The sequence below is a fragment of the Oncorhynchus tshawytscha genome, linkage group LG22, assembly GCF_018296145.1.
Source record: "Oncorhynchus tshawytscha isolate Ot180627B linkage group LG22, Otsh_v2.0, whole genome shotgun sequence".
Lineage (NCBI taxonomy): Eukaryota > Metazoa > Chordata > Actinopteri > Salmoniformes > Salmonidae > Oncorhynchus > Oncorhynchus tshawytscha.
This window is the reverse complement of record NC_056450.1, coordinates 22,973,676-23,086,193: the sequence shown is the minus strand read 5'-3', so window position 1 is coordinate 23,086,193 and position 112,518 is coordinate 22,973,676. Positions and strand designations below refer to the sequence as shown.

At 42.7% G+C, this 112,518-nt stretch overlaps 3 protein-coding genes and 1 long non-coding RNA gene across 10 annotated transcripts; all 4 read right to left on the bottom strand.

Moving 5' to 3' along the window:
* Positions 1–20,946: 20,946 nt before the first annotated feature.
* Positions 20,947–37,285, bottom strand: LOC112222105 (DALR anticodon-binding domain-containing protein 3). 3 transcript variants are annotated; one of them, XM_024384720.2, is made up of 6 exons: positions 36,736–37,285; positions 34,243–34,547; positions 31,070–31,374; positions 22,187–22,251; positions 21,975–22,033; positions 20,947–21,857 (listed from the first exon to the last, which is right to left on the bottom strand). In XM_024384720.2, the coding sequence occupies exons 1-5, from the start codon at positions 36,949–36,951 to the stop codon at positions 21,995–21,997; spliced, it is 930 nt and encodes a 309-aa protein (XP_024240488.1). In that variant the 5' UTR covers positions 36,952–37,285; the 3' UTR covers positions 20,947–21,857; positions 21,975–21,994. The 3 variants fall into 3 exon arrangements, 2 of the variants coding, with proteins under 2 accessions (XP_024240488.1, XP_024240489.1); XR_002949106.2 differs by lacking the exon at positions 20,947–21,857 and adding an exon at positions 29,133–29,234 and having other exon boundaries at positions 21,976–22,033; XM_024384721.2 differs by lacking the exons at positions 20,947–21,857; positions 21,975–22,033; positions 22,187–22,251 and adding an exon at positions 26,201–29,234.
* A 7,179-nt stretch (positions 37,286–44,464) lies between these two features.
* On the bottom strand, positions 44,465–46,375 carry LOC112221445. Of its 2 annotated transcripts, XR_006079680.1 has the most exons (3): positions 45,682–46,375; positions 45,449–45,498; positions 44,465–45,173 (listed from the first exon to the last, which is right to left on the bottom strand). It is a non-coding gene; the product is annotated as an uncharacterized LOC112221445 (long non-coding RNA). The 2 variants fall into 2 exon arrangements; XR_002949029.2 differs by having other exon boundaries at positions 45,449–46,375.
* Positions 46,376–49,226: 2,851 nt separating this feature from the next.
* LOC112222102 (inosine-5'-monophosphate dehydrogenase 2) lies at positions 49,227–78,959 on the bottom strand. Of its 2 annotated transcripts, XM_024384715.2 has the most exons (15): positions 78,535–78,959; positions 76,114–76,162; positions 75,667–75,768; positions 66,926–67,000; positions 66,297–66,503; positions 66,047–66,134; positions 65,740–65,939; positions 65,552–65,642; positions 65,339–65,434; positions 64,614–64,685; positions 62,727–62,870; positions 62,148–62,292; positions 52,252–52,395; positions 52,056–52,139; positions 49,227–51,788 (listed from the first exon to the last, which is right to left on the bottom strand). In XM_024384715.2, exons 1-15 carry the CDS (start codon positions 78,678–78,680, stop codon positions 51,767–51,769), a joined length of 1,665 nt encoding a protein of 554 aa, XP_024240483.1. In that variant the 5' UTR covers positions 78,681–78,959; the 3' UTR covers positions 49,227–51,766. The 2 variants fall into 2 exon arrangements, with proteins under 2 accessions (XP_024240483.1, XP_024240484.1); XM_024384716.2 differs by lacking the exon at positions 64,614–64,685 and having other exon boundaries at positions 78,535–78,957.
* Positions 78,960–80,372: 1,413 nt separating this feature from the next.
* LOC112222103 (E3 ubiquitin-protein ligase ARIH2) lies at positions 80,373–90,948 on the bottom strand. 3 transcript variants are annotated; one of them, XM_024384718.2, is made up of 17 exons: positions 90,821–90,921; positions 90,304–90,346; positions 86,907–87,396; positions 86,457–86,524; positions 86,265–86,337; positions 85,896–86,037; positions 85,472–85,593; positions 85,008–85,117; positions 84,179–84,296; positions 84,036–84,086; positions 83,587–83,608; positions 83,282–83,433; positions 82,525–82,668; positions 82,228–82,296; positions 81,912–81,956; positions 81,038–81,154; positions 80,373–80,839 (listed from the first exon to the last, which is right to left on the bottom strand). In XM_024384718.2, exons 3-17 carry the CDS (start codon positions 87,168–87,170, stop codon positions 80,768–80,770), a joined length of 1,569 nt encoding a protein of 522 aa, XP_024240486.1. In that variant the 5' UTR covers positions 87,171–87,396; positions 90,304–90,346; positions 90,821–90,921; the 3' UTR covers positions 80,373–80,767. The 3 variants fall into 3 exon arrangements, with proteins under 3 accessions (XP_024240486.1, XP_024240485.1, XP_024240487.1); XM_024384717.2 differs by lacking the exon at positions 90,304–90,346 and having other exon boundaries at positions 90,821–90,948; XM_024384719.2 differs by lacking the exons at positions 81,912–81,956; positions 90,304–90,346 and having other exon boundaries at positions 90,821–90,948.
* Between the last annotated feature and the right edge of the window lie 21,570 nt (positions 90,949–112,518).

Sequence of the window (112,518 nt, the reverse complement as noted above, 5' to 3'; positions counted from 1 at the left end):
CAGTCAGGCCTATGTTATGTACCAAATGAGCTGGCTGAATTGAGCCTCTCCATTACGTCATGCTCTGCCTAAACGTCAATGAGTAATCTACAGTAGCCTAGCTACCCCTATTCATTGCTTTTCTTTCGATATAATCATCACCCTTCACTTATTATTTTAGTTAAACATTAATTTATATGGATATGACCAAATATATGTAATTGTATTTGCAAAGTGGATAAAAAGTAGTTTTTATGAAAATATCACTTTTATTCCCAATTTAATCACACAATTCATTCTGCTGGTGAATTATACAACCTATACAATGACATCCCCACATTTCGGAAATGGCTGAGGGAGGGAAGGTGTGTCTGGCAGCCTTGGCTTGTATCGTCGGATGTGCTGTGGCACAAAATTGATATGTTAGGAAAACCAATCTGTGTTTCTCTCAGTCTGGCTGCCTGTCGCCGCTGCCACAGTTGGAGCGGATCCACACATTTTGAAATATTCATGCTCCAACCACAATAATATTGTGGACAAAAAAACGCCAACCCCCGCGCTCTATGCATTTGCTCTCTCCTGATATCCGAGCTGAGAACAGTCAGTAGCCGCGAGGAGGCGAGGGTCTGGCTGTTTAGGCAGGCAGCCCTGTTGGGTGTCATTGCTCGATCGCCTTGCTCGCACACCAACAATATTTGCTGTGAAAAGTAGGTTATGCTGGCGAGCCGCCCTCTCCATGATTAGGACGGATAGGCCTACATGTCGTCACGCGCAAAGCAGGCTAGCCAAAGTGGCACTTGTGATATCATAGTGAACTAGTGTGAGGAAGAAAATGCAGTTTACCAGGTTACATTAAAACTGGATCTCATTCCATGATATTCCTAGATTTAATATAAATAATGTATCTGGATAAACACACTTTTGTATTAATGGAAAGTTCTTGAAATGTGAAGCGCCGCCAAAGCGGGGTGCTGTTTAACTCTGTCCGTCCATAGTCTCAATGGTGACTCCCTGTTTAAATAAAGGTGACATATAAAAATACAACATAAAAAGTAAATAAATGATGAACCACAGTGAACGAGAGGCTTGTAGAATCATGACTCTTTCGAGTTTTCACTTAATCGTTGGCCGGTAGTTGGTCCTGCGTGATCTGGGAATTACTGACTCAAATGAACGAAACTAGTAGAAATATTCGTTATTTTGATTGAACGAGTCGAAAGGATCCGAACTTCCCATCACTACTATACATTCTAAAATGCACGCGCGCCCGTAGACCTATACGTGCATTAAAAAGATACATATAAATAAATGTTGCATGGCCAGAGCAATGTTGCATTAACGTAGTTGGTTGGCCTCTGGATAAAAGCATGTGTTATTTTTCTTGTAATTTCATACATTTATTCACGCGCAACCCATATTCTGAGTAGGGGGTAAGTATTTTGAGTAGGAGCTATGCTTTAACTTAACAGGTCTTGTGTGGACTCAAATGGTCGGATGCAGCAGGCCTATTTGGAGTGCCGCTGTCCGCTGTAATGAGGTCGATCACAGCGCGACTAAATATGACCCAACATTTCTAGTAATTTCTCGTCGGAAAGATATCCATGTTGTGGACTGCTTACAGTTCGCTGTTTAGTGTTCAACGGGGCTTCGTTTTTTGAGAGTTCTGCCCCTGAACAAGGCAGTTAACCCACGGTTCCCCGATAGGCCGCCATTGTAAATAAGAATGTGTTATTAACTGACATGCCTAGTTAAATAAAGGTTAAATAAAAAAAGATTTGACAAACGTATGTTATGTTATGTAGGCTACTCTCAGCATAGTCGACATGGGCGCAGTCCACGGTGTTGTAGTGCTGAAATGTCCATAGCCTGTTCGTGCGCCCATCTCTCCCATCACATTTTTGTCTTATTTATTACTTTTGTGGGTCTGATGGACCCAGAACATTTGTTTAAAAAATATATATTTGTCAATGCAAATGCTCAGATAATTGTAGGAGGGAACATGATCAATGGGAGAACCATCCAAATAATACATATGTAGTTCGTTGCATTCATTTTTGCACCAGGCGATCAATTAATCTATCAGTTCTAAACATGTATATTGCTTCTCTATGCTGCCTGTAGCATGATCTTTTTTATGCGCGCATATAGGCCTATGAAGGACAGCTGTTGTTCGGAGAACGTGTCCAGAGTCGCGGAGCAGCATATTAACCCTGCAGTGGAATTCATTGCGGCCAGCCTGCAGGTCAAACGAGCGAGTCACTCAGAAAATATTCAAAAAGAACGAATCGTTTGCAAACTGTACATCACTCATTTATAGACACCCTTTTCAAAAAACTGTTGTGTCCAAATTTAACTGGGTGGCTCCCCTCCATGCAACCGCGGATCCATATACGCATCCTCACTGGGAGTCCCCTATGTATCTACCGCGAGCCGCAACGCAAGACCCTGCTTTTCAACGGTGTGAGTTACCATGGGAACAGCGAAAGTGAGAGTACTTTTAGCCTGTGGGGATTATACCCCGCCGAGGGGTCGAGTGTGCAGGGAGGGAGGGGCACTGTGGAGGCTTTCTTTACTTATTTTGCCTGCCAGTCACATACTCCTTAGCCTAATTGCATGCCCCCAGCCCCGCTCTCTTTGTCTGACCAGTCCGGGTGCCACAGAGTCCCCAGACCCTTTCCCTGAAATCCTGAGCGGCAGGTGGTAGTGGCGGCACGGTTTTCATCTGGCCTCGACTGGAAATTATGCGGCAGTATATATTCACAAGAGGTGTGAGGGAACGCACATAGATTGACGGATAGGCTAGTCGTGTCATTTGCCAATGCCAACCAATCGCCTGTTGTCTTCGACATCGATCATTTATGGGAAAGGAAGAAGGACAGGGCCCTGGCCGTCCTGCCACTTAGGTCGACACAGAGGGTCGCTATCCGGGAAGACCCACTCCATCCCTCCGCTCTCTGATGGCATATGGCAGCAGCTGCGTGGCGCGTGTGGGGTGATTGTGTGACTCTTGCAACAGCTTATATAGGGCCTATGGGTTGCGCGGGAATAATACGGCAATAAGCCTCTGCACGCTAAGTTGACGTGAATACCAAACAGCCAAGAAAGGTAAAGGGCCCTTAGCTCTCCTTGATCTCACAGTTGATTAGAGACCATTCATTTATTCATTGTTAGGGCCTTGATTCCTATTGCAACCTGTTTTCCTCTCATGTTTGAAGTGTGTTATCCTTCTTGCCTTCAACAGTCAACCAAAAGGATGATGATGTCATTCATTATTTGGGGAGATTAGCCCTATGCATAAGGCCACATGGTCCATATGTTCATTATCTGGCTGCTAGTTTATTAGATTCAGACAGGGGCCTAGAGCTTGGCCAATTTGATCATGAAATTACTGGCTCTACCATCCTATACACAAACACATCAACCCACCATTCTGTGTTCCATTATAAATCAACACATTTTGAAACAACCATGTGGCAAGGTAAAACATTTGAACAAATTGGAAAGGGTTCTCTGTCGTATAAACATCTAAAGCAAATATAATGAACATCTCTTGATATGAAGGAGAGGTTTACTAACACCCCCCCACCCACAGTTTTATTCAGGGCACAGAGTTTTGTTTATAAAACAAGTGATGAGAGAGACCTTGTGGATGGATGAAGGGAAAGTGTCACAGAGAAAGAGACAGAAGTACATTTTCAGTGTGGGCAAACAACAACAAACACATGTTTTAAAGGATGCTCTGGGTGAGTGTGTGCCTTAAGTATATTGTATGCGTGTCAGAAAAATTGTGCATGTGTATTTGTGTGTGTTCATAGTTTTTTAGGCCAGCTGTGTGTTGTCTCTTATCAGCCAGTGACCCAAATCACTGAATAAAGAGAGAGAGAGAGAGGGGTGGGGGTGAAGAGCGGGAGAGAGAGTAAGTTGGCATTTAAAAAGGAGAACGATGAAAAATGATGCAGCACAGATATAAATATCAGACCTTGGTATTCCATAGCATTCCCTGAACAATGCTTTTCCCATTGCTCACACAATCTCCCCAAGTCTATTCCCATAGAATGTATCAAACTGCCATGGCTCTGATTATGGAAATGTTCTGTTCTGAAGAATGTGAACATTCAGATAGAACACAGATGTAAAAATGGCAAGAATGAAATCTTTGACCGTGAGGAAATATTCAGAACATAAATCCCTATTGCCATATTACCAATGACAGACAAAAGTAATCTCTCGAAATACAGTGTCTAAACACAGAATCACATAGTCACTGCAATAAATATAGATTGAGATCTAGATCAGTAGGCTACATGATGAGGTCATGAGATTCTAGAGCAATATTTGCCAGGTCTAAGAGCTAGCAGAGCCACAGCACTATCAGGCTGGATCTATCCAAGCTGGATTCATATCAGATGAGATTAGGCTGGATGGAGGATCCCTATCACACTACTGTGGTCTGGGTTGCATCAGACTGGCTCCTGGTGGCCGCAGGCCCAGGTCGAACTGGAATCTGGATCCATTTCAGATGGGAACCCTACCAATACAAATTGCATCAGCAGCAGCTGAATGTCTGGATCTCTATCACTGGGTATTGTAGGTATCACTATCAGCAGAGATCAGTAGGACTTTATGAGACTCATCAGCATTAGCTAAAAGAAGTGTATTATCTGTATAAGCAGAGCTACTAAACTAGGGTCCTGGAGGGCTTGAACCCAGCAGGGGGCCTCCCAGCCCCAGCCTCATGCTGACACCAGATCATTATTGCTGGATGTGCAGTTACTTTGATATAGGATCTTCTCAACCATTTGGCTGGTTAAGAGGATATTGGATAAAATGGAAGTGCTGGGAGAGGTTCAATATCCATGCTGGTACCTCTTCCCCTTTGACATCAGTTGAACAGTGATGTGATCTGATCAGCTAGTAAACATGTGAATGTAGACTTAAGATTGCACACACATAGCATGCCTACATAAACATCTGAGAAAACAGAATCAGGAAATGAATGATTAAAAGCAGTTAAAGCAGCAGTCAGCATGAGAAATAATAGCAAGGCCCTCTCCCCGCCCCTGTTTCCTTAAAAAGCTGAGTGATGGGGCTGAAGAAATGTAACCACTCTCAAATTCATAGACAGAGCTGTGGATGCAAGGACTGACCATCCATCACAGGCAGCTTGTGGTACCAAAATTGGGGAGGATGGCTCATTGTAAGAGCTAGAATGGAATAAATTGAATGGTATCAAACATCTGGTTTCCATGAGTTTGATACCATTCCATTTACTCCATCCCTGCCATTATGAGCCATCCTCCTCTCACCAGCCTCATCTCCTGAGCCTTCCATATCAATTATAGTTTTAACCATGTTTTAAGGCTATATAGTTTTAATTTACATCTACTTTGTTTACAAATATTGGAATAAAATAACCTTATATTTTGGCTTCTAATGGGGTTCAACAGTTAAACTCAGCTCATGAGGCAATTACGTTATATTCTACAAGAATCTATGGTTACATACCATTCATTTATACATCTAAAAATGGATGCAGCAACTGCTGATTGTCCCTTTAAATAATCATAATGCACTAATTCAGAGAATCATTAAAACAATGGATGGTTGGTTTCATTTGCTCACAATTAGGTATCCAGTATACAGAAATTCTAATTCAACCAGTTCCCTAATTTGTATTCAACCAGGGTAGAGTGAGGAGGAGAGAAAGGAAAGGGAGCCACAGAACGAGAGAGGGAGAGAGAGGCAGCGAGGGCTGGATGACAGCTGTTGCATGAGTTTATCTGATTAAATCTGTCCATCTCCGGGCCCCTGCCCCTGCCATCAACCAACAACTACAACCCAACCCCCACAAATTCAAGTTCTCCTCTCACCACACTCTTCTCATTCAAAGACACTATGGGACACGTTCAACAGGAGCCACATTCACTTGGAAATAAGCAAGCCTGATGTGCAAAATTGCCCATGTGTTATAAAGACACAATTTATCTTTTGGATAGAATCCCTATCGGTCTCTTCGTCACAGTCACCACTGCCTCTGTGTTCAAAGTGTTCATTAAGTAGAAAATATCCTGGATGTTCTAACTGATATCAGTCAATGTGTTTCTGTGTTACACATAATTTATGTTATCTCTCTGCTCCTCAGTCTCGCTGTTAGCCTCCCTCCACCCCCAATCTCTCATCCTGTCGTTTCCTGGTATACCGAGCCAGTCAGCCAAAGCACTTAAATACACATCAATATCAGTAGCCTAGCCTAGCCTACTCCCTCCCTCCCCATTTTTCTCCTCCACACCACCCATTTCTCCCTCCCTCCCTTCTGTGCTCTCTCCTGCACTCTCTCTCTCTGGCAACCACAAAGAACTCTATTCTCATGGGCATCCCTGACCTCATTCATCTCCCTGTTTTCCCCCTCCTTTAAGACAGTAGATTTGCTCATAGCATTTACTCTGCATGCTCTCCTCCTTTCCCTTTGCATTCATCCCTCCATTTTTTAACTCCTTTCATGTTTGCATCCCCTTTTCTCTCTCTCCTCCCTCCATTGTCTCTGGCCAACCAAGGCCTGAGGGGAGTGATTGACAGGCAGCCGAAGGGGAGACGTGATAGCAGGAGATGAAAAGCAAGGCTGCCTGCTGGTGGACTGTCTGTCAGGTGGTTGAAATATGTCAGTAGACCTCCACCCTGTGGCTATGTTCATGTACTGCATGACCCCTGCCTATTCTTGTCAGACTTCTAAAGCCAGACTTGCTTAACTCATTGGCTGTGGGGAATAGGAACACGGGAACACACACACACACACACACACGTTTCCAAACTGCAATAACCAGGCCCGTATTCCCAGGATTTAAAAAAGCTAAAGTCATAGCATTGCATCATGTTGCACCAGAAATCTAGCCAGTATATGGCAATCTGAGTATGAATTTACTCACAAATATGAAAGAGAATGGTTAATAAACTATGGGAAATCAACTAGGCTTCAGTGCTGTAAACATACTGCTTTCTATTCCCCTGCTAAATGGATAAATAAAACTGCTGGAGTCAGAAACAGCTGATTCCACACAGTTCAGTGTAACACTGAACTTAGTGTCACCCCATACATCTGCTCTGTAAAACCCTGTCTCTCTCAAGAGGTTTGGTCTGGCGTCAGCAAACCGTCTCCACCTTGCGTCGGGAAGACTGTGGGGGTAAAAGAGCAGAGGTGTGTGTATGGAGATATGGGGTGTATTTATTAGGCACTAAACAGAAGGAAGCAGAATTAAACAGGGAGTGACTAGCAAAATATGTCCAATCAGAAAGGCTCAATTTCGTTTTACATTGCAAAGCATTTTACTACAGTGTGTCATAATGAATAGTTCAGTGGAGGCTGGTAGGAGGACCTATAGGAGGGCAGGCTCATTGTAATGTCTGGAATGGTATAAAACCATGTTTGACTCCATTCCATTCCAGCAATTACAATGAGCCTGTCCTCCTATAGCTCCTCCCAGCAGCCTCCTCTGGAATATGTTTACCCATGGTGGTGGTGATTGGGAGGCCAGACAGCTGAAGCCTGTGGAGAGCTCCAATGCCAGCTGTTCCATCTCATTATGGAGGGGGGTCAAAAGGACACCAGGGGAGGGGGAAATAACCACTCCATCTTTCATACAGAGCATAGAGCTTGGTGTGGCAGGACCAGCTAATGATGAAGAGAGAGCTCTTACTTTCCCCAATTATTCTCAATAGTCGCCAACGTGGGGAAGATTCTAATTGCGTGGCCCCGTCACCCATTTTAATTGCCTAGGGTGAACTTGAGCATCCATGTACCTTTCTTTTATTAGTGCTATGATTGGGTAAATTATCTGATATTACCTACAAATGAATTATTCTCATAACCAATTATTTCCATAATCCCCAGGCATTATCCAACCATCTAGATTTTTCCCTGTAATTTGTCACACTTAAAAGCTGGAATACTTAGCTGCTAAATACATTTTTGGACTTATTAATGAATTATATATACACCAATTGATTCTTGAAGAATATAACTTATGCCTCATGAGTTTAGTTCAACTGTCGTACCTCATCAAAACCCCAAATAAAAGCTTGTTTTACTCCAATGTTTGTAAACAATATATACTGAACAAAAATAAATCAAATCAAATTTTATTTGTCACATACACATGGTTAGCAGATGTTAATGCGAGTGTAGCGAAATGCTTGTGCTTCTAGTTCCGACAATGCAGTAATAAAAAGCAAGTAATCTAACTAACAATTCCAAAAAAAAAAACTACTGTCTTATACACAGTGTAAGGGGATAAAGAATATGTACATAAGGATATATGAATGAGTGATGGTACAGAGCAGCATAGGCAAGATACAGTAGATGATATCGAGTACAGTATATACATATGAGATAAGTATGTAAACCAAGTGGCATAGTTAAAGTGGCTAGTGATACATGTATTACATAAGGATGCAGTCGATGATATAGAGTACAGTATCAACGTATGCATATGAGATGAACAATGTAGGGTAAGTAACATTATATAAGGTAGCATTGTTTAAAGTGGCTAGTGATATATTTACATCATTTCCCATCAATTCCCATGATTAAAGTGGCTGGAGTAGAGTCAGTGTCATTGACAGTGTGTTGGCAGTAGCCACTCAATGTTAGTGGTGGCTGTTTAACAGTCTGATGGCCTTGAGATAGAAGCTGTTTTTCAGTCTCTCGGTCCCAGCTTTGATGCACCTGTACTGACCTCGCCTTCTGGATGACAGCGGGGTGAACAGGCAGTGGCTCGGGTGGTTGATGTCCTTGATGATCTTTATGGCCTTCCTGTAGCATCGGGTGGTGTAGGTGTCCTGGAGGGCAGGTAGTTTGCCCCCGGTGATGCGTTGTGCAGACCTCACTACCCTCTGGAGAGCCTTACGGTTGAGGGCGGTGCAGTTGCCATACCAGGCGGTGATACAGCCCGCCAGGATGCTCTCGATTGTGCATCTGTAGAAGTTTGTGAGTGCTTTTGGTGACAAGCCGAATTTCTTCAGCCTCCTGAGGTTGAAGAGGCGCTGCTGCGCCTTCCTCACGATGCTGTCTGTGTGAGTGGACCAATTCAGTTTGTCTGTGATGTGTATGCCGAGGAACTTAAAACTTGCTACCCTCTCCACTACTGTTCCATCGATGTGGATAGGGGGTGTTCCCTCTGCTGTTTCCTGAAGTCCACAATCATCTCCTTAGTTTTGTTGACGTTGAGTGTGAGGTTGTTTTCCTGACACCACACTCCGAGGGCCCTCACCTCCTCCCTGTAGGCCGTCTCGTCGTTGTTGGTAATCAAGCCTACCACTGTTGTATCGTCCGCAAACTTGATGATTGAGTTGGAGGCGTGCATGGCCACGCAGTCGTGGGTGAACAGGGAGTACAGGAGAGGGCTCAGAATGCACCCTTGTGGGGCCCCAGTGTTGAGGATCAGCGGGGAGGAGATGTTGTTGCCTACCCTCACCACCTGGGGCGGCCCGTCAGGAAGTCCAGTACCCAGTTGCACAGGGCGGGGTCGAGACCCAGGGTCTCGAGCTTGATGACGAGCTTGGAGGGTACTATGGTGTTGAATGCCGAGCTGTAGTCGATGAACAGCATTCTCACATAGGTATTCCTCTTGTCCAGATGGGTTAGGGCAGTGTGCAGTGTGGTTGAGATTGCATCGTCTGTGGACCTATTTGGGCGGTAAGCAAATTGGAGTGGGTCAAGGGTGTCAGGTAGGGTGGAGGTGATATGGTCCTTGACTAGTCTCTCAAAGCACTTCATGATGACGGATGTGAGTGCTACGGGCGGTAGTCGTTTAGCTCAGTTACCTTAGCTTTCTTGGGAACAGGAACAATGGTGGCCCTCTTGAAGCATGTGGGAACAGCAGACTGGTATAGGGATTGATTGAATATGTCCGTAAACACACCGGCCAGCTGGTCTGCGCATGCTCTGAGGGCGCGGCTGGGGATGCCGTCTGGGCCTGCAGCCTTGCGAGGGTTAACACGTTTAAATGTCTTACTCACTTCGGCTGCAGTGAAGGAGAGACCGCATGTTTCCGTTGCAGGCCGTGTCAGTGGCACTGTATTGTCCTCAAAGCGGGCAAAAAGTTATTTAGTCTGCCTGGGAGCAAGACATCCTGGTCCGTGACTGGGCTGGGTTTCTTCCTGTAGTCCGTGATTGACTGTAGACCCTGCCACATACCTCTTGTGTCTGAGCCGTTGAATTGAGATTCTACTTTGTCTCTGTACTGGCGCTTAGCTTGTTTGATAGCCTTGCGGAGGGAATAGCTGCACTGTTTGTATTCAGTCATGTTACCAGACACCTTGCCCTGATTAAAAGCAGTGGTTCGTGCCTTCAGTTTCACACGAATGCTGCCATCAATCCAAGGTTTCTGGTTAGGGAATGTTTTAATCGTTGCTATGGGAACGACATCTTCAACGCACGTTCTAATGAACTCGCACACCGTATCAGCGTATTCGTCAATGTTGTTGTCTGACACAATACGAAACATCTCCCAGTCCACGTGATGGAAGCAGTCTTGGAGTGTGGAGTCAGCTTGGTCAGACCAGCGTTGGACAGACCTCAGCGTGGGAGCTTCTTGTTTTAGTTTCTGTCTGTAGGCAGGGATCAACAAAATGGAGTCATGGTCAGCTTTTCCGAAAGGGGGGGGGGCAGGGCCTTATATGCGTCGCGGAAGTTAGAGTAACAATGATCCAGGGTCTTTCCACCCCTGGTTGCGCAATCGATATGCTGATAAAATTTAGGGAGTCTTGTTTTCAGATTAGCCTTGTTAAAATCCCCAGCTACAATGAATGCAGCCTCCGGATAAATCGTTTCCAGTTTGCAGAGAGTTAAATAAAGTTCGTTCAGAGCCATCGATGTGTCTGCTTGGGGGGGGATATATACGGCTGTGATTATAATCGAAGAGAATTCTCTTGGTAGATAATGCGGTCTACATTTGATTGTGAGGAATTCTAAATCAGGTGAACAGAAGGATTTGAGTTCCTGTATGTTTCTTTCATCACACCATGTCACGTTGGCCATAAGGCATACGCCCAAATACAAATGCAATATTTAAGATTTTACTTAGTTACAGTTCATATAAGGAAATTAGCCAATTGAAATAAGTATGAATTTCGCCCAAATCTATGGCTTTTACATGACTGGGCAGGGTTGCAGCCATAGGTGGGCATTGGAGGGCACAGGCCCACCCAATCATAATGAGTTTTCCTCCACTAAAGGGCTTTATTAAAAGACAGAAATACTCAACACCTCTCCCCCTCAGATGATTCCGCAGCTGAAGAAGCCGGATGTGGTGGTCCTGAGCTGGCGTGGTTACACGTGATCTGCAGTTGTGAGGCCGGTTCTCTGGCAACAGCTCTGGTGGACATTCCTGCAGTCAGCATGCCAATTGCACACTCCCTCAACTTGAGACATCTGTGGCATTGTGTTGTGTGACAAAACGTCTAATTTTAAAAGTGGCCTTTTATTGTCCCCAGCACAAGGTGCACTTGTGTAATCAAATCAAATCAAATTATATAGCCCTTCGTACATCAGCTGATATCTCAAAGTGCTGTACAGAAACCCAGCCTAAAACCCCAAACAGCAAGCAATGCAGGTGTAGAAGCACGGTGGCTAGGAAAAACTCCCTAGAAAGGCCAAAACCTAGGAAGAAACCAAGAGAGGAACCAGGCTATGTGGTGTGGCCAGTCCTCTTCTGGCTGTGCCGGGTGGAGATTATAACAGAACATGGCCAAGATGTTCAAATGTTCCTAAATGACCAGCATGGTCGTATAATAATTTGGCAGAACAGTTGAAACTGGAGCAGCAGCACGGTCAGGTGGACTGGGGACAGCAAGGAGTCATCATGTCAGGTAGTCCTGGGGCATGGTCCTAAGGCTCAGGTCCTCCGAGAGAGAGAGAAAGAAAGAGAGAATTAGAGTGTAATGATCATAATGTTTAATCAGCTTCTTGAGATGCCACACCTGGCAGGTGGATGGATTATCTTGGCAAAGGAGAAATGCTCACTAACAGGGATATAAACAAATGTGTGCAAGTTTGAGAGAAATAAGCATTTTGTGCGTCTGGAACATTTCTGGATTTTTAAAATTTCAGTTCATGAAACATGAACGCCTCTTCACTGTTGACGTTGAGACTGGTGTTTTGCGGGTACTATTTAATGAAGCTGCCAGTTGAGGACTGTGAGGCGTCTGTTTCTCAAACTAGACACTAATGTACTTGTCCTCTTGCTCAGTTGTGCACTGGGGCCTCCCACTCCTCTTTCTATTCTGGTTAGAGCCAGTTTGCGCCGTTCTGCAAAGGGAGTAGTACACAGCGTTGTACGAGATCTTCAGTTTCTTGGCAATTTCTCGCATGGAATAGCCTTCATTTCTCAGAACAAGAATAGACTGACGAGTTTCAGAAGAAAGTACTTTGTTTCTGGCCATTTTGAGCCTGTAATCGAACCCACAAATGCTGATGCTCCTGATATGGCTGATAATGGGCCTCTATCTACATAGGTGTACATTCCATAAATTTAAAAAAAGCAATTTCCAGCTACAATAGTCATTTACAACACTGTATTTATGATAAATTTGATGTTATAAAAATCATGAAAAGTTAAATTGATCTTTTTTGGGTCATATGTGACCTCGTCCTCTGCTGTTCGGATAGCCATGATTGTACGCTCTGACTGCTCTTTTTTAAATTGGTAAGCAAACAATCTACTGGGCCTATTGCTATACTCATTTCTGTTTGGTAAAAAAATAAATGAATCTCCCGAGCATAGTACAAGTTCATCAAAAAGAAAGGAGGACCAAGGCACTCTTCTTATAATTGACTAAAATGCCTTTATTAGTATGGCATGCTCAATAGAAACAAAGTATTTTCTTAAACCGACGCGGTTCGGCTGCATGGCCTTCGTCAGGGAGAACAAAAAAAGGAATACAATGTCCTCTTTTTAACAGCTTTTCAATGAGCTCTAATTGGAAGAAGTGGTTACACAATTGATTGGACACACCTACAGTGCCTTGCGAAAGTATTCGGCCCCCTTGAACTTTGCGACCTTTTGCCACATTACATCTCTCGATGTGCAAAACTGATAGAGACATACCCCAAGCGACTTACAGCTGTAATCGCAGCAAAAGGTGGTGCTACAAAGTATTAACTTAAGGGGGCTGAATAATTTTGCACGCCCAATTTTTCAGTTTTTGATTTGTTAAAAAAGTTTGAAATATCCAATAAATGTCGTTCCACTTCATGATTGTGTCCCACTTGTTGTTGATTCTTCACAAAAAAATACAGTTTTATATCTTTATGTTTGAAGCCTGAAATGTGGCAAAAGGTCGCAAAGTTCAAGGGGGCCGAATACTTTCGCAAGGCACTGTAGTAAGCAATACTATACACATTGAAAGGTGAAATACTGTAGCTATGTTATCATAAAAATACAACTCCAAGCGAGAAGTATCAGAACACTAAAAAGGTAGTTCTAACCTTAAATATGACTGGGATAAGTGGCAAGAATAAGAAAGCTACATATTCCATAGTACACTAGAACACAGCAAAACATGAACAGTCGAACCATAGCTGAGGGCAATTGAGCAAAATGTCCACTAGATGACAGCAAATAGACCCATCACGACCCTACAGGAAGGGTGAGAAATCCATATCTTCATTTAAACCAGGTGGCCTGTAGTTTGTAAATCCAAAAACTTTCCCTTTGGTTTAACTGTTTAAGACGGTCCCCTTTTCTAATAGAGGCCGGAATATGATCAATACCCATAGCTTGTAGGGAGGCAAGGTTGCCATGGTGTATGGACTTGTAGTGCCTTGCCATGGGGTAGTCTTCATTGCCTACCCGTATGGCGTACTTGTGTTCCGCTAAGCGGTCTTGAAGGCGTCTCTTTGTCCATCCAATGTAGAACACCTTGCACTGTGGACATTCCAATCTATAGATGACATGAGTGGTTTTACAGTTAATGAAATGCTTGACGTAATACTCCATTTAGGAAGCTGTGTCAACAAAATACTTCTTCTGTACAATATTATTGCAATGGTTACATTTAAAAGAGCCCTTGGGTTTGTGGTCAAAACATAATAATTATCTCCTGAGTATAGTCCAAGTTCAGTTTGGCTTTGGCTGCTTTAAGTTGACTCCAGGAGGTGCTGTCTGTGGATTGTTTATGTACTTTTTCAGTGTTCCAGCTCCCTCAAGATCTAGCCTGTGTGCTTCCATTGCTTTCTTCTTAGAGGAAGCATATGCAATTAGATGACCTCTTGGTGTGGCTTTGGCAGCGTCCCACATTGTGGCCGGAGAAAAGTCTTTGTTGTCTTGTGTGAAGTTGTCTATCCATGTAGTTACCAATGTACAGAAAGCTTCGTTTGATAACATGGAGGTGTTGAATTTCCAGCTCTTTGACCTCGGAATGTTTTTGCAGAGGTCAAAGCGGAGGTGGACAAAGGCGTGATCTGAAAGTGCTATGGGTCCGATTGTACACGTGGCTGAATGAAACTCTTGTAATCTATACGGGAGTAGGTGTTATGGACATTAGAGTAGTATGTATAGTCCATAGATGAGCTATTAGTCTCTGTCCAGATATCTATCAGTCCCATCTCTTTAGTAAGAGAGTTAAACATCTTTGCAGATCTAGGATTTGTGGTGGTGACTTGAGATGATTTGTCCAGGGTTGGGTTGAGGGTACAATTAAAATCTCCAGCCACCACTCCAAAGGAAACACAATGCTCATTGAACAGGGTTATCATTTTAGACATGAAAGCAGGAGTATCTGTGTTAGGGGAATATATATATAAATAAATAAAAAAGATCGTAATTGGTTGCCCATACATTGATCCAGTTATCAAAATAAATCTCCCCTCCGGATCAGATATGTTTTTGTAAATTATAAATGGAAACATTCTTATGGATAAGTATGGCTGTACCTCTACCTCTACTGGCTGTACCTCTACTGTTTGATTTGAAAGATGAGAAATACACCAGTCCAAAGTTTGGCATCACAAAGGTGTGTCTCTTGTAATAGTGCAATGTCTGGTTTTTAGTTTTTTAGAGCACATAGTATCTTTTTCCGTTTTATTGCATGACCTAGACCATGGCAGTTCCATGTCAATAGATTTAAGGTACTAGTCAACATCATCGAACAGTAATCGAACTCTAGTGCAAGTCATCTCTGGGTAAAGATGGATAATAGTTACAGCTGCAATCACATAAAATAAAAAAATGGTGTACATAAAAGAACCATCTCTGAACACCCCAGCCGAGTTCCCAAAACAATTCGACATATCCCGTTCGATCTATTACCCCCCCGCTCAGTCTCAATTCTGTGTTCCGAAAAAAAGAAATTTAGCAACGCAAAACGTCTCCTCCTCCCCACCAAAGAAATGCCTCATCCTCTCCTCATTGAGTAAATGACGTCTCCCCCTCCGCACCAAAGAAATGCCTCATCCTCTCCACCCCACATTGAGTAAATGACAACGTAGCCCTAGTCTAGATCACATTTTAAAAAAGGGAGAAAATAAAAATCAATAGCAGTCTACATATACCTCCCACAAGGGACATAGGGCTAATCGTTTGGTCCAAATAGGATAAAGTTTTTTGTTTTTATCCTGTTGATCCTAATGCCTATGGTATTTGAATGGAGTATTTCTTCATCTTGTCAAACTCTCGGCGTATTCCATCTCACAGGTCCTGGTGTAAAGTGAGTTTGGCGTTTACCACTGTGATGGTGTTGATTTTCACCACCTGTAGGACTCGTTCCTTGTCGGTAAATCTCAGGAAACGTATGGTGATTGGGCACAGTGGTTGTCTGGCTGCTGGTGGTGGCCTCAGTGCTCGGTGAGCTCTTTCGAGTTCAATGGGCCTGTTGGTGGACAGGTGGAGCCACTCAGGAAGTTTGTCTTGCATGTAGCGGATCAGTGGCATGTTTCCTTTTTCACCCAGATTTAATAGAACACAATTATTCATTTGCCCCGTTTTCCAGGTCCTCTGTTCTCTTTCCCAGATGCTCTATTTTCTTTTTAGCATATGCTATTGTTTCCATGGCGTCTGTCAGTGAGTTTTCCATGGATAGGATTTGCCTGCCTCATCCAGGCGCCCCGAGTTGATGGTTCTTGTTGTTGAGGTCAGGCAAAGCATTTTCCAGGGTTGTCACCTTGCCCCCTATCGCACTGAGCTGAGAGTTAATGCCATCTAATTTGATGTTGAGTTCTGTACGTTGGGATCTCAGCTCAGAAAGGATGTCTTCGACAGAGTGCGAGGTTGGCCTCGGGGGGGGGTCCTCTTGCTCCTGGCTAATGGCGCTAGATTTTTCTGAAACTAGCTGCTTCTTGGAGGCCTTTTCTGCCGCTAATGCTCGAGTCCGGGTAAAAATGTCAGCTGTAATATGGCCTTTTGTAGCTGCCATAACTTTTTGACTGAAGCTAAAAGGAGTTTTAACTTGAAGTGGAGGAAACTACTTGTGCAGAGCTCTTAGTTCATGCGGCCAACTCATTCAAGGGTCACGTGATCCCCCCCACTTCTTGTTTTTATAAAAACATTCAATGTGTAGGAAATCCTAAATGGTTTGCATAGTCAACTTACACACACCACTGACACACACACTTACCCCACCAGACATGCCACCAGGGGTCTTTTCACAGTCCCCAGGTCGGGAACAAATTAAAGGAAACATACAGTATTATACAGAGCCATGATTGAATGGAACTCCCTTCCATCTTATATAGCGCAAGTGAACAGCAAACCTGGTATCAAACAACAAAGAAAGCAACGCCTCACGGCACAATTACATTGAGTTAATAAAGCCGCATACAAACCTGGTCTCTTTTTTGCTTTCTTGAGTAAGGCAGCTCCAAAATTCAGGTGTTCCAGCCTAGCTCAGGGCTTTCGGTGGTGGGGCTAGCCAGCAGAAAATGGAGCATTGTGCCTGATTGGCTCAGTTTTCTATCACTCCTGGCACAGTACATCATCCCCAATTTTAAGGTCAGAGACCGAACATTTTAGCTCCTTGGGTTCTGCCATATGTTTACATTAGAAGTACCCATCCAAGAAGGCTCAAGGTCACTGGCCACAGATAGAATGACATCAAATCACGTTATATCTACTGTAGCTTTGATTGGACTGATCATGTCAACATCATACTTTCAAAATATTAGCTAGCAAACTAGCAGTCGTCACCATGAATCAAGTCGACAAACAAATCCTTTTCGATCCTTGTCATATGAAGAGAAATTAGAGACGAAACGTATCGGTGCTCATCGGCCATAAACATTACACAACAAGTTGGAAATAGCAAATTCATGGTTTGGGAAGTAATCGGTGGCTAACTGAGTTCAAGACAACTTAGAACTCGTGAAAAACGAACTACGACTGGGAAAATATGTTTTGAAAGGTCATCTTTCTCTTTGATGACAATTTGCCCACGAAGGACCACCACGCCCCTTTCCTGTTCAAGCACATCACAACGTGAGTCCCAAAATGTCTTATGCAGCTTCATAAATTATATAGGATACCAGAGGGATATGTATACTGTAGCTAAAGTAATGCTAAGTGAGTGTTGTGTAGTAACCCGTTAGTAGCTCATGTGCCTCACACTAATAATTTGGCCAATTTTCACCAACGTGGTAGTGTAAACCTATCGTTCGTGGCCGGTGTGGGCTTGTTTGCCTATAACCTGTTTTAGAGAAAAGTAATCATCGAATATTGTAAGAGCTTTCATTTCTGATTATATGTATGAACGGCCCATGATCTAAATTCTGTCGCTGTACATTTCAAAAGTGATGAACAAATAGTTATATTGACTACGTCCGTCCGAGCTCGCTCATTAAGGTCTTCATTGCAATTACGGATGGCCTCTTATTCACTTGTCGTGCCCTTGTGACATAGTTTGTACATCTCAATTGTCAGTAGAAACCACATTTGTTAAAGCAAGTCAGCTATGTTTCTTTAAAAGGCAGTATATGAGGCTGAATGAACTGTAGCAGTGGTAAGGTGTTAGGACTGCTGTTGGGACAGCTTTATGTAGGCCCTAACAGTTTGTGGGCACCGTTTGTCACCGTTATAGTGCTATTAATGTATTGGTTAGTGTTGTGTAGTGGCTTTGCTGGCATGCATCCCACACCAAGATTTACATGCTAAAATCACCACTGGGTGTGTGTATGTACTGACATGTATTTTTTTTAATTTAACCTTTATTTAACCAGGAAGGGCTCATTGAGATTTAAAATCTCTTTTTCAAGAGCGTCCTGGCCAAGATAGGCAGCACCAAGTCATTACAAAAATTACAGACAAACAACATGAAAAAATACAAGTAATCTAGTAAAAACCATAGAATTCACAACAGTATAACAAAATCAAAAACAGCAAATTAAAAACATTGACAGGTCAGGGAATCAGTCTCAAGATCATGCATCAGTGATTTAAAAATACCAAATCGGGACAAGTTCTTCCAGTTTAAAAGTATTTTGTAAGGCGTTCCAAGACGATGGTGCAGAGTACATAAAAGCCCTTTTACCAATTTCAGTTCGGACATTTGGAACAGTTAGCAGGACAAAGTCCAGCGAACGAAGAGAGTACCCACCACATTTCTGTACAATAAAAATGGCCAAATAAAAATAGGTAGTAAACCCAAAATGGCTTTGTAAATAAAAGTATACCAGAGTGAGCCTATGATTGACTAGAGAAGCCCAGCCAACCCTGGTATACAAAGTGCAGTGGTGTCTCAAAGTGCCATGGTAAAGGCTGTCAATTGATCTCAAACACTGAGCAGAAGCATTCATATATAACATATGGCCATAGTTCAGTATAGGCATAAATGTAGCTGATACTAGCCTCCTTCTGGCTTCAAAAGAAAAACAGGCCTTATTCCTAAAATAAAATCCCAATTTCAGCTTCAATTTTTTGTAAATTGTTGAATATGCCATTTAAAACAGAGGCCGTCTTCAATTAAAATTCCAAGATATACCTCCTTGCCCTGACAGGTAGTAGTAGGGTGAAAGGTTCAGAGGTCTATTTCTTGCTTTAGAAAACATCCATAGTTTAGTCATTGTTGAGGATAAGCTTCAATTGACACAAGGTATGTTGAACAGTATAAAAAGCAGTTTGCAAGTTCTGGAAAGCTTTTGTAAGAGACGAGGCACAACACTAAATAACAGTATCATCAACATAAAAATGAAGTTGCGCATTTGACATTTTTGTCTAAATCATTTATATAAATAGTGAATAAGAGAGGACCAAGTACAGAGCCTTGGGGCACACCATTAAAGACAGACAATTTAACAGACATAAGCCCATCAAATTGAGTGCACTGAGTTCTATCAGACAGATAGTTAGCAAACCATGCAACTGCATGCTCTGAAAGACCTACACTCGACAATCTCTGACTTAGTATAGCATGATCAACTGCCTTAGAGAGATCAATAAAAAGTGAGACACAGTGCTGTTTTTTGTCAAGGGCTTTAGTGATATCATTTAAAACCTTCATGGCTGCTGTAATTGTGCTATGCTTCTTCCTGAAGCCCGATTGGTACATTGATAAAATAGAGTTGGTAAATAAAAACTCTTTTAGCTGTTCACTCACAAGGGTTTAATTATTTAAAAGGGTTGGATCTCCCCCCTTTTCATTACATTCCAGGGTTAGATTGAACAGATATGTAAGTGGTTCAGCTATGAAATCAGCTGCCAGATTTAAAAAGCAGGGATCCAAAAGATCAGGACCTGCAGGCTGATTTCAGGGCTTTATGTACCACCTGCACTGAGAATGGCTAAAAGTTTGACCAGCTCTCACTGGTTCATCCACACAGGGTTGTACAGAGACAGCCTACCAGATGATACAAAGTGCTCATTGAAACAATTCAGCATTTCAGTTGTGTCATATAAGCAACAGAGTCCTTCAATACACATGACGGTAATTCATTAACATTACCAGACATAGACGTAATAGCCTTCTAAAACTTTAGGGTCATTCAGGTTATCAGTGGTAACAGACAAAATATTCAGATTTGGCCTTCCTGAGAAGAAAATACACTTGTTTCGTAACTGCCTAAAAATAAGCCAATCAGCATCTGAACATGATTTCCTTGCTTTAGCCCAGGCTAGATTACGGTCGTGAATAATACAAGACAGCTTAGAAGAAAACAATGGATTAACCCGCCCTTTAACCCTGAACCTGCGGAATGGGGCATGTTTGTTTACAATTTGGAAAAAACCATCATGAAAGAATTGCCAGGCAGTTTCCACATCAGGAATAAGCTCAATCTTACTCCAGTCAAAATAAAACAAATCATGAAAGAAAGCCTGCTTATTAAAACACTTCAAATTTCTCTTAAAACGTGGGTTTGTCTTAGGAACCTTAGTATTTCTAACAGCAACAACAGCACAATGGTCACTTAAATCATTACAAAAAACACCAATCGCAGAATATTTATGTGGAACATTTGTCAATATCAAATCAATCAGGGTAGATTGATCTGGGCATTTAAGATTTGGGCAAGTGGGAGTTAATCAACTGGGTAAGATTCATAGAATTACAAAACATTTTTAAATCAGACACCGGCTTTAACCAACACCAGTTGAGATCACCAATCAAGATCATTTCACTGTAAAAGAAGTTTAGACATAATGTGCGTCAGAAAAGAAAATGCATCACCGAGAGCAGAGGGGGGTCTATAACAGCCAATCACAGTTATAGAGAGCAGAGGGGGTCTATAACAGCCAATCACAGTTATAGAGAGCAGAAGGGGGTCTATAACAGCCAATCACAGTTATAGAGAGTAGAGGGGGTCTATAACAGCCAATCACAGTTATAGAGAGCAGAGGGGGTCTATAAAAGCCAATCACAGTTATAGAGAGCAGAGGTGGGTCTATAACAGCCAATCACAGTTATAGAGAGCAGAGGGAGTCTATAACAGCCAATCACAGTTATAGAGAGCAGAGGAGTGTCTATAACAGCCAATCACAGTTATAGAGAGCAGAGGGGGGTCTATAACAGCCAATCACAGTTATAGAGAGCAGAGGGGAGTCTATAACAGCCAATCACAGTTATAGAGAGACCCTTTGAAACCTCAATATTCAAAGCAAGAAATTCCAACTGTTTACAAATAGTTTCAGACTTTGCCACATTTACAGGGAATTTAGTTGTTACATATATAGCTACACCCCCACCTTAACTCGATCAGTGCGATAAACATTGTAACCACTTATACAAATATCCTTATCAAAAACAGACTTGCTGAGCCAGGTTTCAGAAAACACAATTACATCAGCATCAGTTGATTTAGCCCAAATCCTAACCCCATCCATTTTTGACAACCGGCTGCGTACATTTAAATGGAAAATACCAAAACCAGATCTTGATTTAAAATCAGAGGGGGTTTGGAGACATTGCATATCAGGGCCAGGGTTAGGCTGCACGTTACCTGATATCAACAAAAGAAGAATAACTATGCACCTCTGGTTAATAACCTTGCACAGCTTCTCTTTTTAAGAGACCTACTGCAAGCGAATTCTACAAGTGAGTTTCCAGACAATACAAAACAGTCATTTAAAACCATTAGACTTGTATGTGTAACTGATAGATACATTTAAAAACTTGAACATGTAGTGAGTATGTAAATTGTAAAATCCTTTGTCTGTAATGTATTTATGATATATCGGACCCCAGTAAGACTTGCTGTCTCCATTGGCAACGGCTAATGGGAATCCTAATAAATCAAAATACACACACGATTATCGGTGTGTGCATGCGCGCATGCTGACTAGCTCCAAGAAGTGAGTCTCTCAAACAGCTCCTAAGACTCACCGGGCTCGTATGGACTGTTGAGAGCAGCTCAAACCTCACTGTGGCTGAGGTCATGACCTTGATGATGTCATCCCAAGTTTGGTCTGAAACAGTATTTGGAGTTGTAATAGAAGTGTTAAGTCCAAGGAGGGAGATCACATACCACAACAGTCCCTGATCATACACATGCTACAGAGTTCAGACAAATTTAGAAGACTCACCTTCGACTTGTTCTCCATACTTAGTCTCTGAGGCCTCCTTCATCTGCACTCTTCTCAGTCTGTAGGACAGGGTGAACAAGGAGCCAATGAGACAGACACACACACAGTGGCTCGATGAGATCTCAATAGGCTACATTAGAGCAAACAGCAGAGCAAAGTGATAATTACGGGGACTAAAGCTGAATCAAAATGATAAAAGTAGATGTTCTTACTGAAGGTACTGGGCAGCACTGAGGTGAGTTCCAGGTGTCTTCATTGGTCCACAAACAAGATGCTTCTAAGAAACAGATCAAGTAAAAGAGGGGGCGAAAAAAAAGGTTACTTTGAGCAATCAATTTATAAGAAAACATGAGAAGTCGAGTTACAGCATGAACTTGGTAGAGACGAGGCCTTTTAATATAAACAACAAAAAAAGAAACGTCCCCTTTTCAGGACCCTGTCTTTCAAAGAGAATTCGTAAAAATCCAAATAACTTCACAGATCTTCATTGTATAGTGTTTAAACACTGTTTCCCATGCTTGTTCAATGAACCATAAACAATTAATGAACATGCACCTGTGGAACGGTCGTTAAGACACTAACAGCTTACAGATGGTAGGCAATTAAGGTCACAGTTATGAAAACTTAGGACACTAAAGAAGCCTTTCTACTGACTCTGAAAAACACCAAAAGAAAGATGCCCAGGGTCACTGCTCATCTGCGTGAACGTGCCTTAGGCATGCTGCAAGGAGGCATGCAGATGTGGCCAAATTGTAATGTCCGTACTATGAAATGCCTAAGACCGCGGTACAGGGAGACAGGATGGACAGTTGATCGTCCTCGCAGTGGCAGACCACGTGTAACACCTGCACAGGATCGGTACAGCCGAACGTCACACCTGCGGGACAAGTACAGAATGGCAACAACAACTGCCCGAATTACACCAGGAACGCACAATCCCTCCATCAGTGCTCAGACTGTCCGCAATAGTCTGAGAGACGCTGGACTGAGGGCTTGTAGGCCTGCTGTAAGGCAGGTCCTCACCAGACATCACCGGCAACAAAGTCACATATGGTCACAAACCCACCGTCATTGGACCAGACAGGACTGGAAAAAAAGTACTCTTCACTGACGAGTTGCGGTTTTGTCTCACCAGGGGTGATGGTCAGACTCGGGTTTATCGTCAAAGGAATGAACGTTCCACCGAGGCCTACTCTGGAGCGGGACGATTTGGAGGTGGAGGGTCCGTCATGGTCTGGGGCAGTGTTTCACATCATCGGACTGAGCTTGTTGTCATTGCAGGCAATCTCAACGCTGTGTGTTACAGGGAAGACATCCTCCTCCCTCATGTGGTACCCTTCCTGCAGACTAATCCTGACATGACCCTCCAGCATGACAATGCCACCAGCCATACTGCTCGTTTTGTGCATGATTTCCTGCAAGACAGGAATGCCGGTGTTCTGCTATGGCCAGCGAAGAGCCTGGATCTCAATCCCATTGAGCACGTCTGGGACCTGTTGGATCGGAGGGTGTCTTGGTGGAAAAGTGTGGTAACATATCACAGATATGTTAGCGTGCACTGCGCCCGGCCCGCCACAGGTGTCGCTGGTGCGCAATGAGACAAGGATATCCCTACCGGCCAAACCCTCCCTAACCCGGACGACGCTAGGCCAATTGTGCGTCGCCCCACGGACCTCCCGGTCACGGCCGGCTGCGACAGAGCCTGGGCCACGAACAGTCTCTGATGGCACAGCTAGCGCTGCGATGCAGTGCCCTAGACCACTGTGCCACCCGGGAGGCCCCACGTTGTGCATTCTAAGCAAGTCAAGTCCAGTCCAGTCATAACAAGTTGTCTGAAATTATTTGGGGCTACCAGACAGACCTTTTCATTAGATTTTGATGAGGTAATAATACATTTTAACAATCAAGCAATTTTGACATACCAAAAGACCAGACCTATGCTAGTAATTGTTCCTTGATGCACCATTGCTGGTGAGCTTGCAAAGTAAATGGTTCATATTCTTGATCACCAAACCATTTTTGGAGCTGCATACTCATTTATGGCAATCCGCTCTCCCTACAATTTGGCGTTTGCGCTGCACCCGGTTCTATAGCTGTACAGCAAATCAGCAATCTGTTTGCTTGCTCAGTGGTTTTCAAACTTTGACCCGTGACCTGCAAAAAGGAGTGGTTCAAAGCTTGCGACCCTGCGCACGCACATGCAGTCCCTATGCAAATGAAGCCTGTCATTACAGCCATAAACGGGGATGAATCTTCAAAATGCAAGTTACAGAAATCAACTGCAAGTCATTCATGTTAGCAGTCAATATCAACCAGGGATATCATATCACTTCTCTGGAATCCAGAAGCCTACCACAGGGATGGACAACTCCAGTCCTTGGTAGCTAGAGTGTTGTCACACTTTTCCCGATCCCTAGCAAACCCAGCTGAATAAACCAATTACATTCTAAACTGAAGAGCATGAATAGTTGATTACCGGAGTCAGGTGTGTTAGCTGGAGCAAAAGTGTGACACCAATATGGCCTGAGGACTGGAGTTGCCCATGCCTAGCCCTACCTGTATGCAGCCTAGGTTACAGGATTGGATGGAAAGCATGATCTGTCTCTGTAGTCTTTCTTACTCACAAATGTCCTAATTAATTTGTCGGAATATGTTACATCTTCATCCCATAAGTATTGAAGGTAGTGCGATGTTCCAGAGACCTTCAGACATATAGCCAGTACCATCACTGAGGTATTAAACCCACCCAAATGATAAATGAAATCACCAGGTAGCTACTGTTGTGGCAAAGATGCATCCGTAGCAGATTGTTAAACACTAAGGTGAATTCAGAATAAGCAGGACACTTTTTGAATTAGTCCAACATGATACATTTCTGAAAGATGTTTCCTAATCACACACAAAAAAATATGTTCAATATCATATTCACAGGAGGCATGACACACCCATCTGTACACTGAGTCAAAACCATATTTTCAGTTTGCATTTGGTAGACAGACAGCAGGTTAGATAAACTGGGACACCATTATTATAGTCCTAATTGTACCACAATGAAAATTTAAATTACATTGTGTGTGATTAGGAAACATCTGAGGATATCAGAAATGCATAATTTGTTGGGCTAATATGTTGAACAGATGCCTGAAGAGGTTACAGAATACTTAAATGCAAAAAGTGTTCCACTTTTTCTGAATTCCCTCAAATAACAGTGTTCATAACAGCACTACATTAACAAATTAAGAGGATAGTCAGTGTTTTCCCCAAGCGCTGTTTACAGTCATTTTCAGCTGGGTATTTTAGTTTCGTTTTTTGATGGTACAATGATTCCCTACACTATTCAGTGCTTGTTTTCTCAAAAACTGAAATTGAGCGAACAGTGTTGGATTTTAGCCACCAGGAAATGACAGAGCAATTTCCGCTAGATAACACAGCCAAAGTCTGAACAGGAGAATATCACAGCCAATCACAAAACTAAGGGTAAGTAATACTGTGAAACACTATCCTTCCACTATTAATGTCAGATATTAGGCATTGTTTAAATTGCAACGCAAAAATTAAATAAAAATCCTGTGTAGCACCAGAGAAGTCTGCAGAGCCCTTCCCGCTGAACAAATGCATCTTCTAGCCATCTATTGACAGGACTGGCAGCTCTCAGTCACAAAGTGAGCAATGTCCCGCCTCTCGGTACCTTGGTGTGTGTGTGTGCGTTGTGTGAGCTGTAGTTGAAGTCTTATTTCTACACGGAGAGCATTCATTTACACGTCCCATATAATGTGTTGAAATCGACAGAAATCGACAATGAGTTGAAATCCACAGCCTATTGTTTTCAGGCACATTAATACATTTTCTTTCGCGAGCAGGGTCCAACGTTAATGATGGCCAGCACGGGCCAGTAAAAGCGTGGATCGGGACCATGGTGCTGCTTGAATGAACTGCCAATCATATTGCTCAAATACAAAATGGCATGACATTTACATGTGTAGTCTTCAAAATGGTAGACTGCGGCAGAGCAGGCACATTTTGAACTGGACATTTCGCTGTGTATTTCATATGGAAAAATGCATTAAAATGTACCTGACACCAAAACAGAGCTTGTTTGTCAACAAAAATCCCACGGCCTGGGGGATCCTGGCTGGCTACTCCCATGTTCTTGTGGTAATCTCTCTTTCCTCCACTTTAGCTATGGCTGGTAAAGCAGGACAACTAAAAAATACTGAATTACAAAATTGAAACATATTGGCAACTTTTTGTATTTTGATGCACCAGTATGTACATTTACATCACAATTTGGCACAGTGCATTATAACCCTAACATCAAAACAGAAGAAAGCTGTCACTGATCCTTACTGTGTGCTACGCAGGGAAACCAAGATTCAACTTGCTGTTTGAAGCTTGCTCTGCCCCCTCTGTCACACTAATGAAGTGATGCGATTTTTATGTGGCTTCTCTGCAAGGGCTTAGTAACCACCGTTTAGATTTTCTCTTGTCAGATCAAGAAATAAACGTCTCAGGATTAAGCTGTCTCAGTTTGTATAATGTCCCACTCTTTCTGAATTCACCCTAATTTATATGGACAATATTAAGTCAAATCAAGACATGCAACTTTTCTGTTCTGAAGCACAAATTAGATTTTTTGAAACAATAATTTTGGTGCAATAACGTAGGCCTAGGTTAGTGACCAGATTGAATAAGCAAAAGGTATAATACAAATGGTTGGCTATATGTAGCCTATTAAAATATGTAGAAAAATTGATTTTTTTTCCCCATTCAGTTTCACACTGCCAACCCCCCAAAACCTCACTGCGCTAGCTCACCCGACCTGTGGTGATTGACAATTTGCTGGTCCAATCAGAGGTCTGAGAGTATTTCACTAGCCAATCAGTATTTTTGCAAGTGCAATACTGGCTGCATTCCAAACATGTAAAATACACACCCTCTCCCATCAGCCCTCAAATTAAGTGAATATCATGACTTATGATGAATTGACACCTGCAGGGCCCGAGAATAACGAATGCATTTTAAAATGGACCGCCCTTGCCCGGAAATGTGTCACTCGTCTGTCCCACGGTTGTGCTTTCAGTAATCATGGAACCACCGGTAGCTGTGTGCGCTTTATATGTGTTAGAGTCAATTATGATTGCATTTCATATATTGGCTAGAAGACGACGCATTCGCAGACATCGAATGCTAACCATCTTGACGATATCAGGTAAATCGAAAATGACAATGTAGAATAGAAAAGTGATGTCAGGGAAAGTTGTATTCACTAGCTAATGTTTCCAAAAGCTAACCAAACAAAAACATAATTACTTTCACGATACGCGTTTGTGCTGTCATGTGCATTATTGGCACAGTTTCTAATTTACTTATACTTGTATGTCGACTTCTCCATATTGATGTTGGTTTTACATTTTGGCTGACTTTTCATAGCGAATGTACAATCATCGCAAATTGAATTATGGGGCGTTACAGGCCCCGGAGTGAACAGGATTGTAAACTCACAAACGAGGGCTGAGGGGCTTAGGTTGCCAACTTCCTTTACTTGGCTAATCGTTTGGACCGTTGGCAAAGATGGCCCTGGGGATTCCCCCAAGGGCATAAGGTGAGGGTAAGAGGAGGAGGGTGTGTTTTATGTGTTTGAAACGCAGCCATCGTCTCTGGCTGCATGGAGAATAATCCATGTAGATTCTGTGCCACAAAATGAGTGACTAAACGTTAAAAAACCTGGCCAAATAATTTCAAGTCATCCGTCTCAAGTCAAAGTCCCGAGTTTTAGGCTCCAAATCAAGTCTCAAGTTTAAAAAAAAGTAAACTCGAGTCAGACTCCAGTCCAAGTCATGTGACTTGAGTCCACACCTCTGGTCCAAGCTCTCTCGGAAAGGTTTGGGAAAAAAATCTGTCACAAGTCTTGGTGTTTTAAAAGGACACAAGCTGTTGTCACAGTGAGGCCTGATCACACTTTATTTTCATTTTTCTTAGAATGATTCAATCTCCAAATTAAGAGGTGGCCTTGTTCTGTCTGACAATATTTGTATAAATTGTGAATGAAGAGACTGATGAACAGCCCAGCATGGAATTGACAGAGGCAGGGAAAACACTCTTATTTTGTATTTTTACCAAAAAGCGACTTTGAGAATCCTTCCACAGTCACATGCAAGTAAGACATTTTGATTTCTATATATGATTACAAAGACCAGATACTGAGCTTTTCAAAACCCTTACATTTGCTAAACAACAAAAAACTAAATGCTCTTTCAAAATATCACTTATTCTTGGGATAATCGCAAGTCCATCCATTTCTCAAGTGAGCATTCGCAAGACAAAAGTATGTTTGTCGATTGTATTCCGTTATATTCTTACTATATACACCAAATACTGAGTGTACAAAACATTAAGAACACCTTCCTAATATTCAGTTGCACCCCCGCTTTTATCCTCAGAAGAGGATCAATTTTCCGGGGCATGGACTCAACAAGGTGTCGAAAGCACCACCTTAGGGTGGTGGACCAGTCTTAATATCACGGGAAATCGTTGAGCGTGAAACCCAGCAGCGTTGAAATTCTTGGTACAAACGGGTGCACCTGGCACCTACTACCCCGTTCACTAAAGTCTTTTGACTTGCCCATTCACCCTCTGAATGGCACACATAGACAATCCATGTCTCAATTATCTCAAGGCTTAAAAATCATTCTTTACCCAGCTCCTCCCTTAATCTACACTGATTGGTATTCATCACAGCTATTCTAGTGTTAAATAATTCAAATGCTTTGATGTCGGTCCTATCATTAGTATTGTATCCTCTGCATTATTAAATCGGTGACCAACATACCTTGTTGGCAAGTGGGATTTGATGGTTTTTGTAATATAAGGAGTAACATAACACATTACCTTGCACAGAAAGTAGTATTGTAATATAACACATTATTTTGATTGAAAGTTACGAGCAATACGTCATATTTTACAAGTAACAAATCCCAACACTGATCATATGTGGTTGCAGCAAGGATAGGTTTATAAACTGATTTTGGATAAAGTAAAGTTGGAGCAACAAACCAATCTCTTTTTCATTTACAAAAATTGGTGCACCTCTACTGGTTAGTCTGGGGAGGTACAGTTTGTCATCATGTGGTAGTTAATGCGTTGTTGCGTCAAACAAACCTGTGTCACTGTTGCACCACTTGCTCTCCACAGCATTGCTATCTGCTGCTGACGGAACTCATCCTGACAGGAAGTGACATGTACTGCGGTTGCCGTGGACACCTTGGTCAATAAGAGATGTGAAAAACATGAGACCCTATACTCTAGTATTGTATGAACATACACAACATAGCAGCTATAGTAGTATACGGCTGTAGCTTGATGTTTAAAGTTTGGGGGGGGTTACTGTAGGTTTTACTTATGAAACTTACTTTAATGTAGTTTAGATATCTAATGGTGACCTATAGGCCTTGCTCCCTGTGAAAGAAATCAATTTCATTGAGCAATTTGACCCTACCATTTGCCAATGCATTCGGGGAAGTATTCAAACCCCTTCCCTTTTTCCACATTTTGTTAAGTTACAGCCCTATTCTAAAATTGATAGAATTTTTTTTGCCCCTCATCAATCTACACACAATACCCCATAATCCAAAGTGAACAGGTTTGTAGAAATCTTTGCAAATGTATTAAATTAAAAACATACCTTATTTACATGCAGACCCTTTGCTATGCGACTCAACATTGAGCTCAGGTGCATCCTGTTTCCATTGATAATCCTTGAGATGTTTTTACAACTTGATTGGAGTCCACTATGGTGAATTCAATTGATTGGACATGATTTGGAAAGACAACACCTGTCTATATAAGGTCCCACAGTTAACAGTGGAAGTCCATAGAGCTCCGAGACAGGATTGTGTTGTAGCACAGATCTGGGGAAGGGTACAAAAAATGTCTGCGGCATTGAAGATCCCCAAGATCACAGTGGCCTTCATCATTCTTAAATGGAAGAAGTTTGGAACCACCAAGACTCTTCCTAGAGCTGGCTGTCCAGCCAAACTGAGCAATCAGGGGAGAAGGGCCTTAGTCAGGGAAGTGACCAAGAACCTGATGGTCACTGTGACAGAGCTCTATAGTTCCTCTGTGGAGATGGGAGAACCATCCAGAAGGACAACCATCTCTGCAGCCCTCCACCAATCAGGCCTTTATGGTAGAGTGGCCAGACAGATGCCACTCCTCAGAAAAAGGCATACAACAGCCTGCTTGGAGTGCCAAAGGGCACCAAAAGGACTCTCAGACCATGAGAAACAAGATTCTCTGGTCTGATGAAACCAAGATTGAACTCTTTGGCCTATTAAGCATCACATCTAGAGGAAACCTAGCACCATCCCTATGGTGAAGCATGGTGGTGGCAGCATCATTTTGTGGGGATGTTTTTCAGCGGCAGGGACTGGGAGACAAGTCAGGATCAAAGGAAAGATGTACAGAACTTGATGAAAACCTGCTCCAGAGCACTCAGGACCTCAGTCTGGGGTGAAGGTTCACCTTTCAACAGGACAACGACTCTAAGCACACAGCCAGCACACAGCCAACACAATGCGGAAGTGGCTTCGGGACAAGTCTGGGAATGTCCTTGAGTGGGCCAGCCAGAGCCCAGACTTGAACCCGATCAAACATCTCTGGAGACCTGAAAATAGCTCTGCAGCGACTCTCCCCATCCAACTTGACAAAGCTTGAGAGGATCTGCAGAGAAGAATGAGAGAAACTCCCCAAATACAGGTGTGCCAAGCATGAAGACTTGAGGCTATAATAGCTGCTTCAACAAAGTACTGAGTAAAGGGTCTGAATACTTATGTAAATGTGATATTTCCGTTTTTTATTTTTTAACACATTTGCAAAAATAATAAATGAAACTGTTTTTGCTTTATAGTGATAAGGTATTGTGTCTAGATTGATGAGGGGAAAAACTATTTAATCATCCTTAGAATAAGTCAAATGTAACAAAATGTAGAAAAAGTTAAGGGGTCTGAATACTTTCCCAATACACTGTATGGGTTATTCATTTGTTAAGACATTTACAACCAATCCCCAGGTCAAAAGGTCAATGTTGTTTGTTTCACCTGTACAGCTGCCCAGGCTGGGGTCATACCCTGGCAGCTGCTCCTCCTGAAACACCCTCTTCAAGTTCACCCTGAGCATCTCCTCTTTATCTCCATCTGTATTCTTTCCTTTACTCTCTCTTCTTCCTCCATCTGTCTCCTCTCTTTCTCTGTACGGGGAATTCTGTAAAGCCTCCAAAATGTTCTCCTCCCTCTCGTCATTGGTCCAGCTGATGGGCACTGTGGGCCAATCGATGCCAAGCAATCGGAGGAAGACAATGATGTCACTTTCCTCTGGCAGCACAGGGCAGCAGGACACAATAAACCTGAGAAAAACAGTGATGCCACTGACATATGATATAGTGGTAAAGCAACACCCTATATCTACGCAGTCTATCACATATTTACGTGCACTTAACATACAACTCAGCAGATACATACAGTACCAGTCAAATGTTTGGACTCATTCAACGGTTTTTCTTTAATTTTACTATTTTCTACATTGTACAATAATAGTGAAGACAATCAAAACTATGAAATAACACATATGGAATCATGTAGTAACCAAAAAAAAGTGTTAAATCAAAATATATTTTATATTTGAGATTCTTCAAAAGTAGCCACCCTTTGCCTTGATGACAGCTTAGCACACTTGGCATTCTCTCAACCAGCTTCACCTGGAATGCTTTTCCAAGTCTTGAAGGAGTTCCCACATACGCTGAGCGCTTGCTGGCTGCTTTTCCTTCACTCTGCGGTCTGACTCATCCCAAACCATCTCAATTTGGTTGAGGTCGGCAGAATATGGAGGCCAAGTCATCTGATGCAGCACTCCATCACTCTCCTTCTTGGTCAAATAGCCCTTACACAGCCTGGAGGTGTGTTGGGTCATTGTCCTGTTGAAAAACTAATGATAGTCCCACTAAGGGCAAATCTGATGGGAAGGAGTATCGCTGCAGAATGCGGTGGTAGCCATGCTGGTTAATTGTGCCTTGAAATCGAAATAAAAATAACTGACAGTGTCACTACTGCACACACACACACACCTCCTCCTCCATGCTTTAAGGTGAGAAATACAGATGTTGAGATTAGAGGTAGACCGATTATGATTTTTCAACACCGATACCGATTATTGGAGGACCATAAAAGCCAATACCGATTAATCCGTCGATTTATTTATTTATTCTAATGACAATTACAACAATACTGAATAAACACTTATTTTAACTTAATATAATACATCAATCAAATCAATTTAGCCTCAAGTAAATAATGAAACATGTTCAATTTGGTTTAAATAATGCAAAAACAAAAGTGTTGGAGAAGAAAGTAAAAGTGCAATATGTTCCATGTAAAATATATGCCATGTAAGAAAGCTAACGTTTCAGTTCCTTGCTCAGAACATGAGAAAGCTGGTGGTTCCTTTTAACACGAGTCTTCAATATTCCCAGGTAAGATGTTTTAGGTTTTAGTTATTATAGGAATTATACGACTATTTCCCTCTATACCATTTGTATTTCATTAACCTTTGACTATTGGATGTTCTTATAGGCACTTTAGTATTGCCAGTGTAACAGTATAGCTTCCGTCCTTCTCCTCGCTCCTCCCTGGGCTCGAACCAGCAACACAACGACAATTAGCGCGCGCTAACTAGCTAGCCATTTCACTTCGGTTACACGAACCTCATCTCGGGAGTTGATAGGCTTGAAGTCATAAACAACGCAATGCTTGACGCACAACGAAGAGCTGCTGGCAAAACGCACGAAAGTGCTGTTTGAATTAATGTTTACGCGCCTGCTTCTGCCTACCACCGCTCAGTCAGATACTTGTATGCTCAGTCAGATTATATGCAACACAGGACACGCTAGATATTATCTAGCAATATCATCAACCATGTGTAGTTAACTAGTGATTATGATTGATTGTTTTTTATAAGATAAGTTCAATGCTAGCTAGCAACTTACCTTGGTTTACTGCTCTCGCGTAACTCCTTGTGGAGTGCAACGAGAGAGAGGCAGGTCGTTATTGTGTTGGACAGATTTTCACCTTGTCAGCTCGGGTGATCCAATCTTGCAAACTTAACCAGTCCTTCTGCCCCTGAACAAGGCAGTTAACCCACTGTTCCTAGGCCATCATTGAAAATAAGAATGTGTTCTTAATGGACTTGCCTAGTTCAATAAAGATTAAATAAAAGGTGTAAAAAATGTTTTTTAAAAAGATTGTTGTGAAAAGTTGAAATCGGCCCGAATTAATCAGCCATTCCGATTAAATCGGTCGACCTCTAGTTGAGATCATCCGTTCACCCACACCGTGTCTCACAAAGACACAGCGGTGCTAACCAAAAATCTCCAAATTGGACTCCAGACCAGAGGACAAATTTCCACTGGTCTAAAGTCCATTGCTCGTTTTTCTTGGCCCAAGCAAGTCTCTTCTTCTAATTGGTGTCCTTTAGTAGTGGTTTCTTTGCAGCAATTCGACCACGAAGGCCTGATTCACACGGTCTCCTCTGAGCTGTTGATGTTGAGATGTGTCTGTTACTTCAGCTCTGTGCATTTACTTGGGCGAGGCTGGTAACTCTAATGAACTTATCCTCTGCAGCAGAGGCAACTCTGGGTATTCCTTTCCTGTGGTGGTCCTCATGAGAGACAGTTTATCACAGAGCTTGATGTTTTTTGCGACAGCACTTGAAATTTTCTGGATTGACTGAGCTTAAAGTAATGGACTATTGTTTTCTTTACTTATTTGAGCTGTTATTGCCATAGTATGGACTTAGTCTTTTACCAAATAGGGCCATCTTCTGAATACCACCTCTACCTTGTCACAACATTACTGATTGGCTGAAAGGCATTAAGGAAAGAAATTCCACAAATTCACTTTAACAAGGCAGACCTGTTAATTGAAATGCATTCCAGGTGACTACCTCATGAAGCTGGTTGAGAGAATGCCAAGAGTGTGCAAAGCTGTCAGACTATTTGAAGAATATCAAATATATTTAGATTTGTTTAACACTTTTCTGGTTACTACATGATTCCATATGTGTATTTTCATAGTTTTGATGTCTTCACTATTATTCTACAATGTAGAAATTTGTAAAAATAAAGAAAAACCCTTGAATTAGTAGGTTTTCTTCAACTTTTGACCGGTTGTGTAGGCGTGTCCAAATTTGGCTATGGTAGAATAGTAATCTCCTTACTCACCCCTGTCTCCTCAGTAGTGCCCCTAAGTGGTCAGTCAGCAGCACAGTGCGTAGTTGCCCCAGCGTGAGGGTGTCAGGGGAGGGTAAATTTGGTTTGGGGTGCAGGGTGGGGCAGTTGAGCACCACACACCCCTGTCTCTGGCAAGGAGGCTTCAGGTACACCGACACGTCACTCAGGACCTTCTGAAACGCAGCAGTCCGGTCGACCCACACCCTCAGCCCCTCTCCTATGAGTTCCCCTCCAGCCACAGGGAGAACCCCTGTCCGTCTCAGGGACTGCACTCTAACCATCACCGCTGGGGGAACCTACACACAAACACATCACACTTACAGTTGAAGTCTGAAATGTACATACACCTTAGCCAAATACATTTAAACTAAATTCCTGACATTTAATCCTAGTAAAAATTCCCTGTTTTAGGTCAGTTAGGATCACCACTTTATTTTAAGAAGGTGAAATGTCAGAATAATAGTAGAGCATTATTAATTTGAGCTTTTATTTCTTTCATCACATTCCCAGTGGGTCAGAAGTTTACATACACTCGATTAGTATTTGGTAGCATTGCCTTTAAATTGTGTAACTTGAGTCAAATGTTTTGTGTATCCTTCCACAAGCATCCCACAATAAGTTGGGTGAATTTTGGCCCATTCCTCATGACAGAGCTGGTGTAACGGAGTTAGGTTTGTAGGCCTCCTTGCGCACACACAACTTTTCAGTTCTGTCCACAAATTTTCTACAGGATTAAGGTCAGGGCTTTGTGATGGCCACTCCAATACCTCGACTTTGTTGTCCTTAAATCATTTTGCCACAATTTTGGAAGTATGCTTGGGGGTCATTGTCCATTTGGAAGACCCATTTGCGACCAAGCTTTAACTTCCTGACTGATGTCTTGAAATGTTGCTTCAATATTCACATAATTTTCCTCCTCATGATGACATCTATTTTGTGAAGTGCGCCAGTCCCTCCTGCAGCAAAGCATCCCCACAACATGATACTGCCACCCCCGTGCTTCACGGTTGGGATGGTGTTCTTCAGCTTGAAAGCCTCCCCCTTTTTCCTCCAAACATAACGATGGTCATTATGGCCAAACAGTTCTATTTTTGTTTCATCAGACCAGAGGACATTTCTCCAAAAAGTACCATCTTTGTCCCCATGTGCAGTTGTAAACCGTAGTCTGGCTTTTTTATGGCGGTTTTGGAGCAGTGGCTTCTTCCTTGCTGAGCGGCCTTTCAGTTTATGTCAATATAGGACTCGTTTTACTGTGGATATAGATACTTTTGTACCTATTTCCTCCAGCATCTTCACAAGGTCCTTTGCTGTTGTTATGGGATTGATTTGCACTTTTCACACCAAAGTACGTTCATATCTAGGAGACAGAAAGCGTCCCCTTCCTGAGCGGTATGACGGCTGCGTGGTCCCGTGGTGTTTACTTGCATACTATTGTTTGTACAGATGAATGTGGCACCTTCAGGCATTTGGAAATTGCTCCCAAGGATGAACCAGACATGTGGAGGTCTACGGTTTGTTTTCTGAGGTCTTGGCTGATTTCTTTTGATTTTCCCATGATGTCAAGCAGAGGCACGTAATTTGAAGGTAGGCCTTGAAATACATCCACTGGTACATCTCCAATTGACTCAAATGATGTTAATTAGCCTATCAGAAGCTTCTAAAGCCATAACATAATTTTCTGGAATTTTCCAAGCTGTTTAAAGGCACAGTCAACTTAGTGTATGTAAACTTCTGACCCACTGGAATTGTGACAGATTAATTCACTGTGTCTAACCATTGTTGAAAAGATGACTTGTGTCATGCAAAGTAGATGTCCTAACTGACTTGCCAAAACTATAGTTTGTTAACAAGAAATCAGTGGAGTGGTTGAGAAACGAGTTTTAATGACTCCAACCCAAGTGTTTGTAAACTTCCGATTCCAACTGTACATGCTGTCCATGGATAGCAGACAGTGCATATGTCTTTGCATGCTAGAAAACTATCACACACACACAGTCAAAAACTATTGCAGTAATAGCCTTCTGCCTGTAGTGGTATATGCTTCATTTGCCTCCTGCAGGACTGTGTGGTGTAGTATTGACCGATGCCATGTGGAAACACGGTGGCACATTTTGCAGGTTGACCCACATTGTATTTGCCAGTCAGGGGTTAATAATACTTGCCGCAATGTTTAAATGTTATGTCGATGATGGCAATGCCAACAGTCTCAAATATGAAAATGTATGAATTCAATTTCGTTCACAAAATCATCAAGTGGAAGTTGACAGTTTGGGGTTCAATTTGCCTCCACATATCTCTCGAGTTCAACCTGTCAAAGAGAAAAGCGCGTGTTGTCAACTGCATATCTGTCAACACATACATTACAACCAGTGCACCAACTGCAAAACAATTCTAAGGGAAATTACAATGGGGTTATACGAGATTTAAATAACTATTAAGCTAACGTTAGTTAGCTAACTGTTAATCTAACGTTAACAGACCGACCTGTCCGTCTGCATAAAGCGTATTCAGCACCGTGGTGGGTGACAAGAAGTCCCTGTTTCGGAGATTTTTAGCGCTGCTTTCTTTGAACCAAAGCTTCTCCGGCTCACTCGAGAATCTGTCCCCGCTACCCAGACCATTAGCATCAGGAACATTTTCAGGATCTCCCCGTAGTGCGGAGTGGGTGATCCGAAATGGCGTCTCCTCAATGTTCTCCATCACTAACTCACAACCTGGTCATCACTTCAGCTGAGCTATACGGTATCGTAGTACTTTCTTCTTTATGACAGCTAGTTTTTCAAATAGAAAAACATGCGTTCAGTTGATCCAGTTAGTCAGTCGATATCATATTGGCTGTAAAATGACTGCATAATAATCACAACGCGGAACTGTAGAGTGCAAATGTTGTTTCCCCGAATCCCGTTTACTTGTGAAGTACGGCAAAAGCGCGAGTTTAGGTCCATTTTATGTGTGGCAGGGTTGCCTGTTCAGCACAATGTATGAAACTTAAATGAACTTTCTGCAAACATGAAGTGGTAGACATGTCGTAGATGTTAGAATTACACTTTATTATATGGCCCCTCCTACTTGTTTAATAATGTCATGGTCTCTGGGTTAATTCAGATCAGTGGCAAGTGGTGCAGAGTTTACCTGTTTAGCTATAAAATATATTTTTTTGTTTTTTTGTTGCATGTTTTGCATGTTATTTTGGCATTAATACGTCAAATATCAGTTTGCAAACAATGTAAAAAATAATAATGATTAAGTTAATAAAGCTGCATACAAATATGATCTATTTTTTGCTTTCTTGAGTAAGGCAGGTTTTTCAGCCTAGCCCAGTAGAAAATACAAAGCTACGGGTTGGTAATGTTCTCTAGTTGCGCCGTGATTGGCTCAGTGTTCTGTCACTCATGGGGACACTATGTCGGAGCAAAATCTTCAGGGAGAGCTAGGAAGTTCAAGCCCCCTTGGGTGCTGCCATATACACTGCTCAAAAAAATAAAGGGAACACTAAAATAACACATACTAGATCTGAATGAATGAAATATTCTTATTAAATACTTTTTTCTTTACATAGTTGAATGTGCTGGCAACAAAATCACACAAATTATCAATGGAAATCAAATTTATCAACCCATGGAGGTCTGGATTTGGAGTCACACTCATAATTAAAAAGTGGAAAACCACACTACAGGCTGATCCAACTTTGATGTAATGTCCTTAAAATAAGTCAAAATGAGGCTCAGTAGTGTTTGTGGCCTCCACGTGCCTGTATGACCTCCCTACAACGCCTGGGCATGCTCCTGATGAGGTGGTGTATTTCTCCTGAGGGATCTCCTCCCAGACCTGGACTAAAGCATCCGCCAACTCCTGGGCAGTCTGTGGTGCAACGTGGAGTTGGTGGATGGAGCGAGACATGATGTCCCAGATGTGCTCAATTGGATTCAGGTCTGGGGAATGGGCGGGCCAGTCCATAGCATCAATGCCTTCCTCTTGCAGGAACTGCTGACACACTCCAGCCACATGAGGTCTAGCATTGTCTTGCATTAGGAGGAACCCAGGGCCAACCGCACCAGCATATGTTCTCACAAGGGGTCTGAGGATCTCATCTCGGTACCTAATGGCAGTCAGGCTACCTGTGGCGAGCACATGGAGGGCTGTGCGGCCCCCCAAAGAAATGCCACCCCACACCATGACTGTCCCACCGCCAAACCGGTCATGCTGGAGGATGTTGCAGGCAGCAGAATGTTCTCCACGGTGTCTCCAGACTCTGTCACGTCTGTCACATGTGCTCAGTGTGAACCTGCTTTCATCTGTGAAGAGCACAGGGCGCCAGTGGCGAATTTGCCAATCTTGGTGTTCTCTGGCAAATGCCAAACGTCCTGCACGATGTTGGGCTGTAAGCACAACCCCCACCTGTGGACGTCGGGCCCTCATACCACCCTCATGGAGTCTGTTTCTGACCGTTTGAGCAGACACATGCACATTTGTGGCCTGCTGGATGTCATTTTGCAGGGCTCTGGCAGTGCTCCTCCTGCTCCTCCATGCACAAAGGCGGAGGTAGCGGTCCTGCTGCTGGGTTGTTGCCCTCCTACGGCCTCCTCCATGTCTCCTGATGTACTGGCCTGTCTCCTGGTAGCGCCTCCATGCTCTGGACACTACGCTGACAGACACAGCAAACCTTCTTGCCACAGCTCGCATTGATGTGCCATCCTGGATGAGCTGCACTACCTGAGCCACTTGTGTGGGTTGTAGACTCCATCTCATGCTACCACTAGAGTGAAAGCACCGCCAGCATTCAAAAGGGACCAAAACATCAGCCAGGAAGCATAGGAACTGAGAAGTGGTCTGTGGTCACCACCTGCAGAAGCACTCCTTTATTCAAATCAAATCAAATCAAATTTTATTTGTCACATACACATGGTTGTGACTGATAGTCAAATAGTTATATTGACTATCAGTGTTGCTTTATTGGGGGTGTCTTGCTAATTGCCTATAATTTCCACCTGTTGTCTATTCCATTTGCACAACAGCATGTGAAATTTATTGTCAATCAGTGTTGCTTCCTAAGTGGACAGTGATTTCACAGAAGTGTGATTGACTTGGAGTTACATTGTGTTGTTTAAGTGTTCCCTTTATTTTTTTGAGCAGTGTATTTACATTTGAAGTGCCCATCCAAGAAAGCTTAAGGTCATTGGCCACAGATAAAATGTCAAATCACGTTATTGCTACCATAGTTTTGATTGGACTGATCATGTCAACATCATATTTTCCAAATCTTAGCTAGCAACATAGACAAACAGTCATCATCATGAATCACGTCAAAAAATATACTGGCAAATCCTTTTCAATCCTTGTCATATTAAGATAAATTATAGATAGAACGTATCTGTGCTCACTCATGAGTGGTTTGGAAGGAATCAGTGGCTAACTGCAAGCATTGCAAGCAATCACTATTTTGCCTCCCCTGCTATTCGGTGGAGAGGGTGAGGTCCAAGTAAGGGTTTAAGGGTCTCTTTTCAAAGCTTAAAATGACAAACATTCACACGCAACACCATGGGCCAGAAAATGTTGAATATATTGGCCATGCTGTCAATCCAGCAGGATTTCTGCCACGCTCAAAACAACTGGAAACTCAGAACTGAGAAATCTCAGACTTCAGTGAGTTCAAGAGATCTGGCAACTCAGGAATTTATTTTGCTCAGACTGGGAAAATACATTTTCAATGGTCATCCAGCTTGGAATTCGACCTGAAGATCACTGACGTCATGATTCAACCTAGTTTTTTTCCCCCAAGTTCCCAGTTGTCTTGAAAGCACCATAAATCCAGAGAATGCCAGACTTTGATGACAAAAAATTTGTCAAGTGAGCACAGCACAACAGTGAGTCCAAAAATGTATTGTATGCCTCTGCATAAATTATGTAATATGCAAGGGAGATATGTATAGTGTAGCTAAGAAAGTAATACTATGTGTATGTTGTAAGCTTTTAGAAGCCCATGTGCCTCACCCTAATAATTTGATCTATTTACCCTCTTAATTTCGCCTACTTTTCTGACTTGGTGGTGCACATGTAGCTTATAGCCTGTTTTATAGAAATGTCATCATCAAATATTGTAAGAGCTTTCATTGTCTGCTTATAGAGAATACTGAACGAATGACTCGTGAATTCTGTCACTGTACATTTCAAAAGTGCTGAACAAATAGTTATATTGACTACGTCCGTTTTAGCTCGCTCATTAATGTCGTAATCAAAATGACAGATTGCCTCTTTTGAGCTCATCGTTCCCTTATGCCATAGTTTGAATTGTCAGTAGAAACCACATTTGTTTAGGCAAGTCAGCCATGTCAGATACGTTTTTTAAAGACAGTAAATGAGGCTAAATTAACTGTTTTACTGCCAGACAAGGTTCCACTGATAGCCAGGTGTAGCAGTGGTAAGGATTCACTCTGTGGTGCTGAAAAGAAAGCTCTGCTGTTGGGACAGATTTATGTCGGCCCACAGTTTGTGGGCACCGTTTGTCATCGTTATAGTGCAATTCATGTATTGTTCAGTGTTGTGTAGTGACTTTGCTGGCATGCTCCAAAATATTTTGGGGGGGGGGTAAGATTTACATGCTAAATTCGCCACTGATTCAAATATCTGGAGGTAAACCCAGGCCCTGCATGTCCCCAGGCACCCTCATTTGTTGACTTCTGTGGCCGAAAAAGGCTTGGTTTCATGCATGTCAACATCAGAAGCCTCCTCCCTAAGTTTGTTTTACTCACTGCTTTAGCACACTCTGCCAACCCTGATGTCCTTGCCGTGTCTGAATCCTGACTTGGGAAGGCCACCAAAAATTCAGAGATTTCCATACCCAACTATAACACTTTCCGTCAAGATAGAACTGCCAAAGGGGGAGGAGTTGCAATCTACTGCAGAGATAGCCTGCAAAGTTCTGTCATACTTTCCAGGTCTATGCCCAAACTGTTCGAACTTCTAATTTTAAAAATTAATCTCTCCAGAAATAAGTCTCACTGTTGCCGCCTGCTACCGACCCCCGTCAGCTCCCAGCTGTGCCCTGGACACCATCTGTGAATTGATCACCCCCCATCTAGCTTCAGAGTTTGTTCTGTTAAGGTGACCTAAACTGGGATATGCTTAACACCCCGGCAGTCCTACAATCTAAGCTAGATGCCCTCAATCTCACCCAAATCATCAAGGAACCCACCAGGTACAACCCTAAATCCGTAAACATGGGCACCCTAATTGACATTATCCTGACCAACTTTCCCTCCAAATACACCTCTGCTGTCTTCAATCAGGATCTCAGCGATCATTGCCTCATTGCTTGTATCCGCTACGGGTCAGCGGTCAAACGACCACCCCTCATCACTGTCAAACGCTCCCTAATACACTTTTGCGAGCAGGCCTTTCTTATCGACCTGGCCCGGGTATCCTGGAAGGATGTTGACCTCATCCCGTCAGTTGAGGATGCCTGGTCATTCTTTAAAAGTAACTTCCTCAGCATCTTAGACAAAAATGCCCCGTTCAAAAAATGCAGAACTAAGAACAGATATAGCCCTTGGTTCACTTCCGACCTGACTGCCCTCGACCAGCACAAAAACATCCTGTGGTGGACTGCAATAGCATCGAATAGTCCCCACGATATGCAACTGTTCAGGAAACTCAGGAACCAATACACGCAGTCAGTCAGGAAAGCAAAGGCCAGCTTTTTCAAGCAGAAATTTGCATCCTGTAGCTCTAACTCCAAAAAGTTCTGGGACACTGTAAAATCCATGGAGAACAAGAGCACCTCCTCCCAGCTGCCCACTGCACTGAGGCTAGGTAACACGGTCACCACCGATAAATCCGTGATAATCGAAAACTTCAACAAGCATTTCTCAATGGCTGGCCATGCCTTCCTCCTGGCTACTCCAACCTTGGCCAACAGCTCCGCCCCCCCCCCCCTCCTTTACCCAAATCCAGATAGCAGATGTTCTGAAAGAGCTGCAAAACCTGGACCCATACAAATCAGCTGGGCTTGACAATCTGGACCCTCTATTTCTGAAACTGTCCGCCGCCATTGTTGCAACCCCTATTACCAGCCTGCTCAACCTCTCCTTCATATCATCTGAGATCCCCAAGGATTCTCAGATGCCGCGGTCATCCCCCGCGGTCATCCCCCTCTTCAAAGGGGGTGACACCCTGGACCCAAACTGTTACAGACCTATATCCATCCTGCCCTGCCTATCTAAGGTCTTCGAAAGCCAAGTCAACAAACCATCTCGAATCCCACTCGACCATCTCGAATCCCACCGTACCTTCTCCGCTGTGCAATCCGGTTTCCGAGCCAGTCACGGGTGCACCTCAGCCACGCTCAAGGTACTAAACGATATCATAACCGCCATCGATAAAAGACAGTACTGTGCAGCCGTCTTCATCGACCTGGCCAAGGCTTTTGACTCTGTCAATCACCATATTCTTATCGGCAGACTCAGTAGCCTCGGTTTTTCTAATGACTGCTTTGACTGGTTCACCAACTGCTTTGCAGACAGAGTTCAGTGTGTCAAATCGGAGGGCATGTTGTCCGGTCCTCTGGCAGTCTCTATGGGGGTGCCACAGGGTTCAATTCTCGGGCCAACTCTTTTCTCTGTATATATCAATGATGTTGCTCTTGCTGCGGGCGATTCCCTGATCCACCTCTACGCAGACGACACCATTCTGTATACTTCCGGCCCTTCCTTGGACACTGTGCTATCTAACCTCCAAACGAGCTTCAATGAACGAGCTTCACAACACTCCTTCCGTTGCCTCCAACTGCTCTTAAACGCTAGTAAAACCAAATGCATGCTTTTCAACCGTTCGCTGCCTGCACCCGCACGCCCGACTATCATCACCACCCTGGATGTTTCCGACCTAGAATATGTGGACATCTATAAGTACCTAGGTGTCTGGCTAGACTGCAAACTCTCCTTCCAGACTCATATCAAACATCTCCAATCCAAAATCAAATCTAGAGTCGGCTTTCTATTTCGCAACAAAGCCTCCTTCACTCACGCCACAAAACTTACCCTAGTAAAACTGACTATCCTACCGATCCTCGACTTCGGCAATTTCATTTACAAAATAGCCTCCAACACTCTACTCAGCAAATTGGATGCAGTCTATCACAGTGCCATCCGTTTTGTTACTAAAGCACCTTATACCACCCACCACTGTGACCTGTATGCTCTCGTCAGCTGGCCCTTGCTACATGTTCGTCGCCAGACCCACTGGCTCCAGGTCATCTACAAGTCTATGCTAGGTAAAGCTCCGCCTTATCTCAGTTCACTGGTCACGATGGCAACACCCACCCATAGCACGTGCTCCAGCAGGTGTATCTCACTGATCATCCCTAAAGCCAAAACCTCATTTGGCCGCCTTTCCTTCCAGTTCTCTGCTGCCTGCGACTGGAACGAATTGCAAAAATCTCTGAAGTTGGAGACTTTTATCTCCCTCACCAACTTTAAACATCTGCTATCTGAGCAGCTAACCGATCGCTGCAGCTGTACATAGTCCATCGGTATATAGCCCACCCAATTTACCTACCTCATCCCCATACTGTTTTTATTTTATTTACTTTTCTGCTCTTTTGCACACTAGTATCTCTACCTGCACATGTTCATCTGATCATTTATCACTCCGGGGTTAATCTACTAAATTGTAACTATTCGCTCCTATGGCCTATTTATTGCCTACCTCCTCATGCCTTTTGCACACAATGTATATAGATTATTTTTTTCTACTATGTTATTGACTTATTTATGTTATTGACTTATTTATTGTTTACTCCATGTGTAACTCTGTGTTGTTGTCTGTTCACACTGCTATGCTTTATCTTGGCCAGGTCGCAGTTGCAAATGAGAACTTGTTCTCAACTAGCCTACCTGGTTAAATAAAGTTAAAATAAAAAAATCTATCTGAATTTGTTTTAATTCTTCATACAAAAAAAATGTTTGGTAAAGAAACTCATGTGGTCAATTTGTTCCAATGACAAGTCATGATAAATCATTATGTTCTTATGGTGGTTGCCAGGAACATAGGGCTGGTTCAGGCTCAATGGACCGCAGGCCTACAGTCAGGCTCATTTGGACGGTAGCCTACAGATGTTCATGAAGTCTCAGTATAGTCTTACTAAGTGGAATAAGGAGTTAAACATTTTAAACTATGCCTGGTATGTATGTAAGAACTAACTGTAATGTAAACTGGCTCTAATGTAAACTGGCTCTTTAATGTAAACTGAATTAGACAATTGGACAGCACACACATATCCATGGACATATGACATGGTATAGTAAATTATCTTAAGTGTTCCCAGACAATATAACAAATAGATACTGTGAATAAAATCCAGTTATATTTTAATTCAAAATAACAGGGCAACAATTCAGAAACAATAGCCTGACGATAAATCAATTTACACACTACATTAATCAGCTAAAATAAATAGCTTAAGCTGCTCATGTCCTATATAGAAGCTGGTGTCATTCTTTGCTGACAGGAAACTCCCGGGGCTTACAGTTTGTGTCAATCCGGGAGAAAACGTGTCATTGAAGAACATCACCTATTAGTTATTGAAGAGTCAACTGTAGCCACATCACACTAAAAGACACTCACTGACTCAAGTACACCAGGAAGTATGTTTCTCTCTACAAACGGTCAGACTGTTGGATGTTGCGAAACGGGATGGAAACGGAGCTCACATCCAGCTGCTTTTGAAAGACACAGCTGCTTTATGGGTTCCGTTACCACCCTACCCGCTAACACTACTACTGAGTGTCCCATTCACAATTTAAACTAACGTAATTTAAACTCAGGTTCACTTTCTATTCTGAATTTAGCCTCCTTCTTGGGGTGGAAAAAAGACAGTCTATCCTGTTCCATTCATATCTTGAAGTCTTGAAAAACCTGTTTCATGTCTGTAGAGAGAGGGAGAAAGAGAAAGCAGGTCAGTGCATTGAAGGTAGAGCAGATAAAGAGAATGATAAAAGCAAAAGGTTCTGGGAGAGATTAAAGGAAATGATAGGATGGCTGTGTAACTTAGTTAAGTCATTTTACTTTAAATCTCACATAGCAGAATCTATCCACAAAACTACTGAAAGAAACACAGAGAATAGTTCAAAGGGACAGCCAGAGATAGAGAGAGAACAAAAAGCCTAACAATTCATTCTCCGAGACAGACGGACACACTCACTTATTGATTGAAGTCATCTCCTCTTAAGGTGCGAAGGGGAGCAGGTGTCTCTGGTCAATAGAAGAAGTGAACAGGAAAAGGAATACTTTGTGTAAATCAAAATGAGAGAACCAGAGAGGAGTATTTGTTTAAGGAAGATAAATAAATATCAAGAAAGGGTTGACTGAGGACAGCCATCCAAAGTGAAAGTACAGACAAAAAAAGACAAGTCCCATTTCTGAAAAGACAGTTACCGTATGGGCTCCGCTCAGGTCACCATAATCTTGATCCCACTTTCCTGTCACCCTCCTGAATCGGCACATATGTGTATGTGTTGCTCTATTTATGAGTCTTCACTTCCTCCTAAATACACAAAAAAATGTATTTCACTTTCACTTCTGCAGAACAATTGACCACAACTCCTCCTTTGCGCCATCCCTTTCCTTGTCACAACAACACTTTACTACTGTACCACTACCACCTGCCATTTTAAGTGATTTATACAGTTGATATGCACTACATATAGATTTTCCGAAAGATACAATACAAATAGCTTTGTTACAGTAGTCAAGGCTTCAGCCTTATGGAGTTGCTAATTGTAGACACCTGTCTGTCGGATTAGTGGGACAGGTGTGTGTGTTTCCACTGGTGCGTCACGCTGTGAGGTGTCTGGAAAGTCCGGAGGATTTGGAGGTGTAGCTGCCCCCCCTCCAGAGACCTCCGTCCTCTTCTTCACGGTCCAGTACGATCGAGATGTGTACTAGACAGGATGGTTATAAAATGCTAAATCACAGAATTTAAATACAACACTATGTATTGTATTGAATCTGTCTGCCCTAAAAACAGTCAAGGCAATATTTATTTCATTCAACTTAGAGGTTTTCCATCCCCAACTCTTACCTTAACACAAGGCATTACAACACGGATGGCATTTCCTATCAGACCTGTGTTCAAATACTATTTAGGGTATTTCAATTACTTTCAAGTACATTTGAGTAATTATTTGAATCTTTTTTTATTTGGAAATACAAGTAGTTGATATTGGAATGTATATGGAAATACATTTATTCTTGTTATATGTACAGTACCGTTCAAAAGTTTGGGGTCACTTAGAAATGGCCTTGTTTTTGAAAGAAAAGCAAATTGTTGATCGATTAAAATAACATCAAACTGATCAGAAATACAGAGTAGACATTGTTAATGTTGTAAATGACTATTGTAGCTGGAAACTTCAGATTTTTAATGGAATATCTACACAGCTGTACAGAGGCCCATTATCAGCAACCATCACTCCTGTGTTCCAATGGCACGTTGTGATAGCTAATCCAAGCAAAACACCAGTCTCAACGTCAACAGTGAAGAGGCGACTCCAGGATTGAAACCGCTCTCATCGACACGCAACACCTAGGTTTACCTCCACTGTACTCCCATCCTACAATACCCTTGTCTGTACATTATGCCCTGAATCTACTCTACCACGCCCAGAAATCTGCTCCTTTTATTCTGTCCCCAACATTTGTTGATTTCTGTAACCGTAAAAGCCTTGGTTTCATGCATGCTAACATCAGAAGCCTCCTCCCTAAGTTTGTTTTATTCACTGCTTTAGCACACTCTGCCAACCCTGATGTCCTAGCCGTGTCTGAATCCTGGCTTAGGAAGGCCACCAAAAATTCTGAAATTTCCATCCCCAACTATAACATTTTCCACCAAGAGAACTGCCAAAGGGGGTGGAGTTGCAATCTACTGCAGAGATCGGCATCATTCTTTGCTTTTTTCAGAGTTAGTAGAAAGGCCTCTTTAGTCCTAAGTTTTCATAACTGACCTTAATTGCCTACCGTCTGTAAGCTGTTAGTGTCTTAACAACCGTTCCACAGGTGCATGTTCATTAATTGTTTATGGTTCATTGAACAAGCATGGGAAACAGTGTTTAAACCCTTTACAATGAAGATCTGTTTAGTTATTTGGATTTTTACTTAATATCTTTGAAAGACAGGGTCCTGAAAAATTGGCGTTTCATTTTTTGCTGAGTTCATATACACATTCACACACTGTATATACAGTACCAGTCAAAGTTTGGACACACCTACTCAATGGGTTTTTCTTTATTTTTTACATTGTAGAATAATAGTGAAAACATCAACCTATGAAATAACACATGGAATCATGTAGAAACCAAGTGTTAAACAAATCAAAATATGTAATTTGAGATTCTTCAAAGTAGCCACCCTTTGCCTCGAAGAAAGCTTTGCACACCCTCAGCTTCATGAGGTAGTCACCTGGAATGCATTTCAATTAACAGGTGTGCCTTGTTAAAACTAATTTGTGGAGTTTCTTTCCTTCTTAATACATTTAAGCCAATCAGTTGTGTTCTGACAAGGTAGGGGTGGTATACAGAAGATAGCCCTATTTGGTAAAATACCAAGTCCATATTATGTCACGAACAGCTCAAATAAGCAAAGACAAACGACAGTCCATCATTACTTTAAGACATTAAGGTCAGTCAATCCGGAAAATGACAAGAACTTTGAATGTTTCTTCAAGTGCAGTCGCAATTTGATGTCAATTGTAAAATCCACTTCAAATCAGTGTAGACGAAGGGGAGAAGACATGTTAAAGGATTTTTAAGCCTTGAGACATGGATTGTGTATGTGTGCCATTCAGAGGGTGAATGGGCCAGACAAAAGATTTAAGTGCCTTTGAACAGGGTACTGGTTTGAGTGTGTCAGGAACTGCAATGCCGCTAGGTTTTTCCACGTTCAACAGTTTCCCGTGTGTATCAAGAATGGTCCACCACCCAAAGGCCATCAAGCCAACTTTACACAACTCTAGGAAGCATTGGAGTCCACTTGGACCAGCATCCCAGCGGAACGCTTGACAACTTGTAGAGTCCATGTCCTAACGAAGTGAGGCTCTTCTGAAGGCAAAAAGGGGTGCAACTCAATTTTTAAAGTGTTCCTTATGTTTTGTCCAGGGACAGGTCGAAAAGCTTTAAACATTTATGGCAATGTAACTAGCTAACTTGCTGTTGCTAGCTAATTTGTTCTGGGATATAAACATTGGGTTGTTATTTTACCTGAAATGCACAAGGTCCTCTACTCCAACTAATCCACAAATAAAACGGTCAACAGAGTTCGTTTCTAGTAATCTCTCCTCCTTCAGGCTTCTTCTTCGGACTTTATATGGCGGTTGGCAACCAACTTTAAAGTGCATTACCACAACCGACTGGATTGTAGACCTCAGTTCATCTTTCAATCACCCACGTGGGTACATGCTCATAAAAAACAATGAGGAGATGGGAGAGGCAGGACTTGCAGTGTGTCGAGCATCACAAATAGAACCAAGTTCTATTTTAGCGCCTGACTACGCAGACACTCACGAGCAGTGTGGGTGCAATGATTGAATAACGTGTGCCTTTATTTTGCAGCGCACGCAACGCATCTGGTCAGCATGTATCAATTAAGCACACCTGCTCCCCATCATTACACACACCTGGACTTCATCACCTTGATTACCTCCCTTTATTTACCCCTCAGTAGCCTCAGTCATCAGCAGTAATGGTTTGTTTTCATGTTCAGTATAGATCCCCTGTTATGTTAATTTGCCTGTCATTGTTAATAAACTCACCTTCTGCATCTGCGTCTACGTGACACTTATGTAAGTCTTGGTTCCAATAGTTTATATTTTTCAGCCACATTATACACAGAAAATAAATATTAAAATTATAAATACGCATATATTTGAACCCAAATGTGTTTACAATCTCTCTACACTTAATAAATTACCACAATAACAAAAAAAGCTTGTTGAAAATGTTAACTTTTTTTTATTTGACTTATTCAAAGTCAGTTCATTTCAGAAGGACATGGGAGGCATCTGATTACACAAAAACACTCCATCACAGTACTGACAGACAGACATGCTCTTTCTGGGAGAGCAGAGCATGTCTGTCTGTGTCAGGGAAGACTGATGGTTAAGGTCATTTATGTTTGTGTTAGTGCTGAGCGATTAACTGTAATGTCGTTTATTTGATTTAAACCATTAGTTTTTTTGTGAGAGCCCAACACGCCGTTTCTATGGAAATAAATCAAATCATTCACGAGAGAAATCAAGTCAAGAACTATGTGGAACGCTGTGCAGAAGGGTGTTGTAGTTTTCATTAAGCAAATATTCAACATAGTTTAGTGCAGAAAATTGGTATTTAACTATAATGATCATAATCCATTGCGCCTGTTCTTTCTGGCTTGGACAGAGATGGATAAACTTACGCCTGCTACGTTAAGTTAGATACGCAGAGACTGGATGAAAAAGGAATGTACACAACATGAGTGGTGTCTATTCATGGATGCCAAGGGAAGCTAGGCTTCCCCCAAAAATGGAAAAATATAAAAATCTGTTTAGTTTTCCTTAAATTTGCAAGAGGCTCTCTGTCTCTATAGCCCGTCTATCGGATGCTGTCTGGTCAAAAAGAGTATGATATTGTTGCCACCCGTAGCATTGAATGCAAGGGAAGCCAGCAAGCATTTGCCCTCCCCAATATAAAATATTAGCCAATCAGCATTAATCTAAACTGTGAATGGTCCTTGCGCACCAAAAAAAAAGGGTCAAGGGAAGCCAGTTTGGATTTGGCTTCACACCACATCAAGCCAAACGTCATTGGCAGAAAAAAACTTGAATTGTTGTGTTGTCCTCCGGTGGTTAGTCATCTAAAACAGCCATGGATGGCAATAGGGATTTGGACTTGTGATTTTACTTAATTCTCTGTCTGGCCAATTTAAAAAAAATCTAACTAGGCAAGTCAGTTAAAAACATTCTTATTTGATTATAACGGTGATTCTGATCCAACCATGAATTAATATATTGTGCCCCTGGCCTGATGTTAACTAGCTGGCTCATTGTTGACCATGAAAGGAAGTTAGGCTAGCGAGCAAGCATTTTAGCCAGTTAGCCTTGGACAGCAAAAACTACAAATATGTACTGTATATGACAGAGTCATAGACTGTTTCGGCAACATGAGAGGATGGAATTGGCGTTTCTATACAAGTTAAGCGAGTCCACGTTTTTCAACTTGCAAGCACGCCGCACACACAGAAATCAGTACCATGGACAGCCACATCATATTTAGCTCATGTTGATTGGACTAAATAGTTTTTGGTATCTTTTAGTTGTCACTGTATTAGACTAAGCAGAGGTGATTTGATTATGTTGAAATGGTGCTGGAATAGTGGAGTCTCCTGTTTTCTTTGCGACTTGCAGTTGGTAACTCTCTGGTGTTCTAAATCGATAGTTGTTTAGTTGTCTGAAAATATCGCTAACATTAACGTGCTTGATTATGCGGAAGGTCATGTAACTGTTTGTTAAATGCAATATGCTTTGTGGACTCCACCAGACAGATGTTGCTCTCTGGTTTTGTGACGAAACAAAGGTGTGGTTGAATTTAATTATGCCACTGTCTTCTTATTGTCTTGGCATTTAGGCCTATATATCACGGTGTCAAGGTATGTGAACTAACAGGTTATAGAGCAAACAATGCAATTATCACAACATATAGGTTATAATTTGGATTTTCTTTCCCTGGCTGGCTTGGCTTCCCCAGTGATTTTACCCATATACCGCTACTGCACAACAACGAGAGAGAGACATTTTGGGAAAGTATGCCTCATCTACTTTGAATAACTAGTCAAATGATTACATCAGACAGCTCTGCAGCATGCTTAGTCCAGTTAGCTAAATAGGATAAGTAATACATGATGACTTTAAGGAATGAAAAATAAAGTTATCAAATAAAAAGTAAGTAATATACACAACTGAAATATTATTTCATAGTAATTTCCTGTTTTTCTTTTGATGTCAACCGAATGTGGACCTGAAAGAGACCATGGAGTATTTTTAGTTTGGCAATTGAATGTTCACTATTTTTGGCTTTGGAATTTCCATTAAAAAGCTATAAAATCATTTTAATGTCATTATTTCATAATGCATTTAATGTTTAAAAAAATAATCGAAACCGATTTATTTTTTCATAATCGATCCGAAACTACCTTCAAAAAGAACTAATCGCCCAGCACTTGTGTGAGTGTGTAATAATTGTGGATGCTAATATTTTTCCTATTTCACACATGTACACGTGTGAATTAGAAACACATTTTTGCATATCCCAACTCCCTGAGATACACTAGGAGAGTGGGGTCACGGCCAGGATCTGCAACTATCAACCGCGACCCTGGAGAAATTAGTGTTAAGTGCCTTGCTCAAAGGCACAGACAGATTTGGGGTTGGCAAGTAGTTGTTTGTGCGTATGCTTGAGGAACAAGTCTGCAGCCCACTACTGTGTTCTCTTCCTTAGAACAGGCGCTTCTCATAACTGTGAGAGAGAGAGGTTTAACAGATTAATGGATCACATTACAAATTACCAACATGTTGCATCTGGCCGTGATCAGATACTGTAGAGACATATAGGCAGGTTGAAGTGAGATAGTTTTGAAAGGGGAACCATTCTAAATCTAGGGGCTTGTATGTGGTACATGGAACTGAGATGTTCAGAAGATAATATATTGTAATGTTAGCCTCTGTGACAGCGCTGCACTATGGGCAAGCCAATACTGCCAAGCTAGAGCACATCAGTAAGTACCTGTGCAGGCTGTGGACTCCTCCCTCCATCTGGGCCGATGTCGTCCTCTTCTCAAACTTCAGATCCCCAGAATACATCATGGCTCTGCAGGGGGAAGAAAAATTGTGTTACACAGAGCCCCAAGCTTACACACACAGCCTTCGAACAGATGGTGTTATCAAAGTAGGCTCACTCTGATTTACATTCAAATGTGTACCTGAGCTGGGTGAGGCTCTTGGATCCGATGTCTTGACAGGAGTGCTGGATCCCAGCCAGCAGGTAGGGAATAAACTTATGTATGGAGCCCTTGTCCTGGACTGCCCCCGACACACCCTGGGCCACCTTAATCTTGTCACACTCACTGGAGAGAAGGAGGAGGAGATGGGTAAGCTACGGGGCCTTCAGAAAGTATTCATACCCCTTGACTTATTCCACATTTTGTTGTGTTACAGCCTGATTTCAAAATATACCCAATAATGAAAGTGAAAAAATGTGTATTGAAAATAAAATACAGAAATATCTCATTTACATAAGTATTCACAGCCCTGAGTTAATACTTTGAAGAAGCACCTTTGGCAACGATTACAACCATCAGTCTTTCTGGGTAAGTCTCTAAGAGCTTTCCACACCTGGATTGTGCAACATTTTCCCATTTTTCTTTTCAAACTTCTTCAAGCTCTGTTAAATTGGTTGTTAATCATTGCACGAATATTAATTTTCAAAGAGTCTGCTGCCTCAGTTTGTATGATGCCAATTTGCATATACTCCAGAATGTTATGAATAGTGATCAGATGAATTGCAATTAATTGCAAAGTCCCTCTGCCATGCAAATGAACTGAATCGCCCCAAAACATTTCCACTGCATTTCAGCCCTGCCACAAAAGGACCAGCTGACATCATGTCAGTGATTCTCTAGTTATCACAGGTGTGAGTGCTGCTGTGCGTTTTGTTGCCAAGCTTACTTTGCTACCTGACAACTTTACGGTTTTTACTTTTTAAGTTACCGTTTATGTTTTTCCCCTCACTCAACTTTCTTTCAACTTTTTCACTCCGGACATTTTATCTGGACATGAGTCGTCAGGACTTCCAACAGCCGAAGCTAAGTAGTAACATTAACATGATGCCTTCTAATTGCAGTCACTGTACTCATAATATACAGGAGAACGAGCGCCTTACGGCGAGGATAGCTGTGCTGCAAGCCGAGCTTCAGGCGCAATCGTTAGGCAAGGGTAATTTCAGTGTAGGAAAGGATGAAACGGCGTCTGTGCCACCAGTAAGTACAGATAGTAACGTTAGTATAAATCCCCCCACACGGTCCCCGCAGCTGGACAACTTTCTCACGGCTTCTGGAGGGAAATGCTGTAGGAATGCTCAACCGGTGTCGCTCATTCAGCCGACAAACATTCAACCGGTTCTCCCATTAAGCAGCGAGTCAGAGTCAGAGGCCTAGCCTTCTCTGGTCTCTACTCCTCCTGTTACGGGGTCTGAGACGCCGAAGCCTCCCACAATTAGCTCTGACAAATTGAAAACCCTAGACTCCATTACCTGCAGTATTAGACTTAAAACAAATCATCCAGCGATCATACACTGTTTACCAGGGGGCAGGGCTACCGACGTTAAGGCTAATCTGAAGATGGTGCTGGCTAAAACTGGCGAGTGTAGAGTATAGAGATATTGTTATCCACGTCGGCACCAACAATGTTAGGATGAAACAGTCAGAGGGCACCAAGCGCAACATAGCTTCAGCGTGTAAATCCGCTAGAAAGATGTGTCTGCATTGAGTAATTGTCTCTGGCCCCTCCCAGTTAGGGGGAGTGATGAGCTCTACAGCAGAGTCTCACAACTCAATCGCTGGTTAAACTGTTTTCTGCCCCTCCCAAAAGATACAATTTGTAGATAATTGGCCCTCTTTCTGGGACTCACCCACAAACAGGACCAAGCCTGGCCTGTTGAGGAGTGACAGACTCCATCCTAGCTGGAGGGGTGCTCTCATCTTATCTACGAACATAGACAGCTTAGTGGAGTCTGCCACTAGCACAGTCAGTGTAGTCAGCTCAGCTATCCCCATTGAGACCGTGTCTGTGCCTCGACCTAGGTTGAGCAAAACTAAACATGGCGGCGTTCGCCTTAGCAATCTCACTAGAATAAAGACCTCCTCCATTCCCTACCATTATTGAAAGAGATCATGATACCTCACATCTCAAAATAGGGCTACTAAATGTTATATCCCTCACGTCAAAGGCAGTTAGTCAATTAACTAATCACTGATCATAATCTTGATGTGATTGGCCTGACTGAAACATGACTTAAGCCTGATGAATTTACTGTGTTAAATGAGGCCTCACCTCCTGGTTACACTAGTGACCATATCCCCTGTGCGTCCCGCAAAGGCGGAGGTGTTGCTAACATTTACGATAGCAAATTTCAATTTACAAAAAAAAAAAGACGTTTTTGTCTTTGGAGCTTCTAGTCATGAAATCTATGCAGCCTGCACAATCACTTTTTATAGCTACTGTTTACAGGCCTCCTGGGCCATATACAGCGTTCCTCACTGAGTTCCCCGAATTCCTAATCGGACCTTGTAGTCATAGCAGATAATATTCACATGGAAAACTCTACAGACCCACTCCAAAAGGCTTTCGGAGCCATCATCGACTCAGTGGGTTTTGTCCAGCATGTCTCTGGACCTACTCACTGCCACAGTCATACTCTGGACCTAGTTTTGTCCCATGGAATAAATGTTGTGGATCTTAATGTTTTTCCTCATAATCCTGGACTATCGGACCACCATGTTATTACGTTTGCAATCGCAACAAATAATCTGCTCAGACCCCAACCAAGGAGCATCAAACATCGTGCTATAAATTCTCAGACAACCCAAAGATTCCTTCCAGACTCCCTCTGCCTACCCAAGGACGTCAGAGGACAATAATCCGTTAACCACCTAACTGAGGAACTCAATTTAACCTTGCACAATACCCTAGATGCAGTTGCACCCCTAAAAACTAAAAACATTTGTCATAAGAATTGATCTCCCTGGTATACAGAAAATACCTGAGCTCTGAAGCAAGCTTCCAGAAAATTGGAACTGAAATGGCGCCACACCAAACTGGAAGTCTCGAAGAGCCCTCACTGCTGCTCGATCATCCTATTTTTCCAACTTAATTGAGGAAAATAAAAACTATCCTAAATTTATTTTTGATACTGTTGCAAAGCTAACTAAAAAGCAGCATTCCCCAAGAGAGGATCGCTTTCACTTCCGCAGTAATAAATTCCTGAACTTCTTTGAGGAAAAGATCACAATCATTAGAAAGCAAATTACAGACTCCTCTTTAAATCTGTGTATTCTTTCAAAGCTCATTTGTCCTGAGTCTGCACAACTCTGCCAGGACCTAGGGTCAAGGGAGACACTCAAGTGTTTTAGTACTATCTCTTGACACAGTGATGAAAATAATCATGGACTCTAAACCTTCAAGCTGCATACTGGACCCAATTCCAACTAAACTACTGAAAGAGCTGCTTCCTGTGCTTGGCCCCTCCTATGTTGAACATAATAAACGTCTCTCTATCCACCGGATGTGTACCAAACTCACTAAAAGTGGCAGTAATAAAGCCTCTCTTGAAAAAGCCAAACCTTCACCCAGAAAATATAAACTATCGGCCTATATCAAATCTTCCATTCCTCTCTAAAACTTTAGAAAAAGCTGCAACTCACTGCCTTCCGGAAGACAAACAATGTATACAAAATGCTTCAGTCTGGTTTTAGACCCTATCATACCACTGAGACTGCACTTGTGAAGGTGGTAAATGACCTTTTAATGGCCTCAGACCGAGGCTCTGCATCTGTCCTCGTGCTCCTAGACCTTAGTGCTGCTTTTGATACCATCGATCACCACATTCTTTTGGAGAGATTGGAAACCCAAATTGGTCTACACGGACAAGTTCTGGCCTGGTTTAGATCATATCTGTCCGAAAGATATCAGTTTGTCTCTGTGAATGGTTTGTCCTCTGAGAAATCAACTGTAAATTTCGGTGTTCCTCAAGGTTCCGTTTTAGAACCACGATTGTTTTCACGATATATTTTACCTCTTGGGGATGTTATTCGAAAACATAATGTTAACTTTCACAGCTATGGGGATGACAGTACATTTCAATGAAACATGGTGAAGCCCCAAAATTGCCCTCGCTAGAAGCCTGTGTTTCAGACATAAGGAAGTGGATGGCTGCAAACGTTCTACTTTTAAACTCGGACAAAACAGAGACGCTTGTTCTAGGTTCCAAGAAACAAAGAGATCTTCTGTTGAATCTGACAATTAATCTTAATGGTTGTACAGTCGTCTCAAATAAAACTGTGAAGGACCTCGGCGTTACTCTGGACCCTGATCTCTCTTTTGACGAACATATCAAGACTGTTTCAAGGACAGATTTTTTCCATCTACGTAACATTGCAAAAATCAGAAACTTTCTGTCCAAAAATGATGCAGAAAAATTAATCCATGCTTTTGTTACTTCTAGGTTAGACTACTGCAATTCTCTACTTTCCGGCTACCCGGATAAAGCACTAAATAAACTTCAGTTAGTGCTAAATACGGCTGCTAGAATCCTGACTAGAACCAAAAAATATGATCATATTACTCCACTGCTAGCCTCCCTACACTGGCTTCCTGTTAAGGCAAGGGCTGATTTCAAGGTTTTACTGCGAACCTACAAAGCATTACATGGGCTTGCTCCTACCTATCTCTCTGATTTGGTCCTGCCGTACATACCTACACATACGCTACGGTCACAAGACGCAGGCCTCCTAATTGTCCCTAGAATTTCTAAGCAAACAGCTGGAGGCAGGGCTTTCTCCTATAGAGCTCCATTTTTATGGAACGGTCTGCCTACCCATGTGAGAGATGCAGACTCGGTCTCAACCTTTAAGTCTTTACTGAAGACTCATCTCTTCAGTAGGTCATATAATTGAGTGTAGTCTGGCCCAGGAGTGTGAAGGTGAACGGAAAGGCTCTGGAGCAACGAACCACCCTTGCTGTCTCTGCCTGGCTGGTTCCCCTCTTTCCACTGGTATTCTCTGCCTCTAACCCTATTGCAGGGGCTGAGTCACTGGCTTATTGGTGCTCTTTCATGCCATCCCTAGGAGGGGTGCGTCACTTGAGTGGGTTGAGTCACTGATGTGATCTTCCTGTTTGGGTTGGCGCCCCCCTTTGGGTTGTGCCGTGGCGGAGATCTTTGTGGGCTAAACTCGGCCTGGTCTCAGGATGGTAAGTTGGTGGATGAAGCTATCCCTCTAGTGGTGTGGGGGCTGTGCTTTGGCAAAGTGGGTGGGGTTATATCCTTCCTGTTTGGCCCTGTCCGGGGGTATCATCGGATGGGGCCACAGTGTCTCCTGACTCCGCCTGTCTCAGCCTCCAGTATTTATGCTGCAGTAGTTTGTGTCGGGGGGCTAGGGTCAGTTTGTTATATCTGGAGTACTTCTCCTGTCTTATCCGGTGTCCTGTGTGAATTTAAGTATGCTCTCTCTAATTCTCTCTCTCGGAGGACCTGAGCTCTAGGACCATGCCTCATGATGGCATGGTCCTGGCATGATGACTCCTTGCTGTCCCCAGTCCACCTGGCCATGCTGCTGCTCCAGTTTCAACTGTTCTGCCTGCGGCTATGGAACCCTGACTTGTTCACCGGACCAGCTGTTTTCAACTCTCTAGAGACAGCAGGAGCGGTAGAGATACTCTCAATGATCGGCTGTGAAAAGCCAACTGACATTTACTCCTGAGGTGCTGACTTGTTGCACCCTCGACAACTACTGTGATTATTATTATTTGACCATGCTGGTCATTTATGAACATTTGAACATCTTGGCCATGTTCTGTTAGAATCTCCATCCGGCACAGCCAGAAGAGGACACCCCTCATAGCCTCGTTCCTCTAGGTTTTGGCCTTTCTAGGGAGTTTTTCCTAGCCACCATGCTTCTACACATGCATTGCTTGCTGTTTGGGGTTTTAGGCTGGGTTTCTGTACAGCACTTTGATATCAGCTGATGTAATAACGGGCTATATAAATAAATTTGATTTTGATTTGACGAAGACAAGGCTGGAGATCACACTGTCATGCTGATTGAGTTCAAATAACAGATTGGAAGCTTCAAAAGGAGGGTGGTGCTTGGAATCATTGTTCTTCCTCTGTCAATCATGGTTACCTGCAAGGAAACACGTGCCGTCATCATTGCTTTGCACAAAAAGGGCTTCACAGGCAAGGATATTGCTGCCAGTAAGATTGCACCTAAATCAACCATTTATCGGATCATCAAGAACTTCGAGAGCGGTTTAATTGTTGTGAAGAAGGCTTCAGGGCGCCAACGAAAGTCCTGCAATCGCCAGGACCGTCTCCTAAAGTTGATTCAGCTGCGGGATCGGGGCACCACTAGTACAGAGCTTGCTCAGGAATGGCAGCAGGCATGTGTGAGTGCATTTGCACGCACAGTGAGGCGAAGACTTTTGGAGGATGGCCTGGTGTCAAGAAGGGCAGCAAAGAAGCCACTTCTCTCCAGGAAAAACATCAGGGACAGACTGATATTCTGCAAAAGGTACAGGGATTGGACTGCTGAGGATTGGGATAAAGTCATTTCCTCTGATGAATCCCCTTTCCGATTGTTTGGGGCATCCGGAAAAGACGAGGTGAGCGCTACCATCAGTCCTGTGTCATGCCAACAGTAAAGCATCCTGAGACCATTCATGTGTGGGGTTGCTTCACAGCCAAGGGGGTCGGCTCACTCACAATTTCTCCTAAGAACACAGCCACGAATAAAGAATGGTACCAACACATCCTCAGAGAGCAACTTCTCCAAACCATCCAGGAACAGTTTGGTGACAAACAATGCCCTTTCCAGCATGATGGAGCACCTTGCCATAAGGCAAAAGTGATAACTAAGTAGCTCGGGGAATAAAACAATATTTGATCCCAAAACAATATTTTGGGTCCATGGGCAGGAAACTCCCCAGACCTTAATCCCATTGAGAACTTGTGGTCAATCCTCAAGAGGCGGGTGGACAAACATAAACCCACAAATTCTGACAAACTCCAAGCATTGATTATGCAAGAATGGGCTGCTATCAGTCAGGATGTGGCCCAGAAGTTAATTGACAGCATGACAGGGCGGATTGCAGGGGTCTTGGAAAAAAAAGGGTCAACACTGCAAATATTGACTCTTTGCATCAACTTCATGTAATTGTCAATAAAAGCCTTTGACACTTATTAAATGCTTGTAATTATACTTCAGTATTCCATAGTAACATCTGACAAAAAATATCAAAAGACACTGAAGCAGCAGACTTGGTGAAAATTAATATTTGTGTAATTCTCAACTTTTGGCCATGACTGTAGACCTTACAGTGAAATGGTACTTACAATCCATAACCAACAGTGCAATTTAAGTAAAAAAATAGGTATTAGGTAAAGAAATACAAAATAAAAAACAGTAAAATGACAGTGAAAATAACAGTAGCGATGCTATATACAGGTGGTACCGGCAGAGTCAATGTGCGGGGGCGCCGGTTAGTAGGGCTAATTGAGGTAATATGTACATGTAGGTATAGTTAAAGTGACTATGCATAGATAAGATAATAAACAGAGAGAAGCAGCGTAAAAGAGGGGGGAACAGACTGACGACGACACACACTGCAAATAGTCTGGGTAGCCATTTGATTACCTGTTCAGGACTCTTTTGGCTTGGGGGTAGAAGCCTTTTGGTCCTAAACTTGGCGCTCCGGTACCCCTTGCCATGCGGTAGCAGAGAGAACAGTCTATGACTGGGGTGGGTGGGGTCTTTGACTGCCTGGTATAGAGGTCCTGGATGGCTGGAAGCTTTGCCCCAGTGATGTACTGGGCCGTACGCACTACCCTCTGTAGTGCCTTGCGGTCGGAGGTCGAGCAGTTGCAGCTGTAGAACCTTTTGAGGATCTCAGGACCCATGCCAAATCTTTTCAATCTCATGAGGGGGAATAGGTTTTGTCATGCCCTCTTCACAACTGTCTTGGTGTGTTTGGATCATTCTAGTTTGTTTTGGACACCAAGAAACTTGAAGCTCTCAACCTGCTCCACTACAGCCCCATCGATGAGAATGAGGGCGTGCTTGGTTGTCCTTTTTATGTAGTCCACAATCATCTTCTTTGTCTTAAAGGAGAGATCTCATTTGCCTCTCCTTTGTCCTGATGAAAGGTGAATTAATCTTCCAGTGTCTGTTGGAAAGCAGACTGAACCAGGTTTTTCTCTAGGATTTTGCCTGTGCTTGGCTCCATTCCGTTAATTTTTCAGCCCAAAAATTGCCCCAGTCCTTAACGATTACAAGCATACCCATGACATGATGCAGACACCACTATGCTTGAAAATATGGAGTGTGGCACTCAGTGATGTATTGGATTTGCCCCAAACATAACACTTTGTATTCAGGACAAAAAGGTAATTGATTTGCCACATTTTTTTGCAGTTTTACTTTAGTGCCTTGTTGCAAACAGGAAGCATGTTTTGGAATATGTTTTATTATTTACAGGCTTCTTTTCACTCTGTCAGTTCTGTTAGTATTGTGGAGTAACTAATGTTGTTGATCCATCCTCAGTTTTCTCCCATCACAGCCATTACACTCTAACTGTTAAAAGTCACTATTGGCCTCATGGTGAAATCCCTAGAGAGGTTCCTCTCCGGTAACTGAGTTAGGAAGGACACCTTTATCTTTGTAGTGACTGGGTGTATTGATACACCATCCAATGTGTAATTAATAACTTCACCATGCGCAAAGGGATATTCAATATCTGATTTTATTTTTATCTACCAAAAGGTGCCCTTCTTTGCGAGGTGTTGGAAAACTTCCCTGGTCTTTGTGGTTGAATCTGTGTTTCAAATTCACTGCTTGACTGAGGGACCTTACAGATAATTGTATGTGTGGGGTAGAGATGAGGTAGTCATTAAAAAATCATGTTAAACACCATCATTGCATAGTGAGTCCATGCAAATGATTGTGACTTGTTAAGCACATTTTTACTCCTGAACTTACTTAGGATTGCCATAACAGAGGTTGAATACGTATTGACTCAAGACATTTCAGCTTAATTAATTTTTTAATGACATTATGGGGTTATTGTGTGTAGGCCAGTGACCAAAAAAACTCAATTTAATCTATTTTAAATTCAGGCTGTAACACAACAAAATGTGGAAAAAGTCAAGGGGTGTGAATACTTTCTGAAAGGCACTTGAATATATGTTGTTTGTCTTGATTGACTGCTTGCTTCAAAGCCAGTTACCCCTGTGTCGTATTCATTGATTATTGCACACTGTAGCAAAACGTTTTGCAACGGGAAACAAAAACAAGCATTCAGGTAGTGTCTTTTATTTCACTTTGTGCCTAATGAATACAACCCTGGAGACAATAAATGTGTATTAGTATCAGGTGTTGGAACCGGTTCAGGGAACAGAACTGAAAACCGTAAAATAACAAACATTTTTTGAGGAACAGAAGCAAGAACGAAAGTGATCTATACTGTTCCGGAACTGAACCGTTATTTTAAAAGCATGGGAACCCTTATTTTATGTTCCGGGCATTTTTTCCCATTCCCACAACAACAAAAACGCAACAAAGCGCCTATGCAAAACCCTCACTTTGTCACTCAAATTCCAGTGTCGGCCTGCCTGCCAGCTGAACATCTTTGCCAGTGTGTGTGTGCAGGCTACCTGCCCGTCCTCCTCCCTCAGAAGCATAGTCTACAGTAGATATTGACGTCACAAGCTAGTTTTGGTCTAGCTCGCAAACTCTAGGCGGCATTATGCGTAATGTAATGGGACTGAGAGTCATGGTCAAGAGCTAGCTCTGGTCCAACGTTAGTTAAGCCAACTCTCTGAAGTTCAAAGACATTCAAAGTTCCTTCATAGATTCTGCTCCTCCGTAGGTATAATTCTGTGGGCCTAATTCAGCATGACATCACAACCCAGCGCTTCATAAACAGTTACTTTTTTTTGGTTCGAACCGGTTCAGAACTATATTTTGTTGGTCGGAATGAACAAATGATGGTTCTGTTCAGAATGAAACGATTGGCAAATGATTATATTAGTATTACTGCGCCTGAGTACCTGAAGTATCTGGTCTGGGAGCCCAGGTTCTTGTCCATGGCATCCAGTGAGCCCATGCCCCTGTACTTCTTCAGCCTGATGCCATCAGAGAAGAAGTATTCACCTGGAGCCTCACTGGTGGCAGCCAGGAGAGAGCCCATCATCACTGGAGAGACCGAGGGGAGATAACCGTTAGATCATGTGAGTGTTAGCACTTCATCCACTGCTAATGGAATGTGTGTATGCTTGTGGTGTGTCTTTTGTAAAAGCCTTTCTCTGAGTGTGTACTTTAGACCCCTCAACTCAACTCTGGACCTTGAAGCCAATGCCACTTCTTGTTTTCATTGTTCCCCTTTAAATCAGGGACTGATTTAGACCTGGGACACCAGGCAGGTGCAATTAATTATCAGGTAGAACAGAAAACCAGCAGGCTCCAGACCTCGTAGGGTAAGAGTTGAATACCAGGTCTAAATCAGTCCCTGATTAAAGGGGAAAAATGAAAACAAGCAGTGGAACTGGCTTCAAGGTCCAGAGTTGAGTTTGAAAGGACTATAATGAGAGTTTGTGTGTGTATGGATATTTAATTTAAGCCCGACTCACCTGTAGATGCCCCCAGTGCCAGGGCTTTGGCAATGTGCCCCACAGTCTGGATGCCCCCGTCGGCAACAACTGGCACCCCGAATCGACGGGCGTACTCCGACACCTTGTACACGGCGGTGGCCTGGGGACGCCCGCATGCCAACACTGAGAAAACAGGGGAAGGAGGACAAAGAACACAAGTTGAATATCCAGCCAAGCCTGCACATGTAGACCAGGATTTCCCAAACTCAGTCCTGGGGCCCACGGTTTGGTTTTATGCCCTAGCACTACACAGCTGATTCAAATCATCAACGGTTAATGAGATGGTCATTTCAATCAGCTGTGTAGTGCTAGGGCATAAAACCAAAACATGCACCCAGGGGGCCCCAGGACCAAGTCTGGGAGCCCCTGCTGTAGGCCACCTATCAGAGACAGACTAGTGATTCTCACACACAGCAGATAGTCCGTCCTGGAATGTATTTGATGTAATTTCCTGGTTTATGAAGTTAAGTCAGCATTAATTCATATTTTTGTTGATTTGCTGTAGATTAAACATGGTTTTGGCTTGCTTAAGTGGACTATATTTTAAAGAATGATATTTTATCATGTGTTTACCTGATAAATCAAATCATTATCAAACTGATGGTGGGGCATGATGGGGCATGACAGGATTTCCAATTTGCAAACATAGACAACCGCACACTATAAAACATTATACAAAGTTGATGTTTATTTGGGAAAATAACATTCATAAAATGAAAAGAGAAAAGAAATCGAGTAAGTCTTAGGTGTTTTGAGTGGAGTTTGTTTCGTATGCAGGCTTTGTCCAACACTACATTTGAGAAGTAGATTGCTATAATTTCCTCCTAAACGTGTTGTGTAACAGTTTCAATGAATCCTGTTGTGAGCAATCAGTTTCAGAGAAATGTTTGATGAACTCTAAAATGAGTTCATTAGAATGTCAGAAGCCAACATCAAAGAAGTCGATAAAGTGGAACATTATTTTAGATTCATGTCCACTTCTTTTTCTGTGATTATTATGCATAAGCTTTGGAACAGCCTAACTGTTACAGGTATTTAATATATGAAATAATTACCTAAAAAAATACTCAATATCCAGACTTGCACTACCAGAAAGTTTTTGCAGTCGTGCATATTGCAGTCGCGCTCTTAAAATAATGATATTATTATGATCGAACACATTGTAAATCATATGTTAAGTCAATGACATATGTAAATGAGGTGTTAGAAACAATGACATAGGTAACTTAATTAAATGCGTTACAACAGCCAGTTTAATTCGGCGCTAAGGGCTCCCTCCCAACCCCTATACCTGGTCATAGGTTGGTGTACAACCAACAGGGTAAATGCAGTTAAAAACAACTCATGGGGGAAAAAGACTAGGTTGTTTTTTTCTTAACAGTGACAACGACCTTTTACAGTAAATTGACAGATGCAGAATGATGAAAATATCTTTCATCTGTAGTAGGCCTATTGATATTGCTAAAGAAGTTACAACTTGTTTCAGATGAGGGATAGTGAATGGCCTAACTGACAGACATCATCATGACTGAGACTGTCCATCACATGCCTGTGCACTGCATTTAAGGATGCATCTCAAGTCCACTACTAAAACATACTTCATCATATGCATCCAAAATGTAGCGCATGTGTCGTAATGAGGGCATGTCGAGACAAGATAGGTGTGATGTCACACACTGTGATTGACAGATTAGTCAAGGACAAAAGGACAACCATCCAAAAACCCAAGGCCAGCTTGAATACTACTTGTACTGATGCAGAGCCGTTAGCAACCGATGCAGAGAGGCTGTGAAGGCGGGTGGGCGGGCACAGTGTGGTAGTAGAGCCAATGAGAGAGAGCCCTGCGTAGGGGGGTGGGGGACTTACTGCAGTATCCCGTAACAGTAGTTGGGGTTTTGGGGCTGTGGAGCTTTATACCAGGAGGAACACTGAGAGGCGCTAGAGACATACATTACAGGCAGTGTGAAACCAAGAGAGGAGAAAAAGAGGAGAAGAGAGGAGAAAAGAGAGGAGAGGTCCACACAATGAAACAAAGGTGATGAGAAAGAGAGGGATACAGAGAGAAAGAAAGAAGCGATAGATAGAAAGACAATAAGAAACACAAAACAGATCATGAAAGATTGAGAGAATAGCATGATGGAGAGAGAAGGGGAGGATGAGACAGAGAAACATAAAATAGAGGGTAGGAACGATGAACAAGAAGAAAGTTGTGCGTGCTTTCTGAGGACCTGCCCCTTAAATCGATTGTTTGTCCGTTTTCAACGTTTTGCTCTGAAGTGGTTTGAGGATGTTGCATATGCTGCATTAATTCAGCAGGTGCTCTTACTCTGTTTAATTGCATGTATTAGAATGTAGCATAGCAGCACAATTTGATTCTGAAAAACCATTCAGCATTCTCTACAGCCAGTAGAGAGAAAAAAAAACTAGGACAAACACTTATGGATGGGACTCTTTGTACAGACTTCTACACTTGGCTAAGGGGCGATTTCAGTCGTTAGTGGGAAGGTGGTCAGATTGGAGACTCCCGATTGGGTTAGAGCTGTGGGTGGATGTAAGGGAGGGGAGCTAGGAAGGCCATTGGTGGGACTTACCTTCCTGTGTGATACAGATGGAGCCACTGCCCATGCCCACGCGCAGGCCGTCCACCCCGGCATCGATCAGGTTCTTGGCCTGGGCTGCAGTTACCACTGAGACAAGCAGGGGGAGACAGACCAACAATGCCAAGGGTGGTACATGGTGGAACCATTAAATGAGGGCAACTCTGAGAATGCAGCATTTCTGTATGTGTGTGTCCCAACACTCACCATTGCCTCCAATGACCTGAAGCTGTGGGTATTTCTCTTTGATGTACTTAATCATGTCGATTTGGAAGATCGAGTTCCCTTGAGAGGAGTCCTTAAAGAACGAGATCAACATTAAAGAACAGATTGAAGAAGAGAAAGTATCTATATGAGAAGAACAAATAGACGGGGTAGGAGAACCAGTGACCCACCAGTACGACCACGTCTACTCCGCTCTGCACCAGCAGGTCCAGTCTGTACTTGTCATCGTTGTGCGTGCCGATGGCTGCCCCACACAGCAACTGTTTGCGGGAGTCTTTAGCGGCCAGGGGAAAGTCCCTGTTCTTCTTCAGATCTGTCCTGGCGATGATGGACACCAGGCAGCCCTCCTCGTTCACTATGGGCAGCTTACCTACACAGAGATGGACACCATTTAGAATGGGGAAATCTAATCACGAGGCACATAAATTGGACATGTATAGGACTGTCCTTCCCTTTTCTCAGGTCCCGCCTCCTCACCTTTCTTACTCCTCTGCAGAATCTCATTGGCCTCTTTCAGTGTCACTCCAGCTGGAGCAATGACAAGGTCCTCCAGCTTTGTCATCACCTGTAGCGGGGAAGGAAAGGAGAAAACAAAGGAAGATGAGCATTTACCTTTGGACGACAGTTAGAGTGGTAGGGAAGTAAACTAAATGCATATACACTGATTTAAAAATACTAACTCGAAGACCAAATAACATTCAACCATGATGTGTTAAGCCACACCCACCTCACTGAGAGGCAGGATGTGCTCCTCCTCCTTCAGGAAGTCAATGTCACGCGAGGAGATGATGCCAACGAGGTGGCCCCCCATGTGGCCGTTGTCTGTGATGGGGATGCCGCAGAAGCCGTGGCGTGCCTTGGCCTGGAACACGTCAGCCACACGGTCTGTAGGACTCATCACTACCGGGTCTGTGATGAAACCCTGCTCGTACCGCTGGGAGAGAGAGGGAAGGAGGCAGGCAGGAGAAGGAGGGAGATGAGGGGGAAAAGAGGGAGGGCAGGGTGGAGGAGGTGGAGAGAGAGGAATGAGGTAGCAGGAAGGATAATATAAATTGAGGGAAGAGGAAAAAAGTGAACAGGGAGAGGAGCGAGAGGGTAAGGATATCTATTACACTCTGCAAACCTACAGGGTATTGAAAAAGCAAGCCAGACAGAGCATGAGAATATAAAGAAAAAGATTGCCTGGCGGGAACACTACAGTGAAACGGTAGCAACTAGGTTGGCAGGAAGATCAAACCGAGAGCAGACGATAGGATGAGTAACAGAGACAAACATACAGACACACACATGTAACAGAAAACAAAGATGAAAGGAGATGGGAGTGAAAAAGAGAGAGCATGGCATAGGGGTCATTACCTTGACCTTGCGGACCTCGTTGGCCTGGAACTCTGGAGTGCAATTGTGGTGGATGAAGCCTATTCCTCCTGTGAGCTGAAAGAAGGGACATCATATTTTTATGTGTGTGTGCACACGTGTAAGAATGTGTGTGAGAGAGAGAGAATGTGTGTCCTCAGACATTAACCCGAACTGAAGTTGCCTGTAAGGATTTATCCAGAACAAACTTTTCCAAGACTCGAGGAAATTCTGGCCTTTGTTTTACGATGAAGATTGTGATGTTTCCTCTGACGTTTGCCTCTGGGGGGGTTCACAACTATCTTAGGTTACTATTTTAAGTGAAACAGATATGTGCAGCTGTTGTAGTCACTTCAAGTTACCCTGGCCTGGGAGAAAGTATAGGTTGTTTTCCAATAGCTGATGATATTTACATCATCAGAGGTTTTATAGGGTTGTGGCTTGTGGTCTCATGTGACCATGTGATTGGTCATTCACAACAAAGCGGTTTTTAATTCCTTTTTATAAAAAAAAAAAATTGGGGCTTAATATTGCAGAAAGATTGTTGCTTGCTTCAATGTAATTGTCTGTATCATTTCCAATCCCCCATATATTTTTGGGGTAAAAATATATATATCCATATACATCCATACAGAAGTCGAAATCTCAATTTTTGGTCAGTTAGGGTCACCACTTTATTTTAAGAATGTGAAATGTCAGAATAATAATAGATTTATTTCAGCTTTTATTTATTTCATCACATTCCCAGTAGGTCAGAAGTTTACATACGCTCGATTAGTATTTGGTAGCATTGCCTTTAAATTGTTTAACTTGGGTCAAATGTTTCGGGTAGCCTGCCACAAGCTTCCCACAATAAGTTGGGTGAATTTTGGTCCATACCTCCATGCTGTTGTAACTGAGTCAGGTTTGTAGGCCTCCTTGCTCGCACACACTTTTTCAGTTCTGCCCACAAATGTTCTATAGGATTGAGGTCAGGGCTTTGTGATGGCCACTCCAATACCTTGACTTTGTCTTTAAGCCATTTTGCCACAGCTTTGTAAGTATGCTTTGGGTCATTGTCCATTTGGAAGACCCATTTGCGACCAAGCTTTAACTTCCTGACTGATGTCTTGAGGTTGCTTCAATATATCCACATAATTTTCTTTCCTCATGATGCCATCTATTTTGTGAAGTGTACCAGTCCCTCCTGTAGCAAAGCACGCCCACAACATGATGCTGCCACCCCTGTGCTTCACGGTTGGGATGGTGTTCTTCGGCTTAAAAGCCTCCCCCCTTTTCAAAACATAACAATGGTCATTATGACCAAACAGTTCTATTTTTGTTTCATCAGACCAGAGGACATTTCTCCAAAAAGTACAATCTTTGTCCCCATGTGTAGTTGCAAAACGTAGTCTGGCTTTTTATGGTGGTTTTGGAGCAGTGGCTTCTTCCTTGCTGGGCGGCCTTTCCGGTTATGTCGATATAAGACTCGTTTTACTGTGGATATAGATACTTTTGTACCGGTTTCCTCCAGCATCTTCACAAGGTCCTTTGCTGTTGTTCTGTGATTGATTTGCACTTTTCGCACCAAAGTACGTTCATCTCTAGGAGACAGTACGTGTCTCCTTCCTGAGCGGTATGACGGCTGCATGGTCCCATGGTGTTTATACTTGCGTACTATTGTTTGTACAGATAAACGTGGTACCTTCAGGCGTTTGGAAACATCTACAATGTTTTTTCTGAGGTCTTGGCTGATTTCTTTTAATTTTCCCATGATGTCAAGCAAAGAGGTACGGAGTTTGAAGGTAGGCCTTGAAATACATCCACAGCTACACCTCCACTTGACTCAAATTATGTCAATCAGCCTATCGGAAGCTTCTAAAGCCATGACATAATTTTCTTGAATTTTCCAAGCTGTTTAAAGGCAAAGTCAACTTAGTGTATGTAAACTTCTGACCCACTGGAACTGTGATACAGTGAATTATAAGTGAAATATTCTGTCTATAAACAATTGTTGGAAGAATGTATTGTGTCATGCACAAAGTAGATGTCCTAACCGACTTGCCAAAACTATAGTTTGTTAACAAGAAATTTGTGGAGTGGTTGAAAAATAAGTTAATGACTCCAACCAAAGGGTATGTAAACTTCTGACTTCAACTGTACACACATACCCATATATTTTCACACATATGCATACAAACATTCCTACATACAGTGGGGCAAAAAAGTATTTAGTCAGCCACCAAGTTCTCCCACTTAAAAAGATGAGGCCTGTAATTTTCATCATAGGTACACTATGACAGACAAAATGAGAAAAAAAATCCAGAAAATCACATTGTAGGATTTTTAATGAATTTATTTGCAAATTATGGTGGAAACTAATTATTTGGTCAATAACAAAAATGTATCTCAATACTTTGTTATATACCCTTTGTTGGCAATGACAGAGGTCAAACGTTTTCTGTAAGTCTTCACAAGGTTCACACACACTGTTGCTGGTATTTTGGCCCCTCCATGCAGATCTCCTTTAGAGCAGTGATGTTTTGGGGCTGTTGCTGGGCAACACGGACTTTCAACTCCCTCCAAAGATTTTCTATGGGGTTGAGATCTGGAGACTGGCTAGGCCACTCCAAGACCTTGAAATGCTTTTTACGAAGCCACTCCCCTTTGTTGCCCCGGGCGGTGTGTTTGGGATCATTGTCATGCTGAAAGACCCAGCCACGTTTCATCTTCAATGCCCTTGCTGATGGAAGGTTTTCACTCAAAATCTCACGATACATGGCCCCATTCATTCTATCCTTTACATGGATCAGTCGTCCTGGTCCCTTTGCAGAAAAACAGCCCCAAAGCATGATGTTTCCACCCCCATGCTTCACAGTAGGTATAGTGTTCTTTGGATGCAACCCAGCATTGTTTGTCCTCCAAACACGACGATTTGAATTTTTAACCAAAAAGTTATATTTTGGTTTCATCTGACCATATGACATTCTCCCAATCTTCTTCTGGATCATCCAAATGCTCTCTAGCAAACTTCAGACGGGCCTGGACATGTACTGGCTTAAGCAGGGGGACACGTCTGGCACTGCAGGATTTGAGTCCCTGGCGGCGTAGTGTGTTACTGATGGTAGGCTTAGTTACTTTGGTCCCAGCTCTCTGCAGGTCATTCACTAGGTCCCCCCATGTGGTTCTGGGATTTTTGCTCACCGTTCTTGTGATCATTTTGACCCCACGGGGTGAGATCTTGCGTGGAGCCCCAGATTGAGGGAGATTATCAGTGGTCTTGTATGTCTTCCATTTCCTAATAATTGCTCCCACAGTTGATTTCTTCAAACCAAGCTGCTTACCTATTGCAGATTCAGTCTTCCCAGCCTGGTGCAGGTCTACAATTTTGTTTCTGGTGTCCTTTGACAGCTCTTTGGTCTTGGCCATAGTGGAGTTTGGAGTGTGACTGTTTGAGGTTGTGGACAGGTGTCTTTTATACTGATAACAAGTTCAAACAGGTGCCATTAATACAGGTAACGAGTGGAGGACAGAGGAGCCTCTTAAAGAAGAAGTTACAGGTCTGTGAGAGCCAGAAATCTTGCTTGTTTGTAGGTGACCAAATACTTATTTTCCACCATAATTTGCAAATAAATTCATTAAAAATCCTACAATGTGATTTTCTGGATTTTGTTTTCTCATTTTGTCTGTCATAGTTGAAGTTTACCAATGATGGAAATTACAGGCCTCTCATCTTTTTAAGTGGGAGAACTTGCACAATTGGTGGCTGACTAAATACTTTTTTGCCCCACTGTATATACATACTTTTTTTTAGAATATACCTTTATTATTCCCTGCAAACCCTAACACCCTTCCCTAAATTGGAGTAAACTAATAAACAATAACACTTTGGCCTCTACCTTCAGTTTATACATATTATACACATTTTACAGACACAATCTATTTTACAATAGTCATATTTTGTTTGTTTTTAGTTCTTCCTCGGTCTGATGTCCATCCAGTTTGATTTCTATTTGTAACTGTGCAATTTCACAACATTTCTGATCCTATAAACATTTTACAGACCCGTATGTTTTACATTTGTTGTCTTGTTATTAGTCCCACCCCTCAGCTCCATTCAACCCCTCCCATCTATCTCTCAACACCATCCATTTTCCAAATATTTTTCAACTGTGCTGTGATGCCTCACAAAAGTACTGAACCTTTCTATTCTCATAGCTTCTACAGACTGTAAATTAAATATTAACATTTTTGCTAAAATAATTATATTATTGATTGACTATGACTTAGTTCTAGGCAAATGTTGCAATTCTTCAGCCATTCCTGGACCTGTGACCAAAAATTAGGTACATATGGACAGTACAAAAATAAATGATCTAATGACTGCCTCCTTACAGCAAAATCTGCAGAGCTGGGAAGATTGTATCCCCCATATATATAACATTCTATTGGTTACAAGAATTTTATTTAATAATTTAAATTGAAAAATTTGAAGTTTTGAATCGGGCATTGTTTTGCGTTTCAATTCATAAACCAGTTGCCTTGGAATGGGTACATCGAAAATCTCTTCCCAATTACTTTTCAATTTATATATGGCACAGCTAGAGAACCCGTTTGGATTTAAGTATAACTTTTGTATGACTGATGCCTTTAGTGATAGATCTAATGCTTTAATATTGAATAATTTCTCCCCTTCCGAATTCATATTCGTTATATAAATAGGACCTTTTCATTTTGTCTGGCTTGCCATTCCAAATAAAAATGGAATATTTTTTGTTTATATCATTTAAAAAAGCAGGTCACTAGGTGTAGGCAAAACCATAAGCAAATAGGTAAACTGTGATATGACTAAAGAATTAATCAGGGTGATTTTTCCACAAATAGACAGGTATTTTCCTTTCCGTGGTAGCAAGATCTTATCTATTTTTGCTAACTTTCTATAAAAAAATTGAGTGAGCTAATTTCTTTATTTCGAGATTTGTATACTGAGTATGTCCACATCTACGTCAGACCATTTTATTGGTAAACTACACGGTAATGTAAAAGTTGCATTTTTAGTGATCCAATACGTAATATCATAATTTGGATTTAGTCCAGAGAGGTTAGCAAAAGTATCTAGATCTGCTATGAGGCTGTGGAGGGATTCTAATTGTGGTTTAAAAAAAACATGAATCATCAGCCTACAATGACACCTTTGTTTTTAAGCCACAGATTTCTAATCCCTTAATATTATTGTTGGATCTTATTTTAACAGCTAACATTTCGATGGCAATAATAAATAGATATGTAGATAGTGGACAACCTTGTTTTACTCCTTAACAGTTTAAAACTTGACGTAGCCATTATTTACTATTTTACACCTAGGGTTACTATACATATTTTTAACCCATTTTTATAAGAGATACTCCACAATTTAAATATTCCAGGCATTTAAATATAAACTCCAGTTGTACTTTATCAAAAGCCTTTTCAAAGTCAGCTATGAAAACCAGGCCTGGTTTCCCTGATATTTCATAGGGTTCTATTGTTTCCAGTACTTGTCTTATATTATCTCCAATGTATCGTCTATGTAAAAAAAACTATCTGACAATACCTTTTTAAATTCTATGAGCCAAGCATTTAGCTCGAATTTTTGCATCACAACACTGAAGTGAAAGAGGCCTCCAATTTTTTTGAATGGACTGGATCTTTATATATACCAATTGGATCCTGTTTCAGTAATAATGAAATCAGACCTTCTTGTTGCATGTCCGATAATCTACAGTTTATATAGGAGTGGTTAAAACATGCTAATATTGGTCCTCTGAGTATATAAAAAAAAGTTTGGTATACTTCCACTGGTATGCCATTCAGCCCTGGAGTTTTCCCAGACTTAAAGGCTTTAATTGCACCAAGAAGTTCCTCCTCTGTAATTTGGCCTTCACCTGAGTCTTTCTATACAGATGCTCATTTTACATTATTAATAGGAAAAACATGTACACAATTAGCTTTGGTTAGTGGAGATGGAGGAGTCAAACTAAAACATATTCTTAAAGTACTTTACTTCCTCTTTCAAAATATAATTCTGTGAATCATGCGTGACTCCCATCATTTGAAACAAGTTTCAATACATTGTTTTGGTAGCATGTTAGGGATGAATCAAAATTAGTTAGGTAACATTCATAAATAAGATGTTTTATCAATATAATAAGGCTTATGTGAGATGTCATTAGAATGTCTTCTTTTGGATAATACTGTTGGCAGTTTGCAGTTATCCCTTCTCTGCTAGGGCTTAGTCACTAGGGGCCCAGAGAGGGGAGAGGTCAGGCTTGTCTTCTTATGGGAATGTGTCTGTAACTATTACATGTCCCCTCTGAGGTTGCCCTTATCTTGATCTAGTATATGGCCTAGGAGGCTCACTGTCTTTTCTGATCTTGTCCAGGAGTGGGTGTATTTGAGATGGAAGTATCTAGAATTGACAATTGATATATGCCATTGGATGAGGTAATGTTTTGGTCCTCAGTGGTACCAAGAACGAGTTAAGAACTTTGTTTAGGAGACCAAACTGAACGATAATTTATAGCTAATGCTATCTAGCTATGGGATACTCCTCTTTCAAGTAAAAGGTTCTTTGTGTAATGTTCCTAAGATCTGTTATTCGTCATGCGAGTTGAGATGGGTGTGTCTTGGCTATAAATGATACTAAGAACTGTTTTGCAAGCACTCTCAGAGAATTCATTTATAGACCCTGAATTGATCTGAGTCACAGGGCTATGGTGAAGCTCATATAATTATGGACTTTATGATATCACTGACTTGTGTGGGGTTTGCACTCATGATTTGGTAATACAGGAAATTTCCACGACAAGCATTCCTATGTTGAAGATTGAAAAAGAATTTGGCACATTTTTCCCCACATTCCATCCAGTTCCCTTATTTTTTATAATATATTACACTGGATCTTTCTTGAATAAGTTCCTCCATTTCTTTTGTTTTTCCTCTAACTTATTCTGTGCCTTTTACTTTTATTATCTAAATTGCTTTTGTTTTACAGATGAGTACTGAATTGCATGGCCTCTAAAAAGGCACATTTAAAAGTGTCCCACACAATAAGGGGCGGCAGGGTAGCCTAGTGGTTAGAGCATTGGACTAGTAACCGGAAGGTAACTGCAAGTTCAAACCCCCGAGCTGACAAGGTACAAATCTGTCGTTCTGCCCCTGAACAGGCAGTTAACCCACTGTTCCTAGGCCGTCATTGAAAATAAGAATTTGTTCTTAACTGACTTACCTAGTTAAATAAAGGTTAAAAAATATATAAAAAAATAAGGGGATCTGCTGTACCTATGTTATGTTGGAAAAAGTATTGTAAATTCTTCTGTCCTAGTTATAAACATTTTATCAGCTAGTAGGCTTTGATTAGATCTCCTATATCCTCAACCACGTGGAAATTCTGTAAGAGTAATATATATGCCAATTATGTGATGATCCATCTTGAATTCCTTCTTGCCTCTTTGGTAGTTGCGTGACAACAAGTGCGAAGAAGATTAGCTTCACGTTTCAAGCTCTTAGTTTTTACGTAAGTTGACCCGATACGGCTGTTTACTATGTGAAATGCAGAGTCTACTTTTAACTAAAATCTTCAATTACATTGCTACAGTGGTGGGCCGTCAGGGACAGCAAGGCCTTCTCTGCTGGCCTAAACATCATCAGAATATAATCTTTTTTTAAATATATTTTCCCACAAATATGTATTAAATTATTCCCCAGAGTAAGAGTTATACTCTTCATTTCATAGCTTTCCTCTTGGTTGCACTGCTTCCAGCCCCAGGTTGAGAATTGGAGGGCTGGTCTTTAAGTTAGATCTTTTATCCAATCATATTCAGCCATCATGTGTTGCCAGGGGTCTAAAATCTGCCCTCAGGCCTTCAGAATCAACAGTGTGGGCGCTTGTAGCTTAAAGTGAATGGAAATTAAAATTTAGTGTCAACCAATCAGCTTTAGAGTTGGCTATTGTACGCCTGCTGGCTGGCTCCAGTGTTACACAGGAGCCAGCTAGCAGGCGTAGTGCGTGCACGTCTTTTGATTGGATTACCAATATTGAGAGGCAGGTCCTATATGGGCAGGTCAATGCAGAACCTCAGAACTAGGAAACTGAATTTGATAAACAAATTAATTTGCGTACTACTAAGCTGTTTTTTCAACCCACAATGGCGGAAGGAGAAGATATCGATTTGGTCGAGGATATAATTATAACGCCATTCAACACAAACTTTTCAAGAAAAGTTAGACATTGTCAGGAGAGGTCGACGCCGACGCTACAAAGCCTGTCACAGGCGGGAAAGGGGTTCGTTTCACCACTTTCAAAGTTCCAACTACGAGCGCTATCAATGGCTCACAGGCTCCGAGAAGCACTGCAAACTGTACTGCTGGGAATGCCTGTACGGCTGGGCACTTACAAGCAATAGTGCTTTTGAAAACTTTTGGGGACACCCGAATGGATCTACAGCTCAACGAACAAGCACGCAGGGCAACGGGAGCTTCACAATGAAAAGGTATTGTACTCTTCCCCTGCAATTCTCTGAATAAAAATGTCAATTTCAAGGTGACGCAACGCCTGGTTATACTGCGTTTGTCTAAATGTATAGTGTCTAGAGCCATGGCATCATAATGATGGTAATAAGAGGTGGATTAATTTGGGTGGGACTGTGTAGGACTTCACTGAAGGCCCAGGCCCATGGCACGCCACTGCATTGCTATGCCAAAGTGTGTGTTTAAACCAGACTTACTGCCATGGCAATTGCAAGCGCTGACTCTGTGACTGTGTCCATAGGAGAGGATACAAAAGGCGTTTTCATGGTGATCTGTTTTGTCAGGGCTGAAGTCAAATCCTGCAGAGGAAACAAACCAGTTTCTACAAGTGAATACCTGTAACAAACACTTATTGTAGTAACAAACTACTTTTAGGGGTATGCCTAATGAATAAGACTCTGCTACAAATCAAGGTTACAATGGGAAGTTCTTCCTTCCTAAATTAAACCCTGGGTTGTATTTAAAGGCGCCAAACAGAAGAAAACAGATTGAAACAGGCAGGGACTACCTGAAAATTGTCCAATAAGAAATGCTTGTCTTTGGTTTCTGTTGCAAATTGTTTTGCAAGTGTGCACTAATGTATTCGACCCTGGTCATGGAGGGACAGAAGCCCTATTGTCTTGAAGAACAAGGGTTCTACTCACCACCTGTTCTGATGTGAAGTCAATATACCCTGGAAGAATCAGGAAGTCACTGTGAGTGAGTGAAAGAGAAGGGGTGAGAGGAGAGAGGGCCTCACATGCTGCATACAATCGATCAATGACATTCACACACATAACGTGCTGCAAGGTGTTTCGAAATCACACAAAGGGAGGCCAAAGGTTAATTTCCATCTTCAGTCATATTCATACGCTATTTTTTTTTCATTGACACAGTGGCCGTAAAAAAAAAAAAAATGGTACCACTTGAGTGGTACTGCAAGCTCAGTATTTGATCATCTGAGATATCTGGAACTTCAAGTGGATAATTTCTCTGAGAAGTTGGGTGTATGATACGCGGTGTGCATGCATGTGATGAGCAGGCAACAGAGTCCTGTGTTATTACACATTAGTGTTGATGGTCAACACATTCCTAAAGGTCCTGAGAGGTTTCCAAGCGTACGGTGTGTTGTACTAACTAGTTGAGTTTTAAAGCATGCTGTTCCACTTGCATCTTCATTTTGGTGTATACTGGTACTATAAACACCTAAATAGTCAATGTGTGACCTGTGCTTCTAGGAGGAGTTTAAGCCTATATTAAGCAAGGAATTAGCAGAATGAGATGTGGTGGTAACGTCACTGAAAGAGCAGACAAGAGATAAGGCACTGTAGCAGACAGTGGCTGACTGACTGCGAAATAGGCTACATTTCTACCTAACAACTACTTATTGTTTGTGGCATTCCAATACAACCAGACCTTTTTGCTAATATCTTGACATGATGGTGCCTCCAGGGTGTCATAATTACATTCTTGTCAAACATCGTCACACAAGGCATGTCATGCCTTCATGGAATTTCCAAATTCAACTGCTGGAAACAAAGCTAACGTATCTGACCACAAAATAGTTATTGTCTTGTGTGTCAGACACTGAAAGTAAGCTGATTAATAAACAGAATGGAGAAACATGTCCCAGACACCCTCAATAAGAGTGATGCAATGCCATAAATGCTTTCAAAATGTCACTGTCATAGGATGCCACCTTTCCAACAAGTCAGTTTGTCAAATTTCTGCCCTGTTAGAGATGCCCCGGTCAACTGTTATTGTGAAGTGGAAACGTCTAGGAGCAACAACGGCTCAGCCACAAAGTGGTAGACTACACAAGCTCACAGAACGGAACCGCTCAGTCCTGAAGCCCGTAAAAAAACATATATATATATATTTTTAAATCGCCTGTCCTTGGTTGCAACACTCACTACCGAGTTCCAAATTACCTCTGGAAGCAACGTCAGCACAATAACTGTTTGTCGGGAGCAATGCCAAGCGTCGGCTGGAATGGTGTAAAGCTTGCCGCCATTGGACTCTGGAGCAGTGGAAATGCTTTCTCTGGAGTGATGAATCATGCTTTACCATCTGGCAGTCCAATGGACAAATGTGGGTTTGACAGATGCCATGAGAACACTATATGGTACCAATGCATATTGCCAACTATAATGAGGAATAATGGTCTGGGGCTGTTTTTCATAGTTCAGACTAGGCCCCTTAGTTCGATGAAGGGAAATCTTAACGCTACAGAATACAATGACATTCTAGACGATTCTGTGCTTCCAACTTTGTGGCAAAAGTTTGGGGAAGGCCATTTCCTGTTTCAGTATGACAATGCCCCAAAGCACAAAGCAAGGTCCATACAGAAATGGTTTGTCGAGATCGGTGTAGAAGAACTTGACTGGCCTGCAGAGCCCTGACCTCAACCCCATCGATCACTTTTGGGATGAATTGGAACGCCGACTGCGAGCCAGGCCTAAACACCTAACATCAGTGCCCGACCTCACTAATGCTCATGGCTGAATAGAAGCAAGTCCCCGCAGCAATGTTCCAACATCTAGTAGAAAGCCTTCCCAGAAGAGTGGAGGCTGTTGTATCAGGAAAAGGGGCCCAACTCCATATTATTGCCCATGATTTTGGAATGAGATGTTCAACAAGCAGTAATGTAGTGGTAATGTACTTTTTTACTTTTGGTAATGTAGTGTACTACAATAGAGGAACGTCCAAATCATTAATAACGGAATAGCCAGGCTTATCCAGAACCTAATCAAATATCTAGCTAGCTACTTCATTATGTTGGTAGATTTGCATCAGTCCCCAAAGTCAAATTGTTACGCAACTCGATGTCACTTGAAAGCACGAGTTGAGCCGGGAAACCTAAGTCGGCAGACCCATGTAGAAATAATTAATTTACTGCGTGTACTGCAATGACTCAAAGCCCCTGCATGAGCAAATAATAATGTCATGTGTTTGAGACTTAATATAGGGCTTGCTCTGATTATTAGCCAACTACAAATAGCTGTCAGAGAAACTGGATTTAATCAAGGAGCCAAGCGACCATAGACTGTTAAAAAAAAATGCGACTGCCAAATCCCAATAATTACTTGTACGTAAGGCCGTCCCCGCAGTTGAAGAGTTGCTGCCCGCTCAGTCCATCATCGGGCACGTAACCAGTCTGTCCACTGATCAAGTAGTCAGCCATGATACACAATCTATTTAGTGTTCGATCAGACACTTTGGTGCTAAACATACAACGACCCACGAGACCGAGAACTTTCTACGTTTCACTCCTAGTTCCGATTGGCGATCTGTCAGTCAGCTGTGTCGTGGTGCGACCATGCGCGCTGTCCCCCGCGTGCCTTGTTAAAGTCAAGTCTGTAAAAATGACATGTAATGCATTCACAACAGTTGAAAATAAACCGAAATGCCCTTTTTATTCCTCGGGCTTTAATGTTATCAGGCTCCTGCCCTGTCTGGCGGTAGCTCCGGTCGCACACGTGTTTGTGATGTGCAGTTTGCGAACGAATCGTTCTTTTTGAAAGACTCTTTTTACTGACTCGAGTCATGATTCGTTTTTTTCAGAGCGACTAGTTCATTTTATTCGTTCGTTTGACCTGCAGGCGGCAATGAATTCTACAGCAAGATTAATACGCGCTCCTCCGGTTTATTGGCTCCAAAGACGTGCTTCGTGTATCATGTGCAAAAGTGAAAATAGATCTAAACATATACGTTCAGAACTGATCATTGATCGCATGGTGCAAGAATGAATGCCAGTCATTGATTATTAAACGGTATGATGGACACAGCCTCAGCATATTACTCTCACGGCAGTCAAGCAATTCGTTCCGCCAAGAGTTTTACAATCTAATCTGGTTGTGGCCACAACTATACCTCGTTTCAAATGTATCAAGAAATAACCTTATTTGTATGCCTAGCAATCAACAATTGTACATTGTTTAAAGCACACTTTTAAACAAGTGACAGCTCCAATAAACAGTGGGGTGTATTCGTGGATGCCAAGGGAAGCCAGGCTTCCCCCAAAAATGACCAAGAAAAAAAACAAACATCCAATCCTTTACTTCGTCTCTCTGCGTTTAGTCTCGTCTTCCCCAATGATTTTAACCACACACCTCTATAGCCAATAAACTCATTTTGATGCAGGACATGTGAACGAGCGCGTAGTAGAATCGTGACTCTTTAGAGTTTTCAGTTCGTTCTCCTGCGTGCTCTGGGCAGCACTGACTCAAATGAACGAAATTAGTCGAAATATTCATTCATTTGACTGAACGACTCGAAAAGATCCGAGTCAGTAAAAAGAGCCGAACTTCCCATCACTAGCTCGTCAGACCACCTTTATTCCGTCGTGAACAAATAAATTCCTCCAACCTGAGTCATGCGTCATTTCCGGTACCGGGCCTAACTCCGCCCTATGCTCGAAACATCTTGCAGTTCATCAAGTGTACTTGAGAGGGCGCAGTGAATTGTGTCACCTTGTGAGCTCCCCTATTTAAGTTTTGGACCTCCCACTATAAAGTGGCATGCACATGTAAAAGGACAGAGGGCATTAGACCAGTTATATCTGGCATATGATGCTGCCTATATTTGGACATAGACACTGCTTATTCTGATCAGTCTGCTATGCTGAAGCTCTTAAGAGGCTGTGTCAAAATGAATGCATTGTGGAGGTCTATTGTTTGTGATGGAAGGTCAGAGGGTATCAGAACTTAACACGTCTGAAGTGGAGTATGTAATCTGTAATCTGAGCAAAATTAGTCCTAAAATTAAGATTCTCTGAGAGTAAGGGTTATCAGTAAAAGTTTGCAGTCAACCCATAGACAACCACACCATTGCTGGTGAACCTAGCCTGGGTGCCAGTGTGTTTCTGCTCTCTTGCAAACTCTTACAGGCATTGATATGTGATAATTAATACACAAGAAACAAATTTGTTTTAAAAACTCAGTAACTATTTCTGTATTAATGTACAACCATGGAAAATTACAGCATTTTTTAAATTTTCCGTTTCTTAAACGATCTAACAGCCATTTCCAGAAAAAGGTGAACAACGTGAGAAGAAAGAAAAGTAGAAGGATGGTGGGACCGCGTGGGAGGAAAATTAAGAATTTGTTTTATTTTCGGAAGAGTGTTTGTGTGTATGTGTGAGAGCGCGAGCATGCTTTCTCATTTCATGGTGTAGTGTGTAAGAATGTGGCGTTGTTGACAGATCTAAATGGGGGGGGGGACTGTGCCATTCTGAGACCCTGTAGCAGACAAATAGAGCACTTAATGAGGGAGGGATGAAGGAGGGAGCTGTTGGTGCTTTGCAGTAGGATGGTAACTTCAGGTGTCGTGAAAATCCTTCAGCAGCGTGCGTCTCCTCTGCTCAGCAATGTGCATCTGATTCTCCAGATCCTGAGAGAAACAGAGGGTCACTTATGAATGACTTATGAAGGAGTTAAATTCTTCACACAATGGTCTAATAAATTAATATGCTGCAACATCTTTTTGGTCCTTCCGATTTCCCAAGACATGCCAATACCCCTCAACTCCCCTGTGATCCCAGCCAATGCAAGTCCCAATCTGGAAACCTCACAAACCCCCCTTTCTTACCCCTCGGTCATTGGCGCTCAGCTCCCCCTCACTCCCTCTCTCGTAGGTGTCTGCTCGCTCCACCTTCCAAGACAGGTTCTCAATCTCTGCCTCAAGCTGGGCCTGCTGATACTCAAACTGAATAGGATAGAAAAACACATTCATTTCAGACGGCATGTTTGATATGTCATAAGCAACTAGCGGCACATTGCCCGTTAATTTATGGATCTGATCAATTCAATTTCATCTTTGTGGACTGCAACCGTCACAGAATCGTCCACGCAATAACCCCCCTGCAAAGCACAAATTCATGCTGCTAATAAGCTATTATTTTGCTCACTGCTAAATGTCATCCTGTGTGTACAATACTGAAAATGTGGTTACAAATTTAAGTAGGTATACAGAGCTGTGGCTGAGTGGTAACTCTCAACACGTGACTCCTCACCAGAAAAAAGTTGACCCTCATTTTCCTCTGTATCCCCTTGTAATTTATAATCTTTCTAAATAAAAGCTTTAAAAATATGAGTGGAATTCCCCTCCCCTCTTTTAAAGCAATTATGTCCAAAGGTTACTGGCCTGCCCTACACAATATAAATACTATTGTGATCAATAAATGCCTTGTGATGCATAATGCTGCATTCAAGTCCTATCGGAAACTCAGAACCTCCGAAATCAAATGAATGCAAGTTATTTGCATAGAGAGTCCTATTGGTTGGTTCTGGTACTTAAGTGGGAAACAGTTTGTTTCTACAACGAGCTTCCAAGTCAAATTTCTGAGTTCCGACTAGCAACTGAACGCAGCATAATTGCAATGGTAATTTGGAATGTTCAGTCAATGAGTATTATGGGTAATGTAGTCATTCTACAGTTTCCAAATTGGCCTACAATTGCCTACATCATATGCATTGTGACAGCACGATCTCCCACAGCAACGAACATTCTGAAAACACAAAAACCGGGAAAATAAACAAAAATACAAAACACAGCGGAATATAAAATGACCAGTAGCATGTAACACGACGTGCTTTCCCCCCCTTATAAATCAAGGCTAAATTGTAAGTGGAGCCACCCCCCCCCCCGCAGTTAATTAAGTGGCATACGGTATTATAATATAGATAATTAGCATTTGACTAGATATATTTAATATAGCTTACTAAGCCTTTGTTAGCTTATTCTACTGACACACACACAGAACAAGACAGGACTCTCACCAGTTTTTTACGAGGACCAGACTCCATGTAGTAGGCGTAGGGGTAAGTATACTGCAGTGTGTAGCGACACTGTGGGACAAACAGATAAGAGATAAGCATGACTTGTTATTGGTTTAAGCACAGTGTAGTAGGTAAAATAAGTACAGATACTCCTTTCACACCATAATGCCAACCTGAACCAAACTGTGCTGCCTCGGTTACATACTAATTTGTAGTGTGAAGAGCCCTATACATTCCGGTGTTAATGTGTGTGTTTTTTCCTTTGTGTGTGACTGAGGCAGGCAGGGGCAGTAGTACCTTGGCCAGCAGCTTGGCAGCGTTCTGCAGGTACTGCCAGTCTATCCAGGTGCCCAGGTTGTTCATCACCCGCTCTTGGATCTTCTCCTGGATCCGCTGGTACGTCTGAGCCTCCAGCTGGAGACTCTTATTGTGGTTCTCCCACTAAAGAGACAAACACACGGTCATAGTCTGGACTGGAGAAACAGTAAGAAAACATGACAGACAAAATGTAATAAAATAAAACACAACACACCCTCAAGAATGTCACATACTTAATAAGCATGTTTTGGGTGATTCTGAGAGGTATCGCAGTGTTAATTTGACATGTCGTCATTGCTTGTAACATTCACAGATTTGTTTTTAACATGTATGGGAGATTGAGTTCCCATGATCTAAAAGTACAAGAGAATGTGAAGACTACTTCTGTGTAAGTATGTGTGACTCAGGAACATTCATGTATATACTATCCTTGAAAGTGCACAGTATGTATTGATATAATATTTTCTTATTTTATTCTAAATTATATGGCTCTGGTTGACATTACAGGTGCTGATGGTGGTGGTGCCAAGTACTAAACAAACCACAGGCCACCTGATTAACACAGTTACTCTGGCCACGCAGTGATTTGATGTCATTAATATCATCTATTTACATTAAACATTGTGATACTTCAGAAAGGTTCACTTAATTCCACATAATACTTAGTGTGATCAGATGTTTGACTGTCATATGTTCTTGTCAGTGGTAGTAGCAGGTTTGTGTGTATGCATCTCACCCTCTCAAAGTAGAAGAGGTATTTCTTGAGGGCCTCTCTGGCCTGTGCCTGCTGGCTCTGGTTGACGATGTCTGGGTTCTCCTTGTAGCGACTGCACTCATAGTACTCACTGCCATGGGTCTTCCAGTCCCCCAGACACATCCAGCAGAAGTCTACACACACAGTGATGCTGACATTAGTGAAACAACTATATGATATGAATGTCAAAATGGGCTACATATGGCTGGAGTCAGTTGAACTGACAAATGATGATCGGGTAGAAAAGCTAATTAGGTGCAAAGCTGTAAGTATAATTGTGTACATACCGTGTTTGCACTTGGAGCATTGCTGAAACAGACAGAGGAAACGCAACATCAGTCATTTGGCAGCTCTAACATTACATAGAATATTGTTCAATGACTTGAGAATCCATTAGTATTTAAAAGTGTCTGGTCTGAATAAAGACAGGAGCTAAAGCATTAGTGAATTCAGCATATAGCCCGGCAAGAAAGCAGTAGGCAGTCTCTCTCAAGGGGAATTCTAATTGGGAAAATTGTATTTGAATAATTCTGATGTCATAAGATGGAGGTTGTCCTGCAGTTGTCTAGCTAGCTGTCTGATTCATTTAAAGCCTGATTATATAGAGACAATATAAAGAACATGTAGAGTTTGAAATGACTTAAAGTGCCAGAGATTTATAGAACACTAATACAAATGTCAATGTGCCCATAGTTGGTATAACCTTGAGATAATGCTGGATTCCATCCTCACTCACCATGTGATTGCAGCCTCCATTCTTCTCAATGCAGATATTGCACTTAGGACACTGAAAAATACACACAATTAAACATTATGTACAAAAGCAAAGGAAAATATTGGAAAATCACACAATTTCTTTAATTGTGTGTGTAGTCTTACATCTTTAGTGTGTGCACTGATGTAGTTGGCGGTCTCTGAATCGTCTGCACATTTGGTTAGCCACCTTCGGATGGTTGGGCAGTCTGTTGGGGCGTGGTACATGATCCGGCATTTGAAACTGAGGGCGGATGTAGAGCGAAACATTAAAAAGGGCATCTGCAGGGAGTCAATGATATGATCATTGTATATGTTCATCTGACATGATGCATATTATTTGACACCTTGTGCATTAATCTGGGCATAAGAGCTGTATGTGCGGGCATCTGGGCGTAAGAGCTGTATGTGCGGGCATCTGGGCGTAAGAGCTGTATGTGCGGGCATCTGGGCGTAAGAGCTGTATGTGCGGGCATCTGGGCGTAAGAGCTGTATGTGCGGGCATCTGGGCGTAAGAGCTGTATGTGCGGGCATCTGGGCGTAAGAGCTGTATGTGCGGGCATCTGGGCGTAAGAGCTGTATGTGCGGGCATCTGGGCGTAAGAGCTGTATGTGCGGGCATCTGGGCGTAAGAGCTGTATGTGCGGGCATCTGGGCGTAAGAGCTGTATGTGCGGGCATCTGGGCGTAAGAGCTGTATGTGCGGGCATCTGGGCGTAAGAGCTGTATGTGCGGGCATCTGGGCGTAAGAGCTGTATGTGCGGGCATCTGGGCGTAAGAGCTGTATGTGCGGGCATCTGGGCGTAAGAGCTGTATGTGCGGGCATCTGGGCGTAAGAGCTGTATGTGCGGGCATCTGGGCGTAAGAGCTGTATGTGCGGGCATCTGGGCGTAAGAGCTGTATGTGCGGGCATCTGGGCGTAAGAGCTGTATGTGCGGGCATCTGGGCGTGTCTCACCAGAAGACCTCATTGCAGCGGATGCACTGTACTCTGCGGGCCCGTGGCTCCTGCACTTGGATGACGATGGGACAGTCTGCCCCTGGACACAGCTGCAGCTGGAAGTGGCTCTGAAGGAGGGCGAGAGACTGGGCCTTACCGGCAGTGCTTAGAGATCGACTAGGCCTTACCGGCAGTGCCTAGAGACTGACTGGGCCTTTCCCATTGTTACAGACATGTTCAATAGGTGGAGAGCACTTGATAAACATACACACAATAGCTGAATGACAGAAATGAAGAGGTTGATTATAAAAAATGAATGATTATGTGGACAGTGTGGTTGTTCACTGTTTGCTGTCCCAAGAACAAAAGGTGTAGTGAGAGACAAAGGCAAACTGGGAGACTAATAGAAAGAGGGCAGACTGAGTGGGAAGCACCAACAAGCAGCCAGACAGACCACCAGAGGGACATGCTAAGACTTGTACCTCCACATAGTCCCTGAAGAGGTAGCGTCTATATTTGTCCTTCAGCTCCTCACCAGGCAGCAGCGGGAGCACAAAGTCCTCTGGCATTTGGAGGGAACAATCCTGAGCCATACAGGAGATACCTGCACACAGACAAACACACACGTCATTTGAACGTTTGAAGATGATGCATACACACAGAGCATTAAAAAAAATATGATCTGGAGAAACACATGCATAACGGTTTTTATTTATTTATTACTAAAACATCTAAAGGTAACAATACATCTGAATCTGATTGCACATAAAAGTGATCAAATACTGGTAAATAAATATCCCACCAGGGGTCCTCTTCAAAGCCTATCGCATCACTCCCTTCAAAAGAAGAGCCAGCTCCTGACTTAACACTTTGACAGGTCGTATCATCCCTAGCAGTGCTGCTTACCCACTCCTATCCCATCTTTGACGAGTACAGTGCAATGCTGCTCCCAGCATGTTTTGCAGAAGGAGTGCTGGCAGGGCAGCGCAAGCAGGGCATCCCTCCGAACCAGCTGCAGACACACCCCACACTGGAGGGACTGAGGGGTCTGGAGACCCACAAAACATTAAAACATACCAATATTACATACCAGTGATTCTCAAATAGTGGCCCAAGTGCCATATCTGGTCAGTGACCTTTTAGTTGGTGTTTAGTTCAGAACACCTACACAACTGGAACACTGAGTCGCCTTGCCTTTCCAGATACCACCTTTAACTTTACCCAAATACATTACAGACACACTCACTAAGACAAAAGAGCACTCTTAGTTCTTACAGGAACTGATCTGCAGGTGCTGCTGGGCTGGACCTGGGCCTCAGACAGCAACTGAGATGAGTTGGACTTGTATCTGAAAGGCAAAATAAAAATGAGTGCATCAGAAATAGAATTAGTACCAGTATATCACAATATTCGCTATGCATGTGTATGAAAATATAAGTGAGTATGACAATGCATGTGTGCGTTTACCTGTCCAGTATTTGTGACACTTGCCAGTGAAAATGCACAAGGACCAGTTTGGCTACAGCAGGTAAAACCTGTCCAGAGAGGAGGGAGAGAGCAGCATGAGCATCAGGAGAAGGCAGCGTATCAATACAGCGGTTCCCAGCAGGCTGCACACCTTCATCTTCAACTATTTTCATACTTCTTCAAACTGATAATCACCGAGACGACAAGGAACTCCTATACCTAGATATCATGTGACCCTGCCACTGATATGGTCAGATTTTTCAGTTCCCCCATTTAATTTGGGCTAAAGCACACCCGTTCTGATGGGAATTAATCATGCATGCCCACCTAACCTAGGGTCAGATATTTTCACACCCCTAATTGTTATGGTTACAATTGAGGGAATGGTAATCTGATCCTAGATCTGTGGTTAATGGTAACAACTACCCCATAGACAAGCCCAACACCAACCTTCAGGATGGCGGCGATACTGTTGACCTCCTTGCAGAGCACCTTCTGGATCTCACTGTAGGTGAGGCAGGTGAACTGGTACTCCTCTGGGTCAAACGAGTCGGCCCCCTGCTGCTCCATGTCTCCGGCCACACCGTCGTAGTAGTCCACTATGTCCCCCTGGTCCTCATCGTCACCCCCGTCGTCATCCTCGTCCTCCTCCGAGTTGACCCCGAAGTCATCCTCATTGCTGTCAGAGGCCTGGCTGTTCATGTCCACAGACATTCCCCGGCAGAGCCTCTCTCTCTCTCTCTCTCTCTCTCTCTCTCTCTGGGACTGACTGACAGCTCTACGGCCGTCAGCGTCACCGGGGGAACTACAGCTCCCAGAGAACACGGTTCCACAGACTAGCCCGACACCACTCAGCAGCAACGGAAGAAGCAGAAGAAGTTACACTCCCCGTCTTTCATGAGGAACCGACGAGGTGGATGGTCTGAGAGGACACAAAGAACTGTAGAAAAGGAGGGAGGGAGAGAGGGATGAAAGGGGGAAAAAAGATCATGGTTGAGTGTTACTTTAAAGAGATTTATAAGGAAATCAAGTTACATGATCTCGAAGAACTGGGTCAGGGAGGAGAGATAGCTTGCCAGGCATGGTGTTCATTCATCTAAATCTTCTGTACTTAGATCAATGTAACTTGTACTCCAGTCAAGTTCTCGCTCTGCACAAGATAGAGCAGTCTGCTCTAATACCCAGCCACTTGTGTGATTCACTGAGTAGAGATCCGGTAAAACTTCTCTCCAACCAAAGCTTCAGATTTACTCTTCAGATCTTCCATTACTCCTAGGACTTTCTTTTAGTTGTACTGTACATTAGACAAACATTATGTAAACACGTGTGGGATACAAAGCATGAGTAACAGCTCAATGAAGCAGTTTAAAGGATTAGCTACATGACAATGGTTTACAGTACAGACAAGTTGGTAGGACAGTAGACACGAGCAGCTGCATGACAGAGTCCAGCTAGCCATAATTACCAAAAACAGGATTAGTTTGCCAACTAATTAATGACTTGCAATCTCAAAAGCACCTTGATGTAGTTGGCGCTGTTGTGATTGTAGTTCTCTCTCAGATATCTGATCCTGTCCTACAGGTTGTGATGCACGTATGCAGCATTAACATGAAGCCATAAGATCACCACAGTGGGCAGCCAGGAGTTGTAATTTGTGACTTGCAAAATCGACCTGGCCCCAGGTCAGTACCAGACGCTTGTTCGCATTCTCTCCATGCTATAAATAGGCACTTATGCAGGGTGACATTCTTAACTTTACATACACTCCCTAAACTTAATTTGGCTCTATACTACAGATTTTGGATTTAAGATAAAATGTTCCAAATGAGGCAACATTGCAGAATGTCACCTTTTATTTGAGGGTATATTCAAAACAGATGTTTTCCTGTTTAGAAATGAATGCACTTTCATGTAAATAGCCGCCCCCCCCCCACAGATTTTAAGGTGTCATGGGTATTTGAACAAATTCACTACTACTTCACTATGTTGTGCCCAATAGAAATTAATAGTAAATCATGTAGTGTCACTTTAATCGTAAATAAAAATATAACTTGTTTCTGAACACTTCTACATTAATGTGGATGCCTCCATGATCTACTATTAGTTTCTATTGGGCACAACATAATGTTAAACAACCAAAACTAAACGCATCCAACAAGTTTGTAGTCACAAGCTTGATGTAGTCATTGAGTTCTAGGAATATGGGTCCAAATACTAAACTTTCAACTAAATGTAACTAGGGGAGTGTAGATTATATCAATTACTGATATAATTGAAACATTATTTTTTAATTATGTCAAACAATATGAAAAGGGGTTTGTTCTTCACCCACTTCATTTTATGGCAAAAGAATCTTCCATGAAAAATATATTTAAAATTCAAGTTTAAATCAGGGTCCATATAATTTGGATCAAAATAAAACATAATATCAGTCTTTCAAATTAGCATTTATAGTGGTTTCTTTTAAAATCTTCAAACTCACTCCAATATCTTCTGACATAAGAACAGTCCCAAAATAAATGGTCAAGAGCCTCTGTGTCACAACCACAGAATACACATTTGTTATCAATAGCTATTTTAAATCTGTGTATAATAAAGGTCTTTACAGGGTAGATTCTATGAATGAGTTTGTATGATACTTCTTTCACCTTATTAGATATACAATATTTGCCAGACAACAACAAAACTGTCCCAGTTTACTTGTCCCAGGGCTGCATTCCAGTATATTCTAGCAGAGGGAATAAGGGAAAGGGGGATACCTAGTCAGTTCTACAACTCAATGCATACAACACAAATGTGTCTTCTGCATTTAACCCAACCCCTCTGAATCAGAGGTGCGGGGGGCTGCCATACAATAGTAACATCTTAGAGTTTTCATACATACATCTATATTATGCATGTATATTATTACATTTATAGTTTAGAATGTCAATTCTTTCTAACTGAATTGAGGCTACAAAGTCCTCAACAGTTGCACTTGGAGTACTGTTATATTCTCCTAAAAGAAGAATAGCACCTTTAGGGACAGCTCTAACAACAATTTGATACTCCTCAGGAGTGAATGTAACATTATGTGTTCATGAATTCTGGATCATCATCATTATTCAATTGTTTAACCCAAAGTTGTCAAACGGGTTCTGGAAACACACTTATTTTTGTATTTTATGTCTTTATTATTCCAGAAAGTACAGTACCAGTCAAAAGTTTGGACACACCTACTCAGTCAAGGGTTTCTTTATTTTTATTATTTTCTACATTGTAGAATAATAGTGAAGACATCCAAACTATAAAATAACACATATGGAATCATGTAGTAAGCAAAAAAAAGTGTTTGACAAATCTAAATATATTTGAGATTCTTCAAAGTTTGTTGCAAAGCTGCCTTGACAGCTTTGCACACTCTTGGCATTCTCTCACCCAGCTGCGTGAGATCACCTGACCTCTACCAAATTGAAATGGTTTGGACTGCAGAGTGAAGGAAAAGCAGCCAACAAGTACTCGGCATATTGGGGAAATCTTTCAAGACCGTTGGAAAAGCATTCCAGGTGAAGCTGGTTGAGAGAATGCCAAGAGTGTGCAAAGCTATCAAGGCAAAGGGTGGCTACTTTGAAGAACCTAAAATATAATGATTTGTTTAACATTTCTTTGGTTACTAAATGATTCCACATGTGTAATTTCATAGTTTGATGGTCTTCACTATTATTCTACAATGTAGAAAATAATACAAATAAAGAAACTCTGGAATGAGTCAAATGTGTCAATTTTTGACTGGTACTGTATATCTATTTGGGGAAAAGTTGGTTCCAAGTTAGAAGTACTTAGTTAGAAAGCTTAATAGGGATCTTACCCACATCACCGTTGCATTTGAGTAAAATAGCTTGACCACCAATCTGTTGGAATATTTAATTAGGGATTATATTCTAAATACAATTCTTATTTCTTAAATAGTTTCGTATCCATTTGATTTTTAAAATTATGTTAGAGGTTTTTTTCAACCCTCCCTCACTTGGGGTGCTATATATTAACGTTAGATAGCAATATAGTAATACACTGGAGATAACCACAAATTCAGTTTTCCAACTCAATAGTTTAATAACCCATCAAATACGATATGCTAGACCTAGGCGAGGTAAAAACAATAATAATATATATTTTTTTAAACAGCTGTGCCATTGTTCCACCCTGGAATTATCCACAGCTGATAGCTAGCTAGCTAACGAGTAGCTGGAGCCCCTTCGCAAACGCGTCTCACACTCTAGGCCGGAGATTGGCATATAAACAAGGCCATCTGGGGCTCATTAACAAACTACTCCGCTTTATCGTTAGCATATATCTTCCCACCAAGTACTGCTGTCTATACTTACCTTGCGGGTTGCCTTGCAATTGAAGCCAAACCTGGCTCTACAAAACAGAACCAATTCTCGATCAGCACCCCCAGTAAAACAGAAGACAGGAAGTACATGAATATTCACAATTTACGCCACTTCCGTGTCGCCAGGTATGACTACCATTGGCCAGTTCTGTTCTTCAAGACGGGACCAAATATAAATAGACTGTCTGACATTAGTTTCTGGTGAATTTACAAATGAATCTACATTCAAATAATTTCCCAGTCTTTTAATGCCAATACATTTAGCTAACAAGTAGGAGCAGTCCATTAAAACATTTTAAGGACTGTCTCTGGTCAGACTGCACTGCATGAACAAAAGTAATGCAATGTAAAAATAATAAAAAATAGCCTACATGCAGAACACACTGTCATATGAGATCAGTCTGGTTTAAACAACTTCTGTCAGAAGTCAAAAACACTCTTCCACTATTTTCTCTGAGTGGCTGGGAATATATTCCAAGCTCTGAATGCTTTTGTAAAACTGAGGGGGCATTCTTGGCTGTATGACTCAGTGGCGGTCCTTGACTCATTATGGGAACAATACTGTGACATTTTTTATTTTCATAAATAATATTTGAAAAATATTTTTGATACAGAAACATTATTTATACCAATATAGAGTAGAGACAGACAACTGAGCTCCCCCATTTACGTGCCTGTACAAACATACACACACCAGCAGCTTATTTTTCTCACTCTAGAGAATAGGAGTGTAATGGGGGGGTTGAAGGAAATCAGTTTACATTGAGGGTCCACCACCTGCAGCAGTACAGGTTTGAGTTTGTGCCAGGCTGCTTTGTAGGTCTTGGTCCACAGGGATTACAATGACCTACATCTCCTGTAAGACATCAGGAACCGAGAATCACGCAACACTAATCACGGAACACCTGTCTATCTGACCTACTTCTGGGCCCGTATTCATAGTGTCTTAAAGTAGGAGTGCTGATTTAGGATCTGGTCCTCCCTGTCCATGTAATCTTATTCATTATGATCTAAAAGGCTAAACAGATTCTAGATCAGCACTGAAACACATTGTGAATATTGGCTCTGATCCATTCTGGAAACATGAAGAACACATACTTTCTCAAACGGGACCCTTTTCTCCCGTTTGGTCCCCCTGTGCCACTGTCCTGGGGCCAAGTCTGTGCCAGTGTGGCAGCAGCTGCCTACGCTCCTCATCCCCCTCCCCTTCAGACGACAGACCCTGTCCCCATTCTGTCTCTTCAGTTGGTCCAGTCCTCCCCCGGCTGTTGGGCCTTTCTTCCCATAGCACCGCTGGAGTGTCTCCCTGATCAGAGGGCCTTCACCAGCAGAGTCCAGTTAGACACGGCTCTCTTTTCCTGCTTCTGGAAAAGACACACAAGATACATGTGAACAAAATATGAGCAGCACTAACATAACAAACATTGTCTGTACTACACTGTAGAATGTTTAAAAAAGACACCTCCATAAAGAGGATTAATTGCATAAAATATGCATTTAATGAAATACAACTGTACAATAAGAGTGGCGGTTACAAAAGGTGGGCTTTGAGCTAATTGTGTTTCCACAAACACACTATAACTCACCTCTTTCTACTATATCTCTGGATCTCTTGGTCTTCCACCCAAGCTGAACTCAGGATCTCCTCATGCTCCTCACACACACACACACAATGTAGCCATCCGTTCTAGAAAATAAACACACAGAAACATACTATGTAACATCAGCATACATGTCAGAAACAAACAATTCCACAACCATACATATGCACATACAAACACACAGACAAGGAAAAACGTACACAGCATGAAAGTAGCCACCATGGTGGAAGTCAAAGCCAGCGACAGCAGAGGCACAGTCCATGTCCAGCTTCTTAGCTACTCTTGAGGTTTGGCAATTGAAGAATGACACAACCTACTGGCAACATGCAGGGCTTGAACAGGAACACGTTGCCAAAGTCATTACGAGGCACCTGGAGAAAACAAACATACACCTAACTCAATGGTTAATACACTGTAATATACACACAAGGTTTTTTTTAGAGAGTAATCATACCCTGCCATGTACAGCTACTGGTGGCTGGTTACTCCTCTGTCTGCCATTTACCAAGCAGAGGCAGGTCATCTTTGTCCTTCTGCTCTGATGTCATCCTGGCCTTCCAAGAGCGATTCGAACAACCTATCATCATCTTTGTGTGTGTGTGTGTGTGAGTGGGTGGGTTTTGCTAGGCTAAAAATTTATCTTTTTTGACTTTTCACACTCAAAAAATATACATTTGTTTTGGATACCGGACACAATCTCTATGAACACCACAATAATACATTTACATTACCTCCAAAAAAGAACATCATTTCCATTAACTCTGCTTTGAATCAACTTTATAATTTAAGCAGCCCTCTATCTAATTCTTTGCATTCAAAATCAGTTATGAAAAAATTCCTGTTATGTGTGCTGAGAGGGTGCACGGAGGGACACATCAAAATGTTGGGATTAAGTGGGTTAAAATCTTCCTAGATTCACAGAGGGTGCACGGAGGGACACATCAAAATGCGGGATTTGAACACTTTAGCAAGTCTTTATTCATGTAAAAAATCTGATTTATTGAATACTCCATGTGGTCTCTATTAAAGGGCACGTCATGTAATATAAAAGGCTTTTAAAATCAAATATTGGTGCACAATTTCTACTTAAAAATATCAAAGGGATGCAAAATGCACACATTTCGTAGAACGACCCAAAAGCCTTCAGTCAGGCTGTACCCTTGGCTGATGGGGGGGCTTCAGTGACAGGGGCTGCAGAGAGAGCAGCAGTCGACAAGAGCTGCAACAACCTAAGCACCAACAGAAACAGCTGATGGAAACAGACAAGCACAGGGGTCAGAGGTCAAAGTTGCATCATGCAGGTAAGACACAGGAAACAGGCTTCAGTTGAGTACCATCCAGCCAAACCAAGTTGGGCCTGATTTATGTCTAGAGAGAACAAGTCATACCATAAGAGCCCAAGTTGTTCAAAAGAATATGGTCCTCCCTCACAAACATACTCCATTCGCAGCGAAAAAAAGAATATGCAACAGACGAACATGCACAAAAGTTTCTGCAAGGTGCCTTCAATTTGGATACATGTCACTCAAGTGTCATTTCCTGGTGGTCTGTAGCAGTGAGGCTGCTCAGCCTCCTCTCCAGCACGGCCTGTGGTCCCAGCCTCTCCTCACAGGGAAGATCTGGGTTCAGCATGAACATTTCCCCAAACCTGGAAAGAAGGATGACATCAAACAGGATAAGGTACAAAGAACAACACATAGACTTAACAACATAGCCAGGTATGATTAAATGAGTCAGGTTCTAAGGGTAAACATAGTTCAGGAATAAGCAGAGAAATAAGTTTCCACACAGTTAAAGTCACACACACACATTGAAGGCCCTTCTTGCCAGTTGAGCAGGCCAGAGGGGTAGTTAGTGTCAATGTGTTCCTTGGCCACCATGGTAAAGTGGGTGGGCAGCAGGTTCAATACACAACCAATTCCGGAACTTCCCATTGGCTAAAAGACACGAGGTGGACCTATGGGAGAGATGTTAAGAATCGATATTGTAAGAATACAGTGTTCAGATGAGAAGAGAACATGTTAAGGCGAAAAATGGACGACAGTCATTCTGTTATCAGGTGAACGCAGCATGACAGTCTGTGAGATAACATGTGGTGTAAGGACCTCCACATGGCCTTGTGTGTGGGTGTGCATGTGTGCTCACCTTGTGTGTGTGTCCTCCACCACATCTTTGTTGAAGCGGTTCATCGTGTCGCAGGTAGGTCTCAAACTCTGCCTTCCTCTTCTCCCTGGAGTCATGTGGTTTACCACCAGAGTTGTCATGGTGATTGATTGATTAATATTTCCATCTTGGAAAAATAAACAATTATCCTAGTCTCTGATAGATAATACTATGGTGGAACACTTGATTTTCCAAAGGAGTACACACAAATACACAGACTGTATCTTCCACCATCTCTCAACTTTTCGGCTTTTTGCGGATGTTGTCAAGGGTCTCAATCTCTGTCTCCACAGGCTGAGGGCAGGGCTCTACCGGCTCCACTGGACCTACGGGCTCAGCCAGCTCTGAAGACAGACGACAATATCACACGGCCACACACACAGAGTAAGGACCGGAGCCATCATAGGCCTACATACAGAGAACACGAATCTACATGTGATGTAAACAAACAATGTACAAGCAAAACTAGTGCTCATTCCTTTCTCATCTTCCACACTGTCCTCAAAATCTTCCTCTTCTTTTCCCCCCAGGCTTTACTGTATACATGTATATCCTAGCTCTTATAAAAGGAGGGATGATATCACTCTCAGGAGTCATGTCAGTAGGATCCTCTTTCACTGGAGCCCTGTATTTACTTGTGTTGGTTGTCCCCTACTGTAGTTTTGGGCTTGGCCTTTCTTTGAACTTTCTCAGTTTCCATTCTCTGAGGGGGTGGAGAGATGGGTCATTGTAAGATGAGAGTGAGAGAAAGACTTTCACTAGTCCACTGATTTGTTTTTGTGCCACACCATAAAGTAGACAAAACCTTAGTTTCTCAACATAATGGCTGCCTACCCTAAAATCTCTGTTTAAAGCCCTATAAAAGCATATTGAGGAAGGAGTCCAGTTCATGAATATGGCTACGGTTATATGAAAGACGTGTGGTAAATAACTATTACAGTTTAATTCTGCACAGAATTAACCAAAAATAAATTCAAATCATTTGTAAAACACGTTCCTATATGCAGTCATGTTTATTGACAGATAGTTGATCCACACTGGTAACCATGCAAAACTATGCACCTGCATACAATCTGTGAAAACATGTATCTGACAGATGCTAGCCCATTAAAACGCATCAGTGACACATTTGAAGCAGGAGTTATTGAAGTCATACGGTCAGACTCAGAGAGATGCAACAGCAACTTTATAAGTCTGCATTTTACATGTAACTGGCAGCCAAACATTTGATATGTTACGTTGTCAGTGTCACAATGTAGCCTAATTTAGCTAAATGACAAGATACAGAGCAGATTTTTCCAATCAGTATTTCCTCAGTGTTAGCTAGCTAGCCGAGTGTTGTAACTAGTTGACTAAATGTACCAATACCTTGGTCTTTTTGGCTCTTAGTTCGCCAGCTATGTATTTTGCAACCTGCTTCAGCTTCTTTGTATCGGTCTTCAATGGTGTGTCTGTAGATTCTTTACGCTTGGCAATGGCAACGGAGGCTGCTGAGGGGGGGACGGCTCATAATAATGGATAGAACGATTGGAATGGTATCAAACACATGGAAACGAAATGGAAACTATGTGTTCGGCGAACTCATTCCATGATTTCGCTCCAGCCATTACAAGTCCGTCACAACCTCCTGTGAGGCTCACTGTTCCAACATTAATTGTGTTCTTTTTACAGTATTACAGACTCATGAATGACTGCGTTTCCCATGCACAGGTGGAGTTGTGTAAACGTGCGAGAAACCGTGATTATTTTCGCAACTTTTCCGAGGATTTCATAATACAGTGGGCAGATTCGATTATACCGAGCCGCAGCACACCGGTCTATGTCCCGTTACGTGTAACCTTAACCACACTGATAACCCTAATGCCTAACCCTAATCTTAAATTGCGACCAAAAATATATATTTTTTAAATGCATTCTTTCTAACAATATAGCCATTTTGACTTTACAGCTCGCCTATCGAATGGGAAATCGCTCAGTGCTGCCTCCAGGACAAGACTCATGGCAATAAACGTCAACCTGCACCTGGCTCACGCCCGGGAGGCAGCCAGGTTCCAAAACGAATGCAATCAACTTTTACCCGGTCTAAATTATGTTCTGTATTATGTCATTCTATATTATGTTTCATGTTTTGTGTGGATCCCAGGAAGAGTAGCTGCTGCTTTTGCAACAATTAATGGGGATCCTAATGAAACACCAAATACCCGGTGCAAAACACGCCTTTACGAGTTCCCGGTCCAGATTAATCAAATCCCCTCAATGTGCGGCGATTGTTGTGGGTGGGTTTCAGAAAACGTTATATCCGCATCCACTTCCGCTGTTCCATCAGTACTCCCTAGAGAGAGAAACAGAGACGGCCTACAGGCATCAGTGCCCTTCACATCAAAACTCAGATTAGTGGTAAAATGGTTGTAAAATAGTCCATATATTACTTTTGGTTGTGTTCTGATCTGAGTTTCTTTTGGGGAGAGACTGGGTGGGAGGAGACTGTGTGTCTGGGAGACCGATACCGATAAGCCAACCCATAGAGACCTTAGGGTACTAGTGGTTAGTAGGCTACAAGTTCCAGACTAGTGTAGGTAGATCTAATATTTGTTAAATTCACTCAGTGCACATGATTGTAATATGTAGTGGTGATTTGACGAACTCTGTGATAAGAACAACTAAGTCTAAAATGCAGTGCACTGTGCATTACTGGGTGTGGCAGTATTGTGCTAACTGGCAGAAAGGTGTTTTGCATTTATGGTCTGCAGCAGGAAAATCCAAAGGCGAGATAAACTGGTTGCCTCCAAAGATATGTGTGTGTGAGGGCACAGGAAGGGGTAAATGTCATCACTCTTAACACTTGTTCTATAAAACAGCCAGATGCACCACCCTCTCACCCCTTCGATATCACTCTATATATATCTCACTCTGACATGTTTGAGTCTAGTCACAAGACATGTCATCTATTCACGTTACTTGTCAGTGACTGATATTGTTGTGATTGTACATTGGCCAAACCACAATCATCTTTCAAAATCAACATGTGAGATTAGACCATAACAAGCTGCAGAGGGGGATATATAAACATATAGCTCTGTATTTGATAAGGTGGCACAGACACACACATATACACACACCTCCTCATGGACAAACACACACAATGTTTTCTTGTTGTGGATGTACATCTGGGTGATGATGGAGCCTGGAGGTATTATGTCACTTCAGGGAGCTGTCTGTGAACTGATAAGAGAGACACATTTCCAGACAGTCTTGATGCAGTAGGAGACAGATCATCATGGGGAGGGGAGAGGAAGTTGAGGGGAGAGGGGGTGAGCACTTGGGGGATTGTATCCGTGGTCCTCTTCTGTGGTCCAGCGTGATATGAGCCCAGCGCACTGCATGGCTTCCATCCCTATATGAACCCTCAACGCAGTCAGATAGGAATAAAAAGCCATACAGTGCAGTGGGCACTCTGAGCAGACTATAAACTACCCATAACTTACACACAGGCTACAGCTACACAAACAGTGTACACACACACACACACACATACAGGAGTGGTGTAGTAACTACACTATTATAGCAGGTATGGTGCCGCGCAGCACCTGGTGGTAAGGAAAGGTACAGGTGTAGATGAATCCACTTCGGAGCGGGCTAAGTTTCCCCCACGGCTTTATTCAACACCTTTTTATATTTTTAAATCAAAAGCCCAAGCATGTATAACCTTTTCCGTTTTCACACCAGGTAAGAGGAAACGGTGTCTTCTCTCACTGCTACCCCGTTGCGCAATGCCAGTTCTGTGTCCGTCGTGGTGCGCAGAGGCACCTGTTGTCCTGTCGTAAGTTGACGCGTTCTCCGAGATGTCTGGCCGTTTGCAGGTGAAAGTACTAATTGTTTTAACTCTCGCTGTCTGTGACTGCCTCTGGTGGCCCCGTTGCCCTCAGCCTCCTTTCTCAAGAGAAAATGCAGTGGCATATATTCACAATTGAATCAGATCAAGAATGAAGCTCTCTCAATGACTATGAAATCAAATAATGCCAAGCGTCATCATTATATTTTTCTTTAAATAAAACAAGAAACATCGACAGTGGTCCTTGGATCCCAGCCATATGCTTGTTATGAAACAAATGACAAAATCTATGTTTTATTCTAGATCAACAAAATCACACATCAGTTCACCTTTTATAGATCAACATGTGATTTGTAAAAGCTACATAGGCCTAAGTGGTAGGCTAAATGAAATAGAAAATTCATCCTGAACAAATTAATAATATCCTACCAGTAGAGATTTCCATAACCATAGCGAGCAGTTGAAAGCAGGTGCAATATAACCTAGTGATAAACGGCACAGGCTACCTACCCTAACCTTAATTAAAAAATAAACTCCTTCGGCCTCTGTAATTTTTAGACTGCAGACGAGTTGAGATACGATAGTGAAGGGAATGTGGGTTCACTGAGCTGCATCATCCATTCCATGACGCCGGGGATCAAGGTCTCGCCTCCTGAAAAGAACAGCTGCTTTCCCGGCTGCCGTCTGCACCTCGAGAACAGCTACTACCCTTGGACTGGTCACCGGTGAACCACGGCAATAGACCGCCGGCTAGAGTGGCATCGGCAGGTGGATAGGCTATCGCATCTTTTTAACCACCAGTTAGAGGACACCACACACAGGCTAGCCTGGCCGTTGCGCGACAGCGCAGGAGAAGTTTGAACACATCTGTGCGTATTTCCATTCACTCGCTCAGACAGAGAGGGAGTGGGGAGGGGAAGAACAAAAGCCCCCCAGCGCCGGGGAGCCAATGAATGGCGAGCACGGGGAATGAAAGGGGACATCATACCTGAGCACGAGACATCCTCCATTCGAGGGGCTTTGTGCAGCTCTAGAGACGCGTGTTAATAAAGGGTCATAGAAGCTGAATAGGGTATTTTCACTCTCATTCAAATACCGCCAAAAAGCACTTTCATTCTACAAAAAATAAATTAGAGTGAGACAGACTGAGACAGTCAGGTATTGAACGTCAGAGGCTGCAGAGCATATGTGTGTGAGTGTGTGTGTCCATGATGAGGTGTGTGTGTCTGTAATACCCCGTTTGTTTGTGTGTTTGGATGTGTGGTGGTGCCCTGTTACACTAGCCCTTCCATGAGGACAGACAGGAATTACAAACCAACAAGTCGCCAGCCATTCATTCTGGTTGTCTTAACAACAGAACTGTAGCTCCAGACTGAAGGAGAAAGTGGAAAACAAAAGAAACCCAAAATGTCTACAGGGAGAAAAAACACTTAGAGGGATGTTGTAGAATTAATTGCCCCCTCCTTTCCTTGAGGCTCCTGCATTCCTATGTCTCCCTGCTCCCCTGTTCCTCCAAGCAACACTGCTCCTTGATCTGTGCTCAAGAGGGGGGGGCTTGCTTCTTCTCCGGAAGCAAGCTGAAGACAGCAGCCAGACACAGGCTTCTTCATGCATTTGCTCACTATGGCCATTTTGGGAAAATGTCAAATGATGTCACTTACTGCCATCATGTTGTGCCTCTGCATAGTTGATATCTGATAAAAGTGCACATCATGGACATACAGATTATGTAAAAATACATGTCTCCTAAGTTGATACAGGGGTCTAGGAGACAGGCATTCCATATGCAATGACTGATAAAACAAGACTAACATGGGCATTCAGTTCAGTTGGCATTCTAAACAGTCAGTAATTGTTATTCATGGAAGCTGATCAGACTCACTCATATCAAAAGACTGTATTATAATTCTGCCCTCATAGACATAGAATGAGAATCAAAGGCTCTGGTAGGATGACCATCTATACTGAACAACAATATAAATGCAACATGTGAAGTGTTGGTCCCATGTTTCAGGAACTGAAATAAAATATCCCAGACATTTTCCATACACACAAAAGCTTATTTCTCTCAAAAGTTGTACACAAATCTGTTTCCATCCAGGTGTGACATATCAAGAAGCTCATTAAACAGCATGATCATTACACAGATGCACCTTGTACTGGGGACAATAAAAGGCCTAAAATGTGCATTTTGATCATACAACACAATGCCACAGAAGTCTCAAGTTTTGAGGGAGTGTGCAATTGACTGCAGGAATGTCCACCAGAGCTGTTGCCAGAAAATTGAATGTTAATATCTCTACCATAAGCCGCCTCCAACATCATTTTAGAGAATTTGGCAGTACGTCCAATGGCCTCACAACTGCAGACTACGTGTCAGCATGCCATCTTCCAGCTTCTTCACCTACATGATGATCTGAGAACAGCCACCCGGACAGCTGATGAAACTGTGGGTTTGCACAACCGAAGAATTTCTGCACAAACTGTCAGAAACCATCTCAGGGAAGCTCATCTGCGTTCTCGTCGTCCTCATCAGGGTCTTTACCTGACTGCAGTTCCGCGTCATAACCAACTTCAGTGAGCAAATGTTCATCTTTGATGGGCACTGGCATGGTGGAGAAGTGTACTCATCAAGGATGAATGCCAGTTTCAACTGTACTGGGCGGACGGCAGACAGCGTGTATGGTGTCGTGTGGGTGAGCGGTTTGCTGATGTCAACGTTGTGAACAGTGTAAATTGGTATAGAATCAGCTTGATCCCCTCTTTCGAAGATGCTAGGACCTTCTTTTTAGATTTTTTCAGTGATATTGTTAACAAACATGCTCCCATAATGAAAATGAGAATTAAAAACAGGTTCAGCCCCTGGTTCGACCGTGTCTTGCAGAGTTACACGCATGCTCTCAGGCTCTCATTCAGGCAAATGAGAAATAAGTGCACTCAGGCAACCTGGAAAGCTCCTTAAACTTGAACCCCAAAAAACTATCTGGTTCGGATGGTTTAGACCCTTTCTTCTTTAAGGTTGCTGCCCCTATAATTGCCAAACCTATCACTGACCTTTTTAACCTGTCTCTCCTCTCTGAGGAGGTTCCCATTGCTTGGAAGGCAGCCACGGTTCGTCCTTTATTTAAAGGGGAGATCAAGCTGATCCTAACTGTTATAGGCCTATTTCTATTTTGCCCTGTTTATCTAAAGTGTTGGAAAAACTTGTCAATAATCAACGGACTGGCTTCCTTGAAGTCTATAGTATTCTCTCTGGTATGCAATCTGGTTTCCGCTCAGGTTATGGATGTGTCACTGCAACCTTAAAGGTCCTTAATGATGTCACCATTGCCCTTGATTCTAAGCAATATTGTGCTGCTATTTTTATTGACTTGGCCAAAGCTTTTGATACGGTAGACCATTCCATTCTTGTGGGCCGGCTAAGGAGTATTGATGTCTCTGAGGGGTGTTTGGGCTGGTTTGCTAACTACCTCTCTCAAAGAGTGCAGTGTATAAAGTCAGAACATCTGCTGTCTCAGCCGCTACCTGTCACCAAAGGTCTACCCCAAGGCTTGATCCTAGGCCCCACACTCTTCTTAATTTACATCAACAACATAGCTCAGGCAGTAGGAAGCTCTCTCATCCATTTTCTGCAGATGAGCAGTCTTATACTCAGCTGGCCCCTCCCTGAATTTTGTATTAAATGCTCTACAACAAAGCTTTCTTATTGTCCAACAAGCTTTCTCTGCCCTCAACCTTGTTTTAAACACCCCCAAAACAAAGGTCATGTGGTTTGGTAAGAAGAATGTCCCTCTCCCCACAGGTGTGATTTCTACCTCTGAGGATTTAGAGCTTGAGGTTTGTCACCTCATACAAGTACTTTGGAGTATGGCTTGACGGTACACTGTCCTTTTCTCAGTACATCAAGGCTGCAGACTAAAGCCACATCTAGACTTGGTTTCCTCTATCGTAATTGCTCCTCTTTCACCCCAGCTGCCAAACTAACCCTGATTCAGATGACCATCCTACCCATGCTAGATTACGGAGACAAAATTTATAGATTGTCAGGTAAGGGTGCTCTCGAGTAGCTAGATGTCCTTTACCATTCGGCCATCAGATTTGCCACCAATGCTCCTTATAGGACACATCACTGCACTCTTCGGTAAACTGGTCATCTCTGTATACCCATCACAAGACCCACTGGTCGATGCTTATTTATAAAACCCTCTTAGGCTTCACTCCCCCCTATCTGAGATATCTACTGCAGCTCTCATCCTCCACATACAACACCCATTCTGCCAGTCACATTTTGGTAAAGGTCCCCAAAGCACACACATCCCTGGGTCGCTCCTCTTTTCAGTTAGCTGCAGCTAGCGACTGGAATGAACTGCAACAAACACTGAAACTGGACAGTTTTATCTCAAGCTCTTTATTCAAAGACTCAATCATGGACACTCTTACTGACAGTTGCGGCTGCTTTGCGTGATGTATTGTTGACTCTACCTTCATGACCTTTGTGATGTTGTCGGGGCCCAATAATGTTTGTACCCTGTTTTGTGCTGCTACCATGTTGTGCTGCTACCATGCTGTGTTGTCATGTGTTGCTGCAATGCTATGTTGTTGTCTTAGGTCTCTCTTTATGTAGTGTTGTGTTGTCTCTCTTGTCTTGATGTGTTTTTTTTTTTGTCCTATATTTTTATTTGATTTATTTACATTTTTAATCCCAGCCCCCGTCCCCGCAGGAGGCCTTTTGCCTTTTGGTAGGCAGTCATTGTAAATAAGAATTTGTTCTTAATCTGACTTGCCTAGTTAAATAAAGGTTAAATAAATTAAAACAGAGTGCCCCATGATGGCGGTGGGGTTATGGTATGGGAAGGTATAAGCTATGGATAGCAAACACAATGACGAGATCCTGAGGCCCATTGTCGTGCCATTAATCCGCTGCCATCACCTCATGTTTCAGTGAATTTCATAAAAATAAAAATAGTGAAACATAAAAAAAGTTATCCTTTTTAGATAAAACTACACTAAATACAGTATATTCACGTCACCAAATAATTGATTATTATAATAATATAATAATCACCCCCTTCCATAGACTTACACAGCTTCTCCTTCATGTTTGAAGAAATTAATTTGTTCAAAACTGTTCAACTATTGTCTTTCTCTCTCTTTGAGTCAACTACACACTACATTTTATGGACTGTAGTGCTAGCTAGCTGTAGCTTATGCTTTCAGGACCAGATTCATTCTCTGATCCTTTGATTGGGTTGACAACTTGTCAGTTCATGCTGCAAGAGCTCTGAATGGTTGGAGGACGACCTCCGGAAGTTGTCTTAAATACTGTGTAATTCTCTGGAAGGGGGTGAGAACCACGAGCCATGAGGTTTGTATTGAAGTCAATGTACCCAGAGGAGGATGGAAGCTATTTGTCCATGGTGCTACCCTACAGAGTGCTGTTGAGGCTACTCTTGACCTTCATTGCAAAACAGTGTTTGTATCAATTATTTGGTCATGTGAATATATTTAGTATATTTTATCTAAAAAAGATAACTATTTAAATGTTTCACTATTTTTATTTTTATGAAATTCACTGAAGAGGATGGTCCTCCCCTTCTTCCTCTGAGGAGCCTCCACTGATATATACAACGAGCAAAATGATCATGCTGTTTTTATGTGGCTGCTATGAAAGTGAACTGTTTGCGTGTGATCAGGAGTGTATTCATTCCACCGATTCTGTTGAAAAACGTTTCTTAAATGGAAGGAAACTGAAAGAAATGGGGATAAACATACAAGAATTTGTCCAATAGAAATTCTTGTTTGCAAGGAGATATTGCATGTTTCACTGTCTGTCACCTTGAAATAGTTTGTCACCTTGTCTGTCACCTTGTCTGTCTGTCACCTTGTCTGTCTGTCACCTTGTCTGTCTGTCACCTTGTCTGTCACCTCAAAATTCTTAGATCTGTGCGCCTATGTTGTAAACTTCATAGGCTAGGTTGTAGCAACCTTATTGGTACAGGGACATTTTTAGTATCATGTAGTAGCCTCAAGCTATCGATGTTACATTGAGATGGGTGAATGGAATATGAATGACACTCATCCAATATGCTGTAATGGAAATAAGTCCTTGTCTTAAACGGAACTGACTGCCACTGATTCCCAGTCATGTGAAATCCATAGATTAGGGCATAATAAAAAAAAAATCAATCGACTGATTTCCTTATATGAACTGTAACTCAGTAAAATCGTTGAAATTGTGCATATTGCGTTTATATTTTTGTTCAGTGTAGTTTACAGAATTTGTTTGTTAGAGAGAGAAGGAATGTGATGGGCTTTTCTGAAGAGGCTAATAGCCCATTCATCCTGTACTGGATGTTTCCACCTGCTTCCCCAGTCACACACCTGAGCCCCTGCTTCTCCAGGCCCTACAGACCCACCTCTCCAGGCCCACCTCCCTGTCATGGTCTGGGCTCTGGGGCTCTGGGCTCTGGGCTCTGGGACTGACTGTGCAACGGGTCCATCTAGGGAAACAATAACAGAAACAGAGTTTAAAAAAACAACATGCGAGTCATCTCGTCTACTGTGCAGAGCTTCTATTAGAAATCCCCTCTCAGCTCTCTGCCTGGCACACGATCCAGGAACCACAATGGGTGGTGGATTCCCCCTGGATTTAGAGCACAAAGGCAGGCCGTCACCCATCCCTGCCCCTCTCTTATGCTTCCGACCTAACGGGAGCTTCTGGAACTCCTGATTCAGCCGAGTACCGACTGAAAAGCACACACATGCACGCACATACAATATAATACACAGGCATTGGAAGCACACGCATGCACACACATATACACACGCATGTACGTACACACACACAAATGCTTATACAGAGGTACTGGAACCACAGCAAACACTCACGATCAACCCACACTTGGAACTTCAGGATTTGAATAGCAAAAGATCACAGTTTTTATCAGAAACACAAGCACTAGTAGAACGACTCTACCTGTGAAGAATACGAGGGAAAGAGTTGTGGTACAAATGTGTTGAGCTGCATGGATGAGCAATTCTGCTTCAGATGACTGAGTATGTATGTTCAGTAGGGGGTCCAGAGGAGGACTTTGATCATTACCAAGTGTGACAGAAGACTTCTGACAGAGAACACTATTACACACACAAAAGCTTGCAATCCATCTCTAATTCCACAATCTATTTTAATTTTTCAAAATGTTTTACTGATGTCGGTTCTTCTCTGGGTTTTTGAGAGCTGAATGAAATGCTAATCACTTTGAAAGTCCTGTTTGAGACACCGTTTTCAAACACACATTTATTCCAACGTTGTTCTATCAAGCAGTGCAGCCCTGCAATCATCAGCTAATCTGTTAAATATCCAGCAGTAGGTATGAATGGGGATGAGTCCCAAATGGCAGCCTATTCTCTTTATAGTGCATTTCTTGCAATATGTAGGGAATAGGGTGCCGTTTGGGATGCAGTCATGGACTTCCTGTTTCCTGTGGAAGAAAAGGGACACAGGGCCAGAGAGTGAGTCTGTGCTTGGTCACAATCTGCCTCTGCTTTGTCCTGCTGACAGTGAAGACTGAGGAGATATATATTTATATCCAGGTTACAGTTTATTTTAGGAGTACTTTAGAGACTAGGTTCGCTCTGGGGCTAAGGGCCTCTTTGCACTACACTACTAAACTTTGACAACATAAACTAGGTCCAGGAGAGATACTTGTGTAGTCTAAAGAGACAGATCTAGACTCAAATCTCTCTTTAAGGGATGTCTCCCACACCACCTCCGGAGGTAGTGTGGGGGACATCTACACCACATACCCCCCCTCTGAGTGGTACAGTGTAAGGACAACTAATCTCCCTGCAAGGATGACCTTACTTACCGTAATACCAGTAGACAGCATTTTTGCTTTGTTAGCCAAATGGAAAATGAAAGGCTTTTAAAATATATATTTTTTAAATATCCACACATTTGTGAATCATTGCATTAATCAAGTGTGCAACACTATGTGCAATATGGTTTAGATTAGAAGCTCCTGTATAGTGTGAATTGCTATCCTTATTTTGTTTGTCTATATACCATGATATTTATGGTATACTAATATAATAGCTGCACTCACACATGAAGCAGGAATGTGGCTTTGACCACACTGTGTCCAAGGCTAGTGTAAACAGTAAAGTTGCCAATCTGATGTTGAAGAAAGCTAGATATCACTAAACATATTTTACTCATTTAAATCCACTTGTAAGGAAAGTCCCTCCTTTTCTCCCCCACCTCCCCAGCCCACCATAGTTTTCAGTCTTATGGCCAGTGTTACTATAAGACCGGAAAAAGCTGTATTCTCAAGGGGTGTAGGATGTGTGTGTGTGTGTGTGTGTGTTAGGGGGAGGAAAGGGAGTTAAACAGTGCTTCCTTCTACATTCATGTCAGCACAGTAAGACAGACATCTATTCCCGCTATGAAGTTGTCATGGCTACAGCAGGAAGATGGAATGCAGTAAATATCTTTATTTACATCAACCCCATCCCCAGTCATCATAACTAATCTACATTTTCTTTCCAACACACACACCGTCACACACACACAATCGCACTCATGCGCACACACACACATTCGCACATGCACGTGTATTGACTTCCATTACAGTACAGTGTAATTAAACCATTTACATACACATTCTCTCTCTCTCTCTGTTTTTCTCAGTTGGTCTTGTTATGGTCTTTCGGGAGAAAGGTCAGAACACGCTAGGAAACCGGCAGTCCTGTCAGAGAGGAGGGAGGAGGGATGCGGGGCATTTTATTTTTGTAAAGGCTACAATCATTCTCACACAAAAAGCAAGCGCTGACCTCAAAAAATGAATGAGGAGAATAAAAAATATGAATTTGACTGCGGATCTCTGTCAATGCCAAGGGCCTGTCAGCAGTGGAATGGCATTGGGATGGCAGGCAGCTGAGGTTAGAACGAATAGCACCAGGGTTCATTTCAATGGAGATGAATAGGAAGAAACAACAGAGGACAGTGCCTGATGATAAGACATAGTACATAACATGGCCTTTCTTTACCTGCGACCACCCAGAGACCTGAAGCCTCTCTGGCTGTGAGAAGAGAGGCTACCCGGGACATGCTCAAGCCTGATTTCATCATCAGATCATATCCCATTTTCTCTAGTGTCCAATAATGTCATGTTTGTATTATGCGCTGTTACTGTAATATCACATTTTCCCACTGTGAATGGGATCAGTTCACAGCAACCATGCTCAAAGTGTTTAGAAACTACAGACTGAGGAAATTCTAAAAAGTTTTGACTCTTTTCTGCAAGCATATATCCCTGGACCTCACCGACCACAGACTAATAGAGCAAAGGAAAGACAGAGACGGTGTGAGACGAAAGAGAGAGGGAGAGGGAGAGAGTGAACGACAGAGGTAGCTAGTGGAGGAGTGGAGAAGGAAAGTGACAGGAGAAAGACAGAGACGGTGTGAGACGAAAGAGAGAGGGAGAGGGAGAGAGTGAACGACAGAGGTAGCTAGTGGAGGAGTGGAGAAGGAAAGTGACAGGAGAAAGACAGAGACGGTGTGAGACGAAAGAGAGAGGGAGAGGGAGAGAGTGAACGACAGATGTAGCTAGTGGAGGAGTGGAGAAGGAAAGTGACAGGAGAAAGACAGAGACGGTGTGAGACGAAAGAGAGAGGGAGAGGGAGAGAGTGAACGACAGAGGTAGCTAGTGGAGGAGTGGAGAAGGAAAGTGACAGGAGAAAGACAGAGACGGTGTGAGACGAAAGAGAGAGGGAGAGGGAGAGAGTGAACGACAGAGGTAGCTAGTGGAGGAGTGGAGAAGGAAAGTGACAGGAGAAAGACAGAGACGGTGTGAGACGAAAGAGAGAGGGAGAGGGAGAGAGTGAACGACAGAGGTAGCTAGTGGAGGAGTGGAGAAGGAAAGTGACAGGAGAAAGACAGAGACGGTGTGAGACGAAAGAGAGAGGGAGAGGGAGAGAGTGAACGACAGAGGTAGCTAGTGGAGGAGTGGAGAAGGAAAGTGACAGGAGAAAGAGACGGTGTGAGACGAAAGAGAGAGGGAGAGGGAGAGAGTGAACGACAGAGGTAGCTAGTGGAGGAGTGGAGAAGGAAAGTGACAGGAGAAAGACAGAGACGGTGTGAGACGAAAGAGAGAGGGAGAGGGAGAGAGTGAACGACAGAGGTAGCTAGTGGAGGAGTGGAGAAGGAAAGTGACAGGAGAAAGAGACGGTGTGAGACGAAAGAGCGAGGAGAGGGAGAGAGTGAGAGACAGAGGTAGCTAGTGGAGGAGTGGAGAAGGAAAGTGACAGGAGAAAGAGACGGTGTGAGACGAAAGAGAGAGGGAGAGGGAGAGAGTGAACGACAGAGGTAGCTAGTGGAGGAGTGGAGAAGGAAAGTGACAGGAGAAAGACAGAGACGGTGTGAGACGAAAGAGAGAGGGAGAGGGAGAGAGTGAACGACAGATGTAGCTAGTGGAGGAGTGGAGAAGGAAAGTGACAGGAGAAAGACAGAGACTAAACTGGTCACCTGGAGATGAAGCCCCTTGTTGTGTGTGCTTTAGGGAAGTAATGGTCGCTATGGAGAAGCAGTGGTCACTATGGTAACCCAGGGAGAGCGGGTCAGCGGCTCCAGGAATGTGTTTGCACACAGAGGGGGGGATGATGAGAGGAGGACCCCGCTGGTACAGTTGAAGAGGGCTGTGAATGTCTGCATCTCTGTGGGGGTGTGGGGACAACTGCCACACCACTGGTGCCATCCCACAACAGGAGGGCAGAGGGGCAGGAGAGGGCAGGGTGAAGCGGGTTGATAGGGTGAACCCTGAAAATGATATTCCACTGTGTGTGTGTGCGAGTGTGTGTCTGTGTACTCCCAGTTCAGTTCACTCACTGTGCCCTTAGTGCTTGACACAAATTGCAGGATGTCAGCATCACCTACCAATGACAGTTAATCTTCCCCTCCCACCAGAAGCACACACACACTGACACACACAGACACACACACACACTGACACACACACACACACAGACTCGTTCCTGCTTCCGAGACCACAGAACAGACACGCTCACTCAAGCACAAAATGTGAAGTTCAAGCAAGAAAATTCAGTCACATTTCCCAACGCATTTCCACCTCATTCAGAGTCAAGCATGATTAAGATCCTGACACGCACACCCCCAACCTCACACACACACACCCAACCTCACACACATACACCCAAACTCACACACAAATACAACCTCAACCTCACACACACACACAACCTCACACACCCCCAACCTCACACACACTCCCAACCTCACACACAAACACAACCTCACACACACCCCCAACCTCACACACCCCCAACCTCACACACACCCCCAACCTCACACACACCCAACCTCACACACACCCAACCTCACACACAAACACAACCTCACACACACCCCCAATCTCACACACCTCCCCAACCTCACACACCCCCAACCTCACACACATCCCCCAACCTCACACACAAACACAACCTCACACACACACCCAACCTCACACACAAACAAATACAACCTCACACCCCCCAATCTCACACACAAACACAACCTCACACACACCCCCAACCTTACACACAAACACAACCTCTTACCCCCCCAACTTCACAAACAAACACAACCTCACACACATCCCCAACCTCACACACAAACACAACGTCACACACAAACACAACCTCACAGAAAAACACAACCTCACACACAAACATAAACACACACAAATCTAGTGGTTCGATTAACACAGCATCTCTGATGGAGCTATTCCTCCCTGGTGGGGGAAAGCATTTAGACACAGACAACAAGTGGTTACTTTGACACATTTTTCAATGAGAGAAACAAAAGCCATTCCATTCGCAGGGCAGTGATAATCTGTCTATGTCCATGTACCACCTCTGTATCTCGGCTCTGACTCCCACACTTTCAATAACATTGTCAGCTTCAGAGGCTGGCAGTAACACTGTTAGACAGGACCTGGTAACACAGACGTCCGTGCCAGAACTCAAAGACCCAGTCCAGGAACCGAGGCCAAGGAAAGAGGACAGGATAGCGGTTTCTGGATTGGGCCCTTAAGATCGTTTTTGTCACACAACAGGCTACACTCTATCTTGTTTTGAATCAATTGTGTTCACCTGTTCGGGATGAGAAAAAGTCAGGGCAGGGACCGTTTTAAAAATACAAAACTTATATACGTTATGCACATATGACCTGCTTTAGATTTTAACGAACGGGCTGTACTTGCTTGTTGGAATAAGACACGATTTGTCCTACTATTCTTAGAATCATGTAGTGTGTATAATAGCTATAGTAATGTACTGACTACATGCCGTACTGTATGCCTGTCATGGCTGCTCTCCTTCTAAGATGTCTAACCCTTCCTTCCTCCATAGCCCTCCTCTCTGTCTCTGTACCCCCTGCCAGCTCCCCTCTAAGACATTGTTCTACAGCTTGCTGCACTTAAAGAGCTGAACTGCCTGCTGGTGGAGCAGTGAAATGGAAAAATGTTATCGTATTAAAATAAAAACGTCCTTTCATTTGTAAATTCCTTTCCCCCCACATCCTTGCTCTGACATGGCTGGTGGACCTAGAAACATCCCACCCCCTTACATCAGCTCCTTCCATGTGTCTCCATTCAAGAGCAGAGGATCCAGGATCTGCTCCCCCCCCCCTTTTCTCTACTTCAACTCCATCCTGCTCCTCTAATTCCATTGCTCCTTTTCTAAATAAGACAGAGATCAAAGCAAACTGGCCTGGCCCCTCCCCACATCGTCCTGCTCTCCCTCCATCCAGAGAAGCATTGTCCCGGTCCATGTGTCACTCTCTCGCTCTCTCGCTCTCTCTTTGTGGAACCCTTTTCTGGTTTTGTGCCATGTCCAACCGCTTCCATTGTCATCTGGTTCCCTAAAGGACCCAACCGCCCTGGCAGCGCCCCCCCCCCCCTCCCCCTCCTCACAACTACCTCCTTCTGCACCGTGAACTCCCTCTCTTCCCCTCCCTACACCACACTCCACTCCCCCATTCCCGCTTCCATGGGGACGAGCCACCTGAAGAGAGCTGCGGATTAGCGGTCCAGTTCAAAGACTTGAGGAGTTTTGTCTGGGGGAAGGTCTTTGGGCAGGAGGGGTGGGGGGGATGTTCTGTCTCTGGGCATCAGGGAGCCTGCCTGCAGCTGTGGCCCAAAGCCCAGTTCTTCTGAGGGGCTGTCCGGCCTGCCAACTCCAATCAGCTACAGACCACAGAGGGCCCCCACCAACAGCTAGCAGGTCACAGGTCAAGCAGCCCGACCTAGCCTGACATACCTCGGCTCCACAGTCCTCTCTGCCTCACTGGGCATATAATGCACCTAGCTAGCACGCTCAGTGGGACTGATCAATGCTCAGAGACATTAATCACAGGAGGGTCTTCACAGTGGGCATCGACTTTGACCTAACACTATTTAATGGATTCCTTTCCCTTTCTCCTTTTCACCTCATCACTAGCACTGAAAGGTGAAAGGATTGGAAACTTTTTTCACTATTCAGGCTCCTACAGAAATTGTGAGGTAGCCACAATATATCCTCAATACCGCAATTTAGTGTGGAAATTCATTATTTGACCCAATTTTGTAATCTCACAGAGCTCCCAGTGTCAATGTTTCAGTATACCAATGGTTTGGGTCAGGACCATGAAGAGGACTTTATTCACATGTTTATTACTATTATAGGTGGGATTTTCAAACACACAACACTTGTAGGAGCTATATTAGTGTTAAAACCCCATTTTTGAGGATGTTCTTTTCTCCCATTTGGCTTACATTCCTACTGGATGGAGTCATGTAGAACACAGCACAATAGCATAGCCTACACTTGGAAACAATTCTACTCTTAGTCCAGTCTTGCAATGTCAGCCAAACTCGAATGCTTGTGTGGTGTGTCTGTGTGCTGTGCTGTACTGGGCTGTACTTTGTTGATTGAAGCTACTGGCTGGCTGGCTGGCTGGCTGGCTGGCTTGCTGGCGGGCGAGCGGATGGATGGATACACAGGGAGCTCAGTGGTAGCCTGGCCTCAGGAGGTGGCCTTCACAGCCACACTTAGACC

Bases quoted from the DNA above. Each gene is read 5' to 3' on its own strand.
- LOC112222105 (XM_024384720.2), bottom strand. From the start codon at position 36,951: ATGGAGAACATTGAGGAGACGCCATTTCGGATCACCCACTCCGCACTA. The intron at 31,375-34,242 runs GTGAGTAAGGAG...TGTTTTTCTCAG, and splicing joins GCACTACTGAGGAGACAGGG to GTTTATTGTGTCCTGCTGCC. The intron at 22,252-31,069 runs GTGAAACAAACA...TCTGTTTCTTAG, and splicing joins CAGCCTGGGCAGCTGTACAG to AAGCATCTTGTTTGTGGACC.
- LOC112222102 (XM_024384715.2), bottom strand. From the start codon at position 78,680: ATGTTTAGCACCAAAGTGTCTGATCGAACACTAAATAGATTGTGTATC. The intron at 66,504-66,925 runs GTAATGACCCCT...TCTCTCTCCCAG, and splicing joins ACGAGGTCCGCAAGGTCAAG to CGGTACGAGCAGGGTTTCAT. The intron at 65,435-65,551 runs GTGAGTGTTGGG...TGCTTGTCTCAG, and splicing joins TCAGGTCATTGGAGGCAATG to TGGTAACTGCAGCCCAGGCC.
- LOC112222103 (XM_024384717.2), bottom strand. From the start codon at position 87,170: ATGTCTGTGGACATGAACAGCCAGGCCTCTGACAGCAATGAGGATGAC. The intron at 84,297-85,007 runs GTGAGACACGCC...ATCCGCCCTCAG, and splicing joins CGCTGCAATGAGGTCTTCTG to TTTCAAATGCCGGATCATGT. The intron at 82,297-82,524 runs GTACTACTGCCC...TTTGTCCCACAG, and splicing joins CTGCCAAGCTGCTGGCCAAG to TGTCGCTACACACTGCAGTA.